The sequence below is a fragment of the Bufo bufo genome, chromosome 11 (assembly GCF_905171765.1).
Source record: "Bufo bufo chromosome 11, aBufBuf1.1, whole genome shotgun sequence".
NCBI classification, from domain to species: domain Eukaryota; kingdom Metazoa; phylum Chordata; class Amphibia; order Anura; family Bufonidae; genus Bufo; species Bufo bufo.
The window spans coordinates 102,019,997-102,128,219 of record NC_053399.1 but is presented as its reverse complement, the minus strand read 5'-3'; the positions used below and the strand labels follow the sequence as shown (position 1 = coordinate 102,128,219).

The 108,223-nt window shown below is 51.8% G+C and overlaps 5 protein-coding genes and 1 long non-coding RNA gene across 10 annotated transcripts; 2 read left to right on the top strand and 4 right to left on the bottom strand.

The window, feature by feature from the left end:
* Window positions 1–29,417: 29,417 nt before the first annotated feature.
* On the bottom strand, window positions 29,418–40,542 carry LOC120982034 (cyclin-dependent kinases regulatory subunit 1). The gene is made up of 3 exons (XM_040411907.1): window positions 40,403–40,542; window positions 40,207–40,334; window positions 29,418–29,616 (listed from the first exon to the last, which is right to left on the bottom strand). Exons 1-3 carry the CDS (start codon window positions 40,459–40,461, stop codon window positions 29,567–29,569), a joined length of 237 nt encoding a protein of 78 aa, XP_040267841.1. The 5' UTR covers window positions 40,462–40,542; the 3' UTR covers window positions 29,418–29,566.
* A 106-nt stretch (window positions 40,543–40,648) lies between these two features.
* On the top strand, window positions 40,649–83,608 carry SHC1 (SHC adaptor protein 1). 3 transcript variants are annotated; one of them, XM_040411880.1, is made up of 14 exons: window positions 40,649–40,771; window positions 45,877–45,922; window positions 64,031–64,192; window positions 68,807–68,877; window positions 68,951–69,014; window positions 74,948–75,067; window positions 77,323–77,376; window positions 78,768–78,819; window positions 79,748–79,874; window positions 79,960–80,140; window positions 80,218–80,284; window positions 82,789–82,938; window positions 83,018–83,250; window positions 83,418–83,608. In XM_040411880.1, the coding sequence occupies exons 2-14, from the start codon at window positions 45,911–45,913 to the stop codon at window positions 83,544–83,546; spliced, it is 1,422 nt and encodes a 473-aa protein (XP_040267814.1). In that variant the 5' UTR covers window positions 40,649–40,771; window positions 45,877–45,910; the 3' UTR covers window positions 83,547–83,608. The 3 variants fall into 3 exon arrangements, with proteins under 3 accessions (XP_040267814.1, XP_040267815.1, XP_040267813.1); XM_040411881.1 differs by lacking the exon at window positions 45,877–45,922 and having other exon boundaries at window positions 40,652–40,771; XM_040411879.1 differs by lacking the exons at window positions 40,649–40,771; window positions 45,877–45,922 and having other exon boundaries at window positions 63,072–64,192.
* On the bottom strand, window positions 42,155–43,557 carry LOC120981587 (keratin-associated protein 16-1-like). Its single transcript, XM_040411125.1, has 2 exons — window positions 43,549–43,557; window positions 42,155–43,477 (listed from the first exon to the last, which is right to left on the bottom strand). Exons 1-2 carry the CDS (start codon window positions 43,555–43,557, stop codon window positions 42,155–42,157), a joined length of 1,332 nt encoding a protein of 443 aa, XP_040267059.1.
* On the bottom strand, window positions 45,929–47,549 carry LOC120981811 (leucine-rich repeat extensin-like protein 3; the record flags this gene model as incomplete). Its single annotated transcript, XM_040411556.1, is given in 8 exon segments — window positions 45,929–46,668; window positions 46,671–46,929; window positions 46,932–47,027; window positions 47,030–47,114; window positions 47,161–47,255; window positions 47,258–47,416; window positions 47,419–47,514; window positions 47,517–47,549. Coding segments are annotated over 8 exon segments (1,098 nt in total), but the record flags the coding sequence as incomplete, so codon positions are not given.
* A 105-nt stretch (window positions 83,609–83,713) lies between the features above and the next one.
* LOC120982036 lies at window positions 83,714–86,488 on the bottom strand. The gene is made up of 2 exons (XR_005774826.1): window positions 86,346–86,488; window positions 83,714–84,085 (listed from the first exon to the last, which is right to left on the bottom strand). It is a non-coding gene; the product is annotated as an uncharacterized LOC120982036 (long non-coding RNA).
* Window positions 83,829–86,332, top strand: LOC120982030 (loricrin-like). 3 transcript variants are annotated; one of them, XM_040411901.1, is made up of 3 exons: window positions 83,829–84,287; window positions 84,534–85,161; window positions 85,412–86,330. In XM_040411901.1, exons 1-2 carry the CDS (start codon window positions 83,865–83,867, stop codon window positions 85,116–85,118), a joined length of 1,008 nt encoding a protein of 335 aa, XP_040267835.1. In that variant the 5' UTR covers window positions 83,829–83,864; the 3' UTR covers window positions 85,119–85,161; window positions 85,412–86,330. The 3 variants fall into 3 exon arrangements, with proteins under 3 accessions (XP_040267835.1, XP_040267834.1, XP_040267833.1); XM_040411900.1 differs by having other exon boundaries at window positions 83,829–84,267; window positions 84,514–86,332; XM_040411899.1 differs by having other exon boundaries at window positions 84,534–86,332.
* Window positions 86,489–108,223: the final 21,735 nt, after the last annotated feature.

Below are 108,223 nucleotides of genomic sequence, written 5' to 3'. Positions count from 1 at the left end.
AGAGGAGCGCTCCAGTGCCGGATCCTGTACAGACGGAGAGGAGCGCTCCAGTGCCGGATCCTGTACAGACGGAGAGGAGCGCTCCAGTGCCGGATCCTGTACAGACGGAGAGGAGCGCTCCAGTGCCATATCCTGTACAGACGGAGAGGAGCGCTCCAGTGCCGGATCCTGTACAGACGGAGAGGAGCGCTCCAGTGCTGGATCCTGTACAGACGGAGAGGAGCGCTCCAGTGCCATATCCTGTACAGACGGAGAGGAGCGCTCCAGTGCCATATCCTGTACAGACGGAGAGGAGCGCTCCAGTGCCATATCCTGTACAGACGGAGAGGAGCGCTCCAGTGCCGGATCCTGTACAGACGGAGAGGAGCGCTCCAGTGCCATATCCTGTACAGACGGAGAGGAGCGCTCCAGTGCCGGATCCTGTACAGACGGAGAGGAGCGCTCCAGTGCTGGATCCTGTACAGACGGAGAGGAGCGCTCCAGTGCTGGATCCTGTACAGACGGAGAGGAGCGCTCCAGTGCTGGATCCTGTACAGACGGAGAGGAGCGCTCCAGTGCCATATCCTGTACAGACGGAGAGGAGCGCTGCAGTGCCGGATCCTGTACAGACGGAGAGGAGCGCTCCAGTGCCATATCCTGTACAGACGGAGAGGAGCGCTCCAGTGCCGGATCCTGTACAGACGGAGAGGAGCGCTCCAGTGCTGGATCCTGTACAGACGGAGAGGAGTGCTCCAGTGCTGGATCCTGTACAGACGGAGAGGAGCGCTCCAGTGCTGGATCCTGTACAGACGGAGAGGAGCGCTCCAGTGCCGGATCCTGTACAGACGGAGAGGAGCGCTCCAGTGCTGGATCCTGTACAGACAGAGAGGAGCGCTCCAGTGCCGGATCCTGTACAGACGGAGAGGAGCGCTCCAGTGCCGGATCCTGTACAGACGGAGAGGAGCGCTCCAGTGCTGGATCCTGTACAGACGGAGAGGAGCGCTCCAGTGCTGGATCCTGTACAGACGGAGAGGAGCGCTCCAGGGCCGGATCCTGTACAGACGGAGAGGAGCGCTCCAGTGCTGGATCCTGTACAGACGGAGAGGAGCGCTCCAGTGCTGGATCCTGTACAGACGGAGAGGAGCGCTCCAGTGCTGGATCCTGTACAGACGGAGAGGAGCGCTCCAGTGCTGGATCCTGTACAGACGGAGAGGAGCGCTCCAGTGCTGGATCCTGTACAGACGGAGAGGAGCGCTCCAGTGCTGGATCCTGTACAGACGGAGAGGAGCGCTCCAGTGCCGGATCCTGTACAGACGGAGTGGAGCGCTCCAGTGCTGGATCCTGTACAGACGGAGAGGAGCGCTCCAGTGCTGGATCCTGTACAGACGGAGAGGAGCGCTCCAGTGCTGGATCCTGTACAGACGGAGAGGAGCGCTCCAGTGCCGGATCCTGTACAGACGGAGTGGAGCGCTCCAGTGCCGGATCCTGTACAGACGGAGAGGAGCGCTCCAGTGCTGGATCCTGTACAGACGGAGAGGAGCGCTCCAGTGCTGGATCCTGTACAGACGGAGAGGAGCGCTCCAGTGCTGGATCCTGTACAGACGGAGAGGAGCGCTCTAGTGCCGGATCCTGTACAGACGGAGTGGAGCGCTCCAGTGCTGGATCCTGTACAGACGGAGAGGAGCGCTCCAGTGCTGGATCCTGTACAGACGGAGAGGAGCGCTCCAGTGCTGGATCCTGTACAGACGGAGAGGAGCGCTCCAGTGCTGGATCCTGTTCAGACGGAGAGGAGCGCTCCAGTGCTGGATCCTGTACAGACGGAGAGGAGCGCTCCAGTGCTGGATCCTGTACAGACGGAGAGGAGCGCTCCAGTGCCGGATCCTGTACAGACGGAGAGGAGCGCTCCAGTGCTGGATCCTGTACAGACGGAGAGGAGCGCTCCAGTGCTGGATCCTGTACAGACGGAGAGGAGCGCTCCAGTGCTGGATCCTGTACAGACGGAGAGGAGCGCTCCAGTGCTGGATCCTGTACAGACGGAGAGGAGCGCTCCAGTGCTGGATCCTGTACAGACGGAGAGGAGCGCTCCAGTGCTGGATCCTGTACAGACGGAGAGGAGCGCTCCAGTGCCGGATCCTGTACAGACGGAGAGGAGCGCTCCAGTGCCATATCCTGTACAGACGGAGAGGAGCGCTCCAGTGCCGGATCCTGTACAGACGGAGAGGAGCGCTCCAGTGCTGGATCCTGTACAGGGGAGAGGTGCGCTCCAGTGCTGGATCCTGTACAGACGGAGAGGAGCGCTCCAGGGCCGGATCCTGTACAGACGGAGAGGAGCGCTCCAGTGCTGGATCCTGTACAGACGGAGAGGAGCGCTCCAGGGCCGGATCCTGTACAGACGGAGAGGAGCGCTCCAGTGCCGGATCCTGTACAGACGGAGAGGAGCGCTCCAGTGCTGGATCCTGTACAGACGGAGAGGAGCGCTCCAGTGCCATATCCTGTACAGACGGAGAGGAGCGCTCCAGTTCTGGATCCTGTACAGACGGAGAGGAGCGCTCCAGTGCTGGATCCTGTACAGACGGAGAGGAGCGCTCCAGTGCTGGATCCTGTACAGACGGAGAGGAGCGCTCCAGGGCCGGATCCTGTACAGACGGAGAGGAGCGCTCCAGTGCCGGATCCTGTACAGACGGAGAGGAGCGCTCCAGTGCCGGATCCTGTACAGACGGAGAGGAGCGCTCCAGTGCCGGATCCTGTACAGACGGAGAGGAGCGCTCCAGTGCCGGATCCTGTACAGACGGAGAGGAGCGCTCCAGTGCTGGATCCTGTACAGACGGAGAGGAGCGCTCCAGTGCCGGATCCTGTACAGACGGAGAGGAGCGCTCCAGTGCTGGATCCTGTACAGACGGAGAGGAGCGCTCCAGTGCCGGATCCTGTACAGACGGAGAGGAGCACTCCAGTGCCGGATCCTGTACAGACGGAGAGGAGCGCTCCAGTGCCGGATCCTGTACAGACGGAGAGGAGCGCTCCAGTGCCGGATCCTGTACAGACGGAGAGGAGCGCTCCAGTGCTGGATCCTGTACAGACGCAGAGGAGCGCTCCAGTGCTGGATCCTGTACAGACGCAGAGGAGCGCTCCAGTGCCATATCCTGTACAGACGGAGAGGAGCGCTCCAGTGCTGGATCCTGTACAGACGGAGAGGAGCGCTCCAGTGCTGGATCCTGTACAGACGCAGAGGAGCGCTCCAGTGCTGGATCCTGTACAGACGCAGAGGAGCGCTCCAGTGCCATATCCTGTACAGACGGAGAGGAGCGCTCCAGTGCTGGATCCTGTACAGACGGAGAGGAGCGCTCCAGTGCTGGATCCTGTACAGACGCAGAGAAGCGCTCCAGTGCCATATCCTGTACAGACGGAGAGGAGCGCTCCAGTGCTGGATCCTGTACAGACGGAGAGGAGCGCTCCAGTGCCGGATCCTGTACAGACGGAGAGGAGCGCTCCAGTGCCGGATCCTGTACAGACGGAGAGGAGCGCTCCAGTGCCGGATCCTGTACAGACGGAGAGGAGCGCTCCAGTGCCATATCCTGTACAGACAGAGAGGAGCGCTCCAGTGCTGGATCCTGTACAGACGGAGAGGAGCGCTCCAGTGCTGGATCCTGTACAGACGCAGAGGAGCGCTCCAGTGCTGGATCCTGTACAGACGGAGAGGAGCGCTCCAGTGCTGGATCCTGTACAGACGGAGAGGAGCGCTCCAGTGCCATATCCTGTACAGACAGAGAGGAGCGCTCCAGTGCCATATCCTGTACAGACGGAGAGGAGCGCTCCAGTGCCGGATCCTGTACAGACGGAGAGGAGCGCTCCAGTGCTGGACCCTGTACAGACGGAGAGGAGCGCTCCAGTGCTGGATCCTGTACAGACGGAGAGGAGCGCTCCAGTGCCGGATCCTGTACAGACGGAGAGGAGCGCTCCAGTGCTGGACCCTGTACAGACGGAGAGGAGCGCTCCAGTGCTGGATCCTGTACAGACGGAGAGGAGCGCTCCAGTGCCGGATCCTGTACAGACGGAGAGGAGCGCTCCAGTGCTGGATCCTGTACAGACTGTCATGGTCTTACCTGCTTGCTGCTCTCCTTCATTTGACATGTGCTGGTGGCCATCTTGGTTTCTGGGTTTCTTGTAGCCTTCCACCCTGCGGCTCCTCCTTCCCACTGGGAGGAGCTGGATGCCTAGCTCATATATATAGGAGGTCTGTGGCTTCAGTTCCTTGCTTGGTCCGCTTGTGTTCACATGCTTCTAAGACTGCTGCTGCTTCTGGTTCCTGATCCTGGCTTCGTCTGACTACCCTGCTGGTTCCTGATCCTGGCTTCGTCTGACTACCCTGCTGGTTCCTGATCCTGGCTTCGTCTGACTACCCTTCTGGTTCCTGACCTCTGGCTTCGCAAAGACTCTGCTCGGTTTCGCCATCCGTTTGGACTTTTGCTTTACAGCTTTATTTTCAATAAAGCCTTCCTATTTTCTCTTATCTCTTGTTGTACGTCTGGTTCATGGTTCCGTGACATTAGGACCAAGCCATGAATTCTGACGGTACAGGGCCATCCTCGCTACCCACGCTGGTTGCCAGACTTGATCAGCAGGATCACCTGTTGGGTCGGTTCGCTGTGGCGTTGCAAACCCTGCTTGAACGCACGGCTCATTTCGCTCCCGTTGCCGATGGGTCGGTTGTCGCTCCTGGGCTCGCTCCTACTGCCGCTCCGGTTGTTGCGCCAGAGTCTACCCCGACACCTGTTGTTGCGCCTGCAGTGATTCGGGGTATGACCGGTTCTGCCCCTCTTCCACAGCGCTTTGGGGGAGAGCCAACTCAGTGCCGAGGTTTCCTTAACCAGGTGGGCATTTATTTCGAGTTGCTGCCACATGCCTTTCCCACTGAGAGATCAAAGGTGGGATTCTTGATCTCGCTGCTCTCGGACAAGGCCTTGGCCTGGGCCAGCCCTTTATGGGAGAACAACAATCCGGTGGTTGCCGAGTTTTCCGGTTTTGTTGCTTCTCTTCGGAAGGTATTCGATGTGCCGGCTCGTGCTGCCTCTGCTGCGAAGCTCCTTATGTCCATCAGACAGGGTTCACGATCCGTAGCTGAATACGCCATTGAGTTTCGTACCCTGGCAGCAGAGGTGGGCTGGAATAATGAGGCTCTGGTCGCTGCTTTCTCTCATGGTCTCTCGGATGCCTTGAAGGATGAGGTTGCAGCTAAGGACCTACCAGTTGAGCTCGAGTCTCTTATTTCTTTCCTGATTTTGATTGACACCAGACTCAGGGAGAGACCTTCCTTTAAGGAGAACCTGCGGAGGTCTTCTAACAGATTGGTGCCTACGTTTGCTGTCCCACCCGTGCCTCCCTCTCCTCCCACGCCTCCTGGGGATGACTTGTCTGGGGGTGAACCCATGCAGCTGGGGTTTGCTCGCCTGTCCGAGGGGGAGAGGGCACTCCGGAGACGCGAGGGCCGATGCATGTACTGTGGTCTCGGTGGGCATTTTCGGTTGGCATGTCCGAACCGTCCGGGAAACGCTCGTACTCTGAAATCCTGTCGGGGGCAGATCTTGGGTGGAGTCTCCTCGTCCCCGGTTTCCCGTGTTGACAAACCACTGATCACTGTTGTCCTCTCCTGGGTCGGGGGCTTGGTGACGACCCAGGCGTTGGTGGACTCTGGTGCTGGTGGTTTGTTCATTGATAGTGTGTTCGCTGCCGCCAATTCCATTCCTCTGCAGGCTCGGGGTTCACCACTGGCTCTTGAGGCGATAGACGGCAGACCCCTTCTGCCGCCACACGTGACTCATGAGACCCTTCCAGTGGGGATAGCCATTGGTGCCGTTCACAGAGAGTCGGTCTGCCTCCAGGTTATTTCGTCTCCACACTACTCGGTGGTCTTGGGGTACCCCTGGCTCCAGAAGCATAATCCGACTTTCGATTGGAGATCGGTCGAGATCCTCTCGTGGTCACTGCAGTGTGGGGCTAGTTGCATCCATGGGTCTGTCAAGTTGCTGTGTACTTCCTCGGACTCTCTGTTGCCTCCTGAATACGAGGAGTACCGGGATGTATTCGATAAGGTGCGCGCGGTTGCCCTACCTCCGCACCGCCCATACGATTGTGCCATAGAGTTACAATCTGGTGCCGTTCCTCCTCGTGGCAAAGTCTATCCACTGTCGGTAGCGGAGAATGAGGCCATGGAGGAGTACGTGAGGGAGGCGCTTTCACGCGGACACATTCGCAAATCTTCGTCCCCGGCAGGGGCTGGATTTTTCTTTGTGAAAAAGAAGGGCGGTGAGTTGAGGCCTTGCATCGATTACAGGGGTCTCAATCGCATCACGATCAAGAACACTTACCCGATACCCTTGATTTCCGAGCTGTTCGATCGCCTTAAAGGGGCCACGGTCTTTACCAAACTCGACCTGAGGGCGGCATATAACCTGGTAAGGATCAAGGCGGGCGATGAGTGGAAGACCGCGTTTAACACCAGGACCGGTCATTATGAATCCTTGGTGATGCCCTTTGGGTTGTGCAATGCGCCCACAGTCTTTCAGGAATTCATCAACGATGTTTTCCGTGACCTGTTGCAGCAGTGTGTGGTAGTCTATTTGGATGACATCTTGGTATATTCTGAATCCATGGAGGCCCACATTCTGGATGTCAGACGAGTGTTGCAACGGTTTCGAGAGAACAAGCTGTTCGGTAAGCTTGAGAAATGCGAATTTCACCGATCCCAGGTAACCTTCTTAGGTTACATCATTTCCGCTGAGGGGTTCTCCATGGATCCTGAGAAGGTTTCGGCTGTCTTACAGTGGCCCCAGCCCAGTGGTCTTCGTTCCCTGCAGCGCTTTTTGGGCTTCGCCAATTATTATCGGAAGTTCATCAGGGACTTTTCCATGCTGGCCAAGCCTCTCACGGATCTGACCAGGAAGGGCAGTAATTCCCAGGTCTGGCCGCTCGAGGCCATCCGAGCTTTTGAGGCCCTAAAGTCCGCCTTTGTGTCGGCTCCGATTCTGTCGCATCCCAACCCTGGGTTGCCCTTTGTCCTCGAGGTGGACGCGTCTGAGACGGGAGTAGGCGCCCTTCTGTCTCAGCGTAGAACACCAGAGGGTCCTCTGCTTCCTTGTGGGTTTTACTCCCGGAAACTGTCTTCCGCGGAGTGCAACTATCAGATTGGTGACAGGGAGTTATTGGCCATCGTGCAGGCCCTTAAAGAATGGAGGCACTTGCTTGAGGGTTCGGTGGTTCCGGTTCTCATCCTGACGGACCACAAGAATCTGACCTACCTTTCTGAGGCCAAGAGATTGACACCACGTCAGGCCAGATGGGCTCTGTTCTTGTCACGTTTTAATTACGTGGTCTCCTACCTACCCGGTTCCAAGAACATCAGGGCGGATGCCTTATCACGGCAGTACTCCGAGCTGTCCAGGGAGGAGTTGATTCCGACTTCGGTCATACCCCTTGCACTCTAGCTTGCTGATTATTGAGCTCCTGAGCCTTGATCAAGCTTCTCCTCATCTGCTGCTCCTGCTACTACTGAAAGTCCACTGCTGACCAGGAATTGCCTACCGACTACTCTTCTGCTTTGTCCCTACCTACTGAACTGCTACCACCGTTGCCATCCGGATTGTCTGACCACGCTTACTGCCGCCTGCCCTGACCCACCGCCTGCCTACCGACTACTCTTCTGCTTGTCCCTACCTACTACCTGCCTGCGGTCCTTGCCACTGGGCTCCACTTTTACCTCCAGCCAGCGGTCCTCTGACTCAGGTGAGCCTGTAGGACTGTTACAGAATAATCAGCCACACTATGGAGTCCGCAATGGCCACTCTGCGTAAGCAGGTCTCCGAACTTCAAGAATTTGGTACTACATATCAGGAGAAATTTGCCCAGCTCCAAGGCGTAGTCCAAAGCCAACAGAGGGAGATTATTGAACTACAGAGGCAACTCCTGGACGTCCGCGGCGCGCCCGCAGACACCCGCATGCCACTCCCATCAAGATTCAGCGGCGACAGACGCCAGTATCGGGGGTTTCTAAACCAATGCCGCATCTATTTTCAGATGTACCCGGCCCCCTTCACCACCGAGAAAAAGAAGGTGCTATTCGTGGTCAATCTCCTGACGGATGAAGCATTAGTATGGACAACCTAAACAACTTCATCACCGCCATGAGCCAAGTCTTCGATGACCCCAACCGCTGTGCGACAGCCGAGGCGCGACTACATGGTCTGCGGCAAGGGAGACGCTCCGTCGCCGAATACACTGCCGAGTTTCGCCGTTGGGTCACGGACACCACCTGGAACCCAGCGGCACAGAGAAGCCAATTCCGGCGAGGCCTGTCAGAATTAATAAAGGACGAACTCGCCAGAGTTGAGGCCCCGGACGATCTGGATGACTTCATTCAGTTATGCATCCGGATAGATCAAAGACTCTCCGAGAGGAAGAAAGAAAGACTCTGGTCCTCGGACCACAGACCCACTTACTCCTTCTCTTCCACCGCCCAGCGCGACCCCCAGTCAGTAACTGAACCTATGCAGGTCGACGCTCTACGTAGGTCTCTATCCACAGCTGAGAAGGAGAGACGGCTGGCCGAAAACCTCTGCCTCTACTGTGGGGAGCCGGGTCATTTTGCCATCAAATGTCCTCATAAGATCCGAAAGACTATTGCCGTCACGGAGCTAAAGGAGCAACCACAGACTCCAACCCCGCCAGCAGCCCCTGAAAATAACAACACGGCGACTCATGGATCCCACTTCATCGTCCCCATCCTCATTGAGGGGCGACAACTCCCCTGTTCAGCGATGTTAGACTTTGGGGCGGGAGGCAACTTCATGGACCTAACCTTTGCCCGCGAAAAGAACATTCCACTAACAATCAAGGCAGCCCCCGTTGACCTGGAAACCGTCGACGGATCCCCACTCTCCTCGGGGCCGGCCACTCACGAGACCACCGAACTACAACTCCTCATAGAACCAGATCACCGTGAAAAGATCCACTTCTCTCTGATCGCCTCCCCGAAGTTCCCAGTGATCTTGGGCATCCCATGGTTGGCCACCCACAACCCCTCGGTGGACTAGGAAACCCGCTGCATACGATTCCCATCCGAGTTCTGCACGCTAAATTGCTCCCACAAACCCGTCCTTCCACCCGAAGACACCACCATCTCAAAACTATCCGTCAAGGATCTGCTACCCCCTCAATACCGCAAGTTCCAGGATGTCTGCGACAAGAAGAACGCAGACAAGCTGCCACCACACCGACCCTACGACTGCCCTATAGAACTGTTGCCCGGGGCCGAAATACCCTTTTGCAGTATCTACTCCCTCTCAGAGCCTGAACTCAAGGCTCTGAAAGAGTACCTGGACGACGACCTGAGGAAGGGGTTCATCCGGCCCTCCACCTCCCCCACGGGAGCCCCCTTTTTCTTCATAGAGAAAAAAGACTCCTCCCTGCGTCCCTGCATAGACTACAGAAAGCTTAATGACATAACCGTAAAAAAACGGTACCCGCTCCCTGATTTCCGAACTCCTTGAGAGACTCCGGGAAGCGAAGATCTTCACCAAACTCGACCTTCGAGGGGCCTACAACCTCGTCCGAATCCGCCCTGGGGACGAATGGAAGACCGCCTTCCGGACACGTTATGGTCATTTCGAGTACCTGGTCATGCCTTTCGGACTCTGCAATGCTCCCGCCACCTTCCAGCACTTCATTAACGACGTCCTCAGGGACATGCTGGATCTGTTTGTAGTCGTTTACCTGGACGACATCTTGATCTTCTCTGAAGACCTCGAGCAGCACCGCGAACACGTCCGCAGGGTACTGCAGAGACTCAGACAGAACTCTCTCTATATCAAGCTAGAGAAATGCGAGTTTGAGCGAACCACCACTCAGTTCCTCGGATACATCATCTCCCCAGAGGGCCTAAGTATGGACCCGGGGAAGGTCCAAGCTGTGATGAACTGGCCCGTTCCGAAAAACGAGAAGGAGATACAAAGATTCATTGGCTTCGCCAACTTCTATCGGAAGTTTATCCGGAACTTCTCCAAGGTCATAGCACCAATCACCCAACTCACCAAGAAGGCAGTCCCCTTCTCCTGGACACCCGAGGCCCAGGAGGCCTTCACCAAGTTGAAACTCCTTTTCACTTCTGCCCGAATCCTAATCCACCCGAACCCCGAGCTCCCATTTACAGTCGAAGTGGATGCATCAGACTCTGCGGTGGGGGCAGTTTTGTCACAACGGACAGGGGAGAGGATGCTATTACACCCGTGCGCATATTTCTCCCGCCAGATGTCCCCCTCCGAGAAGAACTATGACATCGGGAACAAAGAACTACTGGCGATCAAGGATGCCTTCTCCGAGTGGAGACACTTGCTGGAGGGAGCCACCAACCCCATAATCGTACTAACTGACCACAAGAACCTCGAGTTCATCCGCAGCGCTAAGAGACTCTCAGCCAGACAGGCCAGATGGAGCCTATTCTTTTCCCGCTTCAACTATCTCATCACCTATCGCCCTGGATCAAAAAACGGCAAGGCTGACGCCCTCTCCAGAATGTTTTCCGAGCCCTCACAGAGTAACAAGGGCCAAAATAACATCTTACCCGAGAGAAGGGTCGGAGGGGCCACCTACTCTAAAGAACTCCTGGGCACAATCAAAGAAGGATACGAAAATGACCCCTTCCTCGCCCACCCCACAGGGAATGTCAGCCTTACATTTAAGAACAGTCATTGGTTTCATCAGGACCTACAACTATATGTACCAGAAATCGCACGGCTCGAAGTGCTCAAACTCAACCATGACTCCAAGCTGGCCGGCCATTTTGGCACAAGAAAGACCCAGGAGCTTCTCTCCCGCTCCTTCTGGTGGCTAACATACAAGGAGGACATCAAGAGGTACATCTCCTCGTGCGCAGTCTGTGCCCGCAATAAGACTCCTCGTTCCTCCCCCGTCGGTCTGTTACAACCCCTCCCTATTCCCTCCCGCCCCTGGGGCTCGATCTCCATGGACTTTGTGGTAGACCTTCCTCCTTCAAAAGGGATGAACACTATCCTGGTCGTGGTCGACCGTCTCACCAAGATGGCCCATTTCATCCCCTACAAAGGCATACCCACCGCCAAACAGACGGCCGATCTAATTCTCAGAGAGGTCTTCAGGCTGCATGGGATCCCTGACGACGTGGTCTCCGACCGAGGCGTACAATTTGCCTCAAAGTTCTGGAAGAACTTCTGCCTGGTGCTCGGGGTTAAAGTGAACCTATCCTCCGCTTTCCACCCTCAGTCAAACGGGCAGACTGAGAGAACTAATCAGACCCTAGAGCAGTACCTATGCTGTTTCAGCTTCCACCTGCAGGATGACTGGCTTGACCATCTCCCCACGGCCGAGTTCGCCTACAACAATGCTGAGCATAGCTCAACCAAGCACAGCCCCTTCTTTGCTAACACAGGCTCGCACCCGGTGTTCATTCCCCACCTACCCGTTGCCTCCACCCTCCCAGCAGTGGCCGAACGCCTAACAACCCTACAAGAGGCACAAAAGAACATTATAGACAACCTCCAGCTCGCCCAGAGGCGTTTTAAACAGGGAGCAGACAGACGTCGCAAACCCACCCCGGGCTTCCATGTGGGAGACAAGGTGTGGCTGTCCACCAGGAACCTCAGATTGAAGGTCCCCTCCAAAAAATTGGCCCAAAGATACATGGGTCCGTTTCGGATCACCGCACAAATCAACGAGGTCACGTTCCGGCTCGACCTTCCGGACTCCATTAGGGTGCACCCTGTCTTCCATTGCTCACTCCTCAAGCCATACGTGGAGAACACCTTCACAGGCCGCCACTCGCCCCCTCCACCACCCGTGAGGGTACAGGGTGAAGAAGAATACGTTGTCGCAAAGATCCTCGACTCCAGGATCCAACGGGGAAGACTACAATACCTAATTGGGTGGGAGGGTTACCCTCCCGAGGATAACTCCTGGGAGCCAGAAGAAAATGTCCACGCCCTCAGACTGGTAAAAGAGTTCCACCAACGGCACCCCGGTAAGCCTGCCCCTGCGGTGCCCGGAGGTCACCTTGGAAGGGGGGGAGTACTGTCGGGATTCAAACCCGTGACCAGCCACATCCCAGGCGGTAGCCCTGCTTACTAGGCTACCGTCCTCTCTGGACATAACTCCCTGTTATGTAACCTCAGTCTTGCCAAGCCTTGCTCATCACCCTTGATTCCCCACACCTGGTACTTCCCTATATAAGTCCAGCCCCTTGCACTCTAGCTTGCTGATTATTGAGCTCCTGAGCCTTGATCAAGCTTCTCCTCATCTGCTGCTCCTGCTACTACTGAAAGTCCACTGCTGACCAGGAATTGCCTACCGACTACTCTTCTGCTTGTCCCTACCTACTGAACTGCTACCACCGTTGCCATCCAGATTGTCTGACCACGCTTACTGCCGCCTGCCCTGACCCACCGCCTGCCTACCGACTACTCTTCTGCTTGTCCCTACCTACTACCTGCCTGCGGTCCTTGCCACTGGGCTCCACTCCTACCTCCAGCCAGCGGTCCTCTGACTCAGGTGAGCCTGTAGGACTGTTACAGCTGGATCCTGTACAGACGGAGAGGAGCGCTCCAGTGCCATATCCTGTACAGACGGAGAGGAGCGCTCCAGTGCTGGATCCTGTACAGACGGAGAGGAGCGCTCCAGGGCCGGACCCTGTACAGACGGAGAGGAGCGCTCCAGTGCCATATCCTGTACAGACGGAGAGGAGCGCTCCAGTGCCATATCCTGTACAGACGGAGAGGAGCGCTCCAGTGCCATATTCTGTACAGACGGAGAGGAGCGCTCCAGTGCCATATCCTGTACAGACGGAGAGGAGCGCTCCAGTGCCATATCCTGTACAGACGGAGAGGAGCGCTCCAGGGCCGGACCCTGTACAGACGGAGAGGAGCGCTCCAGAGCCATATCCTGTACAGACGGAGAGGAGCGCTCCAGTGCCATATCCTGTACAGACGGAGAGGAGCGCTCCAGTGCCATATTCTGTACAGACGGAGAGGAGCGCTCCAGTGCCATATCCTGTACAGACGGAGAGGAGCGCTCCAGTGCCATATCCTGTACAGACAGAGAGGAGCGCTCCAGTGCTGGATCCTGTACAGACAGAGAGGAGCGCTCCAGTGCTGGATCCTGTACAGATGGAGAGGAGCGCTCCAGTGCCATATCCTGTACAGACAGAGAGGAGCGCTCCAGTGCCATATCCTGTACAGACGGAGAGGAGCGCTCCAGTGCTGGATCCTGTACAGATGGAGAGGAGTGCTCCAGTGCCATATCCTGTACAGACGGAGAGGAGCGCTCCAGTGCTGGATCCTGTACAGATGGAGAGGAGTGCTCCAGTGCCATATCCTGTACAGACGGAGAGGAGCGCTCCAGTGCTGGATCCTGTACAGACGGAGAGGAGCGCTCCAGTGCTGGATCCTGTACAGACGGAGAGGAGCGCTCCAGTGCTGGATCCTGTACAGACGGAGAGGAGCGCTCCAGTGCTGGATCCTGTACAGATGGAGAGGAGTGCTCCAGTGCTGGATCCTGTACAGACGGAGAGATGGAGGTGTATTCTGTGTGAGGCAAGGATACTCTACAGAGAGCTGTTCAGGGTCACTTTCTGGGACTGGGGTTTCAGAATGAGAAAGTGGGTCTAAGTATGGGGACGAGCGATGGCATTAGCGATCACCCCTACTCTCATCGCTGCATGTGATGGCAGCAGTCTCCTCCACTAGAGAGCCAGGTAATTGCTGGGACAGAAAGCTTCTGTATGAGGACAAGCGATGCCGTTAGTGATCACTGCTCCCTATGCAGTGGAGGAGATCACTGCATGTAAATGTGTCTCCTCCACTGACGAGCGGGCAATTGCCAGGATAGAACACTTCAGAATGGAGACGAACGATGACATTAGCGATCACTGCTCCCTAAACAGTGGAGGAGATCACTGCATGTAAATGTCTATACACAGTCTTAAGTCCCCTTTTCGGCCAGGACTGGCTTAGTTCTATCGCCTTGTCAGAAATTGGACTAATCTTACGGCAGAGCAAGGGGGACACTAAGAACGGGGTAAACTGCAGGTCTTAGTAAGCGTGCCCCATCGGGTCTTGTTTATAGAGACAATGTAAGGCTGCGTTCACACTTTCATTCAGAAAACACAGAACCATTTTATTTTGAGCATCGGCTTGTCCAGGGCCGCGCCGCCAATTAGATGAGGAGAGGCGATCAGGTGGCGCGGCCCTGGTGACAAGTGGGGGGCGGCAGGGCACAGGGAGATGAGCGCTCATCTCTATACTATACTGCGGGGCAGGGGGGAGGTGTCTGATAGAGGCCTGTGCAGGCGGTGCAGTGATGTCATCATGCCGCCTGAGCCGTACAGAGCGGGACTCGCATCGCTGAAAGCGGCATGTAGCTAAGCGTTAGTGATTATTTATATGGAGAGGAGCGCTATGGGGGCACTTCTTACTGGCACATTATTAGGGGCCATCTGAGGCTACAAAGAAGAGGTATTTTATATGGGGGGACTCTGTATAGGGGCTGTGAGGAATACTATACCTCGTGCCCGCTCGACGTCACCTACGTCGAGCTCACGAGATGCGGTATGGTCACGGGTTACCAAAAACGTGACGTTACGCCCTCCAGAGGAGCAGGTAAGGTCAGCGTGGTACAGGTTACACAGACTCCTCCTGTCCACGCGGGCACAGAGAAGCTGAGAGAGCCTGGTCACTGCCGCAGAGGTATCTGCCACCAGCTTCTTGTTAGATATAAGCCCGGTCCGCTAACGGGATTATACAGGGTGAGAAACCAACCCGCGGTAGCTAATAACTAGGCCGAAACACGGACGTGGGGATTCGTGATCGAGATACAAGACATCACAAGATTAAATGATATATTTAATCGCCTTAAGGGGACACTAGATATAACACAATATACACAGTGGCCTGAGGTTACAGATACAGGTTATATGGGTACAGCAGTGTAAAAGTCAGTTGCCGGGTAAGATGAAAGTTCATTTTGGTTGTGAGATTTTCTTCGCTGGAGTCACATGAAGGGCCGCGATCTCAGCTAGTTCCTGGGTCCCCCTCAACACATTACACGATGTGACCCTTCTTCAGAGAAAGACCCCGCCCGCCGGCTTGCATGGGCTTATGACCTGTAGCCGGCCGCTCCCCTCCCCGCCTATGGGTAGGGTCCATCCCTCCTTCTCTGGTGCTGGGAGCAAATGACCCATAAAACCCCTTAGGGCTCATAGCCCCAGACCAGAATGTCGCAGGAAGATGGTTCCGGCTATAACTAGAGTATAAACATGGTACTGTTATTTAGTTTCTGTGGGGAGATATGGATATCTCCCTTCCTTGACATCGCCCCATCAAACAAAGACCATGGACATGTACATTGTGGCCACTGGAACAAAAATACGTATCCGGTTTGCACCTGCGATGGCCGGGCGATTCATAATTCCTTATGAAATGTAGGTGCCAACATGTCTGGAAGGTATCATTGATCCTGGCAAGGGCTGATACCTCCTGCTGGGGGTTTTTCCTGCAGGATTTAGCTTGCCTCCAAACTGGCTGATTGAGGTGTGACATTCTCCACCTGCGGCCTCCTTGAAACCTGGATCCCTGGGGCTTTCTTCCTTGCCAGCTGACAATCAGATGGCTGGGGGGTGGGAACTTCTTTTACATGTACACTGACTGTGTACAAGCCAAAAGGTGAATCAAATGACAATCAGGGCTGCCACTAAATAATAATCCATTTTCCTCACAGGGGCATTTTATACTGGGAAACATTATGGGGAAAGAAGAGCACTATGGGGGAATCTACGGTGGGCACTAAGAAGGGGTATTTTATACTGGCAAATTATGGGGGACACCGGGGCACTGTACAGGTGAAACTCGAAAAATTTAAATATCGTGAAAAAGTCCATTTATTTCAGTAATGCAGCTTAAAATTTGAATATTGTGAAAAGGTTGAATATTCTAGTCTCAAAGTGTCACCCTCTAGTCAGCTAATTATTCCGTACCCCCTGAGCAAAGGGGACCTGAGATTGTGACTTTGGGGTTTCATAAGCTGTAAGCCATAATCATCCAAATTATAACAAACTAGCAGAAGGACTCGGCTTCGCACGGGTATATTTCATCTATTTCATTTCATGTTTCCGTGTGTCGTCAAAAGATATAAACAGTGTCCCCCATAACAGTGACCTCTACAGTACCCGCCCCTTTAACAATGAACTCCACAGTGGCTGCCCCTTTAACAGTGACCGCCCCTTTAACAGTGACCTCCCCTTTAACAGTTATCTCCACAGTGCCCGCCCCTTTGACAATAACCTTCACAGTGCCTGCCCCTTTAACAATGAACTCCACAGTGGCTGCCCCTTTAACAGTGACCTCCACAGTGCCCGCCCCTTTAACAGTTACCTTCACAGTGCCCGCCCCTTTGACAATAACCTTCACAGTGCCTGCCCCTTTAACAGTGACCTTCACGATGCCCGCCCTTTTAACAGTGACTTCCACGGTGACCGCTCCTTTAACTGTGACTTTCACGGTGACCGACCCTTTAACTGTGACCTCCACAGTGCCCACCCATTTAATAACAGTGACCTCCACTATGCCCGCCCCTTTAATAATAGTGGCCTCCACTGTGCCCGCCCCTTTAACCATCTCCCGACTGCCTAACGCAGGGATGCACACAGGGGCGCGCGTTCACAGGATCGGAAGGTAAACGAGTAGATCTACAGCCTGCCAGCGGCGATCGTTCGCTGGCAGGCTCGAGATGCAATTTTTTTTAACCCCTGAAAGGTATATCAGACACTGTTTTGATAACAGTGTCTGATATACCTGCTCCTCTGGTCCCTTTTGCTTGGATCGATCACCTGAGGACACAGGCAGCTCTGTAATATGTAGCACTAAACACCACACTACACTACACCCCCCCTGTCACTTATTAACCCCTGATCACCCCATATAGACTCCCTGATCACCCCCCTGTAAGGCTCCATTCAGATGTCCGTATGTGTTTTGCAGACACCGCGGATCCGCAAAACATGGACACTCCGATTAATATCAAAAAAAGTAAAAATGTCAGCAGCAATGAAATACCACCAAATGAAAGCTCTATTAGTGAGAAGAAAAGGAGGTAAAATTCATTTGGGTGGTAAGTTGTATGACCGAGCAATAAACGGTGAAAGTAGTGTAGGTCAGAAGTGTAAAAAGTGGTCTGGTCATTACGGGGGTTTAAGCTAGGGGAGCTGAAGGGGTTAATAACAGTGGCCTCCTCTGTGCCCGCCCCTTTAATAACAGTGGCCTCCACTGTGCCCGCCCATTTAAGCAGTAAAGAAAAATGGCTGGGTTGTTATGGAAACCTGGAGTAAAACTGTGCTTATGGCAGTTGAGGGCTTGTATTGGCTAATGTGGGTACTTTTTTTTTGTAATATCTCAGGAACGGTACGTCCTAGAGAGCTGAGACCTGGTCTAAAACCTTCCCGGACACCTGATGTACCTATGTGCCAAATTTGGTGAAGATCGGTCCAGTCGTTTGGTCGCGCATAAAGAACATCCAGACAGAAACTCATTTCTATATATATAAGAGACAAAGGCTTGGAACCTCTCGCTTTGCCTGTAACGAGTCTCATAGGTTTCACCCTCTAAGTTGCATTACTGAAATAAAGAAACTTTGCACAATATTCAAATTTTTGGAGTTTTACTTGTATAAAGGGCATTTTATATTGATACATTATGGAGGCACTATGGGGAAGTGGGGAAAGGAGCACTATGGCGGCATTGACTTCGGGGTACTATATAGCGGTGTTTTATACTGGCACGCACTATGGGGACATTAGCTTAACTGGGGGCATTAAAAGGTGGTATTCTTTGAACTGGCACATATTTAAAGGAGAATGATTATTACTGGGGGGGCATTATTACTACTGGGGGCATTATGTGGGCATTATTACTACTGTGGCATTATTACTTCTGGGGGGCATTATTATTACTGGGGTCATTATTACTACTGGGCACAATGAGGAACATGATTACTAGTATTAGCACTATTTGAGCATTATTAATTCTGAGGCATAGGGCGCTGTATTACCCTGGATGTAAGAGGTATGGGGCGCTGTATTACACTGGATGTAAGAGGTATGGGGCGCTGTATTACCCTGGATGTAAGAGGTATGAGGCGCTGTATTACCCTGGATGTAAGAGGTATGAGGCGCTGTATTACCCTGGATGTAAGAGGTATGAGGCGCTGTATTACCCTGTTTGTAAGAGGTACGAGGCGCTGTATTACCCTGTATGTAAGAGGTATGAGGCGCTGTATTACCCTGTATGTAAGAGGTATGAGGCGCTGTATTACTCTGGATGTAAGAGGTATGAGGCGCTGTATTACCCTGGATGTAAGAGGTATGGGACGCTGTATTACCCTGTATGTAAGAGGTATGAGGCGCTGTATTACACTGGATGTAAGAGGTACGAGGCGCTGTATTACCCTGTATGTAAGAGGTACGAGGCGCTGTATTACCCTGTATGTAAGAGGTACGAGGCGCTGTATTACCCTGTATGTAAGAGGTATGAGGCGCTGTATTACTCTGGATGTAAGAGGTATGAGGCGCTGTATTACCCTGGATGTAAGAGGTATGGGGCGCTGTATTACTCTGGATGTAAGAGGTATGAGGCTGTATTACCCTGGATGTAAGAGGTATGTGGCGCTGTATTACCCTGGATGTAAGAGGTATGAGGCGCTGTATTACCCTGTATGTAAGAGGTATGGGGCGCTGTATTACCCTGGATGTAAGAGGTATGAGGCGCTGTATTACTCTGGATGTAAGAGGTATGGGGCGCTGTATTACCCTGGATGTAAGAGGTATGAGGCACTGTATTACCCTGGATGTATGAGGTATGGGGCGCTGTATTACACTGGATGTAAGAGGTATGGGACGCTGTATTACCCTGTATGTAAGAGGTATGGGGCGCTGTATTACACTGGATGTAAGAGGTATGGGGCGATGTATTACCCTGTATGTAAGAGGTATGGGCGCTGTATTACCCTGGATGTAAGAGGTATGGGGCGCTGTATTACCCTGGATGTAAGAGGTATGGGGTGCTGTATTACCCTGTATGTAAGAGGTATGAGGCGCTGTATTACACTGGATGTAAGAGGTATGGGGCGCTGTATTACCCTGGATGTAAGAGGTATGAGGCGCTGTATTACACTGGATGTAAGAGGTATGGGGCACTGTATTACCCTGGATGTAAGAGGTATGGGGCGCTGTATTACCCTGGATGTAAGAGGTATGAGGCGCTGTATTACCCGGGATGTAAGAGGTACGAGGCGCTGTATTACCCTGGATGTAAGAGGTATGGGGCGCTGTATTACCCTGGATGTAAGAGGTATGAGGCACTGTATTACCCTGGATGTAAGAGGTATGGGGCGCTGTATTATCCTGGATGTAAGAGGTACGGGGCGCTGTATTACCCTGGATGTAAGAGGTACGGGGCGCTGTATTACCCTGGATGTAAGAGGTATGAGGCGCTGTATAACCCTGGATGTAAGAGGTATGAGGCGCTGTATTACCCTGGATGTAAGAGGTATGGGGCTGTATTACCCTGGATGTAAGAGGTATGAGGCGCTGTATTACCCTGGATGTAAGAGGTATGAGGCGCTGTATTACCCTGTATGTAAGAGGTATGGGGCGCTGTATTACCCTGGATGTATGAGGCGCTGTATTACCCTGTATGTAAGAGGTATGAGGCGCTGTATTACCCTGGATGTAAGAGGTATGAGGCGCTGTATTACCCTGGATGTAAGAGGTATGGGGCGCTGTATTACCCTGGATGTAAGAGGTATGGGGCGCTGTATTACCCTGGATGTAAGAGGTATGAGGCGCTGTATTACCCTGTATGTAAGAGGTATGGGGCGCTGTATTAACCTGAATGTAAGAGGTATGGGGCGCTGTATTACCCTGGATGTAAGAGGTATGGGGCGCTGTATTACCCTGGATGTAGGAGGTATAGGGCGCTGTATTACCCTGGATGTAAGAGGTATGGGGCGCTGTATTACCCTGGAAGTAAGAGGTATGAGGCGCTGTATTACCCTGGATGTAAGAGGTATGAGGCGCTGTATTATCCTGGATGTAAGAAGTATGGGGCGCTGTATTACCCTGGATGTAAGAGGTATGGGGCGCTGTATTACTCTGGATGTAAGAGGTATGAGGCGCTGTATTACCCTGGAAGTAAGAGGTATGAGGCGCTGTATTACCCTGGATGTAAGAGGTATGAGGCGCTGTATTATCCTGGATGTAAGAAGTATGGGGCGCTGTATTACCCTGGATGTAAGAGGTATGGGGCGCTGTATTACCCTGGATGTAAGAGGTACGAGGCGCTGTATTACCCTGGATGTAAGAGGTATGAGGCGCTGTATTACCCTGGATGTAAGAGGTATGAGGCGCTGTATTATCCTGGATGTAAGAAGTATGGGGCGCTGTATTACCCTGGATGTAAGAGGTATGGGGCGCTGTATTACCCTGGATGTAAGAGGTACGAGGCGCTGTATTACCCTGGATGTAAGAGGTATGGGGCGCTGTATTACCCTGGATGTAAGAGGTATGAGGCGCTGTATTACCCTGGATGTAAGAGGTATGAGGCGCTGTATTACCCTGGATGTAAGAGGTATGGGGCGCTGTATTACCCTGGATGTAAGAGGTATGAGGCTGTATTACCCTGGATGTAAGAGATATGGGGCGCCGTATTACCCTGGATGTAAGAGGTATGGGACGCTGTATTACCCTGGATGTAAGAGGTATGAGGCGCTGTATTACCCTGTATGTAAGAGGTATGAGGCGCTGTATTACACTGGATGTTAGAGGAACGAGGCGCTGTATTACCCTGTATGTAAGAGGTATGGGACGCTGTATTACTCTGGATGTAAGAGGTATGAGGCGCTGTATTACCCTGGATGTAAGAGGTATGGGGCGCTGTATTACCCTGGATGTAAGAGGTATGAGGCGCTGTATTACCCTGGATGTAAGAGGTATGAGGCGCTGTATTACCCTGTATGTAAGAGGTATGAGGCGCTGTATTACCCTGTATGTAAGAGGTATGGGCGCTGTATTACCCTGGATGTAAGAGGTATGAGGCGCTGTATTACCCTGGATGTATGAGGCGCTGCATTACCCTGTATGTAAGAGGTATGAGGCGCTGTATTACCCTGTATGTAAGAGGTACGAGGCGCTGTATTACCCTGTATGTAAGAGGTACGAGGCGCTGTATTACCCTGTATGTAAGAGGTATGAGGCGCTGTATTACCCTGGATGTAAGAGGTATGGGGCGCTGTATTACACTGGATGTAAGAGGTATGGGGCGCTGTATTACCCTGGATGTAAGAGGTACGAGGCGCTGTATTACTCTGTATGTAAGAGGTATGGGGCGCTGTATTACCCTGGATGTAAGAGGTATGAGGCGCTGTATTACCCTGGATGTAAGAGGTATGGGGCGCTGTATTACCCTGGATGTAAGAGGTATGGGGCGCTGTATTACCCTGGATGTAAGAGGTATGAGTCGCTGTATTACCCTGGATGTAAGAGGTATGAGGCGCTGTATTACCCTGGATGTAAGAGGTATGGGGCGCTGTATTACCCTGGATGTAAGAGGTATGAGGCGCTGTATTACCCTGGATGTAAGAGGTATGATGCGCTGTATTACCCTGGATGTAAGAGGTATGAGGCGCTGTATTACCCTGGATGTAAGAGGTATGGGGCGCTGTATTACCCTGGATGTAAGAGGTATGGGGCGCTGTATTACCCTGGATGTAAGAGGTATGGGGCGCTGTATTACCCTGGATGTAAGAGGTATGGGGCGCTGTATTACTCTGGATGTAAGAGGTATGAGGCTGTATTACCCTGGATGTAAGAGATATGGGGCGCTGTATTACCCTGGATGTAAGAGGTACGGGGCGCTGTATTACTCTGGATGTAAGAGGTATGGGGCGCTGTATTACCCTGTATGTAAGAGGTACGGGGCGCTGTATTACCCTGGATGTAAGAGGTACGAGGCGCTGTATCACCCTGGATGTAAGAGGTATGAGGTGCTGTATTACCCTGGATGTAAGAGGTATGGGGCGCTGTATTACCCTGGATGTAAGAGGTATGAGGCGCTGTATTACCCTGTATGTAAGAGGTATGAGGCGCTGTATTACCCTGGATGTAAGAGGTATGGGGCGCTGTATTACCCTGGATGTAAGAGGTATGAGGCGCTGTATTACCCTGGATGTAAGAGGTATGGGGCGCTGTATTACTCTGGATGTAAGAGGTATGGGGCGCTGTATTACCCTGGATGTAAGAGGTATGAGGCGCTGTATTACCCTGGATGTAAGAGGTACGGGGCGCTGTATTACCCTGGATGTAAGAGGTATGAGGCGCTGTATTACACTGGATGTAAGAGGTATGGGGCGCTGTATTACACTGGATGTAAGAGGTATGGGGCGCTGTATTACCCTGGATGTAAGAGGTATGGGGCGCTGTATTACCCTGGATGTAAGAGGTATGGGGCGCTGTATTACCCTGGATGTAAGAGGTATGGGGCGCTGTATTACCCTGGATGTAAGAGGTATGAGGCACTGTATTACCCTGGATGTAAGAGGTATGGGGCACTGTATTACCCTGGATGTAAGAGGTATGGGGCACTGTATTACCCTGGATGTTGGAGGTATGGGGCGCTGTATTACCCTGGATGTAAGAGGTATGAGGCGCTGTATTACCCTGGATGTAAGAAGTATGGGGCGCTGTATTACCCTGGATGTAAGAGATATGAGGCGCTGTATTACCCTGGATGTAAGAAGTATGGGGCGCTGTATTACCCTGGATGTAAGAGGTATGGGGCGCTGTATTACCCTGGATGTAAGAGGTATGAGGCGCTGTATTACCCTGGATGTAAGAGGTATGGGGCGCTGTATTACCCTGGATGTAAGAGGTATGGGGCGCTGTATTACCCTGGATGTAAGAGGTATGGGGCGCTGTATTACCCTGGATGTAAGAGGTATGAGGCGCTGTATTACCCTGGATGTAAGAGGTATGGGGCGCTGTATTACCCTGGATGTAAGAGGTATGGGGCGCTGTATTACTCTGGATGTAAGAGGTATGAGGCGCTGTATTACCCTGGATGTACGAGGTATGGGGCGCTGTATTACCCTGGATGTAAGAGGTATGGGGCGCTGTATTACTCTGGATGTAAGAGGTATGAGGCGCTGTATGACCCTGTATGTAAGAGGTATGAGGCGCTGTATTACCCTGGATGTAAGAGGTATGAGGCTGTATTACCCTGGATGTAAGAGGTATGGGGCGCTGTATTACCCTGGATGTAAGAGGTATGGGGCGCTGTATTACTCTGGATGTAAGAGGTATGGGGTGCTGTATTACCCTGTATGTAAGAGGTATGGGGCGCTGTATTACCCTGGATGTAAGAGGTATGAGGCGCTGTATTACCCTGGATGTAAGAGGTATGGGGCGCTGTATTACCCTGGATGTAAGAGGTATGGGGCGCTGTATTACTCTGGATGTAAGAGGTATGAGGCGCTGTATTACCCTGGATGTACGAGGTATGGGGCGCTGTATTACCCTGGATGTAAGAGGTATGGGGCGCTGTATTACTCTGGATGTAAGAGGTATGAGGCGCTGTATGACCCTGTATGTAAGAGGTATGAGGCGCTGTATTACCCTGGATGTAAAAGGTATGAGGCTGTATTACCCTGGATGTAAGAGGTATGGGGCGCTGTATTACCCTGTATGTAAGAGGTATGGGGCGCTGTATTACCCTGGATGTAAGAGGTATGGGGCGCTGTATTACTCTGGATGTAAGAGGTATGGGGTGCTGTATTACCCTGTATGTAAGAGGTATGGGGCGCTGTATTACCCTGGATGTAAGAGGTATGGGACGCTGTATTACCCTGGATGTAAGAGGTATGAGGCGCTGTATTACCCTGGATGTAAGAGGTACGAGGCGCTGTATTACTCTGGATGTAAGAGGTATGGGGCGCTGTATTACCCTGTATGTAAGAGGTACGGGGCGCTGTATTACCCTGGATGTAAGAGGTATGAGGCGCTGTATCACCCTGGATGTAAGAGGTATGAGGTGCTGTATTACCCTGGATGTAAGAGGTATGGGGCGCTGTATTACCCTGGATGTAAGAGGTATGAGGCGCTGTATTACCCTGGATGTAAGAGGTATGGGGCGCTGTATTACCCTGGATGTAAGAGGTATGGGGCGCTGTATTACCCTGGATGTAAGAGGTATGAGGCGCTGTATTACCCTGGATGTAAGAGGTATGGGGCGCTGTATTACCCTGGATGTAAGAGGTATGGGGCGCTGTATTACCCTGGATGTAAGAGGTATGGGGCGCTGTATTACCCTGGATGTAAGAGGTATGGGGCGCTGTATTACCCTGGATGTAAGAGGTATGAGGCGCTGTATTACCCTGGATGTAAGAGCTACAAGGCGCTGTATTACCCTGGATGTAAGAGGTACGGGGCGCTGTATTATCCTGGATGTAAGAGGTATGAGGCGCTGTATTACCCTGGATGTACGAGGTATGGGGCGCTGTATTACCCTGGATGTAAGAGGTATGAGGCGCTGTATTACCCTGGATGTACGAGGTATGGGGCGCTGTATTACCCTGGATGTAAGAGGTATGGGGCGCTGTATTACTCTGGATGTAAGAGGTATGAGGCTGTATTACCCTGGATGTAAGAGATATGGGGCGCTGTATTACCCTGGATGTAAGAGGTACGGGGCGCTGTATTACTCTGGATGTAAGAGGTATGGGGCGCTGTATTACCCTGTATGTAAGAGGTATGGGGCGCTGTATTACCCTGGATGTAAGAGGTATGAGGCGCTGTATCACCCTGGATGTAAGAGGTATGAGGTGCTGTATTACCCTGGATGTAAGAGGTATGGGGCGCTGTATTACCCTGGATGTAAGAGGTATGAGGCGCTGTATTACCCTGGATGTAAGAGGTATAAGGCGCTGTATTACCCTGGATGTAAGAGGTATGGGGCGCTGTATCACCCTGGATGTAAGAGGTATGAGGCGCTGTATTACCCTGGATGTAAGAGGTATGAGGCGCTGTATTACCCTGGATGTAAGAGGTATGAGGCGCTGTATTACCCTGGATGTAAGAGGTATGGGGCGCTGTATTACCCTGGATGTAAGAGGTATGGGGCGCTGTATTACCTTGGATGTAAGAGGTATGAGGCGCTGTATTACCCTGGATGTAAGAGGTATGAGGCGCTGTATCACCCTGGATGTTCTGTAGTTTTATACGTAATGTTAGTTGGGAAGGGGTTAGGTTGAGAATTCGGAATGGGGGGGCGGCACAGTGTCCGCCTCAGGCAGCAGAGAGGCTAGGCGCACCCCTACGTTTGTCATATCAATCAGGTTTTAGTTATTTTTCACTTGAGAAAAGGTACAGCGCGAATACGTTTTTCTTCATCAAAAATGTCTGATCTAGCAGGCCATGAAATGGTTAATGAGATGGCTGCAGGGGAATGTAAAAAGAAAGGGGATTGGAGGATTTGTATTGCCCTTCCCGCCTGTTATGCTATGGATGGGGGGAGGGTTGTGGTAACTACTTACCTTTGGCAGCATTCAGTGGGAGGAACACCCTTCCCCCATTTTTTTCTATTTATGATAAGATTTCGTTATATTGAATTGATGTTCTGTTTAATTTCTCTTAATATTTTTAAGTCTATTGAACTCTTTCTATTGTCTCCTGGTGGATCCGCCATATACTATAGGTAATGGTCACAGCCGGCGGTGGTGGTCTGTGCCAGAGGAAGGGAGGTCCTCCTCTACTATCAGTAATATAACCTGCAGAGATGTTAGAAGGAGGTCCTCCTCTACTATCAGTAATATAACCTGCAGAGATGTTAGAAGGAGGTCCTCCTCTATTATCAGTAATATAACCTGCAGAGATGTTAGGAGGTCCTCCTCTACTATCAGTAATATAACCTGCAGAGATGTTAGGAGGTCCTCCTCTACTATCAGTAATATAACCTGCAGAGTGTTAGAAGGAGGTCCTCCTCTACTATCAGTAATATAACCTGCAGAGATGTTAGAAGGAGGTCCTCCTCTATTATCAGTAATATAACCTGCAGAGATGTTAGAAGGAGGTCCTCCTCTACTATCAGTAATATAACCTGCAGAGTGTTAGAAGCAGGTCCTCCTCTACTATCAGTAATATAACCTGCAGAGATGTTAGAAGGAGGTCCTCCTCTATTATCAGTAATATAACCTGCAGAGATGTTAGAAGGAGGTCCACCTCTACTATCAGTAATATAACCTGCAGAGATGTTAGAATGAGGTCCTCCTCTACTATCAGTAATATAAGCTGCAGAGATGTTAGAAGGAGGTCCTCCTCTACTATCAGTAATATAACCTGCAGAGATGTTAGGAGGTCCTCCTCTACTATCAGTAATATAACCTGCAGAGATGTTAGAAGGAGGTCCTCCTCTACTATCAGTAATATAACCTGCAGAGATGTTAGGAGGTCCTCCTCTATTATCAGTAATATAACCTGCAGAGATGTTAGAAGGAGGTCCTCCTCTATTATCAGTAATATAAGCTGCAGAGATGTTAGAAGGAGGTCCTCCTCTATTATCAGTAATATAACCTGCAGAGATGTTAGGAGGTCCTCCTCTACTATCAGTAATATAACCTGCAGAGATGTTAGAAGGAGGTCCTCCTCTACTATCAGTAATATAACCTGCAGAGATGTTAGGAGGTCCTCCTCTATTATCAGTAATATAACCTGCAGAGATGTTAGAAGGAGGTCCTCCTCTATTATCAGTAATATAACCTGCAGAGATGTTAGAAGGAGGTCCTCCTCTACTATCAGTAATATAACCTGCAGAGATGTTAGAAGGAGGTCCTCCTCTACTATCAGTAATATAACCTGCAGAGATGTTAGAAGGAGGTCCTCCTCTACTATCAGTAATATAACCTGCAGAGATGTTAGAAGGAGGTCCTCCTCTATTATCAGTAATATAACCTGCAGAGATATTAGAAGGAGGTCCTCCTCTACTATCAGTAATATAACCTGCAGAGATGTTAGAAGGAGGTCCTCGTCTATTATCAGTAATATAACCTGCAGAGATGTTAGAAGGAGGTCCTCCTCTACTATCAGTAATATAACCTGCAGAGATGTTAGGAGGTCCTCCTCTATTATCAGTAATATAACCTGCAGAGATGTTAGAAGGAGGTCCTCCTCTACTATCAGTAATATAACCTGCAGAGTGTTAGAAGGAGGTCCTCCTCTACTATCAGTAATATAACCTGCAGAGTGTTAGGAGGTCCTCCTCTACTATCAGTAATATAACCTGCAGAGATATTAGAAGGAGGTCCTCCTCTATTATCAGTAATATAACCTGCAGAGATGTTAGAAGGAGGTCCTCCTCTTCTATCAGTAATATAAGCTGCAGAGATGTTAGAAGGAGGTCCTCCTCTATTATCAGTAATATAACCTGCAGAGATGTTAGAAGGAGGTCCTCCTCTACTATCAGTAATATAACCTGCAGAGATGTTAGAAGGAGGTCCTCCTCTACTATCAGTAATATAACCTGCAGAGATGTTAGAAGGAGGTCCTCCTCTACTATCAGTAATATAACCTGCAGAGATGTTAGAAGGAGGTCCTCCTCTATTATCAGTAATATAACCTGCAGAGATATTAGAAGGAGGTCCTCCTCTACTATCAGTAATATAACCTGCAGAGATGTTAGAAGGAGGTCCTCCTCTACTATCAGTAATATAACCTGCAGAGATGTTAGAAGGAGGTCCACCTCTACTATCAGTAATATAACCTGCAGAGTGTAAGAAAGAGGTCCTCCTCTACTATCAGTAATATAACCTGCAGAGATGTTAGAAGGAGGTCCTCCTCTACTATCAGTAATATAACCTGCAGAGTGTTAGAAGGAGGTCCTCCTCTACTATCAGTAATATAACCTGCAGAGATGTTAGAAGGAGGTCCTCGTCTATTATCAGTAATATAACCTGCAGAGATGTTAGAAGGAGGTCCTCGTCTATTATCAGTAATATAACCTGCAGAGATGTTAGAAGGAGGTCCTCGTCTATTATCAGTAATATAACCTGCAGAGATGTTAGAAGGAGGTCCTCCTCTTCTATCAGTAATATAAGCTGCAGAGATGTTAGAAGGAGGTCCTCCTCTATTATCAGTAATATAACCTGCAGAGATGTTAGGAGGTCCTCCTCTATTATCAGTAATCTAACCTGCAGAGATGTTAGAAGGAGGTCCTCCTCTATTATCATTAATCTAACCTGCAGAGATGTTAGAAGGAGGTCCTCCTCTACTATCAGTAATATAAGCTGCAGAGATGTTAGAAGGAGGTCCTCCTCTACTATCAGTAATATAACCTGCAGAGATGTTAGAAGGAGGTCCTCCTCTACTATCAGTAATATAACCTGCATTGATGTTAGAAGGAGGTCCACCTCTATTATCAGTAATATAACCTGCAGAGATGTTAGAAGGAGGTCCTCCTTTACTATCAGTAATATAACCTGCAGAGATGTTAGAAGGAGGTCCTCCTCTACTATCAGTAATATAACCTGCAGAGATGTTAGGAGGTCCTCCTCTATTATCAGTAATATAACCTGCAGAGATGTTAGAAGGAGGTCCTCCTCTACTATCAGTAATATAACCTGCAGAGATGTTAGGAGGTCCTCCTCTACTATCAGTAATATAACCTGCAGAGTTGTTAGAAGGAGGTCCTCTATTATCAGTAATATATCATGTGATCACAGCTGGAGAGCCTTCTAGGAGGAGCCAGGCCCGGTCACGTGATCACCGCTGGAGAGCCTTCTAGAAGGAGCCAGGCCCGGTCACGTGATCACCGCTGGAGAACCTTCCAGGAGGAGCCAGGGCCGGTCACGTGATCACCGCTGGAGAACCTTCTAGAAGCCAGGGCCGGTCACGTGATCACCGCTGGAGAACCTTCTAGAAGCCAGGCCCGGTCACGTGATCACCGCTGGAGAACCTTCTAGGAGGAGCCAGGCCCGGTCACGTGATCACCGCTGGAGAACCTTCTAGAAGCCAGGCTCGGTCACGTGATCACCGCTAGAGAACCTTCTAGAAGCCAGGCTCGGTCACGTGATCACCGCTGGAGAACCTTCTAGGAGGAGCCAGGCCCGGTCACGTGATCACCGCTGGAGAACCTTCCAGGAGGAGCCAGGCCCGGTCAAGTGATCACCGCTGGAGAACCTTCTAGAAGCCAGGCTCGGTCACGTGATCACCGCTGGAGAACCTTCTAGGAGGAGCCAGGCCCGGTCACGTGATCACCGCTGGAGAACCTTCTAGGAGTCAGGACCGTCACCTAAACCAGGTCCAATTCTCCCCTATAAAAGGAGCATAGTGGTAAAAGAGAGCGGTTTATTACAGTACAGGGCGGACCAGAACACAGATATACAGACATCACAGAAATACAGACAATGTATAAATAGGAACAGTGACGGCGCTGCGGGAGAAGGTGCTGGAGGGACGAGGATCCAGAGCGGGCACAGGCGGCTACAGCTTCTTTATGGGCAGCGGGCGCCGAAAGAGCAGGATGTGTGGCTCTGTGGAAAAGAGAAAACATGGAGACAATCAGCATGGAGAGCAAAACACCGGGATACAGAGCGTACACTGCCGAGGACATGGAGAGACAGCCCCACGTGTGTGAGGATAGAGCGTACACTGCCGAGGACATGGAGTGACCGCTCCACGTGTGTGTGAGGATAGAGCGTACACTGCTGAGGACATGGAGAGACGGCTGCACGTGTGTGAAGATACAGAGCGTACACCGCCGAGGACATGGAGAGACAGCCCCACGTGTGTGAGGATAGAGCGTACACTGCCGAGGACATGGAGTGACCGCTCCACGTGTGTGTGAGGATATAGAGCGTACACTGCCGAGGACATGGAGAGACGGCTGCACGTGTGTGAGGATAGAGCGTACACTGCCGAGGACATGGAGTGACAGCCCCACATGTGTGAGGATATAGAGCGTACACTGCCGAGGACATGGAGTGACAGCCCCACGTGTGTGAGGATATAGAGCGTACACTGCTGAGGACATGGAGAGACAGCTCCCTGTGTGTGAGGATAGAGCGTACACTGCCGAGGACATGGAGTGACAGCCCCACGTGTGTGAGGATACAGAGCGTACACTGCCGAGGACATGGAGTGACAGCCCCACGTGTGTGAGGATATAGAGCGTACACTGCCGAGGACATGGAGAGACAGCTCCACGTGTGTGAGGATATAGAGCGTACACTGCCGAGGACATGGAGTGACAGCCCCACGTGTGTGTGAGGATATAGAGCGTACACTGCCGAGGACATGGAGTGACAGCCCCACGTGTGTGTGAGGATATAGAGCGTACACTGCCGAGGACATGGAGTGACAGCCCCACGTGTGTGTGAGGATATAGAGCGTACACTGCCGAGGACATGGAGAGACAGCTCCCTGTGTGTGAGGATATAGAGCGTACACCGCCGAGGACATGGAGAGACAGCCCCACGTGTGTGAGGATATAGAGCGTACACTGCCGAGGACATGGAGAGACAGCCCCACGTGTGTGTGAGGATAGAGCGTACACTGCCGAGGACATGGAGTGACAGCTCCCTGTGTGTGAGGATATAGAGCGTACACCGCCGAGGACATGGAGAGACAGCCCCACGTGTGTGAGGATATAGAGCGTACACTGCCGAGGACATGGAGTGACAGCCCCACGTGTGTGTGAGGATATAGAGCGTACACTGCCGAGGACATGGAGAGACAGCTCCCTGTGTGTGAGGATATAGAGCGTACACCGCCGAGGACATGGAGAGACAGCCCCACGTGTGTGAGGATATAGAGCGTACACTGCCGAGGACATGGAGTGACAGCCCCACGTGTGTGTGAGGATATAGAGCGTACACTGCTGAGGACATGGAGAGACAGCTCCCTGTGTGTGAGGATAGAGCGTACACTGCTGAGGACATGGAGAGACAGCTCCCTGTGTGTGAGGATATAGAGCGTACACTGCCGAGGACATGGAGTGACAGCCCCACGTGTGTGTGAGGATATAGAGCGTACACCGCCGAGGACATGGAGAGACAGCTCCACGTGTGTGAGGATATAGAGCGTACACTGCTGAGGACATGGAGAGACAGCCCCACGTGTGTGAGGATAGAGCGTACACTGCTGAGGACATGGAGAGACAGCCCCACGTGTGTGAGGATATAGAGCGTACACTGCTGAGGACATGGAGAGACTGCTGCACGTGTGTGAGGATATAGAGCGTACACCGCCGAGGACATGGAGAGACTGCTGCACGTGTGTGAGGATATAGAGCGTACACCGCCGAGGACATGGAGAGACAGCTCCCTGTGTGTGAGGATATAGAGCGTCTCTCCGCACACAGCCCCTAGTTCCCTCTTTGGAGGTCCATAGCCTCAGGACAGGCCATCAATAGCAGACTGGGGGAGCTCCGCTGAAGACTCTTCATAGGACACCAAACAGCACCACCTGATGCATAGTGGCTGTGAATGGTACTGCAGCCTAAGCCCATGTACTTCAAAAAAAAGACATTGCAGGAGATGAGCGGGGATCCTAAGGACACGTCCTCCCCATAGATCTAAGCCCATAAAGGGGCACTCCAGCTAGAGAACGTAATCACTACGGATCAGCGAATCCACTTTGGATGAAACATCCGAAGTCAATTCGCACAAAACTTGGCTCAAATACTGTGCGGAGCCGGAGCGGAACCAGAGGCCGGGAAACATCTCTGTAGTTATTAGGTGAAGACTGGCGAGACGTAACGGCGGCTCCTCGGAGCCAATACATTCTAAGACTGTGCGGAGCCGGAGCGGAACCAGAGGCCGGGAAACATCTCTGCAGTTATTAGGTGAAGACTGGCGAGACGTAACGGCGGCTCCTCGGAGCCAATACATTCTAAGACTGTGCGGAGCCGGAGCGGAACCAGAGGCCGGGAAACATCTCTGTAGTTATTAGGTGAAGACTGGCGAGACGTAACGGCGGCTCCTCGGAGCCAATACATTCTAAGACTGTGCGGAGCCGGAGCGGAACCAGAGGCCGGGAAACATCTCTGTAGTTATTAGGTGAAGACTGGCGAGACGTAACGGTGGCTCGTCAGAGCCAATACATTCTAAGACTGTGCGGAGCCGGAGCGGAACCAGAGGCCGGGAAACATCTCTGTAGTTATTAGGTGAAGACTGGCGAGACGTAACGGTGGCTCGTCAGAGCCAATACATTCTAAGACTGTGCGGAGCCGGAGCGGAACCAGAGGCCGGGAAACATCTCTGTAGTTATTAGGTGAAGACTGGCGAGACGTAACGGTGGCTCGTCAGAGCCAATACATTCTAAGACTGTGCGGAGCCGGAGCGGAACCAGAGGCCGGGAAACATCTCTGTAGTTATTAGGTGAAGACTGGCGAGACGTAACGGCGGCTCCTCGGAGCCAATACATTCTAAGACTGTGCGGAGCCGGTGCGGAACCAGAGGCCGGGAAACATCTCTGTAGTCATTAGGTGAAGACTGGCGAGACGTAACGGTGGCTCGTCAGAGCCAATACATTCTAAGACTGTGCGGAGCCGGAGCGGAACCAGAGGCCGGGAAACATCTCTGTAGTTATTAGGTGAAGACTGGCGAGACGTAACGGCGGCTCCTCAGAGCCAATACATTCTAAGACTGTGCGGAGCCGGAGCGGAACCAGAGGCCGGGAAACATCTCTGTAGTTATTAGGTGAAGACTGGCGAGACGTAACGGCGGCTCCTCGGAGCCAATACATTCTAAGACTGTGCGGAGCCGGAGCGGAACCAGAGGCCGGGAAACATCTCTGTAGTCATTAGGTGAAGACTGGCGAGACGTAACGGCGGCTCCTCGGAGCCAATACATTCTAAGACTGTGCGGAGCCGGAGCGGAACCAGAGGCCGGGAAACACATCTCGGTAGTTATTAGGTGAAGACTGGCGAGACGTAACGGCGGCTCCTCGGAGCCAATACATTCTAAGACTGTGCGGAGCCGGTGCGGAACCAGAGGCCGGGAAACACATCTCTGTAGTTATTAGGTGAAGACTGGCGAGACGTAACGGTGGCTCCTCGGAGCCAATACATTCTAAGACCGTGCGGAGCCGGAGCGGAACCAGAGGCCGGGAAACATCTCTGTAGTCATTAGGTGAAGACTGGCGAGACGTAACGGCGGCTCCTCGGAGCCAATACATTCTAAGACTGTGCGGAGCCGGAGCGGAACCAGAGGCCGGGAAACATCTCTGTAGTCATTAGGTGAAGACTGGCGAGACGTAACGGCGGCTCCTCGGAGCCAATACATTCTAAGACTGTGCGGAGCCGGAGCGGAACCAGAGGCCGGGAAACACATCTCGGTAGTTATTAGGTGAAGACTGGCGAGACGTAACGGCGGCTCCTCGGAGCCAATACATTCTAAGACTGTGCGGAGCTGGTGCGGAACCAGAGGCCGGGAAACACATCTCTGTAGTTATTAGGTGAAGACTGGCGAGACGTAACGGCGGCTCCTCGGAGCCAATACATTCTAAGACTGTGCGGAGCCGGAGCGGAACCAGAGGCCGGGAAACATCTCTGTAGTCATTAGGTGAAGACTGGCGAGACGTAACGGCGGCTCCTCGGAGCCAATACATTCTAAGACTGTGCGGAGCCGGAGCGGAACCAGAGGCCGGGAAACATCTCTGTAGTCATTAGGTGAAGACTGGCGAGACGTAACGGCGGCTCCTCGGAGCCAATACATTCTAAGACTGTGCGGAGCCGGAGCGGAACCAGAGGCCGGGAAACATCTCTGTAGTTATTAGGTGAAGACTGGCGAGACGTAACGGCGGCTCCTCGGAGCCAATACATTCTAAGACTGTGCGGAACCAGAGGCCGGGAAACATCTCTGTAGTTATTAGGTGAAGACTGGCGAGACGTAACGGCGGCTCCTCGGAGCCAATACATTCTAAGACTGTGCGGAGCCGGAGCGGAACCAGAGGCCGGGAAACACATCTCTGTAGTTATTAGGTGAAGACTGGCGAGACGTAACGGTGGCTCCTCGGAGCCAATACATTCTAAGACTGTGCGGAGCCGGTGCGGAACCAGAGGCCGGGAAACATCTCTGTAGTTATTAGGTGAAGACTGGCGAGACGTAACGGCGGCTCCTCGGAGCCAATACATTCTAAGACTGTGCGGAGCCGGTGCGGAACCAGAGGCCGGGAAACATCTCTGTAGTTATTAGGTGAAGACTGGCGAGACGTAACGGCGGCTCCTCGGAGCCAATACATTCTAAGACTGTGCGGAGCGCCTGCTCCTCATAGTATTAGGCTGGGTTGACACGGGCGAGTATTCCGCGTGGGGGGGGTGAACACATTGCACCCGCACTGAATCCGGACCCAGTGACTTCTATGGGGCTGTGCACGCGAGCGGTGGTTTTCACGCATCACTTGTGCGTTGTGTGAAGATGGCAGCAGGTTCTATGTTGTGCGTTTATCACACATAGAAGTGAACGGGGCCGCGTGAAAATCGCAAGCAAGTGCGGATGCGGTGCGATTCTCACACACGGTTGCTAGGAGACGAGGGGTGACAGTCTAGTCACGGTGTTATTTCCCCTTATAACCACGTTATATATAATCTCACAAGACCGATCCCAAACCTGAACCTCAGTCCGGTTATTATCACCTCGGCCTCAGAGCGGAGATTTATCTGAATCCCTAATAATCACCAGGAGAGCGACCGACCACGTGGGAGACGTCACACAGGGATCCCTCATATAATCTACAGATCTATTATACACAGTGATCTCTCATATAATCTACAGATCCATTATACACAGGGATCCCTCATATAATCTACAGATCCATTATACACAGTGATCTCTCATATAATCTACAGATCCATTATACACAGGGATCCCTCATATAATCTACAGATCCATTATACACAGTGATCTCTCATATATTCTATCAGCAGTGGAGGATGATGGGGGTGCTGCTCTCAGCAGTGGAGGATGGTGGGGGTGCTGCTCTCAGCAGTGGAGGATGGTGGGGGTGCTGCTATCAGCAGTGGAGGATGGTGGGGGTGCTGCTCTCAGCAGTGGAGGATGATGGGGGTGCTGCTCTCAGCAGTGGAGGATGATGGGGGTGCTGCTCTCAGCAGTGGAGGATGATGGGGGTGCTGCTCTCAGCAGTGGAGGATGATGGGGGTGCTGCTCTCAGCAGTGGAGGATGATGGGGGTGCTGCTCTCAGCAGTGGAGGATGGTGGGGGTGCTGCTCTCAGCAGTGGAGGATGGTGGGGGTGCTGCTCTCAGCAGTGGAGGATGGTGGGGGTGCTGCTCTCAGCAGTGGAGGATGGTGGGGGTGCTGCTCTCAGCAGTGGAGGATGGTGGGGGTGCTGCTCTCAGCAGTGGAGGATGATGGGGGTGCTGCTCTCAGCAGTGGAGGATGATGGGGGTGCTGCTCTCAGCAGTGGAGGATGATGGGGGTGCTGCTCTCAGCAGTGGAGGATGATGGGGGTGCTGCTCTCAGCAGTGGAGGATGATGGGGGTGCTGCTCTCAGCAGTGGAGGATGATGGGGGTGCTGCTCTCAGCAGTGGAGGATGATGGGGGTGCTGCTCTCAGCAGTGGAGGATGATGGGGGTGCTGCTCTCAGCAGTGGAGGATGATGGGGGTGCTGCTCTCAGCAGTGGAGGATGATGGGGGTGCTGCTCTCAGCAGTGGAGGATGATGGGGGTGCTGCTCTCAGCAGTGGAGGATGATGGGGGTGCTGCTCTCAGCAGTGGAGGATGATGGGGGTGCTGCTCTCAGCAGTGGAGGATGATGGGGGTGCTGCTCTCAGCAGTGGAGGATGATGGGGGTGCTGCTCTCAGCAGTGGAGGATGATGGGGGTGCTGCTCTCAGCAGTGGAGGATGATGGGGGTGCTGCTCTCAGCAGTGGAGGATGATGGGGGTGCTGCTCTCAGCAGTGGAGGATGATGGGGGTGCTGCTCTCAGCAGTGGAGGATGATGGGGGTGCTGCTCTCAGCAGTGGAGGATGATGGGGGTGCTGCTCTCAGCAGTGGAGGATGATGGGGGTGCTGCTCTCAGCAGTGGAGGATGATGGGGGTGCTGCTCTCAGCAGTGGAGGATGATGGGGGTGCTGCTCTCAGCAGTGGAGGATGATGGGGGTGCTGCTCTCAGCAGTGGAGGATGATGGGGGTGCTGCTCTCAGCAGTGGAGGATGATGGGGGTGCTGCTCTCAGCAGTGGAGGATGATGGGGGTGCTGCTCTCAGCAGTGGAGGATGATGGGGGTGCTGCTCTCAGCAGTGGAGGATGATGGGGGTGCTGCTCTCAGCAGTGGAGGATGATGGGGGTGCTGCTCTCAGCAGTGGAGGATGATGGGGGTGCTGCTCTCAGCAGTGGAGGATGATGGGGGTGCTGCTCTCAGCAGTGGAGGATGATGGGGGTGCTGCTCTCAGCAGTGGAGGATGATGGGGGTGCTGCTCTCAGCAGTGGAGGATGATGGGGGGTGCTGCTCTCAGCAGTGGAGGATGATGGGGGTGCTGCTCTCAGCAGTGGAGGATGATGGGGGTGCTGCTCTCAGCAGTGGAGGATGATGGGGGTGCTGCTCTCAGCAGTGGAGGATGGTGGGGGTGCTGCTCTCAGCAGTGGAGGATGGTGGGGGTGCTGCTCTCAGCAGTGGAGGATGGTGGGGGTGCTGCTCTCAGCAGTGGAGGATGGTGGGGGTGCTGCTCTCAGCAGTGGAGGATGGTGGGGGTGCTGCTATCAGCAGTGGAGGATGGTGGGGGTGCTGCTCTCAGCAGTGGAGGATGATGGGGGTGCTGCTCTCAGCAGTGGAGGATGATGGGGGTGCTGCTCTCAGCAGTGGAGGATGATGGGGGTGCTGCTCTCAGCAGTGGAGGATGATGGGGGTGCTGCTCTCAGCAGTGGAGGATGATGGGGGTGCTGCTCTCAGCAGTGGAGGATGATGGGGGTGCTGCTCTCAGCAGTGGAGGATGGTGGGGGTGCTGCTCTCAGCAGTGGAGGATGGTGGGGGTGCTGCTCTCAGCAGTGGAGGATGGTGGGGGTGCTGCTCTCAGCAGTGGAGGATGATGGGGGTGCTGCTCTCAGCAGTGGAGGATGGTGGGGGTGCTGCTATCAGCAGTGGAGGATGGTGGGGGTGCTGCTCTCAGCAGTGGAGGATGGTGGGGGTGCTGCTCTCAGCAGTGGAGGATGGTGGGGGTGCTGCTCTCAGCAGTGGAGGATGGTGGGGGTGCTGCTCTCAGCAGTGGAGGATGATGGGGGTGCTGCTCTCAGCAGTGGAGGATGATGGGGGTGCTGCTCTCAGCAGTGGAGGATGATGGGGGTGCTGCTCTCAGCAGTGGTGGATGATGGGGGTGCTGCTCTCAGCAGTGGAGGATGGTGGGGGTGCTGCTCTCAGCAGTGGAGGATGATGGGGGTGCTGCTCTCAGCAGTGGAGGATGGTGGGGGTGCTGCTATCAGCAGTGGAGGATGGTGGGGGTGCTGCTCTCAGCAGTGGAGGATGGTGGGGGTGCTGCTCTCAGCAGTGGAGGATGATGGGGGTGCTGCTCTCAGCAGTGGAGGATGATGGGGGTGCTGCTCTCAGCAGTGGAGGATGATGGGGGTGCTGCTCTCAGCAGTGGAGGATGATGGGGGTGCTGCTCTCAGCAGTGGAGGATGGTGGGGGTGCTGCTCTCAGCAGTGGAGGATGATGGGGGTGCTGCTTTCAGCAGTGGAGGATGGTGGGGGTGCTGCTCTCAGCAGTGGAGGATGGTGGGGGTGCTGCTCTCAGCAGTGGAGGATGGTGGGGGTGCTGCTATCAGCAGTGGAGGATGGTGGGGGTGCTGCTCTCAGCAGTGGAGGATGATGGGGGTGCTGCTCTCAGCAGTGGAGGATGGTGGGGGTGCTGCTCTCAGCAGTGGAGGATGATGGGGGTGCTGCTCTCAGCAGTGGAGGATGGTGGGGGTGCTGCTCTCAGCAGTGGAGGATGATGGGGGTGCTGCTCTCAGCAGTGGAGGATGATGGGGGTGCTGCTCTCAGCAGTGGAGGATGATGGGGGTGCTGCTCTCAGCAGTGGAGGATGATGGGGGTGCTGCTCTCAGCAGTGGAGGATGATGGGGGTGCTGCTCTCAGCAGTGGAGGATGATGGGGGTGCTGCTCTCAGCAGTGGAGGATGATGGGGGTGCTGCTCTCAGCAGTGGAGGATGATGGGGGTGCTGCTCTCAGCAGTGGAGGATGATGGGGGTGCTGCTCTCAGCAGTGGAGGATGATGGGGGTGCTGCTCTCAGCAGTGGAGGATGATGGGGGTGCTGCTCTCAGCAGTGGAGGATGATGGGGGTGCTGCTCTCAGCAGTGGAGGATGATGGGGGTGCTGCTCTCAGCAGTGGAGGATGGTGGGGGTGCTGCTATCAGCAGTGGAGGATGATGGGGGTGCTGCTATCAGCAGTGGAGGATGGTGGGGGTGCTGCTATCAGCAGTGGAGGATGATGGGGGTGCTGCTCTCAGCAGTGGAGGATGATGGGGGTGCTGCTCTCAGCAGTGGAGGATGATGGGGGTGCTGCTCTCAGCAGTGGAGGATGGTGGGGGTGCTGCTATCAGCAGTGGAGGATGGTGGGGGTGCTGCTCTCAGCAGTGGAGGATGGTGGGGGTGCTGCTCTCAGCAGTGGAGGATGGTGGGGGTGCTGCTCTCAGCAGTGGAGGATGATGGGGGTGCTGCTCTCAGCAGTGGAGGATGATGGGGGTGCTGCTCTCAGCAGTGGAGGATGGTGGGGGTGCTGCTCTCAGCAGTGGAGGATGGTGGGGGTGCTGCTCTCAGCAGTGGAGGATGGTGGGGGTGCTGCTCTCAGCAGTGGAGGGTGGTGGGGGTGCTGCTCTCAGCAGTGGAGGATGGTGGGGGTGCTGCTCTCAGCAGTGGAGGATGGTGGGGGTGCTGCTCTCAGCAGTGGAGGATGATGGGGGTGCTGCTCTCAGCAGTGGAGGATGGTGGGGGTGCTGCTCTCAGCAGTGGAGGATGATGGGGGTGCTGCTCTCAGCAGTGGAGGATGGTGGGGGTGCTGCTCTCAGCAGTGGAGGATGATGGGGGTGCTGCTCTCAGCAGTGGAGGATGGTGGGGGTGCTGCTCTCAGCAGTGGAGGATGATGGGGGTGCTGCTATCAGCAGTGGAGGATGGTGGGGGTGCTGCTATCAGCAGTGGAGGATGATGGGGGTGCTGCTCTCAGCAGTGGAGGATGATGGGGGTGCTGCTATCAGCAGTGGAGGATGGTGGGGGTGCTGCTCTCAGCAGTGGAGGATGGTGGGGGTGCTGCTCTCAGCAGTGGAGGATGGCGGGGGTGCTGCTCTCAGCAGTGGAGGATGGCGGGGGTGCTGCTCTCAGCAGTGGAGGATGATGGGGGTGCTGCTCTCAGCAGTGGAGGATGGTGGGGGTGCTGCTCTCAGCAGTGGAGGATGATGGGGGTGCTGCTCTCAGCAGTGGAGGATGATGGGGGTGCTGCTCTCAGCAGTGGAGGATGATGGGGGTGCTGCTCTCAGCAGTGGAGGATGATGGGGGTGCTGCTCTCAGCAGTGGTGGAGGTGCTGCTCTCAGCAGTGGAGGATGATGGGGGTGCTGCTCTCAGCAGTGGAGGATGGTGGGGGTGCTGCTCTCAGCAGTGGAGGATGGTGGGGGTGCTGCTCTCAGCAGTGGAGGATGATGGGGGTGCTGCTCTCAGCAGTGGAGGATGATGGGGGTGCTGCTCTCAGCAGTGGAGGATGGTGGGGGTGCTGCTCTCAGCAGTGGAGGATGATGGGGGTGCTGCTCTCAGCAGTGGAGGATGATGGGGGTGCTGCTCTCAGCAGTGGAGGATGGTGGGGGTGCTGCTCTCAGCAGTGGAGGATGGTGGGGGTGCTGCTCTCAGCAGTGGAGGATGGTGGGGGTGCTGCTCTCAGCAGTGGAGGATGATGGGGGTGCTGCTCTCAGCAGTGGAGGATGGTGGGGGTGCTGCTCTCAGCAGTGGAGGATGGTGGGGGTGCTGCTCTCAGCAGTGGAGGATGGTGGGGGTGCTGCTCTCAGCAGTGGAGGATGGTGGGGGTGCTGCTATCAGCAGTGGAGGATGGTGGGGGTGCTGCTATCAGCAGTGGAGGATGGTGGGGGTGCTGCTCTCAGCAGTGGAGGATGGTGGGGGTGCTCACCCGGCTCGTGGATCATGTAGTGCACCCAGCCCTGGCTCTGCTGCACCCCCAGGTTCCGCCATTCGGTCTCGGACATGAGATGAGTCTTCGGCACCATCTTGGCGATGTCCTTAGGTAACATGACGTGTCTGCGAGAGACAGGAAGGGTTAATGCACATCCTCCGGGCGCCGCCCGCGCCCCCCGCCGCCCGCTCACCGGTACTCGAAGCTCTCGTCGTCGTACTTGTCGGAGTAGTAGATGTGCTTGGCGGCCATCTTCCCGCGGACTGCTCTGGGCGCGCTTCACGTTCGAACCGACTCTTCCTAGCCTGCTATTGGCTGCCGCGTCTAGCCAATCGCCGCTCCATGCTGCTCAGTGGGCGGGGCCTCTCCAGAACGAGGCGTGAGATTCAGTGCTGACCAAAATGGCCGCGCAGAGCGGCTCCTCCCCCTGACGTGCGGCGACGTAGACTCGGCGGAGCCGGAAGTGGCCGAAAGTTTCGTGTTTGGAAAGAAAGACGGAAAGTTTCCTTATCGCTTACCTCAAACCGGAGACTCCCCTCCCGCCCCGCTTCATGCTGTCCCGGTAAGTGCTCCGCCCGGCCGACGGGGGTTTGTGTGAGAGGAGAGCTGAGGCCGCGGGAGTCACCTGTACCCGGTGCGTGACTACAGCGCCTCCTCACCTATCTGCCCCCCTTACCCCCCCTCCTGTCACCCCCCCCTCCTGTCACCCCCCCCCTCCTGTCACCCCCCCTCCTCCTGTCACCCCCCCTCCTGTCACCCCCCCCCCTCCTGTCACCCCCCCCTCCTGTCACCCCCCCCTCCTGTCCCCCCCCCCTCCTGTCACCCCCCCCTCCTGTCACCCCCCCCTCCTGTCACTCCTCCCCCCTCCTGTCACCCCCCCCTCCTGTCACACCCCCCCCTCCTGTCACCCCCCCCTCCTGTCACCCCCCCCCTCCTGTCACCCCCCCCCTCCTGTCACCCCCCCCCCTCCTGTCACCCCCCCCCTCCTGTCCCCCCCCCCTCCTGTCACCCCCCCTCCTGTCACCCCCCCCCTCCTGTCACCCCCCCCTCCTGTCACCCCCCCCTCCTGTCACCCCCCCCTCCTGTCACCTCCCCCCTCCTGTCACCTCCCCCTCCTGTCACCTCCCCCCTCCTGTCACCTCCCCCTCCTGTCACCTCCCCCTCCTGTCACCCCCCCCCTCCTGTCATCCCCCCCCTCCTGTCACCCCCCCTCTCCTGTCACTCCTCCCCCCTCCTGTCACCCCCCCCTCCTGTCACCCCCCCCTCCTGTCACCCCCCCCTCCTGTCACCCCCCCCTCCTGTCACCCCCCCCTCCTGTCACTCTTCCCCTCCTCCTGTCACCCCCCCCTCCTGTCACCCCCCCCTCCTGTCACCCCCCCTCCTCCTGTCACCCCCCCTCCTGTCACCCCCCCCCCCTCCTGTCACCCCCCCCCTCCTGTCACCCCCCCCTCCTGTCACCCCCCCCTCCTGTCACCCCCCCCTCCTGTCACCCCCCCCTCCTGTCACCCCCCCTCCTGTCACACCCCCCCCTCCTGTCACCCCCCCCTCCTGTCACCCCCCCCCTCCTGTCACCCCCCCCCCCCCTCCTGTCCCCCCCCCCCTCCTGTCACCACCCCCTCCTGTCACCCCCCCTCCTGTCACCCCCCCCCCTCCTGTCACCCCCCCCCTCCTGTCACCTCCCCCCTCCTGTCACCTCCCCCCTCCTGTCACCTCCCCCCTCCTGTCACCTCCCCCCTCCTGTCACCTCCCCCTCCTGTCACCCCCCCCCCCTCCTGTCATCCCCCCCCTCCTGTCATCCCCCCCCTCCTGTCATCCCCCCCCTCCTGTCACTCCTCCCCCCTCCTGTCACCCCCCCCTCCTGTCACCCCCCCCTCCTGTCACCCCCCCCTCCTGTCACCCCCCCCTCCTGTCACTCTTCCCCCCCTCCTGTCACCCCCCCCTCCTGTCACTCCCCCCCCCTCCTGTCACTCCCTCCGGCAGGGTTACGGGAGGAGGCGTAGATGTCGGCAGGGTTACAGGCGGAGGCGTAGATGTCGGCAGGGTTACGGGAGGAGGCGTAGATGTCGGCAGGGTTACAGGCGGAGGCGTAGATGTCGGCAGGGTTACAGGAGGAGGCGTAGATGTCGGCAGGGTTACGGGCGGAGGCGTAGATGTCGGCAGGGTTACAGGAGGAGGCGTAGATGTCGGCAGGGTTACGGGCGGAGGCGTAGATGTCGGCAGGGTTACAGGCGGAGGCGTAGATGTCGGCAGTGTTACAGGCGGAGGCGTAGATGTCGGCAGTGTTACAGGCGGAGGCGTAGATGTCGGCAGGGTTACGGGAGGAGGCGTAGATGTCGGCAGTGTTACGGGAGGAGGCGTAGATGTCGGCAGGGTTACAGGCGGAGGCGTAGATGTCGGCAGGGTTACGGGAGGAGGCGTAGATGTCGGCAGGGTTACAGGCGGAGGCGTAGATGTCGGCAGGGTTACAGGAGGAGGCGTAGATGTCGGCAGGGTTACAGGAGGAGGCGTAGATGTCGGCAGGGTTACAGGCGGAGGCGTAGATGTCGGCAGTGTTACAGGCGGAGGCGTAGATGTCGGCAGTGTTACAGGCGGAGGCGTAGATGTCGGCAGTGTTACAGGCGGAGGCGTAGATGTCGGCAGGGTTACGGGAGGAGGCGTAGATGTCGGCAGGGTTACGGGAGGAGGCGTAGATGTCGGCAGGGTTACAGGCGGAGGCGTAGATGTCGGCAGGGTTACAGGCGGAGGCGTAGATGTCGGCAGTGTTACAGGCGGAGGCGTAGATGTCGGCAGTGTTACAGGCGGAGGCGTAGATGTCGGCAGTGTTACAGGCGGAGGCGTAGATGTCGGCAGTGTTACAGGCGGAGGCGTAGATGTCGGCAGGGTTACGGGAGGAGGCGTAGATGTCGGCAGGGTTACGGGAGGAGGCGTAGATGTCGGCAGGGTTACAGGCGGAGGCGTAGATGTCGGCAGGGTTACGGGAGGAGGCGTAGATGTCGGCAGGGTTACAGGCGGAGGCGTAGATGTCGGCAGGGTTACAGGCGGAGGCGTAGATGTCGGCAGGGTTACAGGCGGAGGCGTAGATGTCGGCAGGGTTACAGGCGGAGGCGTAGATGTCGGCAGGGTTACGGGCGGAGGCGTAGATGTCGGCAGGGTTACGGGAGGAGGCGTAGATGTCGGCAGGGTTACAGGCGGAGGCGTAGATGTCGGCAGGCGTCCATGGCTTATATGTGACTGCGCCGCCCGCAGTGGACGGGACCAGTACTGGAGACTGGTGTGTAGCGGTACATGGGACAGGCCGTGCAGGTGTTCATGTCCTGTGATAGGGAGGCTCCAGCCTACACCCTGCATGACATTCCCAATGTGTCTGGACCCGTTCTCTGGAGGGGGGGGGGGAGTCAGAGAAGGAGGAAGTGAATGGGAATAGTGGATGGAGACCACAGGAGGGTGAGTGCCGTGCGGAGTCTCTGAGGATTCCACCTGGGGGACTGCTTGTGAATCACATGTGGGGGGTCTGGGGGGTACTGCTTGTGAATCACATCTGGGGGGGCACCGCTGTGAATCACATGTTGGGGGTCTGGTGGGACACCGCTGTGATTTACATGTGGGGGGTCTGGGGGGTACTGCTTGTGAATCACATGTCGGGGGTCTGGGAGGGCACCGCTGTGAATCATATGGGGGGGGTCTGGGGAGGCACCGCTGTGAATCACATGTCGGGGGTCTGGGGGGTACTGCTTGTGAATCACATGTGGGGGGTCTGGGGGGGTACTGCTTGTGAATCACATGTGGGGGGTCTGGGGGGTACTGCTTGTGAATCACATGTGGGGGGTCTGGGGGGTACTGCTTGTGAATCACATGTGGGGGGTCTGGGGGGTACTGCTTGTGAATCACATCTGGGGGGGCACCGCTGTGAATCACATCTGGGGGGGCAACGCTGTGAATCACATGTGGGGGGTCTGGGGGGGGCACCGCTGTGAATCACATGTAGGGGGTCTGGTGGGGCACCGCTGTGAATCACGTGGGGGGGGTCTGAGGGGGCACCGCTGTGAATCACGTGGGGGGGTCTGAGGGGGCACCGCTGTGAATCACATGGGGGGGGGGTCTGAGGGGGCACCGCTGTGAATCACATGTGGAGGAGTCTGGGGGGGCACCGCTGTGAATCATATGGGGGGGGTCTGGGGGGGCACCGCTGTGAATCACATGGGGGGGTCTGAGGGGGCACCGCTGTGAATCATATGGGGGGGGGTCTGGTGTGGCACCGCTGTGAATCACATGTAGGGGGTCTGGGGGGGCACCGCTGTGAATCACATGTGGAGGAGTATGGGGGGCACCGCTGTGAATCACATGTAGGGGGTCTGAGGGGGCACCGCTGTGAATCACGTGGGGGGGTCTGGGGGGGCACCGCTGTGAATCACATGGGGGGGGTCTGAGGGGGCACCGCTGTGAATCACATGGGAGGGGTCTGGTGGGCACCGCTGTGATTGTGGGGGGTCTGGGGGGGCACTGCTTGTGAATCATGTGGGGGGTCTGGGGGGCACTGCTGTGAATCACATGTGGGGGGTCTGGGGGGGCACCGCTGTGAATCACATGGGGGGGGTCTGAGGGGGCACCGCTGTGAATCACATGGGGGGGGGGTCTGGTGGGCACCGCTGTGATTGTGGGGGGTCTGGGGGGCACCGCTGTGAATCACATGTGGGGGGTCTGGGGGGCACCGCTGTGAATCACATGGGGGGGGGGTCTGGTGGGCACCGCTGTGATTGTGGGGGGTCTGGGGGGCACCGCTGTGAATCACATGTAGGGGGTCTGGGGGGCACCGCTGTGAATCACGTGGGGGGTCTGGGGGGCACCGCTGTGTATCACATGGGGGGTCTGGGGGGCACCGCTGTGAATCACATGGGGGGGGGTCTGAGGGGGCACCGCTGTGAATCACATGTGGGGGGTCTGGGGGGCACCGCTGTGAATCACATGGGGGGGGGGGTCTGGTGGGCACCGCTGTGATTGTGGGGGGTCTGGGGGGGGCACTGCTTGTGAATCATGTGGGGGGTCTGGTGGGCACCGCTGTGAATCACATGTGGGGGGTCTGGGGGGCACCGCTGTGAATCACATGGGGGGGGGGGTCTGGTGGGCACCGCTGTGATTGTGGGGGGTCTGGGGGGCACCGCTGTGAATCACATGTGGGGGGTCTGGGGGGCACTGCTGTGATTGTGGGGGGCACCGCTGTGAATCACATGTAGGGGTTCTGGGGGGCACCGCTGTGAATCACGTGGGGGGTCTGGGGGGCACCGCTGTGAATCACGTGGGGGGTCTGGGGGGCACCGCTGTGAATCACGTGGGGGGTCTGGGAGGCACCGCTGTGAATCACGTGGGGGGTCTGGGAGGCACCGCAGTGAATCACGTGGGGGGTCTGGGGGGCACCGCTGTGAATCACGTGGGGGGTCTGGGAGGCACCGCTGTGAATCACGTGGGGGGTCTGGGGGGCACCGCTGTGAATCACGTGGGGGGTCTGGGGGCACCGCTGTGAATCACGTGGGGGGTCTGGGGGGCACCGCTGTGAATCACGTGGGGGGTCTGGGGGGCACCGCTGTGAATCACGTGGGGGGTCTGGGGGTCAGTGATCGGCCTCGTGGCTTTGGCTCCTCACATTAACCCCTTCTTGTCGCTGACACGCAGGTAGCTGAAGACCAGGCGGCGGTGGTTGGCTGAGATGGAGTATGTGGTAAGGCCCCTGTCAGTCGGTGGTGGTCTCTGTCGGGTGATTTTGGTGGAGGGCCCCTGGTGAAGACCCCTGGTGGCTGCGCTCCCGCTGTGGATCCATAGAGTTAGGCAGGCGAGGACTTTACATTAACCCCTTGTTATCAGGACGGCCGTGCGGATGATCACTCCTATCATTGTAGGGCTTTGTGGAACTGCAAGTCGCAGCATGCCCTGGCCGGGTCTGTAGCTTCAGGGATCTGCCCCAGTCCATCGTCTTATGCTTGTTTCATAAGGTTTACTGGGACTTGTAGTTCTCCTGGTTATTTGTGAAGTGTGTGTCTCTTGTATCTCAGCCGACTTTCCCTCGTGGTAGCCCCCTAGATGGAGCTAACATTGCACCATATCGGGGGTCCGGGCGCCTCGCCTTCCCGTCCTCCTATGGATAACATCCAGATGCATGTCTCCTGCAGGCTGCTCTCCAGCAGAGACGGGGTTAAGCAGCCCCCTCCCAAACCTCCTCTTCTATCGCAGCTGGTTTCCTGTGTGCCCAGTCCAGTCCTGTGTGGGGGAAGCCGGCAGGAAGCCGAGTCCTCGGAGAGAGCGGGCGGGGGAGGAGCTCTGGAGGGGGGCAGGAGGTATGGAGGTACAGGAGGAGGGGGGGCGGGAGGTATGGAGGTACAGGAGGAGGGGGGGCGGGAGGTATGGAGGTACAGGAGGAGGGGGGGGGCGGGAGGTATGGAGGTACAGGAGGAGGGGGGGCGGGAGGTATGGAGGTACAGGAGGAGGGGGGGGCGGGAGGTATGGAGGTACAGGAGGAGGGGGGGGGGGGGGGTATGGAGGTACAGGAGGAGGGGGGGGGGGCGGGAGGTATGGAGGTACAGGAGGAGGGGGGGCGGGAGGTATGGAGGTACAGGAGGAGGGGGGGCGGGAGGTATGGAGGTACAGGAGGAGGGTGGGGGAGAGGTATGGAGGTACAGGAGGAGGGGGGGGCGGGAGGTATGGAGGTACAGGAGGAGGGGGGGCGGGAGGTATGGAGGTACAGGAGGAGGGGGGGGCGGGAGGTATGGAGGTACAGGAGGAGGGGGGGGCGGGAGGTATGGAGGTACAGGAGGAGGGGGGGCGGGAGGTATGGAGGTACAGGAGGAGGGGGGGCGGGAGGTATGGAGGTACAGGAGGAGGGGGGGGGCGGGAGGTATGGAGGTACAGGAGGAGGGTGGGCGGGAGGTATGGAGGTACAGGAGGAGGGTGGGCGGGAGGTATGGAGGTACAGGAGGAGGGGGGGGGCGGGAGGTATGGAGGTACAGGAGGAGGGTGGGCGGGAGGTATGGAGGTACAGGAGGAGGGGGGGCGGGAGGTATGGAGGTACAGGAGGAGGGGGGGGCGGGAGGTATGGAGGTACAGGAGGAGGGTGGGGGAGAGGTATGGAGGTACAGGAGGAGGGTGGGGGAGAGGTATGGAGGTACAGGAGGAGGGTGGGGGAGAGGTATGGAGGTACAGGAGGAGGGGGGGCGGGAGGTATGGAGGTACAGGAGGAGGGGGGGGCGGGAGGTATGGAGGTACAGGAGGAGGGGGGGGCGGGAGGTATGGAGGTACAGGAGGAGGGGGGGCGGGAGGTATGGAGGTACAGGAGGAGGGGGGGCGGGAGGTATGGAGGTACAGGAGGAGGGGGGCGGGAGGTATGGAGGTACAGGAGGAGGGGGGGCGGGAGGTATGGAGGTACAGGAGGAGGGGGGGCGGGAGGTATGGAGGTACAGGAGGAGGGGGGGCGGGAGGTATGGAGGTACAGGAGGAGGGGGGGCGGGAGGTATGGAGGTACAGGAGGAGGGGGGGCGGGAGGTATGGAGGTACAGGAGGAGGGGGGGGGGCGGGAGGTATGGAGGTACAGGAGGAGGGGGGGCGGGAGGTATGGAGGTACAGGAGGAGGGTGGGGGAGAGGTATGGAGGTACAGGAGGAGGGTGGGGGAGAGGTATGGAGGTACAGGAGGAGCTCTGGAGGGGGGCGGGAGGTATGGAGGTACAGGAGGAGGGGGGGGGGGTATGGAGGTACAGGAGGAGGGTGGGGGAGAGGTATGGAGGTACAGGAGGAGGGGGGGCGGGAGGTATGGAGGTACAGGAGGAGGGTGGGGGAGAGGTATGGAGGTACAGGAGGAGGGGGGGGCGGGAGGTATGGAGGTACAGGAGGAGGAGGGGCGGGAGGTATGGAGGTACAGGAGGAGGGTGGGGGAGAGGTATGGAGGTACAGGAGGAGGGGGGGCGGGAGGTATGGAGGTACAGGAGGAGGGGGGGGCGGGAGGTATGGAGGTACAGGAGGAGGGGGGGGCGGGAGGTATGGAGGTACAGGAGGAGGGGGGGGCGGGAGGTATGGAGGTACAGGAGGAGGGGGGGGGGCGGGAGGTATGGAGGTACAGGAGGAGGGGGGGGCGGGAGGTATGGAGGTACAGGAGGAGGGGGGGCGGGAGGTATGGAGGTACAGGAGGAGGGTGGGGGAGAGGTATGGAGGTACAGGAGGAGGGTGGGGGAGAGGTATGGAGGTACAGGAGGAGGGGGGGCGGGAGGTATGGAGGTACAGGAGGAGGGTGGGGGAGAGGTATGGAGGTACAGGAGGAGGGTGGGGGAGAGGTATGGAGGTACAGGAGGAGGGGGGGCGGGAGGTATGGAGGTACAGGAGGAGGGGGGGCGGGAGGTATGGAGGTACAGGAGGAGGGGGGGGCGGGAGGTATGGAGGTACAGGAGGAGGGGGGGCGGGAGGTATGGAGGTACAGGAGGAGGGGGGGCGGGAGGTATGGAGGTACAGGAGGAGGGGGGGCGGGAGGTATGGAGGTACAGGAGGAGGGTGGGGGAGAGGTATGGAGGTACAGGAGGAGGGGGGCGGGAGGTATGGAGGTACAGGAGGAGGGGGGGCGGAAGGTATGGAGGTACAGGAGGAGGGGGGGCGGAAGGTATGGAGGTACAGGAGGAGGGGGGGTGAGAGGTATGGGGGGGCTGCGGATGGTCAGTATGGAGGACGCTCTCTGTATATATATAATGTAGACCTCTGCAGGTATGGGGGGCCGCGGATGGTCAGTATGGAGGACGCTCTCTGTATATATAATGTAGACCTCTGCAGGTATGGGGGGGCTGCGGATGGTCAGTATGGAGGACGCTCTCTGTATATATATAATGTAGACCTCTGCAGGTATGGGGGGCTGCGGATGGTCAGTATGGAGGACGCTCTCTGTATATATATAATGTAGACCTCTGCAGGTATGGGGGGGCTGCGGATGGTCAGTATGGAGGACGCTCTCTGTATATATATAATGTAGACCTCTGCAGGTATGGGGGGGGCTGCGGATGGTCAGTATGGAGGACGCTCTCTGTATATATAATGTAGACCTCTGCAGGTATGGGGGGCTGCGGATGGTCAGTATGGAGGACGCTCTCTGTGTATATATATAATGTAGACCTCTGCAGGTATGGGGGGCTGCGGATGGTCAGTATGGAGGACGCTCTCTGTATATATATAATGTAGACCTCTGCAGGTATGGGGGGCTGCGGATGGTCAGTATGGAGGACGCTCTCTGTATATATATAATGTAGACCTCTGCAGGTATGGGGGGGCTGCGGATGGTCAGTATGGAGGACGCTCTCTGTATATATATAATGTAGACCTCTGCAGGTATGGGGGGGCTGCGGATGGTCAGTATGGAGGACGCTCTCTGTATATATATAATGTAGACCTCTGCAGGTATGGGGGGGGCTGCGGATGGTCAGTATGGAGGACGCTCTCTGTATATATATAATGTAGACCTCTGCAGGTATGGGGGGGGGCCGCGGATGGTCAGTATGGAGGACGCTCTCTGTATATATAATGTAGACCTCTGCAGGTATGGGGGGGCTGCGGATGGTCAGTATGGAGGACGCTCCCTGTATATATATAATGTAGACCTCTGCAGGTATGGGGGGGCTGCGGATGGTCAGTATGGAGGACGCTCTCTGTATATATATAATGTAGACCTCTGCAGGTATGGGGGGGCTGCGGATGGTCAGTATGGAGGACGCTCTCTGTATATATATATAATGTAGACCTCTGCAGGTATGGGGGGCTGCGGATGGTCAGTATGGAGGACGCTCTCTGTATATATAATGTAGACCTCTGCAGGTATGGGGGGGGCTGCGGATGGTCAGTATGGAGGACGCTCTCTGTATATATATAATGTAGACCTCTGCAGGTATGGGGGGCTGCGGATGGTCATTATGGAGGACGCTCTCTGTATATATATATAATGTAGACCTCTGCAGGTATGGGGGGGGCTGCGGATGGTCAGTATGGAGGACGCTCTCTGTATATATATATAATGTAGACCTCTGCAGGTATGGGGGGCTGCGGATGGTCAGTATGGAGGACGCTCTCTGTATATATATAATGTAGACCTCTGCAGGTATGGGGGGGGCTGCGGATGGTCAGTATGGAGGACGCTCTCTGTATATATATAATGTAGACCTCTGCAGGTATGGGGGGCTGCGGATGGTCAGTATGGAGGACGCTCTCTGTATATATATAATGTAGACCTGCAGGTATGGGGGGGCTGCGGATGGTCAGTATGGAGGACGCTCTCTGTATATATATAATGTAGACCTCTGCAGGTATGGGGGGGGCTGCGGATGGTCAGTATGGAGGACGCTCTCTGTATATATATATAATGTAGACCTCTGCAGGTATGGGGGGCTGCGGATGGTCAGTATGGAGGACGCTCTCTGTATATATAATGTAGACCTCTGCAGGTATGGGGGGGGCTGCGGATGGTCAGTATGGAGGACGCTCTCTGTGTATATATAATGTAGACCTCTGCAGGTATGGGGGGGGCTGCGGATGGTCAGTATGGAGGACGCTCTCTGTATATATATAATGTAGACCTCTGCAGGTATGGGGGGGCTGCGGATGGTCAGTATGGAGGACGCTCTCTGTATATATATAATGTAGACCTCTGCAGGTATGGGGGGGCTGCGGATGGTCAGTATGGAGGACGCTCTGTATATATATAATGTAGACCTCTGCAGGTATGGGGGGGCTGCGGATGGTCAGTATGGAGGACGCTCTCTGTATATATATAATGTAGACCTCTGCAGGTATGGGGGGCTGCGGATGGTCACTATGGAGGACGCTCTCTGTATATATATAATGTAGACCTCTGCAGGTATGGGGGGGCTGCGGATGGTCAGTATGGAGGACGCTCTGTATATATATAATGTAGACCTCTGCAGGTATGGGGGGCTGCGGATGGTCAGTATGGAGGACGCTCTCTGTATATATATAATGTAGACCTCTGCAGGTATGGGGGGGGCTGCGGATGGTCACTATGGAGGACGCTCTCTGTATATATATAATGTAGACCTCTGCAGGTATGGGGGGGGCTGCGGATGGTCAGTATGGAGGACGCTCTCTGTATATATAATGTAGACCTCTGCAGGTATGGGGGGGCTGCGGATGGTCAGTATGGAGGACGCTCTCTGTATATATATAATGTAGACCTCTGCAGGTATGGGGGGCTGCGGATGGTCACTATGGAGGACGCTCTCTGTATATATATAATGTAGACCTCTGCAGGTATGGGGGGGCTGCGGATGGTCAGTATGGAGGACGCTCTCTGTATATATATATAATGTAGACCTCTGCAGGTATGGGGGGGCTGTGGATGGTCAGTATGGAGGACGCTCTCTGTATATATATAATGTAGACCTCTGCAGGTATGGGGGGGGCTGCGGATGGTCAGTATGGAGGACGCTCTCTGTATATATATAATGTAGACCTCTGCAGGTATGGGGGGGGCTGCGGATGGTCAGTATGGAGGACGCTCTCTGTATATATATAATGTAGACCTCTGCAGGTATGGGGGGGCTGCGGATGGTCAGTATGGAGGACGCTCTCTGTATATATATAATGTAGACCTCTGCAGGTATGGGGGGGGCTGCGGATGGTCAGTATGGAGGACGCTCTCTGTGTATATATATAATGTAGACCTCTGCAGGTATGGGGGGCTGCGGATGGTCAGTATGGAGGACGCTCTCTGTATATATATAATGTAGACCTCTGCAGGTATGGGGGGGGGCTGCGGATGGTCAGTATGGAGGACGCTCTCTGTATATATATAATGTAGACCTCTGCAGGTATGGGGGGGCTGCGGATGGTCAGTATGGAGGACGCTCTCTGTATATATATAATGTAGACCTCTGCAGGTATGGGGGGGGCTGCGGATGGTCAGTATGGAGGACGCTCTCTGTATATATATAATGTAGACCTCTGCAGGTATGGGGGGCTGCGGATGGTCAGTATGGAGGACGCTCTCTGTGTATATATAATGTAGACCTCTGCAGGTATGGGGGGGCTGCGGATGGTCAGTATGGAGGACGCTCTCTGTATATATATAATGTAGACCTCTGCAGGTATGGGGGGGGCTGCGGATGGTCAGTATGGAGGACGCTCTCTGTATATATATAATGTAGACCTCTGCAGGTATGGGGGGGGGCTGCGGATGGTCAGTATGGAGGACGCTCTCTGTGTATATATAATGTAGACCTCTGCAGGTATGGGGGGGCTGCGGATGGTCAGTATGGAGGACGCTCTCTGTATATATATATAATGTAGACCTCTGCAGGTATGGGGGGGGCTGCGGATGGTCAGTATGGAGGACGCTCTCTGTGTATATATAATGTAGACCTCTGCAGGTATGGGGGGGCTGCGGATGGTCAGTATGGAGGACGCTCTCTGTATATATATAATGTAGACCTCTGCAGGTATGGGGGGGGCTGCGGATGGTCAGTATGGAGGACGCTCTCTGTATATATATAATGTAGACCTCTGCAGGTATGGGGGGCTGCGGATGGTCAGTATGGAGGACGCTCTCTGTATATATATAATGTAGACCTCTGCAGGTATGGGGGGGCTGCGGATGGTCAGTATGGAGGACGCTCTCTGTATATATATAATGTAGACCTCTGCAGGTATGGGGGGCTGCGGATGGTCAGTATGGAGGACGCTCTGTATATATATATAATGTAGACCTCTGCAGGTATGGGGGGCTGCGGATGGTCAGTATGGAGGACGCTCTGTATATATATATAATGTAGACCTCTGCAGGTATGGGGGGGCTGCGGATGGTCAGTATGGAGGACGCTCTCTGTATATATATAATGTAGACCTCTGCAGGTATGGGGGGGCTGCGGATGGTTAGTATGGAGGACGCTCTCTGTATATATATAATGTAGACCTCTGCAGGTATGGGGGGGGGCTGCGGATGGTCAGTATGGAGGACGCTCTCTGTATATATATAATGTAGACCTCTGCAGGTATGGGGGGGGCTGCGGATGGTCACTATGGAGGACGCTCTCTGTATATATATAATGTAGACCTCTGCAGGTATGGGGGGGCTGCGGATGGTCAGTATGGAGGACGCTCTCTGTATATATATAATGTAGACCTCTGCAGGTATGGGGGGGGCTGCGGATGGTCAGTATGGAGGACGCTCTCTGTATATATATAATGTAGACCTCTGCAGGTATGGGGGGGGCTGCGGATGGTCAGTATGGAGGACGCTCTCTGTATATATAATGTAGACCTCTGCAGGTATGGGGGGGCTGCGGATGGTCAGTATGGAGGACGCTCTCTGTATATATATAATGTAGACCTCTGCAGGTATGGGGGGGGCTGCGGATGGTCAGTATGGAGGACGCTCTCTGTATATATATATAATGTAGACCTCTGCAGGTATGGGGGGCTGCGGATGGTCAGTATGGAGGACGCTCTCTGTATATATATAATGTAGACCTCTGCAGGTATGGGGGGCTGCGGATGGTCAGTATGGAGGACGCTCTCTGTATATATATAATGTAGACCTCTGCAGGTATGGGGGGCTGCGGATGGTCAGTATGGAGGACGCTCTCTGTATATATATAATGTAGACCTCTGCAGGTATGGGGGGCTGCGGATGGTCAGTATGGAGGACGCTCTCTGTATATATAATGTAGACCTCTGCAGGTATGGGGGGGCTGCGGATGGTCAGTATGGAGGACGCTCTCTGTATATATATAATGTAGACCTCTGCAGGTATGGGGGGGGCTGCGGATGGTCAGTATGGAGGACGCTCTCTGTATATATATAATGTAGACCTCTGCAGGTATGGGGGGGCTGCGGATGGTCAGTATGGAGGACGCTCTCTGTATATATATAATGTAGACCTCTGCAGGTATGGGGGGGGCTGCGGATGGTCAGTATGGAGGACGCTCTCTGTATATATATAATGTAGACCTCTGCAGGTATGGGGGGGGCTGCGGATGGTCAGTATGGAGGACGCTCTCTGTATATATATAATGTAGACCTCTGCAGGTATGGGGGGGGCTGCGGATGGTCAGTATGGAGGACGCTCTCTGTATATATATAATGTAGACCTCTGCAGGTATGGGGGGGGCTGCGGATGGTCAGTATGGAGGACGCTCTCTGTATATATATAATGTAGACCTCTGCAGGTATGGGGGGGGCTGCGGATGGTCAGTATGGAGGACGCTCTCTGTATATATATAATGTAGACCTCTGCAGGTATGGGGGGGCTGCGGATGGTCAGTATGGAGGACGCTCTCTGTATATATATAATGTAGACCTCTGCAGGTATGGGGGGGGCTGCGGATGGTCAGTATGGAGGACGCTCTCTGTATATATATAATGTAGACCTCTGCAGGTATGGGGGGGCTGCGGATGGTCAGTATGGAGGACGCTCTCTGTATATATATAATGTAGACCTCTGCAGGTATGGGGGGGCTGCGGATGGTCAGTATGGAGGACGCTCTCTGTATATATATAATGTAGACCTCTGCAGGTATGGGGGGGGCTGCGGATGGTCAGTATGGAGGACGCTCTCTGTATATATATAATGTAGACCTCTGCAGGTATGGGGGGCTGCGGATGGTCAGTATGGAGGACGCTCTCTGTATATATATAATGTAGACCTCTGCAGGTATGGGGGGGGGCTGCGGATGGTCAGTATGGAGGACGCTCTCTGTATATATAATGTAGACCTCTGCAGGTATGGGGGGGGCTGCGGATGGTCAGTATGGAGGACGCTCTCTGTATATATATAATGTAGACCTCTGCAGGTATGGGGGGGGCTGCGGATGGTCAGTATGGAGGACGCTCTCTGTATATATAATGTAGACCTCTGCAGGTATGGGGGGGGGCTGCGGATGGTCAGTATGGAGGACGCTCTCTGTATATATATAATGTAGACCTCTGCAGGTATGGGGGGGGGCTGCGGATGGTCAGTATGGAGGACGCTCTCTGTATATATATAATGTAGACCTCTGCAGGTATGGGGGGGCTGCGGATGGTCAGTATGGAGGACGCTCTCTGTATATATATAATGTAGACCTCTGCAGGTATGGGGGGGGCTGCGGATGGTCAGTATGGAGGACGCTCTCTGTATATATATAATGTAGACCTCTGCAGGTATGGGGGGGGCTGCGGATGGTCAGTATGGAGGACGCTCTCTGTATATATATATAATGTAGACCTCTGCAGGTATGGGGGGCTGCGGATGGTCAGTATGGAGGACGCTCTCTGTATATATATATAATGTAGACCTCTGCAGGTATGGGGGGCTGCGGATGGTCAGTATGGAGGACGCTCTCTGTATATATATAATGTAGACCTCTGCAGGTATGGGGGGGGCTGCGGATGGTCAGTATGGAGGACGCTCTCTGTATATATATAATGTAGACCTCTGCAGGTATGGGGGGGCTGCGGATGGTCAGTATGGAGGACGCTCTCTGTATATATATATAATGTAGACCTCTGCAGGTATGGGGGGCTGCGGATGGTCAGTATGGAGGACGCTCTCTGTATATATATAATGTAGACCTCTGCAGGTATGGGGGGGCTGCGGATGGTCAGTATGGAGGACGCTCTCTGTGTATATATAATGTAGACCTCTGCAGGTATGGGGGGGGCTGCGGATGGTCAGTATGGAGGACGCTCTCTGTATATATATAATGTAGACCTCTGCAGGTATGGGGGGGCTGCGGATGGTCAGTATGGGGGACGCTCTCTGTATATATATAATGTAGACCTCTGCAGGTATGGGGGGGCTGCGGATGGTCAGTATGGAGGACGCTCTCTGTATATATATAATGTAGACCTCTGCAGGTATGGGGGGGCTGCGGATGGTCAGTATGGAGGACGCTCTCTGTATATATATAATGTAGACCTCTGCAGGTATGGGGGGGCTGCGGATGGTCAGTATGGAGGACGCTCTCTGTATATATATAATGTAGACCTCTGCAGGTATGGGGGGCTGCGGATGGTCAGTATGGAGGACGCTCTCTGTATATATATAATGTAGACCTCTGCAGGTATGGGGGGGCTGCGGATGGTCAGTATGGAGGACGCTCTCTGTATATATATAATGTAGACCTCTGCAGGTATGGGGGGGCTGCGGATGGTCAGTATGGAGGACGCTCTCTGTATATATATAATGTAGACCTCTGCAGGTATGGGGGGGCTGCGGATGGTCAGTATGGAGGACGCTCTCTGTATATATATAATGTAGACCTCTGCAGGTATGGGGGGGGCTGCGGATGGTCAGTATGGAGGACGCTCTCTGTATATATATAATGTAGACCTCTGCAGGTATGGGGGGGCTGCGGATGGTCAGTATGGAGGACGCTCTCTGTATATATATAATGTAGACCTCTGCAGGTATGGGGGGGCTGCGGATGGTCAGTATGGAGGACGCTCTCTGTATATATATATAATGTAGACCTCTGCAGGTATGGGGGGGGCTGCGGATGGTCAGTATGGAGGACGCTCTCTGTATATATATAATGTAGACCTCTGCAGGTATGGGGGGGCTGCGGATGGTCAGTATGGAGGACGCTCTCTGTATATATATAATGTAGACCTCTGCAGGTATGGGGGGGCTGCGGATGGTCAGTATGGAGGACGCTCTCTGTATATATATAATGTAGACCTCTGCAGGTATGGGGGGGCTGCGGATGGTCAGTATGGAGGACGCTCTCTGTATATATAATGTAGACCTCTGCAGGTATGGGGGGGCTGCGGATGGTCAGTATGGAGGACGCTCTCTGTATATATATAATGTAGACCTCTGCAGGTATGGGGGGGCTGCGGATGGTCAGTATGGAGGACGCTCTCTGTATATATAATGTAGACCTCTGCAGGTATGGGGGGGCTGCGGATGGTCAGTATGGAGGACGCTCTCTGTGTATATATAATGTAGACCTCTGCAGGTATGGGGGGGCTGCGGATGGTCAGTATGGAGGACGCTCTCTGTATATATATAATGTAGACCTCTGCAGGTATGGGGGGGCTGCGGATGGTCAGTATGGAGGACGCTCTCTGTGTATATATAATGTAGACCTCTGCAGGTATGGGGGGGCTGCGGATGGTCAGTATGGAGGACGCTCTCTGTATATATATAATGTAGACCTCTGCAGGTATGGGGGGGCTGCGGATGGTCAGTATGGAGGACGCTCTCTGTATATATATAATGTAGACCTCTGCAGGTATGGGGGGGGCTGCGGATGGTCAGTATGGAGGACGCTCTCTGTATATATATAATGTAGACCTCTGCAGGTATGGGGGGGGCTGCGGATGGTCAGTATGGAGGACGCTCTCTGTATATATATAATGTAGACCTCTGCAGGTATGGGGGGGCTGCGGATGGTCAGTATGGAGGACGCTCTCTGTATATATATAATGTAGACCTCTGCAGGTATGGGGGGGGGCTGCGGATGGTCAGTATGGAGGACGCTCTCTGTATATATATAATGTAGACCTCTGCAGGTATGGGGGGGCTGCGGATGGTCAGTATGGAGGACGCTCTCTGTATATATATAATGTAGACCTCTGCAGGTATGGGGGGGGCTGCGGATGGTCAGTATGGAGGACGCTCTCTGTATATATATAATGTAGACCTCTGCAGGTATGGGGGGGGCTGCGGATGGTCAGTATGGAGGACGCTCTCTGTATATATATAATGTAGACCTCTGCAGGTATGGGGGGGCTGCGGATGGTCAGTATGGAGGACGCTCTCTGTATATATATAATGTAGACCTCTGCAGGTATGGGGGGGGCTGCGGATGGTCAGTATGGAGGACGCTCTCTGTATATATATATAATGTAGACCTCTGCAGGTATGGGGGGGCTGCGGATGGTCAGTATGGAGGACGCTCTCTGTATATATATAATGTAGACCTCTGCAGGTATGGGGGGCTGCGGATGGTCAGTATGGAGGACGCTCTCTGTATATATATAATGTAGACCTCTGCAGGTATGGGGGGCTGCGGATGGTCAGTATGGAGGACGCTCTCTGTATATATATAATGTAGACCTCTGCAGGTATGGGGGGCTGCGGATGGTCAGTATGGAGGACGCTCTCTGTATATATATAATGTAGACCTCTGCAGGTATGGGGGGGCTGCGGATGGTCAGTATGGAGGACGCTCTCTGTATATATATAATGTAGACCTCTGCAGGTATGGGGGGGGCTGCGGATGGTCAGTATGGAGGACGCTCTCTGTATATATATAATGTAGACCTCTGCAGGTATGGGGGGGCTGCGGATGGTCAGTATGGAGGACGCTCTCTGTATATATATAATGTAGACCTCTGCAGGTATGGGGGGGGCTGCGGATGGTCAGTATGGAGGACGCTCTCTGTATATATAATGTAGACCTCTGCAGGTATGGGGGGGGCTGCGGATGGTCAGTATGGAGGACGCTCTCTGTATATATATATAATGTAGACCTCTGCAGGTATGGGGGGCTGTGGATGGTCAGTATGGAGGACGCTCTCTGTATATATATAATGTAGACCTCTGCAGGTATGGGGGGCTGCGGATGGTCAGTATGGAGGACGCTCTCTGTATATATATAATGTAGACCTCTGCAGGTATGGGGGGGGCTGCGGATGGTCAGTATGGAGGACGCTCTCTGTATATATATAATGTAGACCTCTGCAGGTATGGGGGGCTGCGGATGGTCAGTATGGAGGACGCTCTCTGTATATATATAATGTAGACCTCTGCAGGTATGGGGGGCTGCGGATGGTCAGTATGGAGGACGCTCTCTGTATATATATAATGTAGACCTCTGCAGGTATGGGGGGGGGCTGCGGATGGTCAGTATGGAGGACGCTCTCTGTGTATATATATAATGTAGACCTCTGCAGGTATGGGGGGGGCTGCGGATGGTCAGTATGGAGGACGCTCTCTGTATATATATAATGTAGACCTCTGCAGGTATGGGGGGGGGCTGCGGATGGTCAGTATGGAGGACGCTCTCTGTATGTATGTATATATAATGTAGACCTCTGCAGGTATGGGGGGGCTGCGGATGGTCAGTATGGAGGACGCTCTCTGTATATATAATGTAGACCTCTGCAGGTATGGGGGGGCTGCGGATGGTCAGTATGGAGGACGCTCTCTGTATATATATATAATGTAGACCTCTGCAGGTATGGGGGGGCTGCGGATGGTCAGTATGGAGGACGCTCTCTGTATATATATAATGTAGACCTCTGCAGGTATGGGGGGGCTGCGGATGGTCAGTATGGAGGACGCTCTCTGTGTATATATAATGTAGACCTCTGCAGGTATGGGGGGGGCTGCGGATGGTCAGTATGGAGGACGCTCTCTGTATATATAATGTAGACCTCTGCAGGTATGGGGGGGGCTGCGGATGGTCAGTATGGAGGACGCTCTCTGTATATATATATAATGTAGACCTCTGCAGGTATGGGGGGGCTGCGGATGGTCAGTATGGAGGACGCTCTCTGTATATATAATGTAGACCTCTGCAGGTATGGGGGGCTGCGGATGGTCAGTATGGAGGACGCTCTCTGTATATATATATAATGTAGACCTCTGCAGGTATGGGGGGGGGCTGCGGATGGTCAGTATGGAGGACGCTCTCTGTATATATATAATGTAGACCTCTGCAGGTATGGGGGGGCTGCGGATGGTCAGTATGGAGGACGCTCTCTGTATATATATAATGTAGACCTCTGCAGGTATGGGGGGGCTGCGGATGGTCAGTATGGAGGACGCTCTCTGTATATATATAATGTAGACCTCTGCAGGTATGGGGGGGGGCTGCGGATGGTCAGTATGGAGGACGCTCTCTGTATATATATAATGTAGACCTCTGCAGGTATGGGGGGGCTGCGGATGGTCAGTATGGAGGACGCTCTCTGTATATATATATAATGTAGACCTCTGCAGGTATGGGGGGGCTGCGGATGGTCAGTATGGAGGACGCTCTCTGTATATATATATAATGTAGACCTCTGCAGGTATGGGGGGGCTGCGGATGGTCAGTATGGAGGACGCTCTCTGTATATATATAATGTAGACCTCTGCAGGTATGGGGGGCTGCGGATGGTCAGTATGGAGGACGCTCTCTGTATATATATAATGTAGACCTCTGCAGGTATGGGGGGCTGCGGATGGTCAGTATGGAGGACGCTCTCTGTATATATATAATGTAGACCTCTGCAGGTATGGGGGGCTGCGGATGGTCAGTATGGAGGACGCTCTGTATATATATATAATGTAGACCTCTGCAGGTATGGGGGGGGGCTGCGGATGGTCAGTATGGAGGACGCTCTCTGTATATATATAATGTAGACCTCTGCAGGTATGGGGGGGGCTGCGGATGGTCAGTATGGAGGACGCTCTCTGTATATATATAATGTAGACCTCTGCAGGTATGGGGGGGGCTGCGGATGGTCAGTATGGAGGACGCTCTCTGTATATATATAATGTAGACCTCTGCAGGTATGGGGGGGCTGCGGATGGTCAGTATGGAGGACGCTCTCTCTGTATATATATAATGTAGACCTCTGCAGGTATGGGGGGGGGCTGCGGATGGTCAGTATGGAGGACGCTCTCTGTGTATATATAATGTAGACCTCTGCAGGTATGGGGGGGGCTGCGGATGGTCAGTATGGAGGACGCTCTCTGTATATATATAATGTAGACCTCTGCAGGTATGGGGGGCTGCGGATGGTCAGTATGGAGGACGCTCTCTGTATATATATAATGTAGACCTCTGCAGGTATGGGGGGCCGCGGATGGTCAGTATGGAGGACGCTCTCTGTATATATAATGTAGACCTCTGCAGGTATGGGGGGGCTGCGGATGGTCAGTATGGAGGACGCTCTCTGTATATATATAATGTAGACCTCTGCAGGTATGGGGGGGGCCGCGGATGGTCAGTATGGAGGACGCTCTCTGTATATATAATGTAGACCTCTGCAGGTATGGGGGGGCCGCGGATGGTCAGTATGGAGGACGCTCTCTGTATATATATAATGTAGACCTCTGCAGGTATGGGGGGGGGCTGCGGATGGTCAGTATGGAGGACGCTCTCTGTATATATATAATGTAGACCTCTGCAGGTATGGGGGGGGCTGCGGATGGTCAGTATGGAGGACGCTCTCTGTATATATATAATGTAGACCTCTGCAGGTATGGGGGGGGGCTGCGGATGGTCAGTATGGAGGACGCTCTCTGTATATATATAATGTAGACCTCTGCAGGTATGGGGGGGGCTGCGGATGGTCAGTATGGAGGACGCTCTCTGTATATATATAATGTAGACCTCTGCAGGTATGGGGGGGCTGCGGATGGTCAGTATGGAGGACGCTCTCTGTATATATATAATGTAGACCTCTGCAGGTATGGGGGGCTGCGGATGGTCAGTATGGAGGACGCTCTCTGTATATATATAATGTAGACCTCTGCAGGTATGGGGGGGGGCTGCGGATGGTCAGTATGGAGGACGCTCTCTGTATATATATAATGTAGACCTCTGCAGGTATGGGGGGGCTGCGGATGGTCAGTATGGAGGACGCTCTCTGTATATATATAATGTAGACCTCTGCAGGTATGGGGGGCTGCGGATGGTCAGTATGGAGGACGCTCTCTGTGTATATATAATGTAGACCTCTGCAGGTATGGGGGGGCTGCGGATGGTCAGTATGGAGGACGCTCTCTGTATATATATAATGTAGACCTCTGCAGGTATGGGGGGGCTGTGGATGGTCAGTATGGAGGACGCTCTCTGTATATATAATGTAGACCTCTGCAGGTATGGGGGGGCTGCGGATGGTCAGTATGGAGGACGCTCTCTGTATATATATATAATGTAGACCTCTGCAGGTATGGGGGGCTGCGGATGGTCAGTATGGAGGACGCTCTCTGTATATATAATGTAGACCTCTGCAGGTATGGGGGGCTGCGGATGGTCAGTATGGAGGACGCTCTCTGTATATATATAATGTAGACCTCTGCAGGTATGGGGGGGGCTGCGGATGGTCAGTATGGAGGACGCTCTCTGTGTATATATAATGTAGACCTCTGCAGGTATGGGGGGGCTGCGGATGGTCAGTATGGAGGACGCTCTCTGTATATATAATGTAGACCTCTGCAGGTATGGGGGGGGCTGCGGATGGTCAGTATGGAGGACGCTCTCTGTATATATATAATGTAGACCTCTGCAGGTATGGGGGGGGCTGCGGATGGTCAGTATGGAGGACGCTCTCTGTATATATATAATGTAGACCTCTGCAGGTATGGGGGGCTGCGGATGGTCAGTATGGAGGACGCTCTCTGTATATATATATAATGTAGACCTCTGCAGGTATGGGGGGCTGCGGATGGTCAGTATGGAGGACGCTCTCTGTATATATATAATGTAGACCTCTGCAGGTATGGGGGGCTGCGGATGGTCAGTATGGAGGACGCTCTCTGTATATATATAATGTAGACCTCTGCAGGTATGGGGGGGCCGCGGATGGTCAGTATGGAGGACGCTCTCTGTATATATATAATGTAGACCTCTGCAGGTATGGGGGGGGGCTGCGGATGGTCAGTATGGAGGACGCTCTCTGTATATATATAATGTAGACCTCTGCAGGTATGGGGGGGCTGCGGATGGTCAGTATGGAGGACGCTCTCTGTATATATATAATGTAGACCTCTGCAGGTATGGGGGGGCTGCGGATGGTCAGTATGGAGGACGCTCTCTGTATATATATATAATGTAGACCTCTGCAGGTATGGGGGGGCTGCGGATGGTCAGTATGGAGGACGCTCTCTGTATATATATAATGTAGACCTCTGCAGGTATGGGGGGCTGCGGATGGTCACTATGGAGGACGCTCTCTCTCTCTGCTGAGTGCTTCCTCGCCTTCACCACTAGGGGGCAGCGATGCCACTGACCTGCTGGGGAGCGCAGCGGCTTGCAATCAGTTAATTGTTTCCATGACAACGTGGCGAGGATCCTCCTCAGCGCCGGGGATGCTGCCTGCATGGATGTGACCTTGTGCATTAGATGGCAAGCTCCGCAGGCGGGGTCAGATGCTGCAGGCTACGATCTGATTGTGAGCGGTGCTGGGGGTGCAGGAAATGAGGCGGCGTGCTGTCAGCGCGCCTTCCTGTGAGTCAGCACACTGCCTGCCATTGGCCGGCCGCTGTCACCTCCACGCCTGACCTCTCCTCCTGTCACAGATCCCTCTTTCCTTCCTCTGGGTGGGATTGGCACTACGCCTCTGGGACATGCCTCTGCTTTACACTGCTGTCTCTCTCCTGTGAATGGATGGCCGCCGTGGGATTCGCTCTCCTGGGTCCTAGAGTGACATGTGACTGCTCGGGGACCGAGGGGGCTGTGTCACCGCACTATGAGACCCGGAGCTCTGGTGTCTGTAGACTACAAGCTGCCAGTGGGGGGCGTCATGGATCTTCTGCCCAAAACCAAGTATAACCACCTGCGTAACGAGTCCGTCAGCTCGGTGGAAGATGCCCCGGGCACGGACGTCATGGTGGCCTTGCCCAGCTCCTCCTCTTCCTCTTCCCTGGCCCCCATGCTGAACCTGGCTGAACTCTCCTCCGAGTCCGAGGACAGCCCCACCACCTTGTGCTCCTTCTTCCCAAAAATGGCCAATCTGAAGCTCTCCAACCCTGCCCACCTGCTGAGTCTGCGGGGCTTCTCGTCCGGGCCGGGGAAGGAGGCGGGGAGCCCCGGGGAGCCGGTGGACCTCGTCGGCAGCCCGGACTCAGGCAGGACCTTTACTGTTTTCTCCCAGGATATGAACAAGCTCAGCTGCGGGAGGAAAGCCCGAGTGGAGGGAGGGCAGCTGGCCGGGGACGAGTGGACCAGACATGGCAGCTTCGTCAACAAGCCCACCCGCGGCTGGCTGCACCCCGACGACAAGGTGATGGGTCCCGGAGTCTCCTACCTCGTCAGGGTAAGTGTGGACGGCCCAGAGACCCTGCACCCCCAAACCGCAGCTCCCCCTGCACCCCCAAACCGCAGCTCCCCCCTGTACGCTGCCCCTGCACCCCCAAACCGCAGCTCCCCCCTGTACGCTGCCCCTGCACCCCCAAACCGCAGCTCCCCCTGCACCCCCAAACCGCAGCTCCCCCTTGTACGCTGCCCCTGCACCCCCAAACCGCAGCTCCCCCCCTGTACGCTGCCCCTGCACCCCCAAACCACAGCTCCCCCCTGTACGCTGCCCCTGCACCCCCAAACCGCAGCTCCCCCTGTACGCTGGCCCTGCACCCCCAAACCGCAGCTCCCCCCTGTACGCTGCCCCTGCACCCCAAACCGCAGCTCCCCCTGTACGCTGGCCCTGCACCCCCGAACCGCAGCTCCCCCCTGTACGCTGCCCCTGCACCCCCAAACCGCAGCTCCCCCCTGTACGCTGCCCCTGCACCCCCAAACCGCAGCTCCCCCCTGTACGCTGCCCCTGCACCCCCAAACCGCAGCTCCCCCCTGTACGCTGCCCCTGCCCCCCCAAACCGCAGCTCCCCCCTGTACGCTGCCCCTGCACCCCCAAACCGCAGCTCCCCCTGTACGCTGCCCCTGCACCCCCAAACCGCAGCTCCCCCCTGTACGCTGCCCCTGCACCCCCAAACCGCAGCTCCCCCCTGTACGCTGCCCCTTCACCCCCAAACCGCAGCTCCCCCCTGTACGCTGCCCCTTCACCCACAAACCACAGCTCCCCCCATACTGTACTGACCCCCTGCACCCACAAACCACAGCTCGTGGTATACACCGCTCCCCAATATACCGTACTGACCGTACACACCGCTCCCCAATATACCGTACTGACCGTACACACCGCTCCCCAATATACCGTACTGACCGTACACACCGCTCCCCAATATACCGTACTGACCGTATACACCGCTCCCCAATATACCGTACTGACCGTACACACCGCTCCCCAATATACCGTACTGACCGTATACACCGCCCCCAATACACCGTACTGACCGTACACACCGCTCCCCAATATACCGTACTGACCGTACACACCGCTCCCCAATATACCGTACTGACCGTACACACCGCTCCCCAATATACCGTACACACCGCTCCCCAATATACTGTACACACCGCTCCCCAATACACCGTACTGACCGTACACACCGCTCCCCAATATACCGTACTGACCGTATACACCGCTCCCCAATATACCGTACTGACCGTATACACCGCTCCCCAATATACCGTACTGACCGTACACACCGCTCCCCAATATACCGTACTGACCGTATACACCGCTCCCCAATATACCGTACTGACCGTATACACCGCTCCCCAATATACCGTACTGACCGTATACACCGCTCCCCAATATACCGTACTGACCGTATACACCGCTCCCCAATATACCGTACTGACCGTATACACCGCTCCCCAATATACCGTACTGACCGTACACACCGCTCCCCAATATACCGTACTGACCGTACACACCGCTCCCCAATATACCGTACTGACCGTATACACCGCTCCCCAATATACCGTACTGACCGTACACACCGCTCCCCATTTACCGTACTGACCGTATACACCGCTCCCCAATATACCGTACTGACCGTACACACCGCTCCCCAATATACCGTACTGACCGTACACACCGCTCCCCAATATACCGTACTGACCGTACACACCGCTCCCCAATATACCGTACTGACCGTATACACCGCTCCCCAATATACCGTACTGACCGTACACACCGCTCCCCAATATACCGTACACACCGCTCCCCAATATACCGTACTGACCGTATACACCGCTCCCCAATATACCGTACTGACCGTACACACCGCTCCCCAATATACCGTACTGACCGTACACACCGCTCCCCAATATACCGTACTGACCGTATACACCGCTCCCCAATATACCGTACTGACCGTATACACCGCTCCCCAATATACCGTACTGACCGTATACACCGCTCCTCAATATACCGTACTGACCGTATACACCGCTCCCCAATATACCGTACTGACCGTATACACTGCTCCCCAATATACCGTACTGACCGTATACACCGCCCCCAATATACCGTACTGACCGTATACACCGCCCCCAATATACCGTACTGACCGTACACACCGCTCCCCAATATACCGTACTGACCGTATACACCGCTCCCCAATATACCGTACTGACCGTATACACCGCTCCCCAATATACCGTACTGACCGTACACACCGCTCCCCAATATACCGTACTGACCGTATACACCGCTCCCCAATATACCGTACTGACCGTACACACCGCTCCCCAATACACCGTACTGACCGTATACACCGCTCCCCAATATACCGTACTGACCGTACACACCGCTCCCCAATATACCGTACTGACCGTATACACCGCTCCCCAATATACCGTACTGACCGTATACACCGCTCCCCAATATACCGTACTGACCGTATACACCGCTCCCCAATATACCGTACTGACCGTACACACCGCTCCCCAATATACCGTACTGACCGTACACACCGCTCCCCAATATACCGTACTGACCGTATACACCGCCCCCCAATATACCGTACTGACCGTATACTCCGCTCCCCAATACACCGTACTGACCGTATACACCGCTCCCCAATACACCGTACTGACCGTATACACCGCTCCCCAATATACCGTACTGACCGTATACACCGCTCCCCAATATACCGTACTGACCGTATACACCGCTCCCCAATATACCGTACTGACCGTACACACCGCTCCCCAATATACCGTACTGACCGTATACACCGCTCCCCAATATACCGTACTGACCGTATACACCGCTCCCCAATATACCGTACTGACCGTATACACCGCTCCCCAATATACCGTACTGACCGTACACACCGCTCCCCAATATACCGTACTGACCGTACACACCGCTCCCCAATACACCGTACTGACCGTATACACCGCTCCCCAATATACCGTACTGACCGTATACACCGCTCCCCAATATACCGTACTGACCGTATACACCGCTCCCCAATATACCGTACTGACCGTATACACCGCTCCCCAATATACCGTACTGACCGTATACACCGCTCCCCAATATACCGTACTGACCGTATACACCGCTCCCCAATACACCGTACTGACCGTATACACCGCTCCCCAATATACCGTACTGACCGTACACACCGCTCCCCAATATACCGTACTGACCGTATACACCGCTCCCCAATATACCGTACTGACCGTATACACCGCTCCCCAATATACCGTACTGACCGTATACACCGCTCCCCAATATACCGTACTGACCGTATACACCGCTCCCCAATATACCGTACTGACCGTATACACCGCTCCCCAATATACCGTACTGACAGTATACTCCGCTCCCCAATATACCGTACTGACCGTATACACCGCTCCCCAATATACCGTACTGACCGTACACACCGCTCCCCAATATACCGTACTGACCGTATACACCGCTCCCCAATATACCGTACTGACCGTACACACCGCTCCCCAATATACCGTACACACCGCTCCCCAATATACCGTACTGACCGTATACACCGCTCCCCAATATACCGTACTGACCGTATACACCGCTCCCCAATATACCGTACTGACCGTATACTCCGCTCCGCAATATACCGTACTGACCGTATACACCGCTCCCCAATATACCGTACTGACCGTATACTCCGCTCCGCAATATACCGTACTGACCGTATACACCGCTCCCCAATATACCGTACTGACCGTATACTCCGCTCCGCAATATACCGTACTGACCGTATACACCGCTCCCCAATATACCGTACTGACCGTATACACCGCTCCCCAATATACCGTACTGACCGTATACACCGCTCCCCAATATACCGTACTGACCGTACACACCGCTCCCCAATATACCGTACTCACCGTATACACCGCTCCTCAATATACCGTACTGACCGTATACACCGCTCCCCAATATACCGTACTGACCGTATACACCGCTCCCCAATATACCGTACTGACCGTATACACCGCTCCCCAATATACCGTACTGACCGTATACACCGCTCCTCAATAAACCATACTGACCGTACACACCGCTTCCCAATATACCGTACTGACCGTACACACCGCTCCCCAATATACCGTACTGACCGTATACACCGCTCCCCAATATACCGTACTGACCGTATACACCGCTCCTCAATAAACCATACTGACCGTACACACCGCTTCCCAATATACCGTACTGACCGTATACACCGCTCCCCAATATACCGTACTGACCGTATACACCGCTCCCCAATATACCGTACTGACCGTATACACCGCTCCCCAATATACCGTACTGACCGTATACACCGCTCCCCAATATACCGTACTGACCGTATACACCGCTCCCCAATATACCGTACTGACCGTATACACCGCCCCCCAATATACCGTACTGACCGTATACACCGCTCCCCAATATACCGTACTGACCGTATACACCGCTCCCCAATATACCGTACTGACCGTATACACCGCTCCCCAATATACCGTACTGACCGTATACTCCGCTCTCCTCTTGCAGTACATGGGATGTGTGGAGGTTCTGCAGTCGATGCGGGCTCTGGACTTCAGTACTCGGACCCAGGTGACGCGGTAAGGAGCGCTGGTCATGTGACGGCGTCAGCTGACATATAACTGGATGAGTAATGTTTGTCTGTCTGCACAGAGAAGCCATCAGTCTGGTGTCTGATGCCGTCCCTGGAGCTAAGGGGGCCCTCCGGAGGAGAAAGGTGAGTACATGTGATGCACAGGCGGCCCTGTATGTGACTGATATCCCCTCTTATAACGATCCAGGGCTGATATAATCCTGGACTGTATGATCCGGCCTCCTGTATGTGACTGATATCCCCTCTTATAACGCTCCAGGGCTGATATAATCCTGGACTGTGTGGTCCGGGCTCCTGTATGTGACTGATATCCCCTCTTATAACGATCCAGGGCTGATATAATCCTGGACTGTATGGTCCGGCCTCCTGTATGTGACTGATATCCCCTCTTATAACGCTCCAGGGCTGATATAATCCTGGACTGTATGGTCCGGCCTCCTGTATGTGACTGATATCCCCTCTTATAACGATCCAGGGCTGATATAATCCTGGACTGTATGATCCGGCCTTCTGTATGTGACTGATATCCCCTCTTATAACGCTCCAGGGCTGATATAATCCTGGACTGTATGGTCCGGGCTCCTGTATGTGACTGATATCCCCTCTTATAACGCTCCAGGGCTGATATAATCCTGGACTGTATGGTCCGGGCTCCTGTATGTGACTGATATCCCCTCTTATAACGCTCCAGGGCTGATATAATCCTGGACTGTATGATCCGGCCTTCTGTATGTGACTGATATCCCCTCTTATAACGCTCCAGGGCTGATATAATCCTGGACTGTGTGGTCCGGCCTCCTGTATGTGACTGATATCCCCTCTTATAACGCTCCAGGGCTGATATAATCCTGGACTGTATGATCCGGCCTCCTGTATGTGACTGATATCCCCTCTTATAACGCTCCAGGGCTGATATAATCCTGGACTGTATGGTCCGGGCTCCTGTATGTGACTGATATCCCCTCTTATAACGCTCCAGGGCTGATATAATCCTGGACTGTATGATCCGGCCTTCTGTATGTGACTGATATCCCCTCTTATAACGCTCCAGGGCTGATATAATCCTGGACTGTGTGGTCCGGCCTCCTGTATGTGACTGATATCCCCTCTTATAACGCTCCAGGGCTGATATAATCCTGGACTGTATGGTCCGGGCTCCTGTATGTGACTGATATCCCCTCTTATAACGCTCCAGGGCTGATATAATCCTGGACTGTATGGTCCGGCCTCCTGTATGTGACTGATATCCCCTCTTATAACGCTCCAGGGCTGATATAATCCTGGACTGTATGGTCCGGCCTCCTGTATGTGACTGATATCCCCTCTTATAACGCTCCAGGGCTGATATAATCCTGGACTGTATGGTCCGGGCTCCTGTATGTGACTGATATCCCCTCTTATAACGCTCCAGGGCTGATATAATCCTGGACTGTATGGTCCGGGCTGCTGTATGTGACTGATATCCCCTCTTATAACGCTCCAGGGCTGATATAATCCTGGACTGTATGGTCCGGCCTCCTGTATGTGACTGATATCCCCTCTTATAACGATCCAGGGCTGATATAATCCTGGACTGTATGGTCCGGGCTCCTGTATGTGACTGATATCCCCTCTTATAACGCTCCAGGGCTGATATAATCCTGGACTGTATGGTCCGGGCTCCTGTGTGTGACTGATATCCCCTCTTATAACGCTCCAGGGCTGATATAATCCTGGACTGTATGATCCGGCCTCCTGTATGTGACTGATATCCCCTCTTATAACGCTCCAGGGCTGATATAATCCTGGACTGTATGGTCCGGCCTCCTGTATGTGACTGATATCCCCTCTTATAACGCTCCAGGGCTGATATAATCCTGGACTGTATGGTCCGGGCTCCTGTATGTGACTGATATCCCCTCTTATAACGCTCCAGGGCTGATATAATCCTGGACTGTATGGTCCGGCCTCCTGTATGTGACTGATATCCCCTCTTATAACGCTCCAGTGCTGATATAATCCTGGACTGTATGGTCCGGCCTCCTGTATGTGACTGATATCCCCTCTTATAACGCTCCAGGGCTGATATAATCCTGGACTGTATGGTCCGGCCTCCTGTATGTGACTGATATCCCCTCTTATAACGCTCCAGGGCTGATATAATCCTGGACTGTATGGTCCGGGCTCCTGTATGTGACTGATATCCCCTCTTATAACGCTCCAGGGCTGATATAATCCTGGACTGTAGGGTCCGGCCTCCTGTATGTGACTGATATCCCCTCTTATAACGCTCCAGTGCTGATATAATCCTGGACTGTATGGTCCGGCCTCCTGTATGTGACTGATATCCCCTCTTATAACGCTCCAGGGCTGATATAATCCTGGACTGTAGGGTCCGGCCTCCTGTATGTGACTGATATCCCCTCTTATAACAATCCAGGGCTGATATAATCCTGGACTGTATGGTCCGGCCTCCTGTATGTGACTGATATCCCCTCTTATAACGCTCCAGGGCTGATATAATCCTGGACTGTATGGTCCGGGCTCCTGTATGTGACTGATATCCCCTCTTATAACGCTCTACTACTGATATCCTGGACTGTATGGTCCGGGCTCCTGTATGTGACTGATATCCCCTCTTATAACGCTCCAGGGCTGATATAATCCTGGACTGTATGATCCGGCCTCCTGTATTTGACTGATATCCCCTCTTATAACGCTCCAGGGCTGATATAATCCTGGACTGTATGGTCCGGACTCCTGTATGTGACTGATATCCCCTCTTATAACGCTCCAGGGCTGATATAATCCTGGACTGTAGGGTCCGGCCTCCTGTATGTGACTGATATCCCCTCTTATAACGCTCCAGGGCTGATATAATCCTGGACTGTATGGTCCGGCCTCCTGTATGTGACTGATATCCCCTCTTATAACGCTCCAGGGCTGATATAATCCTGGACTGTATGGTCCGGCCTCCTGTATGTGACTGATATCCCCTCTTATAACGCTCCAGGGCTGATATAATCCTGGACTGTATGGTCCGGGCTCCTGTATGTGACTGATATCCCCTCTTATAACGCTCCAGGGCTGATATAATCCTGGACTGTATGGTCCGGGCTGCTGTATGTGACTGATATCCCCTCTTATAACGCTCCAGGGCTGATATAATCCTGGACTGTATGGTCCGGCCTCCTGTATGTGACTGATATCCCCTCTTATAACGATCCAGGGCTGATATAATCCTGGACTGTATGGTCCGGGCTCCTGTATGTGACTGATATCCCCTCTTATAACGCTCCAGGGCTGATATAATCCTGGACTGTATGGTCCGGGCTCCTGTGTGTGACTGATATCCCCTCTTATAACGCTCCAGGGCTGATATAATCCTGGACTGTATGATCCGGCCTCCTGTATGTGACTGATATCCCCTCTTATAACGCTCCAGGGCTGATATAATCCTGGACTGTATGGTCCGGCCTCCTGTATGTGACTGATATCCCCTCTTATAACGCTCCAGGGCTGATATAATCCTGGACTGTATGGTCCGGCCTCCTGTATGTGACTGATATCCCCTCTTATAACGCTCCAGGGCTGATATAATCCTGGACTGTATGGTCCGGCCTCCTGTATGTGACTGATATCCCCTCTTATAACGCTCCAGTGCTGATATAATCCTGGACTGTATGGTCCGGCCTCCTGTATGTGACTGATATCCCCTCTTATAACGCTCCAGGGCTGATATAATCCTGGACTGTATGGTCCGGCCTCCTGTATGTGTCTGATATCCCCTCTTATAACGCTCCAGGGCTGATATAATCCTGGACTGTATGGTCCGGGCTCCTGTATGTGACTGATATCCCCTCTTATAACGCTCCAGGGCTGATATAATCCTGGACTGTAGGGTCCGGCCTCCTGTATGTGACTGATATCCCCTCTTATAACGCTCCAGTGCTGATATAATCCTGGACTGTATGGTCCGGCCTCCTGTATGTGACTGATATCCCCTCTTATAACGCTCCAGGGCTGATATAATCCTGGACTGTAGGGTCCGGCCTCCTGTATGTGACTGATATCCCCTCTTATAACAATCCAGGGCTGATATAATCCTGGACTGTATGGTCCGGCCTCCTGTATGTGACTGATATCCCCTCTTATAACGCTCCAGGGCTGATATAATCCTGGACTGTATGGTCCGGGCTCCTGTATGTGACTGATATCCCCTCTTATAACGCTCTACTACTGATATCCTGGACTGTATGGTCCGGGCTCCTGTATGTGACTGATATCCCCTCTTATAACGCTCCAGGGCTGATATAATCCTGGACTGTATGATCCGGCCTCCTGTATTTGACTGATATCCCCTCTTATAACGCTCCAGGGCTGATATAATCCTGGACTGTATGGTCCGGACTCCTGTATGTGACTGATATCCCCTCTTATAACGCTCCAGGGCTGATATAATCCTGGACTGTAGGGTCCGGCCTCCTGTATGTGACTGATATCCCCTCTTATAACGCTCCAGGGCTGATATAATCCTGGACTGTAGGGTCCGGCCTCCTGTATGTGACTGATATCCCCTCTTATAACGATCCAGGGCTGATATAATCCTGGACTGTATGGTCCGGCCTCCTGTATGTGACTGATATCCCCTCTTATAACGCTCCAGTGCTGATATAATCCTGGACTGTATGGTCCGGCCTCCTGTATGTGACTGATATCCCCTCTTATAACGCTCCAGGGCTGATATAATCCTGGACTGTATGGTCCGGCCTCCTGTATGTGACTGATATCCCCTCTTATAACGCTCCAGGGCTGATATAATCCTGGACTGTATGGTCCGGGCTCCTGTATGTGACTGATATCCCCTCTTATAACGCTCCAGGGCTGATATAATCCTGGACTGTAGGGTCCGGCCTCCTGTATGTGACTGATATCCCCTCTTATAACGCTCCAGTGCTGATATAATCCTGGACTGTATGGTCCGGCCTCCTGTATGTGACTGATATCCCCTCTTATAACGCTCCAGGGCTGATATAATCCTGGACTGTAGGGTCCGGCCTCCTGTATGTGACTGATATCCCCTCTTATAACGATCCAGGGCTGATATAATCCTGGACTGTATGGTCCGGCCTCCTGTATGTGACTGATATCCCCTCTTATAACGCTCCAGGGCTGATATAATCCTGGACTGTATGGTCCGGGCTCCTGTATGTGACTGATATCCCCTCTTATAACGCTCTACTACTGATATCCTGGACTGTGTGGTCCGGGCTCCTGTATGTGACTGATATCCCCTCTTATAACGCTCCAGGGCTGATATAATCCTGGACTGTATGATCCGGCCTCCTGTATGTGACTGATATCCCCTCTTATAACGCTCCAGGGCTGATATAATCCTGGACGGTATGGTCCGGGCTCCTGTATGTGACTGATATCCCCTCTTATAACGCTCCAGGGCTGATATAATCCTGGACTGTATGGTCCGGGCTCCTGTATGTGACTGATATCCCCTCTTATAACGCTCTACTACTGATATCCTGGACTGTATGGTCCGGCCTCCTGTATGTGACTGATATCCCCTCTTATAACGCTCCAGTGCTGATATAATCCTGGACTGTATGGTCCGGCCTCCTGTATGTGACTGATATCCCCTCTTATAACGCTCCAGGGCTGATATAATCCTGGACTGTATGGTCCGGCCTCCTGTATGTGACTGATATCCCCTCTTATAACGCTCCAGGGCTGATATAATCCTGGACTGTATGGTCCGGGCTCCTGTATGTGACTGATATCCCCTCTTATAACGCTCTACTACTGATATCCTGGACTGTATGGTCCGGCCTCCTGTATGTGACTGATATCCCCTCTTATAACGCTCCAGGGCTGATATAATCCTGGACTGTATGGTCCGGCCTCCTGTATGTGACTGATATCCCCTCTTATAACGCTCCAGGGCTGATATAATCCTGGACTGTATGGTCCGGCCTCCTGTATGTGACTGATATCCCCTCTTATAACGCTCCAGGGCTGATATACTCTAGTTTTGGCCGTTAGTGATCGATCTGATTTCTCTCCAGACTGGCGGCCGCTCTCTGAACTCTATCCTGGGGAAGTGTAACCTGAAGTTTGCAGGCATGCCCATCACACTGACGGTGTCCACCAGCAGCCTGAATCTGATGGCATCTGACTGCAAGCAGGTGAGGAGCCTGGGGGGGGGGCGCGGGGGGGCAGCGACAATTGGGTATACGGTCAGTACGGTATATTGGGGGCGGTGTATACGGTCAGTACGGTATATTGGGGAGCGGTGTATACGGTCAGTACAGTGTATTGGGGGGCGGTGTATACGGTCAGTACGGTATATTGGGGAGCGGTGTATATGGTCAGTACGGTATATTGGGGAGCGGTGTATACGGTCAGTACGGTATATTGGGGAGCGGTGTATACGGTCAGTACGGTATATTGGGGAGCGGTGTGTACGGTCAGTACGGTATATTGGGGAGCGGTGTGTACGGTCAGTACGGTATATTGGGGAGCGGTGTGTACGGTCAGTACGGTATATTGGGGAGCGGTGTATACGGTCAGTACGGTATATTGGGGAGCGGTGTATACGGTCAGTACGGTATATTGGGGGCGGTGTATACGGTCAGTACGGTGTATTGGGGGCGGTGTATACGGTCAGTACGGTATATTGGGGGGCGGTGTGTACGGTCAGTACGGTATATTGGGGAGCGGTGTATACGGTCAGTACGGTATATTGGGGGCGGTGTATACGGTCAGTACGGTATATTGAGGAGCGGTGTGTACGGTCAGTACGGTATATTGGGGAGCGGTGTATACGGTCAGTACGGTATATTGGGAGCGGTGTATACGGTCAGTACGGTATATTGGGGGCGGTGTATACGGTCAGTACGGTATATTGGGGAGCGGTGTATACGGTCAGTACGGTATATTGGGGAGCGGTGTATACGGTCAGTACGGTATATTGGGGAGCGGTGTGTACGGTCAGTACGGTATATTGGGGAGCGGTGTATACGGTCAGTACGGTATATTGGGAGCGGTGTATACGGTCAGTACGGTATATTGGGGAGCGGTGTGTACGGTCAGTACGGTATATTGGGGAGCGGTGTATACGGTCAGTACGGTATATTGGGGAGCGGTGTATACGGTATATTGGGGAGCGGTGTATACGGTCAGTACGGTATATTGGGGAGCGGTGTGTACGGTATATTGGGGGGCGGTGTATACGGTCAGTACGGTATATTGGGGAGCGGTGTGTACGGTCAGTACGGTATATTGGGGAGCGGTGTATACGGTCAGTACTGTATATTGAGGAGCGGTGTATACGGTCAGTACGGTGTATTGGGGAGCGGTGTATACGGTCAGTACGGTATATTGGGGAGCGGTGTATACGGTCAGTACGGTATATTGGGGAGCGGTGTATACGGTCAGTACGGTATATTGGGGAGCGGTGTATACGGTCAGTACGGTATATTGGGGAGCGGTGTGTACGGTCAGTACGGTATATTGGGGAGCGGTGTATACGGTCAGTACGGTATATTGGGGAGCGGTGTATACGGTCAGTACGGTATATTGGGGAGCGGTGTATACGGTCAGTACGGTATATTGGGGAGCGGTGTATACGGTCAGTACGGTATATTGGGGAGCGGTGTGTACGGTATATTGGGGAGCGGTGTGTACGGTCAGTACGGTGTATTGGGGAGCGGTGTGTACGGTCAGTACGGTATATTGGGGAGCGGTGTATACGGTCAGTACGGTATATTGGGGAGCGGTGTGTACGGTCAGTACGGTATATTGGGGAGCGGTGTGTACGGTCAGTACGGTATATTGGAGAGCGGTGTATACGGTCAGTACGGTATATTGGGGAGCGGTGTATACGGTCAGTACGGTATATTGGGGAGCGGTGTATACGGTCAGTACGGTATATTGGGGAGCGGTGTGTACGGTATATTGGGGAGCGGTGTGTACGGTATATTGGGGAGCGGTGTATACGGTCAGTACGGTATATTGGGGAGCCGTGTATACGGTCAGTACGGTATATTGGGGAGCGGGGTGTACGGTCAGTACGGTATATTGGGGAGCGGTGTATACGGTCAGTACGGTATATTGGGGAGCGGTGTATACGGTCAGTACGGTATATTGGGGAGCGGTGTGTACGGTCAGTACGGTATATTGGGGAGCGGTGTATACGGTCAGTACGGTATATTGGGGAGCGGTGTATACGGTCAGTACGGTATATTGGGGAGCGGTGTATACGGTCAGTACGGTATATTGGGGAGCGGTGTGTACGGTATATTGGGGAGCGGTGTATACGGTCAGTACGGTATATTGGGGAGCGGGGTGTACGGTCAGTACGGTATATTGGGGAGCGGTGTGTACGGTATATTGGGGAGCGGTGTATACATCACATGACGTAATGTTTCACGTGTTGCAGATCATCGCGAACCACCACATGCAGTCCATATCGTTCGCATCTGGAGGAGATCCGGTGAGAATATTGTGTGTGAATGTAGTGCGGCTGTGTCTATGTGGTAATGTAGCAGAGCTGTGTGTGTAAGTGTAGCAGCCTGTGTGTATATGGTGATGTGGCATGCCTGTATGTGTTGTTGCAGGGTTGTGATGTAGCAGAGCTGTGTGTGTAAGTGTAGCAGCCTGTGTGTGTATATGGTGATGTGGCATGCCTGTATGTGTTGTTGCAGGGTTGTGATGTAGCAGAGCTGTGTGTGTAAGTGTAGCAGTCTGTGTGTATATGGTGATGTGGCATACCTGTATGTGTTGTTGCAGGGTTGTGATGTAGCAGAGCTGTATGTGTAAGTGTAGCAGCCTGTGTGTGTATATGGTGATGTGGCATGCCTGTATGTGTTGTTGCAGGGTTGTGATGTAGCAGAGCTGTATGTGTAAGTGTAGCAGCCTGTGTGTATATGGTGATGTGGCATGCCTGTATGTGTTGTTGCAGGGTTGTGATGTAGCAGAGCTGTATGTGTAAGTGTAGCAGCCTGTGTGTATATGGTGATGTGGCATGCCTGTATGTGTTGTTGCAGGGTTGTGATGTAGCAGAGCTGTATGTGTAAGTGTAGCAGCCTGTGTGTGTATGGTGATGTGGCATGCCTGTATGTGTTGTTGCAGGGTTGTGATGTAGCAGAGCTGTGTGTGTAAGTGTAGCAGCCTGTGTGTGTATGGTGATGTGGCATGCCTGTATGTGTTGTTGCAGGGTTGTGATGTAGCAGAGCTGTGTGTGTAAGTGTAGCAGCCTGTGTGTATATGGTGATGTGGCATGCCTGTATGTGTTGTTGCAGGGTTGTGATGTAGCAGAGCTGTGTGTGTAAGTGTAGCAGCCTGTGTGTATGGTGATGTGGCATGCCTGTATGTGTTGTTGCAGGGTTGTGATGTAGCAGAGCTGTGTGTGTAAGTGTAGCAGCCTGTGTGTATATGGTGATGTGGCATGCCTGTATGTGTTGTTGCAGGGTTGTGATGTAGCAGAGCTGTGTGTGTAAGTGTAGCAGCCTGAGTGTGTATATGGTGATGTGGCATGCCTGTATGTGTTGTTGCAGGGTTGTGATGTAGCAGAGCTGTATGTGTAAGTGTAGCAGCCTGTGTGTGTATATGGTGATGTGGCATGCCTGTATGTGTTGTTGCAGGGTTGTGATGTAGCAGAGCTGTGTGTGTAAGTGTAGCAGCCTGTGTGTGTATATGGTGATGTGGCATGCCTGTATGTGTTGTTGCAGGGTTGTGATGTAGCAGAGCTGTGTGTGTAAGTGTAGCAGCCTGTGTGTATATGGTGATGTGGCATACCTGTATGTGTTGTTGCAGGGTTGTGATGTAGCAGAGCTGTGTGTGTAGGAACGTTTGGGGTGACTGTCTCCATCCTTTGGATTTCAGGACACAGCAGAATACGTCGCTTATGTTGCCAAAGATCCAGTCAATCAGAGAGGTACTTATATTTGTGGTCCTGCAAGAATTGGGGGGCACTTCTGTTGTGCTCGGTGGGTGTGTTGGGTGGTCTGTGCAGCGGGTTCACTTTTTGGGTTGGCTGGTCTCTGCAGTGGGTTCATCTGCTAGGTTGGGTGGTCTCTGCAGTTGATTTACATGCTGGGTTGGGTGGTCTGTGCAGCGGGTTCACTTTTTGGGTTGGCTGGTCTCTGCAGTGGGTTCACCTTCTGGATTCGGTGGTTTCTGCAGTTGGTTCACATGCTAGGTTGGGTGGTCTCCTCAGCGGCTTCACCTGCTGGGTTGGGTGGTCTCCTCAGCGGCTTCACCTGCTGGGTTGGGTGGTCTCCTCAGCGGCTTCACCTGCTGGGTTGGGTGGTCTCCTCAGCGGCTTCACCTGCTGGGTTGGGTGGTCTCCTCAGCGGCTTCACCTGCTGCGTTGGGTTGTCTCTGCAGGTGGTTCACCTGCTGGGTTGGGTGGTCTCCTCAGCGGGTTCACCTGCTGGGTTGGGTGGTCTCCTCAGCGGCTTCACCTGCTGGGTTGGGTTGTCTCTGCAGGTGGTTCACATGCTGCGTTGGGTTGTCTCTGCAGGTGGTTCACCTGCTGGCTTGGGTGGTCTCCTCAGCGGGTTCACATGCTGGATTGGGTGGTCTCCTCAGCGGGTTCACATGCTGGATTGGGTGGTCTCCTCAGCGGGTTCACCTGCTGGGTTGGGTGGTCTCCTCAGCGGGTTCACCTGCTGGGTTGGGTGGTCTCCTCAGCGGGTTCACCTGCTGGGTTGGGTGCTCTCCTCAGCGGCTTCACCTGCTGGGTTGGGTGGTCTCCTCAGCGGCTTCACCTGCTGGGTTGGGTGGTGTCTGCAGTGGTTAGGCAGTAGACTTGCTCTGCAGGCTTCGGTGTCGTGGACCCCCAGCTTCTCCCTCTTTTGCAGCCTGCCATATCCTGGAGTGTCCCGAGGGTCTGGCTCAGGATGTCATCAGCACTATAGGACAGGCCTTTGAACTGCGTTTCAAGCAATACCTCAAGAATCCTCCCAAATTAGTGACTCCACACGACAGGTTTGTTGTGCTCCCCTCGGGGGCTCTATAAGGTGGGGGTGTAAGGATTGCATGGATGCCCTGACCTTTCCCATGTTTCCTCCAGGATGGCAGGATTTGATGGCTCAGCGTGGGATGAAGAGGAAGAGGAGATCCCGGACCATGCATACTACAATGATTTCCCAGGGAAGGAGCCACCAATCGGTGGGGTTGTGGACATGAGATTACGAGATGGGCCTGCTCCTTCAGTGCCGAGACAGAGCCCCAATCACATGGGGGCCACACTGGTGAGTGAAGGAAACCATGAGAGGTGACATTCTGTCCACATAGCCTCTTTATGTCTCATTGTCCTCTCATCCCACAGCCTGTCGGACAGATATCTGGTCCAGAGCAAGAGTCACGAAAACTGCAGCCACAGCCCTCTGTGCAAGGTACTTCCACCACCTGTCCCACCAAAACCACCAGACCTGTAACCGTCCAGCCCCTCCCACCAAAACCACCGAACCTGTAACCGTCCAGCCCCTCCCACCAAAACCCCCGAACCTGTAACCCTCCAGCCCCTCCCACCAAAACCACCGGACCTGTAACCGTCCAGCCCCTCCCACCAAAACCACCGGACCTGTAACCGTCCAGCCCCTCCCACCAAAACCCCCGGACCTGTAACCCTCCAGCCCCTCCCACCAAAACCCCCGGACCTGTAACCGTTCAGCCCCCCCCACCAAAACTACCGGACCTGTAACCCTCCAGCCCCTCGCACCAAAACCACCGGACCTGTAACCCTCCAGCCCCTCGCACCAAAACCACCGGACCTGTAACCCTCCAGCCCCTCCCACCAAAACCACCGGACCTGTAACCCTCCAGCCCCTCCCACCGGACCTGTAACCCTCCAGCCCCTCCCACCGGACCTGTAACCCTCCAGCCCCTCCCACCGGACCTGTGACCCTCCAGCCCCTCCCACCAAAACCAGCGGGCCTGTGACCCTCCAGCCCCTCCCACCAAAACCACCGGGCCTGTGACTCTTCAGCCCCACCCACTAGTACCACCGGGCCTGTGACTCTTCAGCCCCACCCACTAGTACCACCTGACCTGTGACTCTTCAGCCCCACCCACTAGTACCACCGGGCCTGTGACTCTTCAGCCCCACCCACTAGTACCACCTGACCTGTGACTCTTCAGCCCCACCCACTAGTACCACCGGACCTGTGACTCTTTAGCCCCACCCACTAGTACCACCGGGCCTGTGACTCTAAAGCCCCACCCACTAGTACCACCTGACCTGTGACTCTTCAGCCCCACCTGACCTGTGACTCTTCAGCCCCACCCACTAGTACCACCTGACCTGTGACTCTTCAGCCCCACCCACTAGTACCATCTGACCTGTGACTCTTCAGCCCCACCCACTAGTACCACCTGACCTGTGACTCTAAAGCCCCACCCACTAGTACCACCTGACCTGTGACTCTTCAGCCCCACCCACTAGTCCCACCTGACCTGTGACTCTTCAGCCCCACTTACTAGTACCATCTGACCTGTGACTCTTCAGCCCCACCCACTAGTCCCACCTGACCTGTGACTCTTCAGCCCCACTTACTAGTACCATCTGACCTGTGACTCTTCAGCCCCACCCACTAGTACCATCTGACCTGTGACTCTTCAGCCCCACCCACTAGTACCACCTGACCTGTGACTCTTCAGCCCCACCCACTAGTACCATCTGACCTGTGACTCTTCAGCCCCACCCACTAGTACCATCTGACCTGTGACTTTCTGGAACATCTTATTTACCCCCGGCTGATCTCATTAATGTAAAAATTGCTCTAGAAGATTTTTTTCTTAGCTGTTGTAGCAAATAAGAGTAACATCACAGATCAGTAATGGCCGACTGGTATGTTACTGGTCTAGGGCAGAAGATGTTATTGGAGAGATGTCTGGAGGTTATAGGTGTTCTTGGTGGTCTAGGGTTGTGGAGAGATTATTGAAGACTTACCTGGTGGTATAGGGTGCTGCTACTGTTTGTGGAGACCTTCCTGGTGGTGTAGGGTAGTGGAGAGGTTACTGGAGCCATAGTTAGTGGTGGAGGGTAGAAGAATGTATATAGAAGTCATCCCTAGTGGTGTAGAGGAGCGGTTATTGGAGAAGACCCTGTTGGTCTAGGGTTGTGGAGATATTATTATTATTGATGACATCCCAAGTAGTGTAGGGTAAAGTAGAGGTTATTGGAGACATCCTTGGTGGAGGAGAGGTTATCGCAGAGATTATTGAAGTTATCCTAAGTGACCTAGGGTACTGGAGAGGTTTTTAAAGACCTCTTTGATGGTGCAGCCGTTTTCTGAGACCTCCATGGTGGTGTAGGGTGGTGCAGCCGTTTTCTGAGACCTCCATGGTGGTGTAGGGTGGTGCAGCCGTTTTCTGAGACCTCCTTGGTGGTGTAGGGTGGTACAGCCGTTTTCTGAGACCTCCATGGTGGTGTAGGGTGGTGCAGCCGTTTTCTGAGACCTCCATGGTGCTGTAGGGTGGTGCAGCCGTTTTCTGAGACCTCCTTGGTGGTGTAGGGTGGTACAGCCGTTTTCTGAGACCTCCATGGTGGTGTAGGGTGGTGCAGACGTTTTCTGAGACCTCCATGGTGGTGTAGGGTGGTGCAGACGTTTTCTGAGACCTCCTTGGTGGTGTAGGGTGGTGCAGCTGTTTTTGGAGACCTCAATTGTGGGGTAGGGTGGTGTAGCCATTTTTGGAGACCTTCCTAGTGAGCCGTGTGTTACTCCTGGTTATTGTTATGTGTGCGTTCATTCTTCATCTCATCTTTTCTTTTGACTAGTGTTTGCCGCGTTTTTCACTGTAGCTGATCCTGTGGCTGTCCATCGCTGCTGCCGGCTGTTGGGTGCCCTGTAGGTTCCTTTTATCCTTCTGATGATTCCCTGATCTTCCATTCCTCTAGGTAAGGACAGGTGCCCAGTGCCCAGTGCCAAGCCTATGAATCGGCCAGACCTTTTTGATGACCCTTCCTATGTAAATGTGCAGAACCTGGACAAGTCGCGGCAGCCTGTACGTGGCTCCACCAATGGCCAGAGAGACATCTTTGATATGAGTGAGTCTTGTCTGGAATTGCGGGGCCTGTGAGTAGGCCGGGTGCCCCCATCTCATACAAGTCCCCTTCTCTCATCCAGAGCCATTTGAGGAGGCCATACCACCAGGGGCCTCCATTGTGAGTATGGAGGAACAGCTGAAGCGAGAGCCTTGGTACCATGGGAAGATGACCAGGAAAGAGGCTGAGCGTCAGCTGAAGGTCAACGGAGACTTCCTGGTGAGAGAGAGCACCACCACCCCGGGGCAATACGTCCTGACTGGCCTGCAGAATGGGCAGCCCAAGCACCTGCTGCTGGTGGATCCAGAGGGAGTGGTGAGTAAGCAGAGCCCATGTGGTGGCCACCCTTCTGATGGCCCTAAACTAGCCAGCATTCCAAAGCCGCCTGGTGCCGCCCCTTATACCCCCCCACTGCCTGGCCACACCCACTTTGGTTAGAGCTACTGTCTATCTCATTTAACCCTTGTGTCTCCTCTTTTCAGGTCCGGACCAAGGACCACCGTTTTGAGAGTGTGAGTCACCTGATCAGCTACCACATGGACAATCACTTACCGATCATATCTGCCGGCAGCGAGCTGTGCCTCCAGCAGCCTGTGGAGCGCAGACTGTGACCGTCCTGCGAGCAGCGGCCTCTTCCCGTACTGCCGCCGCCATGCTCCTCACCTTCAATCAGGGAATTTGTAGGGTCGCGGTGCACACAGACAGGGCGGGCACGACGAGGACTCCACCTGGCGGCCTGTGGGTGCACTCGCCTCTACTGATCTGTGCCTTTATGTTTTAATTTGTATGGTTCATCGTGTTGGGGGAGGGCCATCGTTTAACGGCTCCTCTGCCTGTGGCTGTGACATTGGCCCTCCAGTGTCCATGGCCATAATGACTGGACCTGTGCATGCTGGACGCCCCGCTCCTATTTATTTCTGCTGCTGGACATGAATCCCCACCTCCCCTCACAAACCTTTTGCCTTAAGATGGAGGTGACTGACACTGGCTCCCACCGTCCAGACCTCCCGTGTATGAGAAATGGGGGTCCATTGTGGAGTCCTTCCCCCCACAGGCCCCAAGACATATGGAAGAGGCCATTATGGACATGGCTCCACTTGATTCCTTCCTGTGTTCTGGACTGCAGTCAGTGCCCCAGTGACATCATCGGCTCCCCCCGTGGAGGCAGTCAGTGCCCCAGTGACATCATCGGCTCCCCCCGTGGAGGCAGTCAGTGCCCCAGTGACATCATTGGCTCCCCCCGTGGAGGCAGTCAGTGCCCCAGTGACATCATCGGCTCCCCCCGTGGAGGCAGTCAGTGCCCCAGTGACATCATCGGCTCCCCCCGTGGAGGCAGTCAGTGCCCCAGTGACATCATCGGCTCCCGCGTGGAGGCAGTCAGTGCCCCAGTGACATCATCGGCTCCCCCGTGGAGGCAGTCGGTGCCGGGTGACATCATCGGCTCCCCCCGTGGAGGCAGTCAGTGCCCCAGTGACATCATCGGCTCCCCCGTGGAGGCAGTCGGTGCCGGGTGACATCATCGGCTCCCCCCGTGGAGGCAGTCAGTGCCCCAGTGACATCATTGGCTCCCGCGTGGAGGCAGTCAGTGCCCCAGTGACATCATTGGCTCCCCCCGTGGAGGCAGTCAGTGCCCCAGTGACATCATCGGCTCCCCCCGTGGAGGCAGTCAGTGCCCCAGTGACATCATTGGCTCCCCCCGTGGAGGCAGTCAGTGCCCCAGTGACATCATCGGCTCCCCCCGTGGAGGCAGTCAGTGCCCCAGTGACATCATCGGCTCCCCCCGTGGAGGCAGTCAGTGCCCCAGTGACATCATCGGCTCCCCCCGTGGAGGCAGTCAGTGCCCCAGTGACATCATTGGCTCCCCCCATGGAGGCAGTCAGTGCCCCAGTGACATCATCGGCTCCCCCCGTGGAGGCAGTCAGTGCCCCAGTGACATCATCGGCTCCCCCCGTGGAGGCAGTCAGTGCCCCAGTGACATCATCGGCTCCCCCCGTGGAGGCAGTCAGTGCCCCAGTGACATCATCGGCTCCCGCGTGGAGACAGTCAGTGCCCCAGTGACATCATCGGCTTTCCCCGTGGAGACAGTCAGTGCCCCAGTGACATCATTGGCTCCCCCCGTGGAGACAGTCAGTGCCCCAGTGACATCATCGGCTCCCGCGTGGAGGCAGTCAGTGCCCCAGTGACATCATCGGCTCCCCCCGTGGAGGCAGTCAGTGCCCCAGTGACATCATTGGCTCCCGCGTGGAGGCAGTCAGTGCCCCAGTGACATCATCGGCTTTCCCCGTGGAGACAGTCAGTGCCCCAGTAACATCATCGGCTTTCCCCGTGGAGACAGTCAGTGCCCCAGTGACATCATCGGCTTTCCCCGTGGAGACAGTCAGTGCCCCAGTAACATCATCGGCTTTCCCCGTGGAGACAGTCAGTGCCCCAGTAACATCATCGGCTCCCGCGTGGAGACAGACAGTGCCCCAGTGACATCATCGGCTCCCCCCGTGGAGGCAGTCAGTGCCCCAGTGACATCATCAGCTCCCGCGTGGAGACAGTCAGTGCCCCAGTGACATCATCAGCTCCCGCGTGGAGACAGTCAGTGCCCCAGTGACATCATCGGCTCCAGCGTGGAGACAGTCAGTGCCCCAGTAACATCATTGGCTCCCCCGTGGAGACAGTCAGTGCCCCAGTGACATCATCGGCTCCCGCGTGGAGGCAGTCAGTGCCCCAGTGACATCATCGGCTCCCCCCGTGGAGGCAGTCAGTGCCCCAGTGACATCATCGGCTCCCCCGTGGAGACAGTCAGTGCCCCAGTGACATCATCGGCTCCCCCGTGGAGACAGTCAGTGCCCCAGTAACATCATTGGCTCCCCCGTGGAGACAGTCAGTGCCCCAGTGACATCATCGGCTCCCGCGTGGAGGCAGTCAGTGCCCCAGTGACATCATCGGCTCCCCCCGTGGAGGCAGTCAGTGCCCCAGTGACATCATCGGCTCCCCCGTGGAGACAGTCAGTGCCCCAGTGACATCATCGGCTCCCCCCGTGGAGGCAGTCAGTGCCCCAGTGACATCATCGGCTCCCCCCGTGGAGGCAGTCAGTGCCCCAGTAACATCATCGGCTTTCCCCGTGGAGACAGTCAGTGCCCCAGTAACATCATTGGCTCCCCCGTGGAGACAGTCAGTGCCCCAGTAACATCATCGGCTTTCCCCGTGGAGACAGTCAGTGCCCCAGTGACATCATCGGCTCCCCCGTGGAGGCAGTCAGTGCCCCAGTGACATCATCGGCTCCCCCCGTGGAGGCAGTCAGTGCCCCAGTGACATCATTGGCTCCCCCGTGGAGACAGTCAGTGCCCCAGTAACATCATTGGCTCCCCCGTGGAGACAGTCAGTGCCCCAGTAACATCATCGGCTTTCCCCGTGGAGACAGTCAGTGCCCCAGTGACATCATCGGCTCCCGCGTGGAGGCAGTCAGTGCCCCAGTGACATCATCAGCTCCCACTGTGGAGGGAGTTGTTATCTCGGTGACATCCGCTCCCACAGGAAGGGGGGGGGGGTCATTGCCCGGGTGACGTCAGTTTTCCTGTAATGTGTCAGTGTCTGGGTGATGTCATCTTCTCCCCCGTAGGGTAGTGTCTGGGTGATGTCATCTGCTCCCCCGTAGGGTAGGTAGTGTCTGGGTGATGTCATCTGCTCCCCCGTAGGGTAGGTAGTGTCTGGGTGATGTCATCTGCTCCCCCGTAGGGTAGGTAGTGTCTGGGTGATGTCATCTGCTTTCGGGGAGAGGGGACAGTGGGTGACAGTGGTGTGGGTGCACAAGCAGGAAATGTACCACAATCACAGACATTCTCAGCTTCCCCTCCCCCGTTGCATGTACATTTAAATTCGGATACCAAAGTATCGCCACGGCCGTGTGGCATATGGCCCCGCCCCCTGTGTCTTCTCATCGGCGTAGGGCCCGCCCCCTGCGTCCCCCCTCACATCCTTGTACATGTTATTTCATATTATTTTTCAAATTGCCTTGAATATACCAAAGGAAGCTCCTGATTAAAGTAGTATTTGTGTATCGGTCGTGTCCTGTGTTCACCTTCCCGCCGGCAATAACTCGTCACCGCACAGCGAACAGACGCCGCACGACAGCAGCTCAGCGTTCAGTAACGATCCAGGGGCACAACTACCCTGGAGGTGCGAAGAGAGGTCACTGCTGAGACTGGCAGGACATGTGCCTTACATCACACAGGAGGTGACATCACCAGATACACCGTACATTACACAGGAGGTGACATCACCAGATATACCGTACATTACACAGGAGGTGACATCACCAGATATACCGTACATTACACAGGAGGTGACATCACCAGATATACCGTACATTACACAGGAGGTGACATCACCAGATATACCTTATATTACACAGGAGGTGACATCACCAGATATACCTTACATTACACAGGAGGTGACATCACCAGATATACCTTACATTACACAGGAGGTGACATCACCAGATATACCTTATATTACACAGGAGGTGACATCACCGGATATACCTTACATTACACAGGAGGTGACATCACCAGATATACCGTACATTACACAGGAGGTGACATCACCAGATATACCTTACATTACACAGGAGGTGACATCACCAGATATACCTTACATTACACAGGAGGTGACATCACCAGATATACCTTACATTACACAGGAGGTGACATCACCAGATATACCTTACATTACACAGGAGGTGACATCACCAGATATACCTTACATTACACAGAAGGTGACATCACCAGATATACCGTACATTACACAGGAGGTGACATCACCAGATATACTTTACATTACACAGGAGGTGACATCACCAGATATACCTTACATTACACAGGAGGTGACATCACCAGATATACCTTACATTACACAGGAGGTGACATCACCAGATATACCGTACATTACACAGGAGGTGACATCACCAGATATACCTTACATTACACAGGAGGTGACATCACCAGATATACCGTACATTACACAGGAGGTGACATCACCAGATATACCTTACATTACACAGGAGGTGACATCACCAGATATACCTTACATTACACAGGAGGTGACATCACCAGATATACCGTACATTACACAGGAGGTGACATCACCAGATATACCTTACATTACACAGGAGGTGACATCACCAGATATACCGTACATTACACAGGAGGTGACATCACCAGATATACCTTACATTACACAGGAGGTGACATCACCAGATATACCTTACATTACACAGGAGGTGACATCACCAGATATACCTTACATTACACAGGAGGTGACATCACCAGATATACCTTACATTACACAGGAGGTGACATCACCAGATATACCTTACATTACACAGGAGGTGACATCACCAGATATACCGTACATTACACAGGAGGTGACATCACCAGATATACCGTACATTACACAGGAGGTGACATCACCAGATATACCTTACATTACACAGGAGGTGACATCACCAGATATACCTTACATTACACAGGAGGTGACATCACCAGATATACCTTACATTACACAGGAGGTGACATCACCAGATATACCTTACATTACACAGGAGGTGACATCACCAGATATACCTTACATTACACAGGAGGTGACATCACCAAATATACCGTACATTACACAGGAGGTGACATCACCAGATATACCTTACATTACACAGGAGGTGACATCACCAGATATACCGTACATTACACAGGAGGTGACATCACCAGATATACCTTACATTACACAGGAGGTGACATCACCAGATATACCGTACATTACACAGGAGGTGACATCACCAGATATACCTTACATTACACAGGAGGTGACATCACCAGATATACCGTACATTACACAGGAGGTGACATCACCAGATATACCTTACATTACACAGGAGGTGACATCACCAGATATACCTTACATTACACAGGAGGTGACATCACCAGATATACCTTACATTACACAGGAGGTGACATCACCAGATATACCGTACATTACACAGGAGGTGACATCACCAGATATACCTTATATTACACAGGAGGTGACATCACCAGATATACCTTACATTACACAGGAGGTGACATCACCAGATATACCTTACATTACACAGGAGGTGACATCACCAGATATACCTTACATTACACAGGAGGTGACATCACCAGATATACCGTACATTACACAGGAGGTGACATCACCAGATATACCTTACATTACACAGGAGGTGACATCACCAGATATACCTTACATTACACAGGAGGTGACATCACCAGATATACCGTACATTACACAGGAGGTGACATCACCAGATATACCGTACATTACACAGGAGGTGACATCACCAGATATACCGTACATTACACAGGAGGTGACATCACCAGATATACCTTATATTACACAGGAGGTGACATCACCAGATATACCTTACATTACACAGGAGGTGACATCACCAGATATACCTTACATTACACAGGAGGTGACATCACCAGATATACCTTATATTACACAGGAGGTGACATCACCGGATATACCTTACATTACACAGGAGGTGACATCACCAGATATACCGTACATTACACAGGAGGTGACATCACCAGATATACCTTACATTACACAGGAGGTGACATCACCAGATATACCTTACATTACACAGGAGGTGACATCACCAGATATACCTTACATTACACAGGAGGTGACATCACCAGATATACCTTACATTACACAGGAGGTGACATCACCAGATATACCTTACATTACACAGAAGGTGACATCACCAGATATACCGTACATTACACAGGAGGTGACATCACCAGATATACTTTACATTACACAGGAGGTGACATCACCAGATATACCTTACATTACACAGGAGGTGACATCACCAGATATACCTTACATTACACAGGAGGTGACATCACCAGATATACCGTACATTACACAGGAGGTGACATCACCAGATATACCTTACATTACACAGGAGGTGACATCACCAGATATACCGTACATTACACAGGAGGTGACATCACCAGATATACCTTACATTACACAGGAGGTGACATCACCAGATATACCTTACATTACACAGGAGGTGACATCACCAGATATACCGTACATTACACAGGAGGTGACATCACCAGATATACCTTACATTACACAGGAGGTGACATCACCAGATATACCTTACATTACACAGGAGGTGACATCACCAGATATACCTTACATTACACAGGAGGTGACATCACCAGATATACCTTACATTACACAGGAGGTGACATCACCAGATATACCTTACATTACACAGGAGGTGACATCACCAGATATACCTTACATTACACAGGAGGTGACATCACCAGATATACCGTACATTACACAGGAGGTGACATCACCAGATATACCGTACATTACACAGGAGGTGACATCACCAGATATACCGTACATTACACAGGAGGTGACATCACCAGATATACCTTACATTACACAGGAGGTGACATCACCAGATATACCTTACATTACACAGGAGGTGACATCACCAGATATACCTTACATTACACAGGAGGTGACATCACCAGATATACCTTACATTACACAGGAGGTGACATCACCAGATATACCTTACATTACACAGGAGGTGACATCACCAGATATACCTTACATTACACAGGAGGTGACATCACCAGATATACCGTACATTACACAGGAGGTGACATCACCAGATATACCTTACATTACACAGGAGGTGACATCACCAGATATACCTTACATTACACAGGAGGTGACATCACCAGATATACCTTACATTACACAGGAGGTGACATCACCAGATATACCTTACATTACACAGGAGGTGACATCACCAGATATACCTTACATTACACAGGAGGTGACATCACCAGATATACCTTACATTACACAGGAGGTGACATCACCAGATATACCGTACATTACACAGGAGGTGACATCACCAGATATACCTTACATTACACAGGAGGTGGCATCACCAGATATACCTTACATTACACAGGAGGTGACATCACCAGATATACCTTACATTACACAGGAGGTGGCATCACCAGATATACCTTACATTACACAGGAGGTGACATCACCAGATATACCTTACATTACACAGGAGGTGACATCACCAGATATATCTTACATTACACAGGAGGTGACATCACCAGATATACCTTACATTACACAGGAGGTGACATCACCAGATATACCTTACATTACACAGGAGGTGACATCACCAGATATACCTTACATTACACAGGAGGTGACATCACCAGATATACCTTACATTACACAGGAGGTGACATCACCAGATATACCTTACATTACACAGGAGGTGACATCACCAGATATACCGTACATTACACAGGAGGTGACATCACCAGATATACCGTACATTACACAGGAGGTGACATCACCAGATATACCGTACATTACACAGGAGGTGACATCACCAGATATACCTTACATTACACAGGAGGTGACATCACCAGATATACCTTACATTACACAGGAGGTGACATCACCAGATATACCTTACATTACACAGGAGGTGACATCACCAGATATACCTTACATTACACAGGAGGTGACATCACCAGATATACCTTACATTACACAGGAGGTGACATCACCAGATATACCGTACATTACACAGGAGGTGACATCACCAGATATACCTTACATTACACAGGAGGTGACATCACCAGATATACCGTACATTACACAGGAGGTGACATCACCAGATATACCTTACATTACACAGGAGGTGACATCACCAGATATACCTTATATTACACAGGAGGTGACATCACCAGATATACCGTACATTACACAGGAGGTGACATCACCAGATATACCTTACATTACACAGGAGGTGACATCACCAGATATACCGTACATTACACAGGAGGTGACATCACCAGATATACCGTACATTACACAGGAGGTGACATCACCAGATATACCTTACATTACACAGGAGGTGACATCACCAGATATACCTTACATTACACAGGAGGTGACATCACCAGATATACCGTACATTACACAGGAGGTGACATCACCAGATATACCTTACATTACACAGGAGGTGACATCACCAGATATACCTTACATTACACAGGAGGTGACATCACCAGATATACCTTACATTACACAGGAGGTGACATCACCAGATATACCTTACATTACACAGGAGGTGACATCACCAGATATACCGTACATTACACAGGAGGTGACATCACCAGATATACCTTACATTACACAGGAGGTGACATCACCAGATATACCTTACATTACACAGGAGGTGACATCACCAGATATACCTTACATTACACAGGAGGTGACATCACCAGATATACCTTACATTACACAGGAGGTGACATCACCGCTCTCCAGATATACCTTACATTACACAGGAGGTGACATCACCGCTCTCCAGATATACCTTATATTACACAGGAGGTGACATCACCGCTCTCCAGATATCAGTTATATTACACATGAGGTGACATCACCGCTCTCCAGATATACCTTATATTATACAGGAGGTGACATCACCGCTCTCCAGATATCAGTTATATTACACAGGAGGTGACATCACCGCTCTCCGGATATCAGTTATATTACACAGGAGGTGACATCACCGCTCTCCAGATATAAGTGATATTATACAGGATGTGACATCACTGCTCTCCAGATATCAGTTATATTATACAGGAGGTGACATCACTGCTCTCCAGATATACCTTATATTACACAGGAGGTGACATCACCGCTCCCCAGATATACCTTACATTACACAGGAGGTGACATCACCGCTCTCCAGATATACCTTATATTATACAGGAGGTGACATCACCGCTCTCCAGATATCAGTTATATTACACAGGAGGTGACATCACCGCTCTCCGGATATCAGTTATATTATACAGGAGGTGACATCACCGCTCTCCAGATATACCTTATATTATACAGGAGGTGACATCACCGCTCTCCAGATATCAGTTATATTATACAGGAGATGACATCACCGCTCTCCAGATGTAATATTACACAGGAGGTGACATCACCGCTCTCCAGATATACCTTATATTATACAGGAGGTGACATCACCGCTCTCCAGATATCAGTTATATTATACAGGAGGTGACATCACTGCTCTCCAGATATCAGTTATATTACACAGGAGGTGACATCACCGCTCTCCGGATATACCTTATATTATACAGGAGGTGACATCACCGCTCTCCGGATATCAGTTATATTATACAGGAGGTGACATCACCGCTCTCCAGATGTGCGGTGTCACTTTGTAGCGAGTGGTTTGATAAAGGTTAGGGTACACTTACCATCTGTGGTTGTGAGGAGTCACAACCACTGTAGAGAGCCTTGCTGGTAATTATAGTTCGCCGACCAGCACACCGGCTTGTTCCAGGCTGCGGCCGCGGTCACTCTGTGGTGCCCCAGTACATGACGTGTACAAAGTGGAAGTATCAAACAGAAAACTGGTCAAAACCGAATTTTGATCGTTTTTTCTGGCGCTTGCTTGGAAGGATTCAGACCCAAGTCATCGGACAGATAAGGGGTTAACTTTTATTTGCAGTGTAGTCAACGCATTTCGAGGGCAGGATTGGCCTCTTCTTCAGGACTGTACACACTTATGATATATAAGTGATGAGAATGTCTGTACAGCGCTGTGGAATATGTCAGTGATATATAAGGGATGAGAATGTCTGTACAGCGCTGTGGAATATGTCAGTGATATATAAGGGATGAGAATGTCTGTACAGCGCTGTGGAATATGTCAGTGATATATAAGTGATGAGAATGTCTGTACAGCGCTGTGGAATATGTCAGTGATATAGAAGTGATGAGAATGTCTGTACAGCGCTGTGGAATATGTCAGTGATATAGAAGTGATGAGAATGTCTGTACAGCTCTGTGGAATATGTCAGTGATATATAAGTGATGAGAATGTCTGTACAGCGCTGTGGAATATGTCAGTGATATATAAGTGATGAGAATGTCTGTACAGCGCTGTGGAATATGTCAGTGATATATAAGTGATGAGAATGTCTGTACAGCGCTGTGGAATATGTCAGTGATATATAAGTGATGAGAATGTCTGTACAGCACTGTGTACTATGTCAGTGATATATAAGTGATGAGAATGTCTGTACAGCGCTGTGGAATATGTCAGTGATATATAAGTGATGAGAATGTCTGTACAGCGCTGTGGAATATGTCAGTGATATATAAGTGATGGGAATGTCTGTACAGCGCTGTGGAATATGTCAGTGATATATAAGGGATGAGAATGTCTGTACAGAGCTGTGTAATATGTCAGTGATATATAAGTGATGATAATGTCTGTACAGCGCTGTGGAATATGTCAGTGATATATAAGTGATGAGAATGTCTGTACAGCGCTGTGGAATATGTCAGTGATATATAAGTGATGAGAATGTCTGTACAGAGCTGTGGAATATGTCAGTGATATATAAGTGATGGGAATGTCTGTACAGCGCTGTGGAATATGTCAGTGATATATAAGTGATGAGAATGTCTGGACAGCGCTGTGGAATATGTCAGTGATATATAAGTGATGAGAATGTCTGTACAGCTCTGTGGAATATGTCAGTGATATATAAGTGATGAAAATGTCTGTACAGCGCTGTGGAATATGTCAGTGATATATAAGTGATGGGAATGTCTGTACAGCGCTGTGGAATATGTCAGTGATATATAAGTGATGAGAATGTCTGTACAGCGCTGTGGAATATGTCAGTGATATATTGGTGATGAGAATGTCTGTACAGCGCTGTGGAATATGTCAGTGATATATAAGTGATGAGAATGTCTGGACAGCGCTGTGGAATATGTCAGTGATATATAAGTGATGAGAATGTCTGTACAGCTCTGTGGAATATGTCAGTGATATATAAGTGATGAGAATGTCTGTACAGCGCTGTGGAATATATCAGTGATATATAAGTGATGGGAATGTCTGTACAGAGCTGTGGAATATGTCAGTGATATATAAGTGATGAGAATGTCTGTACAGCGCTGTGGAATATGTCAGTGATATATAAGTGATGAGAATGTCTGTACAGCGCTGTGGAATATGTCAGTGATATATAAGTGATGAGAATGTCTGTACAGCGCTGTGGAATATGTCAGTGATATAGAAGTGATGAGAATGTCTGTACAGCGCTGTGGAATATGTCAGTGATATATAGTGATGAGAATGTCTGTACAGCTCTGTGGAATATGTCAGTGATATATAAGTGATGAGAATGTCTGTACAGCGCTGTGGAATATGTCAGTGATATATAAGTGATGAGAATGTCTGTACAGCGCTGTGGAATATGTCAGTGATATATAAGTGATGAGAATGTCTGTACAGCGCTGTGGAATATGTCAGTGATATATAAGTGATGAGAATGTCTGTACAGCACTGTGTACTATGTCAGTGATATATAAGTGATGAGAATGTCTGTACAGCGCTGTGGAATATGTCAGTGATATATAAGTGATGAGAATGTCTGTACAGCGCTGTGGAATATGTCAGTGATATATAAGTGATGGGAATGTCTGTACAGCTCTGTGGAATATGTCAGTGATATATAAGTGATGAGAATGTCTGTACAGCGCTGTGGAATATGTCAGTGATATATAAGTGATGGGAATGTCTGTACAGCGCTGTGGAATATGTCAGTGATATATAAGTGATGAGAATGTCTATACAAAGATGTGGAATATGTCAGTGATATAAGTGAGGAGAATGTCTGTACAGTGCTGTGGAATATGTCAGTGATATATAAGTGATGAGAATGTCTGTACAGCGCTGTGGAATATGTCAGTGATATATAAGGGATGAGAATGTCTGTACAGTGCTGTGGAATATGTCAGTGATATATAAGTGATGAGAATGTCTGTACAGCGCTGTGGAATATGTCAGTGATATATAAGGGATGAGAATGTCTGTACAGCGCTGTGGAATATGTCAGTGATATATAAGTGATGGGAATGTCTGTACAGTGCTGTGGAATATGTCAGTGATATAGAAGTGATGGGAATGTCTGTACAGCGCTGTGGAATATGTCAGTGATATATATGTGATGAGAATGTCTGTACAGTGCTGTGGAATATGTCAGTGATATAGAAGTGATGAGAATGTCTGTACAGCGCTGTGGAATATGTCAGTGATATATAAGTGATGAGAATGTCTGTACAGTGCTGTGGAATATGTCAGTGATATATAAGTGATGAGAATGTCTGTACAGCGCTGTGGAATATGTCAGTGATATATAAGGGATGAGAATGTCTGTACAGCGCTGTGGAATATGTCAGTGATATATAAGTGATGGGAATGTCTGTACAGTGCTGTGGAATATGTCAGTGATATAGAAGTGATGGGAATGTCTGTACAGCGCTGTGGAATATGTCAGTGATATATATGTGATGAGAATGTCTGTACAGTGCTGTGGAATATGTCAGTGATATAGAAGTGATGAGAATGTCTGTACAGCGCTGTGGAATATGTCAGTGATATATAAGTGATGAGAATGTCTGTACAGCGCTGTGGAATATGTCAGTGATATATAAGTGATGGGAATGTCTGTACAGTGCTGTGGAATATGTCAGTGATATATAAGTGATGGGAATGTCTGTACAGTGCTGTGGAATATGTCAGTGATATATAAGTGATGAGAATGTCTGTACAGCGCTGTGGAACTATGTCAGTGATATATAGTGATGGGAATGTCTGTACAGCGCTGTGGAATATGTCAGTGATATATAAGTGATGAGAATGTCTGTACAGCGCTGTGGAATATGTCAGTGATATATAAGTGATGAGAATGTCTGTACAGCGCTGTGGAATATGTCAGTGATATATAAGTGATGAGAATGTCTGGACAGCGCTGTGGAATATGTCAGTGATATATAAGTGATGAGAATGTCTGGACAGCGCTGTGGAATATGTCAGTGATATATAAGTGATGAGAATGTCTGTACAGCTCTGTGGAATATGTCAGTGATATATAAGTGATGAGAATGTCTGTACAGCGCTGTGGAATATGTCAGTGATATATAAGTGATGAGAATGTCTGTACAGCGCTGTGGAATATGTCAGTGATATATAAGTGATGAGAATGTCTGTACAGCGCTGTGGAATATGTCAGTGATATATAAGTGATGAGAATGTCTGTACAGCGCTGTGGAATATGTCAGTGATATATAAGTGATGAGAATGTCTGTACAGCGCTGTGGAATATGTCAGTGATATATATGTGATGAGAATGTCTGTACAGAGCTGTGGAATATGTCAGTGATATATAAGAGATGAGAATGTCTGTACAGCGCTGTGGAATATGTCAGTGATATATATGTGATGAGAATGTCTGTACAGAGCTGTGGAATATGTCAGTGATATATAAGTGATGAGAATGTCTGTACAGCGCTGTGCAATATGTCAGTGATATATAAGTGATGAGAATGTCTGTACAGTGCTGTGGAATATGTCAGTGATATAAAAGGGATGAGAATGTCTGTACAGCGCTGTGGAATATGTCAGTGATATATAAGTGATGAGAATGTCTGTACAGCGCTGTGGAATATGTCAGTGATATATAAGTGATGAGAATGTCTGTACAGCACTGTGGAATATGTCAGTGATATATAAGTGATGAGAATGTCTGTACAGCGCTGTGGAATATGTCAGTGATATATAAGTGATGAGAATGTCTGTACAGCACTGTGGAATATGTCAGTGATATATATGTGATGAGAATGTCTGTACAGAGCTGTGGAATATGTCAGTGATATATAAGAGATGAGAATGTCTGTACAGCGCTGTGGAATATGTCAGTGATATATATGTGATGAGAATGTCTGTACAGAGCTGTGGAATATGTCAGTGATATATAAGTGATGAGAATGTCTGTACAGCGCTGTGGAATATGTCAGTGATATATAAGGGATGAGAATGTCTGTACAGCGCTGTGGAATATGTCAGTGATATATAAGTGATGAGAATGTCTGTACAGCGCTGTGGAATATGTCAGTGATATATAAGGGATGAGAATGTCTGTACAGCGCTGTGGAATATGTCAGTGATATATAAGTGATGAGAATGTCTGTACAGCGCTGTGGAATATGTCAGTGATATATAAGTGATGAGAATGTCTGTACAGCGCTGTGGAATATGTCAGTGATATATAAGTGATGAGAATGTCTGTACAGCACTGTGTACTATGTCAGTGATATATAAGTGATGAGAATGTCTGTACAGCGCTGTGGAATATGTCAGTGATATATAAGTGATGAGAATGTCTGTACAGCGCTGTGGAATATGTCAGTGATATATAAGTGATGGGAATGTCTGTACAGCTCTGTGGAATATGTCAGTGATATATAAGTGATGAGAATGTCTGTACAGCGCTGTGGAATATGTCAGTGATATATAAGTGATGGGAATGTCTGTACAGCGCTGTGGAATATGTCAGTGATATATAAGTGATGAGAATGTCTGTACAGCGCTGTGGAATATGTCAGTGATATATAAGTGATGGGAATGTCTGTACAGTGCTGTGGAATATGTCAGTGATATATAAGTGATGAGAATGTCTGTACAGCGCTGTGGAATATGTCAGTGATATATAGTGATGAGAATGTCTGTACAGCTCTGTGGAATATGTCAGTGATATATAAGTGATGAGAATGTCTGTACAGCGCTGTGGAATATGTCAGTGATATATAAGTGATGAGAATGTCTGTACAGCGCTGTGGAATATGTCAGTGATATATAAGTGATGAGAATGTCTGTACAGCGCTGTGGAATATGTCAGTGATATATAAGTGATGAGAATGTCTGTACAGCACTGTGTACTATGTCAGTGATATATAAGTGATGAGAATGTCTGTACAGCGCTGTGGAATATGTCAGTGATATATAAGTGATGAGAATGTCTGTACAGCGCTGTGGAATATGTCAGTGATATATAAGTGATGGGAATGTCTGTACAGCTCTGTGGAATATGTCAGTGATATATAAGTGATGAGAATGTCTGTACAGCGCTGTGGAATATGTCAGTGATATATAAGTGATGGGAATGTCTGTACAGCGCTGTGGAATATGTCAGTGATATATAAGTGATGAGAATGTCTATACAAAGATGTGGAATATGTCAGTGATATAAGTGAGGAGAATGTCTGTACAGTGCTGTGGAATATGTCAGTGATATATAAGTGATGAGAATGTCTGTACAGCGCTGTGGAATATGTCAGTGATATATAAGGGATGAGAATGTCTGTACAGCGCTGTGGAATATGTCAGTGATATATAAGTGATGGGAATGTCTGTACAGTGCTGTGGAATATGTCAGTGATATAGAAGTGATGAGAATGTCTGTACAGCGCTGTGGAATATGTCAGTGATATATAAGTGATGAGAATGTCTGTACAGCGCTGTGGAATATGTCAGTGATATATAAGTGATGGGAATGTCTGTACAGTGCTGTGGAATATGTCAGTGATATATAAGTGATGGGAATGTCTGTACAGTGCTGTGGAATATGTCAGTGATATATAAGTGATGAGAATGTCTGTACAGCGCTGTGGAACTATGTCAGTGATATATAGTGATGGGAATGTCTGTACAGCGCTGTGGAATATGTCAGTGATATATAAGTGATGAGAATGTCTGTACAGCGCTGTGGAATATGTCAGTGATATATAAGTGATGAGAATGTCTGTACAGCGCTGTGGAACTATGTCAGTGATATATAGTGATGGGAATGTCTGTACAGCGCTGTGGAATATGTCAGTGATATATCAGTGATGAGAATGTCTGTACAGCGCTGTGGAATATGTCAGTGATATATAAGAGATGAGAATGTCTGTACAGCGCTGTGGAATATGTCAGTGATATATAAGTGATGAGAATGTCTGTACAGCGCTGTGGAATATGTCAGTGATATATAAGTGATGAGAATGTCTGTACAGCGCTGTGGAATATGTCAGTGATATATAAGTGATGAGAATGTCTGTACAGCGCTGTGGAATATGTCAGTGATATATAAGTGATGAGAATGTCTGGACAGCGCTGTGGAATATGTCAGTGATATATAAGTGATGAGAATGTCTGGACAGCGCTGTGGAATATGTCAGTGATATATAAGTGATGAGAATGTCTGTACAGCTCTGTGGAATATGTCAGTGATATATAAGTGATGAGAATGTCTGTACAGCGCTGTGGAATATGTCAGTGATATATAAGTGATGAGAATGTCTGTACAGCGCTGTGGAATATGTCAGTGATATATAAGTGATGAGAATGTCTGTACAGCGCTGTGGAATATGTCAGTGATATATAAGTGATGAGAATGTCTGTACAGCGCTGTGGAATATGTCAGTGATATATAAGTGATGAGAATGTCTGTACAGCGCTGTGGAATATGTCAGTGATATATAAGTGATGAGAATGTCTGTACAGCGCTGTGCAATATGTCAGTGATATATAAGTGATGAGAATGTCTGTACAGTGCTGTGGAATATGTCAGTGATATAAAAGGGATGAGAATGTCTGTACAGCGCTGTGGAATATGTCAGTGATATATAAGTGATGAGAATGTCTGTACAGCGCTGTGGAATATGTCAGTGATATATAAGTGATGAGAATGTCTGTACAGCGCTGTGGAATATGTCAGTGATATATAAGTGATGAGAATGTCTGTACAGCGCTGTGGAATATGTCAGTGATATATAAGTGATGAGAATGTCTGTACAGCACTGTGGAATATGTCAGTGATATATATGTGATGAGAATGTCTGTACAGAGCTGTGGAATATGTCAGTGATATATAAGAGATGAGAATGTCTGTACAGCGCTGTGGAATATGTCAGTGATATATATGTGATGAGAATGTCTGTACAGAGCTGTGGAATATGTCAGTGATATATAAGTGATGAGAATGTCTGTACAGCGCTGTGGAATATGTCAGTGATATATAAGGGATGAGAATGTCTGTACAGCGCTGTGGAATATGTCAGTGATATATAAGTGATGAGAATGTCTGTACAGCGCTGTGGAATATGTCAGTGATATATAAGGGATGAGAATGTCTGTACAGCGCTGTGGAATATGTCAGTGATATATAAGTGATGAGAATGTCTGTACAGCGCTGTGGAATATGTCAGTGATATATAAGTGATGAGAATGTCTGTACAGCGCTGTGGAATATGTCAGTGATATATAAGGGATGAGAATGTCTGTACAGCGCTGTGGAATATGTCAGTGATATATAAGTGATGAGAATGTCTGTACAGCGCTGTGGAATATGTCAGTGATATATAGGTGATGAGAATGTCTGTACAGCGCTGTGGAATATGTCAGTGATATATAAGTGATGAGAATGTCTGTACAGCGCTGTGGAATATGTCAGTGATATATAAGTGATGAGAATGTCTGTACAGCGCTGTGCAATATGTCAGTGATATATAAGTGATGAGAATGTCTGTACAGCGCTGTGGAATATGTCAGTGATATAAAAGGGATGAGAATGTCTGTACAGCGCTGTGGAATATGTCAGTGATATATAAGTGATGAGAATGTCTGTACAGCGCTGTGGAATATGTCACTGATATATAAGGGATGAGAATGTCTGTACAGCGCTGTGGAATATGTCAGTGATATATAAGTGATGAGAATGTCTGTACAGCGCTGTGGAATATGTCAGTGATATATAAGTGATGAGAATGTCTGTACAGCGCTGTGGAATATGTCAGTGATATATAAGTGATGAGAATGTCTGTACAGCACTGTGTACTATGTCAGTGATATATAAGATATGAGAATGTCTGTACAGCGCTGTGGAATATGTCAGTGATATATAAGGGATGAGAATGTCTGTACAGCGCTGTGGAATATGTCAGTGATGTATAAGTGATGAGAATGTCTGTACAGCGCTGTGGAATATGTCAGTGATATATAAGTGATGAGAATGTCTGTACAGCGCTGTGGAATATGTCAGTGATATATAAGTGATGAGAATGTCTGTACAGAGCTGTGGAATATTTTAGTGATATATAAGGGATGAGAATGTCTGTACAGCGCTGTGGAATATGTCAGTGATATATAAGTGATGAGAATGTCTGTACAGCGCTGTGGAATATGTCAGTGATATATAAGGGATGAGAATGTCTGTACAGCGCTGTGGAATATGTCAGTGATATATAAGTGATGAGAATGTCTGTACAGCGCTGTGGAATATGTCAGTGATATATAGTGATGAGAATGTCTGTACAGCTCTGTGGAATATGTCAGTGATATATAAGTGATGAGAATGTCTGTACAGCGCTGTGGAATATGTCAGTGATGTATAAGTGATGAGAATGTCTGTACAGCGCTGTGGAATATGTCAGTGATATATAAGTGATGAGAATGTCTGTACAGCGCTGTGGAATATGTCAGTGATATATAAGTGATGAGAATGTCTGTACAGCGCTGTGGAATATGTCAGTGATATATAAGTGATGAGAATGTCTGTACAGAGCTTTGGAATATGTCAGTGATATATAAGTGATGTCTGTACAGCGCTGTGGAATATGTCAGTGATATATAAGGGATGAGAATGTCTGTACAGCGCTGTGGAATATGTCAGTGATATATAAGTGATGAGAATGTCTGTACAGCTCTGTGGAATATGTCAGTGATATATAAGTGATGAGAATGTCTGGACAGCGCTGTGGAATATGTCAGTGATATATAAGTGATGAGAATGTCTGGACAGCGCTGTGGAATATGTCAGTGATATATAAGTGATGAGAATGTCTGTACAGCTCTGTGGAATATGTCAGTGATATATAAGTGATGAGAATGTCTGTACAGCGCTGTGGAATATGTCAGTGATATATAAGTGATGAGAATGTCTGTACAGAGCTGTGGAATATGTCAGTGATATATAAGTGAGGAGAATGTCTGTACAGTGCTGTGGAATATGTCAGTGATATATAAGGGATGAGAATGTCTGTACAGCGCTGTGGAATATGTCAGTGATATATAAGTGATGAGAATGTCTGTACAGCTCTGTGGAATATGTCAGTGATATATAAGTGATGAGAATGTCTGGACAGCGCTGTGGAATATGTCAGTGATATATAAGTGATGAGAATGTCTGGACAGCGCTGTGGAATATGTCAGTGATATATAAGTGATGAGAATGTCTGTACAGCTCTGTGGAATATGTCAGTGATATATAAGTGATGAGAATGTCTGTACAGCGCTGTGGAATATGTCAGTGATATATAAGTGATGAGAATGTCTGTACAGAGCTGTGGAATATGTCAGTGATATATAAGTGAGGAGAATGTCTGTACAGCGCTGTGGAATATGTCAGTGATATATAAGTGATGAGAATGTCTGTACAGCGCTGTGGAATATGTCAGTGATATATAAGTGATGAGAATGTCTGTACAGCGCTGTGGAATATGTCAGTGATATATAGGTGATGAGAATGTCTGTACAGCGCTGTGGAATATGTCAGTGATATATAAGTGATGAGAATGTCTGTACAGCGCTGTGGAATATGTCAGTGATATATAAGTGATGAGAATGTCTGTACAGCGCTGTGCAATATGTCAGTGATATATAAGTGATGAGAATGTCTGTACAGCGCTGTGGAATATGTCAGTGATATAAAAGGGATGAGAATGTCTGTACAGCGCTGTGGAATATGTCAGTGATATATAAGTGATGAGAATGTCTGTACAGCGCTGTGGAATATGTCAGTGATATATAAGTGATGAGAATGTCTGTACAGCGCTGTGGAATATGTCAGTGATATATAAGTGATGAGAATGTCTGTACAGCGCTGTGGAATATGTCAGTGATATATAAGTGATGAGAATGTCTGTACAGCACTGTGGAATATGTCAGTGATATATATGTGATGAGAATGTCTGTACAGAGCTGTGGAATATGTCAGTGATATATAAGAGATGAGAATGTCTGTACAGCGCTGTGGAATATGTCAGTGATATATATGTGATGAGAATGTCTGTACAGAGCTGTGGAATATGTCAGTGATATATAAGTGATGAGAATGTCTGTACAGCGCTGTGGAATATGTCAGTGATATATAAGGGATGAGAATGTCTGTACAGCGCTGTGGAATATGTCAGTGATATATAAGTGATGAGAATGTCTGTACAGCGCTGTGGAATATGTCAGTGATATATAAGGGATGAGAATGTCTGTACAGCGCTGTGGAATATGTCAGTGATATATAAGTGATGAGAATGTCTGTACAGCGCTGTGGAATATGTCAGTGATATATAAGTGATGAGAATGTCTGTACAGCGCTGTGGAATATGTCAGTGATATATAAGTGATGAGAATGTCTGTACAGCACTGTGTACTATGTCAGTGATATATAAGTGATGAGAATGTCTGTACAGCGCTGTGGAATATGTCAGTGATATATAAGTGATGAGAATGTCTGTACAGCGCTGTGGAATATGTCAGTGATATATAAGTGATGGGAATGTCTGTACAGCTCTGTGGAATATGTCAGTGATATATAAGTGATGAGAATGTCTGTACAGCGCTGTGGAATATGTCAGTGATATATAAGTGATGGGAATGTCTGTACAGCGCTGTGGAATATGTCAGTGATATATAAGTGATGAGAATGTCTGTACAGCGCTGTGGAATATGTCAGTGATATATAAGTGATGGGAATGTCTGTACAGTGCTGTGGAATATGTCAGTGATATATAAGTGATGAGAATGTCTGTACAGTGCTGTGGAATATGTCAGTGATATATCAGTGATGAGAATGTCTGTACAGCGCTGTGGAATATGTCAGTGATATATAAGTGATGAGAATGTCTGTACAGCGCTGTGGAATGTGTCAGTGATATATCAGTGATGAGAATGTCTGTACAGCGCTGTGGAATATGTCAGTGATATATAAGAGATGAGAATGTCTGTACAGCGCTGTGGAATATGTCAGTGATATATAAGTGATGAGAATGTCTGTACAGCGCTGTGGAATATGTCAGTGATATATAAGTGATGAGAATGTCTGTACAGCGCTGTGGAATGTGTCAGTGATATATCAGTGATGAGAATGTCTGTACAGCGCTGTGGAATATGTCAGTGATATATAAGAGATGAGAATGTCTGTACAGCGCTGTGGAATATGTCAGTGATATATAAGTGATGAGAATGTCTGTACAGCGCTGTGGAATATGTCAGTGATATATAAGGGATGGGAATGTCTGTACAGCGCTGTGGAATATGTCAGTGATATATAAGTGATGAGAATGTCTGTACAGCGCTGTGGAATATGTCAGTGATATATAAGGGATGAGAATGTCTGTACAGCGGTGTGGAATATGTCAGTGATATATCAGTGATGAGAATGTCTGTACAGCGCTGTGGAATATGTCAGTGATATATAAGTGATGAGAATGTCTGTACAGTGCTGTGGAATATGTCAGTGATATATATGTGATGAGAATGTCTGTACAGTGCTGTGGAATATGTCAGTGATATATAAGTGATGAGAATGTCTGTACAGCGCTGTGGAATATGTCAGCGATATATATGTGATAAGAATGTCTGTACAGTGCTGTGGAATATGTCAGTGATATATAAGTGATGAGAATGTCTGTACAGCGCTGTGGAATATGTCAGTGATATATAAGTGATGACAATGTCTGTACAGCGCTGTGGAATATGTCAGTGATATATAAGGGATGGGAATGTCTGTACAGCGCTGTGGAATATGTCAGTGATATATCAGTGATGAGAATGTCTGTACAGCGCTGTGCAATATGTCAGTGATATATAAGGGATGGGAATGTCTGTACAGCGCTGTGGAATATGTCAGTGATATATAAGTGATGAGAATGTCTGTACAGCGCTGTGGAATATGTCAGTGATATATAAGTGATGAGAATGTCTGTACAGCGCTGTGGAATATGTCAGTGATATATAAGTGATGACAATGTCTGTACAGCGCTGTGGAATATGTCAGTGATATATAAGGGATGAGAATGTCTGTACAGCGCTGTGGAATATGTCAGTGATATATAAGTGATGAGAATGTCTGTACAGCGCTGTGTAATATGTCAGTGATATATAAGTGATGAGAATGTCTGTACAGCGCTGTGGAATATGTCAGTGATATATAAGTGATGAGAATGTCTGTACAGCGCTGTGGAATATGTCAGTGATATATAAGGGATGAGAATGTCTGTACAGCGCTGTGTAATATGTCAGTGATATATAAGTGATGAGAATGTCTGTACAGCGCTGTGGAATATGTCAGTGATATATAAGTGATGAGAATGTCTGTACAGCGCTGTGGAATATGTCAGTGATATATAAGGGATGAGAATGTCTGTACAGAGCTGTGGAATATGTCAGTGATATATCAGTGATGAGAATGTCTGTACAGCGCTGTGGAATATGTCAGTGCTATAGAAGTGATGAGAATGTCTGTACAGCGCTGTGGAATATGTCAGTGATATATAAGTGATGAGAATGTCTGTACAGCGCTGTGGAATATGTCAGTGATATATAAGTGATGAGAATGTCTGTACAGAGCTGTGGAATATGTCAGTGATATATAAGAGATGAGAATGTCTGTACAGCGCTGTGGAATATGTCAGTGATATATAAGTGATGAGAATGTCTGTACAGCGCTGTGGAATATGTCAGTGATATATAAGTGATGAGAATGTCTGTACAGCGCTGTGGAATATGTCAGTGATATATAAGTGATGAGAATGTCTGTACAGCGCTGTGTAATATGTCAGTGATATATAAGTGATGAGAATGTCTGTACAGCGCTGTGGAATATGTCAGTGATATATAAGTGATGAGAATGTCTGTACAGCGCTGTGGAATATGTCAGTGATATATAAGTGATGACAATGTCTGTACAGCGCTGTGGAATATGTCAGTGATATATCAGTGATGAGAATGTCAGTACAGCGCTGTGGAATATGTCAGTGATATATAAGTGATGAGAATGTCTGTACAGCGCTGTGGAATATGTCAGTGATATATAAGTGATGAGAATGTCTGTACAGCGCTGTGGAATATGTCAGTGATATATCAGTGATGAGAATGTCTGTACAGCGCTGTGGAATATGTCAGTGATATATAAGTGATGAGAATGTCTGAACAGTGCTGTGGAATATGTCAGTGATATATATGTGATGAGAATGTCTGTACAGCGCTGTGGAATATGTCAGCGATATATATGTGATAAGAATGTCTGTACAGTGCTGTGGAATATGTCAGTGATATATAAGTGATGAGAATGTCTGTACAGAGCTGTGGAATATGTCAGTGATATATAAGGGATGAGAATGTCTGTACAGCGCTGTGGAATATGTCAGTGATATATAAGTGATGAGAATGTCTGTACAGCGCTGTGTAATATGTCAGTGATATATAAGTGATGACAATGTCTGTACAGCGCTGTGGAATATGTCAGTGATATATAAGGGATGAGAATGTCTGTACAGCGCTGTGGAATATGTCAGTGATATATAAGTGATGAGAATGTCTGTACAGCGCTGTGTAATATGTCAGTGATATATAAGTGATGAGAATGTCTGTACAGCGCTGTGGAATATGTCAGTGATATATAAGTGATGAGAATGTCTGTACAGCGCTGTGTAATATGTCAGTGATATATAAGTGATGACAATGTCTGTACAGCGCTGTGGAATATGTCAGTGATATATAAGTGATGAGAATGTCTGTACAGCGCTGTGGAATATGTCAGTGATATATAAGGGATGAGAATGTCTGTACAGCGCTGTGTAATATGTCAGTGATATATAAGTGATGAGAATGTCTGTACAGCGCTGTGGAATATGTCAGTGATATATAAGTGATGAGAATGTCTGTACAGCGCTGTGGAATATGTCAGTGATATATAAGTGATGAGAATGTCTGTACAGCGCTGTGTAATATGTCAGTGATATATAAGTGATGAGAATGTCTGTACAGCGCTGTGGAATATGTCAGTGATATATAAGTGATGAGAATGTCTGTACAGCGCTGTGGAATATGTCAGTGATATATAAGTGATGACAATGTCTGTACAGCGCTGTGGAATATGTCAGTGATATATCAGTGATGAGAATGTCTGTACAGCGCTGTGGAATATGTCAGTGATATATAAGTGATGTCTGTACAGCGCTGTAGAATATGTCAGTGATATATAAG

Bases quoted from the DNA above. Each gene is read 5' to 3' on its own strand.
- LOC120982034 (XM_040411907.1), bottom strand. From the start codon at position 40,461: ATGGCCGCCAAGCACATCTACTACTCCGACAAGTACGACGACGAGAGC. The intron at 40,335-40,402 runs GTGAGCGGGCGG...TGTCTCTCGCAG, and splicing joins GACGAGAGCTTCGAGTACCG to ACACGTCATGTTACCTAAGG. The intron at 29,617-40,206 runs GTGAGCACCCCC...TCTTTTCCACAG, and splicing joins CTACATGATCCACGAGCCGG to AGCCACACATCCTGCTCTTT.
- SHC1 (XM_040411879.1), top strand. From the start codon at position 63,626: ATGAGACCCGGAGCTCTGGTGTCTGTAGACTACAAGCTGCCAGTGGGG. The intron at 77,377-78,767 runs GTGAGAATATTG...TTTGGATTTCAG, and splicing joins TCGCATCTGGAGGAGATCCG to GACACAGCAGAATACGTCGC. The intron at 82,939-83,017 runs GTGAGTCTTGTC...TCTCTCATCCAG, and splicing joins GAGAGACATCTTTGATATGA to AGCCATTTGAGGAGGCCATA.
- LOC120982030 (XM_040411900.1), top strand. From the start codon at position 83,865: ATGAATCCCCACCTCCCCTCACAAACCTTTTGCCTTAAGATGGAGGTG. The intron at 84,268-84,513 runs GCAGTCAGTGCC...TCCCGCGTGGAG, and splicing joins CATCGGCTCCCCCCGTGGAG to GCAGTCAGTGCCCCAGTGAC.